Source organism: Pocillopora verrucosa, chromosome 14, assembly GCF_036669915.1.
Source record: "Pocillopora verrucosa isolate sample1 chromosome 14, ASM3666991v2, whole genome shotgun sequence".
NCBI lineage: Eukaryota > Metazoa > Cnidaria > Anthozoa > Scleractinia > Pocilloporidae > Pocillopora > Pocillopora verrucosa.
This window is the reverse complement of record NC_089325.1, coordinates 4,247,400-4,377,182: the sequence shown is the minus strand read 5'-3', so window position 1 is coordinate 4,377,182 and position 129,783 is coordinate 4,247,400. Positions and strand designations below refer to the sequence as shown.

Genomic DNA, 129,783 nt, shown 5'->3' with positions numbered 1-129,783 from the left:
TGTGACTCAGTGGTAGAGCGTCGGGGCGCGGAATCCGAAAATCTGAGGTTCGATTCCTCATGGGGACTCAGAGTTTTTTCTTTGTCCCAAGCTCGTGACAAGACGAAAAACATCTTTCTTTACTTCTTTACCGAGCTCAAAACTTACCATCTCTCTAATTTCTATCTACAAACATTACTCTATCGACATTGCTGATCCTAGCAGTATGCAGGACACGTGTCATATGAACTTCGTAATAGACCTCGCTCACCGTGGATTCTCTGTGGCTCAGTGGTAGAGCATCGGAGCGCGGAATCCGAAAATCTGAGGTTCGATTCCTCATGGAGACTCAAAGTTTTTTCTTTTCCCACGCTCGTGACAAGACGAAAAACATCTTTCTTTAATTTCTTAAGTACTTTCTTACCTTGTGATTGTGTTGCTGATTCCACAGTAGCAACGGCTTGCGCAGTAAAATATTTAATATTGAGAACCTCTCTGGTAATGTCGTTGTCTTCCTTGCTTACACCATGGATTGCTCTACCCTGGTCCATAATCTCGGCGCGAATGAAAGCCTCAGACCTTTTCCCCAATAACTTCGCCACTTGATTTAAAATCTTTGCTCTCTCATTCTATTTCCCGCACAAAAAAGTCAAAAGGACAATTAAAAACACAAAAAATAAGAAAACTCGCATATCTTACGATCAGATGTCAGGAGGGGAGAACTTGGGTTCGATTCCGCGTGATAATTGTACATTTTTTGCTTTATCTTACGCTCCTGACCTGCATATATAATTTTAGAGTCATGAGACAAAGAATAATCACTTACCTTACATACTTTAGACCATGAATAAAATGCAGACCTGGCGGCGTCTATAGCTCTTTCTACATCCTTCACAGTCGAGACTGGGTATTTGCATAACACTTCCCCTGTACTTGGATTCAAAGTGTCGGCGAATCTTCCATCCTCTGGAGGTACGAACTCGCCGTTTATAAAATTTTGGATTTGTTCCGAAATGTCACGCCTGCATTAGAAGATAAGCACAATGTAAATCAATCGCGCGGTGTGATCATTGGAGTCAGCGGCAGTCTGGAAAAAGGATTGGGTCATTTACTCGAAAGTTTTGGAAGTTACCGATTTTGATAACGTCTTTTTCCCTTGTTTTTCTGACAAGACTGGGATATCAAAAGTTTGTTAAAAAAAAAATTAAAATATCAGGAAAAGAGACGAATTGAACTAGCATTTGAGCTAAGACCAGCACTACTCTCCCTTAAGATTCATATTTAAAATTAGTTATGACTTCAGGCCCGCTTAGTTCCCGGGACTTTCGAGAAACGGGCCCCAGTGACTGACGTTTCGAAAATCTGAGCGGAAGTCTTTCTTTATTTTATGACGACTTCCGCTAATGATTTCGAAACGCCAATCATTTCTATAGACAATCTTTCGTTTTAAGACTACCCTTTCTTTGAGGATCATACCACGCACCGACTGTCGCACGCAATCGGCCGTGTTTAAACCGTTGAGGATCTGAAAGGCATTAACTGGCAATACTAGCACTGAAATCTATGACCGGAGGTACTAATAATTTCACAGCATTAAGGTATTAATTTTCTACGGGAGTAGACATTATATCGCGATGTTTATGACTGAGTCATGAATGAAACAGCTGTACAAACAGGTTCTTGGCCTTTAGAGTTATTTAAATATCTCTATCAAATTACTTAAACCCTTGTTTTACATAAAGCCTATGATCGGCAGATGGCTTTTAAACGATGATAATGGCTTTAATCATTTTCCAGTCCTTACCATCCGAAAAAACGAAATGTTTCACATTTCCACTTCGATCGCGTAAAAAATAAATAAAAATCACTAGGGGAAATAATCTATATAAATCATGATTGCATCTTTAGATCTCTTGTCATGAAATCATGTATTCAAAGGTTTCCCGGAGTTATTAACATAAGACACTCCTGAATACAAAATTATAAATTTGCTATTTCCATCTAGATCGAGAGAAGTGGGACAACTGTGTTTTCAGCCGGCCTTCACAGAGAATGTTTCCGTTACTACAAAAGGTTGCAATACCGCCATGGCCAAAAAGAAAGAAATGGAATAATTTTTCTAAATTGGTCAAGCAAAAACCAAAATATACAAAAAATACAATGAAAACACCAGAGGCCGCCTGGAACATTTTCAAAGCGATCAACGTGATTAGGTGATCGCTATAATTAATTTATATGCAGGTTACCCAGGAAACAACACCAATTCGAAAACATCGTCTCTTCGGGCAGTAATCAAATTGCTATTCCAAACAGGAAAGGCTTTGCTATGTGAAGTTGAATAGTTGCTGATAAGGCGGGTTTAAAAGTACTGACTTTGGAAAGCAGCTGTAGCGAAAGGAAACTAAATGAAAAAAAACATATTTTAAAAGACAGTTTCTACGACCTATTCTATAAAGTTTGCGATGAGATAGAGTAGTATAGTTTCCACATCTCTTTAAGGGTCCTATAAGACACTGAAACGCGTTCTAAACAGGTCAGAAAGCCTTAGGGCTAAATCGCAAACGTATGACGAAAAACACGAAGGCGAAACACGGTCCTAAATTCCCGAGAAATAGAGAAAAATACAAAATCCCCTTCCACGGAAACCGATAGATTCATTTGTTCTTTAAATATTAACATAAACGTTGACAAGTGCGAATTTCTTTGCAATAAAGTACGACTTCCTCGAAAACATGCATAAAAACATAGGATAATGTGTTTCGCCAGTGCATGACAAAAAAAGTTAGTTACCTGCATCTTCTGTTTTATTATATATAAACATGAACCAGAGAAGGTTCATGTATATATAGAAAAGAGAGGCTAAAGAATGATCTTATGAGCGAATTTTCAAGACAATAACTGGGTTTAACCGGGTACAATTCCAACAGATATCATCAAGATCGTTTGTTTTTATGAAGCTTAAATCTTGAATTTAAATTTATTCCCATCGCTTTATTTCGCGAAGGCTACAGATGCAACAAGTTCGAGCTAATTTCTCTAGGTGACGACGCCATTTCCTCACCTTTCGAAAAGTAACTGAAGAAACGATCAGTCGAAAGTAAACACATTGCTTGTTGATAACATGTCTTTTAAAGGAAGTTGAAGTAGATTTGCTTAGAAGGTTCGTTGAGATCGAAATAGTCATGGTGCGAGCATCGAAGAAGTGTGACCACAAGTGTCACAGAGGGAAATTTCTTTTTCATTAAGCATTGGCGACACTGAACGTCTCCCTCGGTGATCGATTCTGTTAGCAGTGTTGTCTGTAGAAATTAAAGGCCGGAAAACGCCGGCAACAGGTTTTCCGCTTATAGCTTAGTACCGAATGTAATCGCTGTACAACAAACTGGTATTGCTCGCACATTCGGATTGAGATAATTTAACGGATATTTTCCAATATTCTTACCGAAAGAGGTGGTTTATCTGGGACAGAAAATCCATCTGTGATGAGTAGGCTCCTGATCGAGTGTTCTGTTATGTAAAAATCTCGCAGCTCCTTCCCAGAGACCGAGCTTCAGTCAAATCCAGTACACATATGGTTAGACACGAAGCCTATATGGCTTTTTTTTCGTCGCAAACATCGAGACCGCGCATTAATTAACACCATCCAACGACATTTGAACGTCAGCTATTTCTAGAACCAGAGTTCATTATAAATGCGAGAACGGCCGCGAATTATGCTTATTAATTGTTATGTTGCTGTATCCAACGAACCTGGTCAATTGCATGAATTGTAAACTTCAGTGTAAGTTGAAACGCTCCGGGCTAGGTCGCACGGAAACATCATGACTTCTCATGAAAGAAAGTCAGTTGGCTTCGAGTTATTTTACGTTAAAGCTAAAAATTGAAAATGCAATTATTAAAGGTGGTCAAGAAACGTGCCAGCTGTTATTCCCCGTCGTCTGTTTCTCTCTTCGAATTAATATTGGTAAATAAAAGTGATCAGAGTGTACTCTCACTGTCAAGGAACACGTCAAAATTGACAACATTTTAATTCATCTTTGAGAAAATGAACCTGTCTATCATTTAAGGCCAGCAAAGGGGTGGGGGGGGGGGGGTGGGATGGGGTGGAAGGGGAAGAGAGCCTGGGGGTCGTTTGTCGAAAGTTCCGGTAACTTATCAGGCCCGAAGCCATATTCTAAATTCAAAATCTAAGAACAGAAAAGAAGGCTGTGGCTCCCTAAACAGTCCATTTGATTTCTTTAGCTGATAGTGTTACAGCGTCATTGTAAAGTTTTCAAAACTTTTGAAACCGCCATCTTGAATGAAATCAGAACAGCTTTACGGGCCCGTTAAGTTACCGGGTCCTTCGAGAAGCAGGCCCCTGATCCCGTTTCACGTACAAATTTCACAAAAATTCACATGTAACGTATACTTTAAATAGTAATTAGCGTGTCACGAAAGCCTCGCCTTACTTTGACTTTGTGTAAAATTCACTTGTCACGTATAAACTTTGCGCTAAATCACGCGTCACGCACAAACTCTTTGCTAGTCTCTTATCTGATCAACAGGCCACACTTTTACACGGTGTATTGTTAACCACGTAACAATGTTGGCAATACACGAAAAAATATCGTAGTCACGTCGAGTGGGGCTAATTTCCTAGCCTTCGAATTCTGTTCAGATGTAACAATCAGCCATATTACTGGTAAGATTGAGGAAAAACTCGGCGAATTCGCAGAAACGCAACTACAAACAGGTTTAGAGCACATACCAAGCACGAAAATTTTAACAATTTCTTTAAAAAAACTTCAATTTTTGCGAATTTCTTGAATGGTAACCAACCTTTTGAACACAAACGAATCATGTGTTTTGCTCCGTTGGACTTAAGGGCATCCTCATATTTCGCCCATATTTGCAAGAAACTCTTTGAAGCTAAGTTTCAAGCTATTTTTCTTGACTAATATCACCAAATATTGTGAAGAACGAAAAACAAAGCTTTTAATTGACATTTACATAAAAAATATCACTAAATCAGGGCAGCAACATTTTAGTCACTTTTTGGCTCTCCAGTGAGCGACTTTCCAGTATTTCACGAGTACAATCTGGAGAGGCCTATACAGGAGAACTCGGTGAAAATTCTGAATTCTGTTCAGATATAACAACCAGCCATATTACTGGTAACATTAAGGAAAAACTCGGCGAATTCGCAGAAACGCAACTACAAACAGGTTTAGAGTACATACCAAGCACGAAAAATTTAATAATTTCTACGACGCTTTGCGTTAAAAATACACACTAAATGTCGTAATCATATTTGAATTAATTTTCTGGGACAAACCCAACCAGGTCTGAGTTAACAGTTAGGGTTCTTTATCAAATGAACAAGAGAGAAGAATTTTGCCAGCCAAGCCATACACTACGTCTACGTGTATTGTCTAGAAAGCACACAGCTGGGATCTGCTATGCCCAAAAAAGGAGTAATTTTTGTGATCGGTTGTTAAAATAGAGAAGAGAGAATAATTGCAGCGAGCGAGAAAACAACGCAAAGGCAAAAAGCAAAAGGGACCAGGAGGAACGTCGTTGTTACTCCTTCCCAGACTCCCGCAGATTTTTTTGGTATTTGTGTGGTATATACCAAACAGTGATTCCCCAAAATGTCAGTGAAATTGGATATATACTGTACCTCCACTTTGATGAATAGCTGTTAACTATGGGTGTCAATATTTCTCAACCTCTCAAACAAAATACATCTTATTCTTTTATTAACTTCAAATCAGACCACTTATATTTACAATGCAAAAAATAACTAGAATATTTTGAACTGCTGAGTGTCAGTTGATGTAACAGTAGTTGTTACAGTTTAAAAAACATGTTTTGATGGAAAAGTCAAACTAAGACACTCTGAGTTTGCAGTACCAATTAAAGGTTCCCCCAACATAAAATGTTATTCATCTGTGAAAAAAATGATACAACATTAGATAATGTATGGTTGATCACCATACAAGTCAATAAGTCAATAAACACCACAAAGTACATGTAGAATAGGGCTTGTGAAGGCTTTCCAGTAATGGATACATTTATTTTCTCTATGAGGTTCACTTTGCCTGAATTAGCTGGGAATCTTAGATAACAGCTGATTGCTTCCCAACCACACCAACAACTGGTTTTAACCAAACCATGCATAACTTCACACTCACCTGATTCTTCTTCTGCAATGTCTGCCATGATCGCTAAAAATACAGAGAGAAGAGCAATTGTGAAATAATTCACATTCTTGAATGTATCAATATTAGGATCATGACACATGTTACTGTTGTTGGGCTTGCACCAAAACAATTCATTCATATAAAATGCAAAATACCATTGACAAAATTTTGTTTTGGTGTCCTAATAGCTGTCTCGATGCTATAAATCCTAGAAGTAACACTCACTTATCAAGCAAAATTATGCCTCTCTGCTTCTCTCCTCCATTTTCACAAATGAATAGAAACTCCCAAGGATTTGTTATATAGATTTTGTTTATTACCTCTCATTCAGCCTTGCAAAATTATACAGTACTAGGAAAAATTATCATGGGTGCCATGCACCTGTACCATGGTTGAACCTTTAGGATCAGCTTTGTTAATTATTACACAGCTTATGTTGATATCAACCATACACCACTTTTTATAAAATCATCGTCTTGTAACAGTAGCTATAAGTGTTTGTATGCACAACTAAGATCTTATTTCCCCTTATTACATTAGTGCTGAAGCAAACACTATGGTTGCAAGAATGAAGGACATGATTGCCAGCTGAAGTTCTTGATCGTTTAACAAATTCTTCTTGTCAGCTCTTGATGAAATGCGTGGTAAGTAGCATGGAGAATATACTTATTGATGCTAGAGGGTTGAGGGAAAGTTCTGCAAAGCCTACATACCTTCCTTTAAGACTTGTTCCCTGGCAGCTTTCTCTGCTAAAAGCTGAGCCTTTGGCCACCACGGTACATTTTTGTGTTTCTCTACCATCTCTTCATACACAGCTTCTCCTTTATCCTCCCATTTATGGATCAGATAGCCTGCATACAGCCCAATACTTGTGAAGAATGTATGCATCATGGGTTCTGCAAAAATTTAAAGTTTTCAGAGTTATGCTTTCCAACATACATTCCTCATATCTGATAAAATATATTGAAGCGATTAACAGATTTGGAGTACCCTTGTACAGGTCTCCAACTTATGGAATGTTACATAAGTGCCTTAAAGTAGTCATAATTATTGTCACTTTGTCAGGAATTGTGTCAGATTTTGCGAGCTAAAATAGAGACTTGAGAATGAAAGGCAATTGTCATAATTAAGAAGCTTGGAAATAAAGTTAAGATTGAAAAAAATCCTCAGGAATTAACCATGTGATAATTAATTCATCTTATTACTACAATTTTCAATGGTTTGAATGTTTTTCATATTATTGCCTGTTGAGTACACCTACAGTATTGGATGGGTGAACAAATGTGGAACAAAGATTTCATACAGCTGCACTGTACCTATTTCGAGCACCGTTAGGGTTCTTGACTGCATTGATTTTGTCTAAACTTTGCGGAACGTGTTCTTCACTAACTACGCAAAATATTCCCACCAGCAGAAAACTTTTAGATTTTCAAGTGGGTTCAACATTCTACCCTCAAGACGATCAATATTATGGTTTGTGTGAATAACCATTCGCTGAAGTGAGATGTCCGGATAAATGCATCTCCAAGCTGGGAAACTGTAATTTTAATGAATCTCAATTCGGTTATTTTAGATTGCCGGTACACATGTTTAATTTCAATACGCTTTACTGCTGAAAAGTTATCTGCGGTTACAGATGAGCAAGCGTTTGAGGCATGGCAGCAAGAACATCAAATACTTACTTCTCATCATTGGCAAGCCTCGCACCAAATTGGAGTAACTTGAGGCAAAAAAACCAGCACCACCAAACCATATAATTGTTCTTATCATGTCTAAAGAGCTCTGAAGAAAGACAACAGTCCCTGTACTACACTAAACGCTAAGAAGTTATCAAGAAATTCAATATGGCTTCTTCTTCACCATGAGCTTTGTAACCTGGCTTGCAGATGAAAGCCGCTGACTCCATGTTTACAAACATCGTCAGAAAACGGAGCGCGGAAGGAGGAGTGAAGCACGATGGGGAAAAAATATAAACAAAAAAACAAAAAAAAAAAAAAAAAAAAAAAAACTATAACTTTGCGTGATTATCGGTGTTTTTAGCTTTCTCACAGGGTTGTGTAGCTAACAAAAAGAAGGATGGGCCGGATTTCGTCGGCTGAACTTGGTGAGAGAAATGTGAATGGTCGCACTTCTCGCTAAAGGTAGGGAACGTACTACGGCTACCAGTGTTATGGGCTGGCACTGACTTTATTTTCAAAAATTCCACAATTAGGGGCACTCGTGGAATTTACCTTCAAACATCGTTGACGGTAGATTTGTAACCATTGACGGTAAATTGTGACCTGCTTTATGTAAGTTACAATGTTTAATGCCAAATTTACAATGCCAAATTCCAAGTGTTACAAAGCGCATCAGAGCTTATTAATATGGAGAATGCACTAAATAAACTGGGAATTATTTATCATTATCATTGCCACAGAAGAAGGAACGTGACGTGAAAGACGAGTTTTGTGCGATAGCAACTGCAATTTTTCTGGTGAAAGGTTACTGCTTAGGTTAGAGGGAAACCTGCTTATTTTTTATGAGACTGAAGCTAGAAGTGAACTATTCTTATCTTTGTGTACATGATAATTAATGAAGGGGCTAAGTTTCTAAAGAAACTGTGGTGTTGCGTCAGTAGGAGAGTATAACAGGGTAATTTAGTGTTATCAACTGAGTTGAGAACGTAAATTGGCCACCGTAAATAGTTTAAAACTGACGTTTTGAGTTTTAGCCCTTCGTCAATCGCTCTGACGCTCGAAACGTCAGCCCTACAACTCTTTATGGTGGCCAATTTACGTTTTAAACTCAGTAGATAACATTAAATTACCCTTTATGCTGATTATATAGAGACTCTTTGTATTTTGACAGTATTCGGCTAGGATTGCTACTTAACCACTGAAAAAATTCTATATATTCAATGTCCCTATTCTTTTCAGAAGACATCCGGTTACACTTGTACTTGTATGCCAACAAGGCTGATAGATTTCATGAAAGCACAATGTTACTCGACCAAGAATTAATATGAATCAATTTTTTTTGTTTAGTATAAAGAGATTCATTTATAGATTCATTTAGCGATATTCTTGACAGCAAAACGTGGGTGGAGTGAGGGGGCGGGGCGGGGGGCTGTATGTGCCCTCAGATTTTTGTTTCGGGGGAGCTACGCCTCCCTTCCCTACCCCCCTCGCTCCGCTACCATTGTTCATTCCGAGCCTTTTCTGCAAAATATTAGTTTTCCAAATTCCTTACGCATGGCTCGGTTCATAAAGCCATAGATAACAGGGTTTATCCACGAAGAGATTGAAACCGAAAATGTATACAGCGACTGTACATAGAAAGGAATGGACACTTGGAAACCAAATTCTAGAATCAACGTGACGATAAAGGGAACCCAGCAAATGCAGTAACCAAATACCGCAGCAAAAAGTACTTTAGAGATCTTGATTTCCTGTGCGTTTATCGGGGTTCCTTGTTGCCGGTTTGCTTCACGTCTGAGCGAAGGTACTATGGCGATGTTATGTCGGCTGACATGACGGTAAACACTGAAATATCCCAGTATTACTATAATCATAGTTACTGTAAAGATACTGCAGAAGAAGACATAAAAGATTCCCAGAAAGCGTTCATCGTTAGACGTTGCTCGGCAGTACAAAATGCCAGAAGTCCACTCGTATACAAGAGGCGCTATATGAAAACTTACAGTGACAACAAGGGATGAAGTCCAGACAGCGATTATAGAAAAAAATGTTCTTTTTCTGGTGAAGTACAAGGGATATTTTTGTGGCTTCACAACGCAAAAGTATCGATTAATCGATGTGAGAACCAGAGTGTAGGTGGATACCTGCCCCCAGTAAACTGAGACGAAACCGTGGAATTGACAAAAGGTAAAACCGAATGGCTATCTATCTAATCCAGAGGCGACTGCTCCAAAAGCAGACATTACAGCCATCATTAGATCAGCCAATGCCAGAGATAACACGTAGAAATTGGTGATAGTTCGTAAACTTCTGTTTCGGTAGAAAGCCACGCAGACGAGCGCGTTTCCTGTGAGGGACAGAAGTGATGTACATGCAAGAAGAACCGTGTGCGTCACAACTGCAGACAGGATTCTTTTACCTTGACCGAGATCCATTTCTTGCATACAGAGAGGACGCGCTAAACTCGATTTATTGGGATGATTCGACGTTTCTCTATTCACTGAGGATTGAGCTCGGCGCTCGTATGTATCAACACCTGCTCTTCAGGCTTGATTCTGTCCTATCAACAGTCGACCCCTATTGTGACCGCTTGCGTGCAATACAGTTTCCTGCAACTAAAAAAGGCGATTCTATTGTCCTTAAAAGAAAACACACACACACACACACACACGCGTTAAGGTGATTTCATTATTTGTTTGGAAGAAATCTACTTTTATGGACTTTAATCTGAGCTAAACAGCCTTTTGTTGGTCTGTATCTCTTCGCACCTCTTTGTTTTGTTGTTTATTGTGGAGATCTTCGCTTACACGGGAGATATTGAATGGCCTAATTGTGAAGCAAATTTTACCCACCATTCAAGTGTTTATGATATCTCTAAAGGGTGTAAAGAATGAATGACCTCTGAGAACCTGCAGGTGTACCTTGCTTACTTTTATTTTCATTTCTGATTCCTTTGTCTTCACTGTTAGATTTAATCTGAGTAAAAAATTATTAATATGTGGGATAAGATCTCCATGAGATCTTTTGTAAACAATCAAAACAATTTATGTAAATATTTTTCATTGTAGACTTACAGGTAATGTATTTTTCCAGGGTTTATTTTTTTCACTTCAAAATTTGAATCTATGTTCACTTGCGAGTGCGTATTAAAATGCGGAAGAATCGCTACGCTACCATGTTTTGTTAAACCGCGCTTTGTAAAACAAATGAATTATTAAAATGTTATTATTATCAAATGAGTTAATAAACAAAGCATTACAATAGTTTTGTGATGTAAAGATGCACCACATGTTTCACTCAATTTTAGTTAATGTAAACTTAAACCTTCTACAAACAGTAATTCTTTACTTTCTTCCTTTTAGTCTTACTTAGAGCAATTTCCAATTGAGTGTTGAAACTATTCAGGGATTGCTTAGGTTTTACTGAAATTGTTCTGTTATTAGTCTAGAAAACTTGCCCCATCCTCTCAGCAAATCAGATGCAAAACTAAAACTGTCTCTAGATGTGGTCATTCGCGTTTTCCCGCTCTCAAGCAGTTTGATTGTTTCAATTTGAGTTCTCATTGGCTAATGATGATGTACATCTTTGTCCTGATTGGTCTTTGTGATTACTTTCGGTTTTGCTCTTACGACACTCAATTCAAAACTATTCCAATGCACTCGATGATTTTTTCCCTTAAGTTAACTAAGGAACTTGTTCGATCACCAACGCGCTTTTCTTTTCCTGAACTGAAACGGATGGCATTGAGGTACCGATTCAATTAAGCTCTCCATTTGATATGAATGACTTCGAAACTAAATTTCGTTGTGGTTGTGGATGAGAGAAATATCTTTCTGGCAATTTTCAAATAAGAGCGAAATTTTATTTGGTCTTGAACTCCACACAATACACATTAAAAAATTAATGAACTTCGCCAACAACGACTGTGACCAGCAAAAATTTGCAAGGAGTTGGGAACTTCAATGCATGAAAACCGCTTTCATTGATAGTTGTGCATATAAATTGTCGCTTTGAATGCTTGGTGGAACAGAGGAAGGAAATTCTCATTTGGAACAAATGTATTTTTTTGGCGCAATAACATACCTATTTTTTAGAGACCCTACATATTACAAACGGTTATGGGGAAACTTGCATACGAGCATCCAGATAACCGGGCTTGTTATCCACTTCGCTTATGTCACAATAAAGATAAACAAACAAGCAAACAAACGAAGAAAAGGTAACAACATATTGAGAACCGGCAAAACGCATGGCCCTCGCCTTTGCAGTCAGCTATTTTCTTTCTACTGAATGGAAAACTTACAGAGAAGAAAGATATAGTTAGTGCAGACACCCAACCTAATTTAAAGAGTCAGTTTTCTTTCCGACAGAAAATAATATTTCTATATTCCCTGTGCATGGCCCTATTCATGACGCCATAGATTACAGGATTAATCCACGCCGAGGTAGAAGCGAACAAAAAAGGAATTGACCGCGCGGTCGAAGGTATAGACACAGCGAAGCCATATTCTAGAATGATCAGAACGCCTGCAGGGATCCAAGAAACGCAGAAACTGAACACTGCCGCAAATGAAACTCGAAAAGCTTTCATCTCGTGCACTCTAAACGTTCCCTGAAAGTTCCTTGAACCTTGTAGTGAAGGGAGAACAGCATTATTGTGTCTTCTTACGAGAAGACGGATCTTGCCATAAGCAAAAAACACCATGGACGTCGATCCGAAATTAAGACATGCAAAAGCTATCTGAAACATTTTATGAAATCTCCACCAGCCGTAAGTCCCTCTACAATATAAATCTTCTGGTTGCCATTTGTAGATGATGTATACGACGTCATGAAATACAACGTAAAAAATACATAGGATAATCCCGAACCGAAGAGATTGATATGATAGAATTCTTTCTGGTGAAAAGGGAGGCATATCGTTGTGGTTTCACGACGCAAAAATAACGATTAATCGCTGTTATTGCGAGAATAAGAAGCGAAAACTCAGCCCAGAAAGTTGTGAGTAAACCAGTAGATTTACAGAAGCCGTGACTGAAGGGCCATCTGCGTAGACCAGAAGCGAGTAGAACAGACGGAAACACAAAGGTGGCTACCGTTAGATCAGCCATTGCAAGAGAAAGCAGGTATATATTGATGATGGTTCGCAGTCTTCTGTTTCGATAAAAGGCGAGGCAGAAAAGTGAATTTCCTAATAGTGACAGAACCATTGCTTGACTGATTAAAACAGTGTGAACGACTACCTCTGCGAAGCTTCTTGAATCTTCAATTTGTTCCATTTTGTCCATTGACTAAAGAGCAATTTAATTGAGGCTGGGAAGTTGAGCTTTCTTCTTCATTCTTTTATATTCATTCAGGGATAAACTTATTTTAAGCGTCATTTGTTAAGTTATTTTCTTATTACCTTTCTATATGCTTGCCTGCATAATTATAATTTGCAGGGCGATTGGACTCTTTGTTTGCAAAGCACTGTGGTTTATTACAAGATTTTACCTTTGCTGTCAATTATGATCCGGTACAAAATTAACCGATCTAGCCTTCAACTTTACACAATAGGTGGAATGTGAATAATAAATCGATCGGATGTCAAATAGCAATGTCTTTAAATTTAACAGCTTGTCAGATAATAATCAGAAAGGAAGCTCGAGAGTCTATTTTTTTGGTTCAACAGTTGATCTGCATGTATTCTACAAATTAATGTTTGCCTTTTTCTCGTTTTGCTATTTATTATATATGCAATCTTAAAAAACAGAAGCCATAAACAATCACTTTTTAAGCTACAAAATGAAAAATAGTCCGTAGAAAAGAAAAATGATTCAGTTGTCTTTTATAAAGCGATATTCACGATTTGAAAACATGGATGGCCAAATCATCTCTGCGGAAATGAAATAACTACTAAAGAATAGTCTATCATATTTCCTCAATTAGGGACCCGGCGCGTACTTGCCTGTTTTTTGTTTATGCGGCATGGAAGGGTGTGTATTCGCGTAGAGTTCATTTCAGATCCTGGGCGCTCGTTTACAAAGACAGGCGCACAATCAAGAAAAAAAAATTGAATTGAGATGGTTATCTGTCACTTCTTCAGCTGAAAACATAAGGTCTTCTTTGCGGTTGACTGTTGTCTTTCTTATAAACAAAAAAGTTATGGAGAAGGGGGATATGGTCAGTACTGACTCCAAATCTTATTTTTAAATGAGAAAACCGAATGTTTGGCCATTACAAGAGATAGCAGGTTTATATTGGTGATGGTTCGCAGTCTTCTGTTTTGATAAAAGACGAGGCAGATGAGTGAATTTCCCAATAGCGACAGAACCACTGTTTGACTGATTGAAACAGTGTGAATGACTATTTCAGGTAAGCTTCTTGAATCTTCATTTTGTTCCATTTTTTTTCATTTATTAAGAACGCCTTTTGATTGAGTCAGGGAAGTTAGTTCTTATGTTCTGTGTTATTACCTTGTCACTCTGTGTGAATTTTGTTTTTCCATAAACGTAAACTGCAGAAATTCTCCAATTACTTTTCTGTATCCATGTCTGAATGATTGTTTGTTAAATACTTGATTTGAAAACTTGTTTACAAAAGGCAGCGGTTATGATACCGCTTCGAGGACAATTGTAATCAGAAAATTAACTAAGATGACACCGGCTTGATATGGATTTTACACCGTCAGTAGATCAAAAAAAATAAATGGTGCATAACCGTAGCTAAAACCATCGACATTTGACAGGCTAGAGAAGTCGGTATGGAATCGCGAAGAGCCAATTTTTTTGGTTCATCTGCATGTGTTTTACAGGCCTTAGTTTCTTTTCAGTTTAGAAGGCTCAACATAATGACAAAACTTTCATTTATACTCCAGTCAAGTACAAAGCAAAGATTGAACTCAACCAGCAATGCTGATGAGTGATATTTTGGAATACACCGACTCTAACAAACTAAATGTAAAATAAAGTGTACTTAAGCACATAAGTTTTTCAACTTCTGAACAACCTTTGGTCAAGCCAGTATAGATGCGCATTTAGAACTATTACTCGATAAATAAAAGTGTCTTCTCCAGTGACCCAGAAAATATAATAATTTTATTCACACTTGACTGATGTGTTGTTGACCAACTTGACGTCCTTGAATCGAAAACTCAGATCACTTTTTCACATGTTGTCTCTCCTTTTGTCTGAAGCTGTGTACAAACTGCCGCCATGGCTCGTCGAAACAAAACTGTCATTGATGATCATCCGCGCATAATTGTACCAGCGACATTGCCGGAGTATGATACCGAATGATGATTGATTAACTGTGGTAGAGAAACACAAACAGACCAGTTCGACCTAAGGGAACGAGAAGCATTATACTCATGTGTATAGATCTGCTGTCGACAGCGCCATAGTTGGGTTTATCAGTCGTTCAGCTTGTTGGAGCCATACTATACCCCACAAAACGGCTCAGGAGACAGGAGAATAAGGGTTTTTCTGACAGGCTTAATATAACTGCCCACAGGTCAACAACGGCGAGGGAAAGGTACGGAACAATCGATCGGCCCGATCAAAAATGATTTTTGCGATGCATGACATGAGATCAGCAACAGCTATATTGATGAGGATTTAAATCAAGTCACGCGTTTTTTTCTGAGCTTTTTAGCCGCTGGATAGGTGTTCATTTATCTGTGCTTGCCAATTTATTGCATAGATTTTAGGTCCAAGGGTTTACATCGAATCCCGCTAAGTGTTTTCAGTGACACCGGGTTGTAAAACGTCTTAAGTGCTCCGTAATACTGTGGGAATTAATCCTCAGCGATTTTCCCTTTACTAGTTTAAGCAATGAGTATGGTTAGAATAATGCCGGAACAATCAATAATATACTCTGGAATATCTAACAAAAGCAAGATGTCGATTGAATTGTTGTTCATACCAGACAGTTATGCCTCGCCTTGTAAGATAGACGTATTGTTAAGAGAAATAGTATATATATTACCTTTCTCATAGTATTTTCAGTGCTGGAGCAATCAGAATTCTGCAAACGACGTTTGCACAGGCCTTTAACATAGGGAACCGACGTATTGTTTGAATGTATATGATAATGAACAGGATGATAAGTGAACGGTAGAGGTCTCTGGGGTACGTTTCCTTTCATTTGGTCAAGGGAGCCAAGTTTTTCATGATGAGTGTTCACAGTCGAAAGCCCTTTAATTTAACCGCCAAAGCTACCCCCCTCCCCTTTCCCATAACTGCTGACCAAAAGTTACCATCTTATGTCTAAAATCATTCCTTGAAGCTTTCTCAAATAGGCAAGCGAAGAAGTGTAATTAACATGTGACGCTGAAACGCATCGGTGGTAAAATCATCTTAATTAAGTCAAAGAAAAACAAACACTATTTAGCAACACGAAACGCTCCAACATTTCTTTCGGGTGTTTTCTGGCTTTGGCCAATTCAGACCATGGAGAAAAAACTCCTTGACAACAGCTAAATCAAAACGATTCCTCTTTAACTCAAGGCAAACGGATGACAAACTGAGACAATTCATTAGCCGACTTATGGGCTTCCTTGAATTATTTTTTGAATAGCTGGTCACAGCATTTTGGTCAGGATCCACTTCCTTTCTCGGAAAGATACAAACCACAGACTTCCTTTCAGCGCTTTGTTTTCTCGTTGATCAGCACGCATCATAAGATCATAATTGCATGTCGGAGTTTGCCGTTTCCAAGGAACAGTACCCAACAATGCTTTGGTACGCAGTGAACTGAGACAGTTCACTAGCCCACTTTAGGCTTCCTTGAATTATCTTTTGAATAGCTGGTCACAGCATTTTGGTTGGGATCCACTTCCTTTCTCGGAAAGATATAAACCACAGACTTCCTTTCAGCACTTTGTTTTCTCGCCGATCAACTTGCGTCATAAGATCATAATTGCATGAGTTTGCCGTTTCCATGGAACAGTACCCAGTAATGCTTTGGTACACAGTCCCCCACCAAGGATTCAAATCAGAAATAGTCTCATAACTTGCTTACATACAGGAAAAGGGTTTCTGTTTGAGGAACAGTGAGAATGAATACCATTTACTTCCAGTCCAATTTCACTTTTTGATGGCAGTTACTGTTAGTTTCTCTTATGTTTCCTTGCTGCAAAAACATGAAGGAAAGACAAAGTTAACTGGTCGACTTAAACTTCATGTTGAATTGCAGATTGCAACAATTTGGTCAGGGTCCACTTCCTTTTCTCAGAAAAATATCAACCGCAAACTTCCGTTTCACTACTTTGTTACCTGGCTGATTGAGGATCAGGTTCCACTTCCTTTTCTCAGAAAACATCAACTGCAAACTTCCCTTTCAGCGCTTTGTTACTTTAATGATTGACATGTATGCATAACATTATCATAACAGATTTCGCTGTTTCGAAGCAAAAGTACGAAGCAATGTTTTGTGTCCCACAAATGATTTGCAAAAGAAATAGTCTCATAACTTGCTTACAAACGCAAAAAGAGTTTCAACAAAGGCTTATTGAAGGCAAAGCTATTTCAACGAGAGAGAACAATTGAGAAAAAGAAAATTGATTAAAGAATGTGAAAGAGATTTTAAACATTGACGTCGTTCTGCCGCTAATCGCTTGAGTTTCATTTTTCCTCTTAAAACGCCTTTTAATTTCACTTTTTGATGGCAAAGTTTCTATTACTTTCTCTTTTGTTTCCTAGCTACAAAAACATGAAGGAAAAACAAAATACTCTGGTCGACTTAAGCTTCCTGTTGAATGGCAAGCTGCAAAAATTTGATCAGGGCCCATTTCCTTTTCTCAGAAAAATATCAACCGCAAATTTCCCTTTCAGCACTTTGTTTTTACTAATCGACTTACGTATTGTTATCATAATGAGATAATTTTACATAAATTGGTTTAGTGCTTGGCTTATTTGCTATCACTTGCCTTCCGTGGAGTCAAATCGGGACTTCTGACTTTTGGGAAATCATACTTTGAGGTAAGCTTTGAGGTAAGCTTTGTGACTTTTCGTCAACGTAGTAGATCCTGTTGACTACTGAAGGCAAGGACTTGTTGTAAGAAATATGGGTTTAACTTTAAATTATGTGTAAATTTATTTTCTATAGTTGTGCAATCGTACTTTGAAGAAACTTGAAGTTTTGTTTGCCGACAGGGATCCTATGTATTGCTGAATTCGAAAAATGTTTGGAATATAGGGCTCACCGTGCACGTTCTTGTAATTTAGCTAATATTCGCGTTACAGTTTACACGGCTTCAAGCGAGAGCGGTACCATTTGCGAATTGAATGTGGTCAGTTTTGGGCTAAAGTATGAAGTTGCAACGCGGAAATACCACCGCTACAAAAGCGTTCATTTTGAGTTTTCGGCCACGGTTGTACAACGATGCCGGAATACGAGTCGCCCAGGTTAGAAATTAAAATTCACATTGCCATCTTGTTGCCAAAATATTCGAATGCATCGTTCATAATCTTTTGAAGGTCAGATTGCGCTTTTACGGGCGGTGATGCAGATCCTAACTCGGTAACTATGGATCAAGAACACCTTAAATAAGCCTAGGCCTAGTGAAGTTATTAAAAAGAGCGGATAAGAAAGACTGAGGGTTTTATCATTATTATCCTGGCCTTGCCTTCAGAGGCTCAAATTATCTATACGTATACATATATAATGAAACTTTTCACTCCTTTCCTATTGCGGAAAATGAAAGTGCGTTTTTCAATGACTTGTATACTTTTCCAATTAAAGTTGTTTCTAAAATGCGCCATTTAAATATTGTTCGTTTAGAATGGTTTTGCATGTATCTAAACGAACAAAGTGGGAAGAAAGTAAATCTCTAGTAGGCACCAGAACGGCTTATTAATTTACTCTTAAAGAAAACAATGATAGTACTTACATAATACAAACTGACGGAGTTTTGATGTGCTAATTTTTCGGGTGTATCAAAAAAAATACCTTCGTTCTCAAAAACAATCAAACGCCCGACAGGGCTCTTAAATTAATTCTAGTCAGTGCCAGACAGTTCTGTTAGAAGCCAAAAAAAAGTACGGAGTTTTAACGTGTACGGAATTGTGCTACAAAATAAGATTCTCATGCTTTGGTCAGGAAATTTTGCAGCTTTGCGTTTAAGATTTTGAAAGTTGTTTGAACTTACTCAAAATCTAACTCTAAGTTATGCTTTCAAATTTTTGTTTAGCTAAAGCATATATTAAGCAAAACTTCATGTGCACGTAGTTGTAGGCAATTTCTTTCTCAGTTTTTGAGCCGTAGTATTCGCTTCGTTTATTAGAGAGGAAAATTCGTTGCTCATTTGTCATTTTTAAGCCTAAATTTGTCGGAAAGGTTTTCCTATGTTTATTTACTTTTTACTCTTTCGCTTAGAGCTGCTAAAGGTTTACATCAATCAAAAGAGCACAAAAGAGATGTTTAAATTCTTGGAAGCCGGCTGAGCGGACGAAATAAATATAAAGTCTTCATATGATTGCAAAATGGTTATTTTACTCTCTAATACAGATCAGATTATTATCTTTATTACACCCATTTTGAAATCACTGGTGGTCCCTGTAATCTGATTGGCTCTAATTGATGCGATTTATTCACGAATCACACCATTTTTTGCTTTAAATCACATCTTTTTTTCCAGCCAATGAGGTGGCTACACTAAAAACAAAACAACCAATCAGATTTCAAGGCTTGTTTAAAGTAACCGATCAAATTGCAGGAAAATGAAAGACAAAGAGTATCATGTGGCAAATTTTGCAACTTTTGTTCCTAAAACTCTCACTTTTTCCCCCCAATAAAAAATGGATGAATTTAATTTCAGATTGGCTCAGTACTGCATCAATAAAATATTTGAACTTACCAAGTCCTGTATTTGGGTGATTTCAAAATGGATGTAATAAAGTGGTAATTGAACCTCGTGTCGTGCAATTTTGGTCTGAAATCATACTTGTGATTTCAAATCAAAGTCGCGCTGCGCGCTCGTTTGATGTTGAAATCACGCGTATGATTTCAGCCCAAATTACACTCCACTCAGTTCAATTACCATTATAAAACAGATCAGACAAGAATGATGTCTATTTGTCGGTGAAGTATCGTTGGTTTATCATCAAATGAGGGATTGATTTATGTCCTAAAGCTTATATTTTCCTCTACTAATTGATTCCTACCTTAATATCTTTGTTTATCTTTTTCTATAAGCTCTTCAAACTGGTAGCATGGCTCGTATTATGAATTTGTCATTGCTAATCATCGGAACCCTTCTCGCGATATCGACTCAAGTTGCAAATGTTAATGCACATGATGGAGACGACAATAGAAGATGCAGCGACTGTACTAATTGCTGCAATAACAATAGGAAGGAGAAGAAGAAAGGTTGTGTATCTGGTGATATGCACGTAGAGGAGCAAAGCAGAGGAATCATCCGCGTATCACAGCTATCCGATGGAGACTTCATCCGAGGAATTTCTGGAGCTGATCGTAAGCCTGGTTGGTGCAGAGTTGAAGCCGTATATCCCTCGTCATACGATAAAGTAACCACATATGAAGGTTTCACAGCAAACCACATGGTCGTTGATGATGACTCAGTACACCAATTCGGAGAGAAGGGAAACGCGACCGAAAACATACCATTTAAGCTGGCCACAGAATGCGATGCAGCCTTGAATACCGCTGGTCAAGTGTTTACACCCATTAGCACCGCATTCTGTCCACATGATCTGGCTTGGAGCGAGTATCTGACTTTGATGGGCGCTATTCGACGCGTCACAGATCGCACTGGGTTTTTCTGGTATTTCAGTGATGCCTTCTATGACAACGACACAGCCCATATTCCACAATGGATGGACATGCTGCATGAAATGTGCCTGGAGCTCCTGAGCTGCGCCCGCGATGGAAAATGCCAGCAGTTTGAGAATGTGATGGCCGAGTTCGTCCGGGAACACGTGAATAAGAAATACGTATACATTGTTGACGTGGTGTTTCCCAACATGGGTGGTGATGTGAGCAAAGAGGAAGCAGGAACTATCTCAGAAACTGTTCGACCTAAGGAAACGAGAAGCATTTTGCTGATTTCTGCCGTCGGCAGTGCCATAGTTGGGTTCTTGCTCGTCCTCCTAGTTGCAGCCATACTGTACCGCAAAAGATACAGCCGAGGAAATAAGAAACTGCAGGATCTGCAAGCCAAGCACCCGCAAGTCAACGCTGATGATGAAAAGGCTTAGAACTGTTGACTGGATTTTTGTGTTTCATGACAGGCGTTAGGTGTTAGTGTTAGTGTTAAGTTTAAGTAACGCAGCTGTTGAACTATTTAGCTCATAATATAGCAGCAAATAAATCGAGGTTAGGCATTTTCTTGCATGGTTTTCACTTTTTTTAAGTAAATATTCTGCGTGATAACTGTTTGTGTGACGTTTTATATCATTTATATTTTAGGAACGCTGATTGACGAAAAGGTTTTCAGCTTTTTAACGATATTTGTTGTTGAAGCTTTAAGCGTTTTTGGGTAATTTTGAATCAACATTCCATTTACTTGTTTTTTTTGAGCCAAACTGAATGCGATCTTTTGTTTGATTTTGAAATGTAGATTTTAGGATATTTTTTTTAACTGAGAGGTTTACACAATTATTTTATTGATTTTGTGACGCTGTTTTGAATGCTTCGTTCATAGAAAAGAATAAACTGCTTTGTAACTCAATCACAGGTTCTGAACGTCGTTAGACGAGCAGAGAGCAGAAGGAGGGGACACAGAAGAATGCAGAGACAAAAATTTCTTGTTGGGGAGGGGTGTGCATACTGATTGACCCAGTTCATTTTTTATTGGGTAGAGGGGTGGATACTGATTGGCCCACTTCGTTCATGGTGGATTTCCGAAAAAACACAAATCCACCTACAACCGTGGCCACTCACATTTTATGATCACTTTGCGATTGCTATCAAACCTTTGCGCTTGGATAAAGACTGTATCTATAAGACTCAATAGACCTTTTTAATTATTTGATCACGTGTTTTGAAAAAGGTTAACAAGAATTCAAAATGGCTGCCAAGTATATGCCGCAGACGACATTTTATGGACGAAATTCCTTCTCCTTTTGCTGAGATTTTTATATTCACCGATAAATCTGTACTCAAAAGACTGCGGTAGTAAAGAAATCGGCCTAGATCTAATTGTAGTCTTTAATTGAGATTATAAGCAACGTCAAATTTGAAAAGCAAACCCGTTGCGTTTTGTAGAGAATTTTACACGATTTGAAAGCTAGATGGTCTATTCGTCTCTGCTAAAATAAAACGATTACAAAGGAAAGGTCTATCATCTTTCCTCAAGGGGCACCCAGTGCTTGTAAGATTAAAAGAAATGAGATGGGCACATACCCGGAGCCGTCACTCGTTCTTATTGTTTTGGCTCTGTTTCTTGATAGAGTTTTAGCCAATTGTGCATCATATTTGTGTATACCCTCAACTTCTCGCTTTGATAATGTTTCACTCATTTTACATTTTCTTCTTTTCTTGCACGAAGCCTCGTGGCATTTCTCAATCCTTCTCTTTTCTGCAATTACGTTTCTGTAGGCGTGTCAGAATAATTCACAGTACAATCTGAGGCGATTGGACTCTTTTCTTACAAAGTACAGTGGTTAAGATCTTACCTTTGCCGTCAATTGTGATCCGGCACAAAATTAATCAATATAGCTTGCAACTTTACACCATAGGTAGAACTTTAATAATACTCGATGTGGAATATTGATATCTTTGACAGCTCGATATATATAAGATCAGAATGGAAACTCGAAAATAATTTTTTTTATTTCCTTAGTTGATCTGTAAGTATTGTGATGATTGCATTTCTCTCGTTTTGCTATCTTTTTGCCCTATATAATGTGCAACTAAGTTAATCCACTGTCAACAATAGAAATTTTGAGTTTTAGGGGCACGTGTCGCATGAATCACGAGGGAGCAAATCAACGAGCAGATTCCAGTTGCTACAGGAGCTATTAACTGTCACTATTTAAATTACAAAAAGCAAAATAGTTCGAAACAAACCAGAATAATTCAGATGTATTTTTGGAAAACGATATTTACAATTTGAAAGCGTATAGATGACCTAGTCGTCTCTGCCGAAATGAAATAATTATGTTTAACAAATAGATTCCAAGTTGCCGTGTGTCTGTTCAGTAATAGATCACAGATGACGTCAAAATGTGGTAAGAACAAAAAAGTGGCACACGAGGCGCAGCCAGCAACTGATGTTCTTACCACATTTTGACGTCCTCTGTGACTGAAAAGACGCACGGCAACTTGGAATCTATTTGTTTTATATAATAAATAATTCAAAAAAGTTTTAATGATGACGTCATCTATACGTCTGTCCTCCAATAGATCATAAATGAGAACCAATCAAAACGCGTGCATAACTGAGCTTATTATATAATAAAGAATAGTCTATCGCATTTCCTCAAATAGGTTATGATATCACAAATAGGACAATAGTGTGCTCGGAAAATTAACCAAGTTGACACCTGCTTGATATAACTTGTAACTTAACGCAGTGGGTCAATTAGAATCGCGAAAAGCCTATTATTTTTGGTTCATCTGCATATCTGTTCTGTATTCAGACTGATGTTTGCTTTTCCCACGTTTTACCAACTATTGTTCTTATCTGATTTGATGATGCAGAACGAATTAAGAGGGAACCAATCGATTGGCAGATTCTATTTCTACGAAAGCTGAAAAAACTGGAGAAGCCATGAACCGTTACTCTTTAAGCAAAGGAAAATGGTCCGAAGCAAACAAACATGATCCAGTTGTCTTCTGTAGGACGTTTAACACGATTTGAAAGCGTACGTGTTCTATACGCCTCTGCCCAAATGAAACAATTACAAAAGAATCGTCTATCATATTTCTTCAAATGGGCACCAAGCGCCTTTTCGCGATTAAAACTGACTCACTGAGATGGCTACATATCTGGAGCTGTCACATTTAAATCCGAATTGTTTGACTTCAACTCACTTTCATTGCAGTGCCATTTGCTTAGAATTGGTCAACAACATCAATAACACACAATCAAAGGGGTTTTATATTGAAGTTGGCCTTGCGCGAATTGTTGACCCATTCGCCTTAGAAGCAAGCTGCCCGATATTTCTTCATACACTCCGCGTTCCTCTTGCCACCCTTGCTATCTAAGCACCTGCCACGGTTGCAGACAACTTCAAAATTGGACTTGAGGATCAAGTGACGAGGAAACTGCTTTTTAAAATTACCATAATTTTTCTGTGATACGGTCTAAACGAACGCTGCGATGGAGATAGGGAGAAACTAACTGCGGAGCTGGTACTATTTTCTTAGCAGAAGGCATCTAGGACCCGTGTATGCTTATCAGAACATTAACAAAACACTTTTTACGAGGATTTCACGAATGAATGACAAAGTACTCAATTCTTCCGATCTAAAAATCAATCCTTGATTAAGAAAGCGAAAATAGGAACTTTAGTGTGTGTCCAAGGCAATGGAAGCAAAACAAAATAGTCTTAAAGAGGAAACTCATTGTGACAGCTAAGTCCCAAATAAATTCGCACTTTAAATCTAGATCTGTACACTAATCACTAAATCATAACCACCTAATGAAATAAAATATATTTTTGTGTAGTATTTCGTATTTCTTTTAAAAAAGATTCTGAAATCGTCCCTTTGAGGAACACTATGATGATGTACGAAATGGGCCCAAGGGGTTCTGTCGTAGGGTGTCAATTAAGAGCCAGTGTTACGCCTCCAATCACGCCCCTTTAGAATAAACGGTTCCAGTCATTTCGTTCGTGAGCCGGTCACGATCGCTTTTCGCGCGAGTAGCAGATTGTTGGTCAGAGTTTTCAGAAAATTAATCTTTCACTATGAGTTGCCCCTACGCTAACGACGGGTAAGAAAGTTCGATCGATATCGTAATGTGTTCGGAGTTTTACGAGTCGATTCCGCTGTTGAAGTATTTTGATTTTGTATGGTTTTGATTCAGTAGGGAGAATATACCAGTCCGAAAGAATGGCGACGACAAACGGATGTCTTATGGAGATTATCTACAGGTTTGAGATCGTTTTTGGTCCGTTTTTACGTAGAATTTTTGGTTAAAACGGTAACCTTGCCTTGTACATCTTTCGGTAGGCACATTTATCAAACAGTCGATTGTTTGTTATCGCCATGATTCTCGAAGTGAGCATGTCTGAGTTTTACGCTTCTGTGAGCTCCCGTTATGTAAATCGCATGCGTCCCTTGCGGGAATGCCTTGTTAGCCCTTGGTGATTAAACTTTTCGTATGTAAATGCCATTTGGAAACTCATAACTTTTAGGAGTTTATTGTACGAGTTAAGTCTTAACAAAGCGATGGTTACATCATACAAACATAACTGTGTTTGTATCAAATTTCTCGCGCCTGATTGTTATTTATTTCTTGTAATAAAATAGCGGAGCACATTTGGGAAGTGCAATCAGTATTTCTCATGGTACCGTTCCTTTATGTGAATTATTTATAACTGGAGGCTATGACAAGGATTGTCGAATAAAACACTGATAAGATGTTGCGATTCTCTTTAATATCCACGCGGTGGCTCTCATCTGGAAGGAGATTTTTCGCATCTGAAGTTTCTGAAGAGTAAAGGAGATTGAAATATTTTGAATGAGCTCATTTTGAGTATTAAAAGTGTCTTTAGAAAGGAGCAAAATTCCGACAGTATAAAGAGTTGTACATGTACAATAAGTAAAGAAAATTCGCTAAAACTTAAAACGATGTTCAATAACCTAGTTTTGCCTGTTCAATATCATATATGGTGATATTTCGTACATGGAAATTACTTTTTGTGTAATTTGGAATGAAACGTCGTTAAATTATGTCTCTGAAGAGTGTTCCTGTTTATCGCTATTAATTTTGAATGAGTTTATGAAACAATCACCTAATTCCTGTTCAGATATCACAAGTTGTTTGCATATGTATAACATAAATAGATTTTATGCATGTAGTAAAATGATACATGATGTTTATGTGATGACAGTCATGAACAAGAGTAGAGAAAAAATATGATCATTACTGCGCAAATATTAGATTAGCTTTAAAAAAGCTTTTCCTCTTCATGCATTCTCAGATATGCAGGGTTCACTGAATTAATTTTCTTGCAACTTATGATATTTCTGGTGTAATTTTGTTCAAGTAGGTCATAAAATGATATCTTGTTGTGATCTATGACACACACAAGGGAAGTTTAATGCTACTGAAATTTATGATATCTGTATAACTCTGATTTCATTTGTGGAATTATTTCATGGAGGCTGATGTAGCAAAATCTTATTTTATGTTAGTTAATTTCCATGTGTATGTTGAATATTTAATTTGGTACAATTAGGAAGTTAACCCTCTAACTCCCATGAGTGACCAAGACAGAATTTCTCCTTACAATATCAATACAATATCAACCAGGCAAGTGATGAGAATAAAGAATAATATCAATTTGGGTGTAATTAATTGATCCAATACTAAATTCTCCAAACTAATGTTATAAGAATTGTACGATTGATAGTAAGGAGAACTACAAATTTGATCTGGGAGTTGAAGGGTTGAGTCAGAGTATTTGAGAGTTTATAGCAAAATTTTACAACTGAGTTCAGACTTTTAAATGCATTTGAATCCTAGTCTCCTTCACTGCAGATGTTTGGTCTCATCAAATACAAATACAGGTGTTCTGTCTTGGTACATGATATTTTGATAGAGAATGGGATTATTTTCTGCTGGCTCCGATCATAGGTGTTCTTTATTCAAAATTTTTCCTTCCTGCTTTTATAAATTTTTATACAAATCAGATGCAAGATTTAGATGTCATTTAAAATTTGTTACAATGACCTGTGATGACATGTACATTCTGTAACTTAATTTTGCACAACAACTGTTTAAACACCAAATTTTGTTTACATTACTTATCTCGAGGTTTGGTAGCTAAAGACCAGTACAATTTATGATCTAGAACAGCTGGTGTGGGCGAGAGACTATCTATGCGATTGGTTAGATCCAGATAATCATTACAGTCAATTTCACTGAAAGACTTACTGTCTAACAAAGGCAGTGTAGTCAGCTTGTCTTCCACATCAACTTTGGATTCTACATTGAGAAGTTTCCTGTTATCGCCAAAAATTTCTATCTTCTGATCTTGATAGTTCTTTAAAGATATTTTTCTTGCTTTTGAGTATTTTCTATGTATCTCTGATGACATTGTTGTGAGGCTTTGGTTTCTTATTTTCAAATCACGCTCATTGCGGAGTTCTTTGGCTCGTTTTATTATACAAAATTTACTTTCAGTATCAAGTGTTGGTAGTGAGTAATGGCAAGAATCCTTCCCCTTTTTTGGAAGTGAATTTTCTGGACTTACTTCAGGAATTGGAGGTAACAGTACTTTTTTATCATCTGAGCTTTTTTCTTGATCTATGAAAAGCTTCTCACTCGTCAGTGTGCTTTCTCTTGGGAAGCTCTTATAACCTTTTTCAATTTTTGCAATTTTTGCAAACTTTCTATTGACCTTGGCAACATCCAATTCTTTGTCTGGAGAGGGATGCACTTTTAACTTCTGACTCTTTCTAATTGTTTTGGCTCTGTTTTCTGATAGAGTTTTAGATTGAGGGCCATTTTTGTTTATACCCTCAACTTCTGGCGTTGACAATTTTTCACTCGTTTTACTGTAACTTCTAATCTTGCATACAGTCTCATGGCATTTCTCAATCCTCCTCTTTTCTGCAAATTCATAAGCACTATCAGAATCTTGCATGCTTTCATCCCCAGCTTTCAGTATGCTCATAACATTTCTAAGTGTCTGTTGCACTTCAACATTTTGCATGAGTTCCACCTGGTTGAGTGTCTGAAGCCATTTGCTGCGATAGGTGTATTTGGGGAGCTTGTGCCCCTGTGTGACTGTACCAAGTTTGGATGCCCATGATCTTACTATATAGTTTGGATCTTTACCACCAGTTGTATATTTGTCAAGTTCAGATCTTGGTAAACTGTTCCTCATGGTTTTTTCTTAAGCTCTTTGACAAGTATCAAAGTTTGATTCTTCATTTTCTGTATAATTACATATGTGGCATTAGCACTAGATAGGGATTATTTCCTGACTGAGCTCTGTGGAATTTGTCTTGAGAATTTTGGTAAAGGAAACTTGAACCTGGCAGTGGGTAGGTTTTCTGTTTGCTTCTTTTGTCTGGAACACTCAATACAACAACCATACATGTAGGTCCATTATCTTCTCTCTGTCACTGAACTTTCAATTGTTCATTCCTAAATATCCTTTATAAAGACCAGCTTGGACAGATCTGTCTCTTGCTAAGGTTTCAACTTTTAAGGGAATCTTGGTAGCTTGCTTTCGTTTAGATATTGATGACTTCAGTGTTGCTGTCAGCAGGCTTCTTAAACACACAAAGTAATTGACTCTTAATAATGCACCAGTCAACAAATCCGACAGCCTTAGAAACGTTATGAATAAATTATCAACTTTCGATTCTTAATTTGTTGACATAGCAATATTCTCAGGGGAATAGGCGAGCTAATGACTATTGCACAGTTCTTCAATAAAGGGATTAAGACTTTTGTTTATTATCTTCCTCTCACAGTTCCTCATTAGGCATATGGAGACCAAATCTGTAGCATTTTATTTTTATTTTCATTATACTCTTGGATGGATATCGAAGTAATGAATCAGATATAAATCCGTGATCATAAAAGCTCTTTTTAAATTTCAGTACATTTGCTATTAGCTAAATCAACTCTCTGACTTTAAAAGTTCTGCATCAGTGCCAATTTGCAAGCTATTGTTTCATCACAGGAAATGAAATTTTCCTTTGGAGTGGAGAACAAAAATTCATAGGAAATCCAATAATAGGACAGATGGTATTTTTCACACTTATGAAACTATCAGGAGAAACTTGATTTGTAAAGTGAGAGGTTTCCTTCCGTGGCAAGCAAGATCGTCACGCTGTATCACTCAGAGACAAGCAGTCAAATGAACGCGCAGAAAACGCGTCAGAATTAAAGCGCGCACTTTCTTGTAAATTTCCCAAACGCGCTTAATCGAAATTTATTAGCACGTGTAAGCTGTTGTTCATTTGCATGTTGAATATTGGTAACGTTATATTTCGGATGCTATTTTTCAGTAAAGTACGGCGGCGAATGGTACCGTTGTTTTAAAAGTTTCCTCTCTGTGCATTATTTTGTTTTTTAGCTCAACACTCTCCTTGAATGCCAGAAGCCAGCAAGCACTAAATTTGGTGATGCAACTGTCCATGATGAGCTCCTTTTTATTGTGGTTCATCAAGGTACGTCTACACAAGCTTTTTTACCCAGGGCTCCGTGGTTCTTTCTATGGAAGCTCTTAGGGTGGACAGAATGAGATCTGATCTAACGGATAGCAGAGGTGTTGTCAGGAATTTTTTAATGGAGGCGGGGGGGGGGGGGGGGGGGGGGGCCAGACTTTGGTTTAGAAAACAGAATTTTTTTCAGCTCGGCTATTACCCCCTCGACTAATCCACGCCCGCTAATTCCCCCCTCCCTTTCACTCCTGGTTCTCACAGCTTGTTGAGAAATCATAAGCGATCTTGCTGTTGCATGAATTTTGGTGTCATGCAAGTTTGGACAAAAACCCGCGGGTCTGAATTTAGGAGTGGAGTCCAGACCCCGGCCATCCCTCTGGATCTGCCATTGGATAATGATGTCTCAGTTAAACAGCCTATTGCACAGTAATCGTTGGAAAGTATTTTGAAAATGAACTTAAATTAATTAATTATTGGAACTTATTTTTCCTCTAGCTTATGAACTATGGTTCAAGCAGATTATTCATGAGTTGGACTCCATCAGGGACATTTTTACCTTTGAAGAATTGGTAGGTTTATTTCAGTTTTGTAGTTGTTAAGTTTAGCATTCATTTGTGTTTGTACAGTCGTGTTTACGTATGTAACGAATGGATGGACGGAACAGGGTGCTGCTGAAAAGGGAAAAATGCGGACATCCATTTATCATTGATTTGGAATCTCCTGTAATAAAGAGCAAGAGACGGGAGTGTGAGAGAAAGCAGGGTAGGTACACGGGGTATACTTAACTACTTATTTGATATCCTGCTAGCGTCTTTGTTACTCTAATTACGAGTGTGATTGAAAATTGACTTCATTTACCTGTTTCTACGCAAAGGAGGACAATCCGGTGGAGTACACGAAGTCGGTGCTTTAACTTAAAGTTTGTGAGAAATTACTTTTTTTATAACTCCGATAATGCTTGGTATTTTCCCAGGGCACTGATGAAAGAAAGATGCTTGTTTTAATCTCAAGATTGGGTCGCATTGTACAGATTCAAAAAGTGAGTCCTTAAATTAATTCTTGTCTAGAACTGAAAATGTTTTTACTTGCCTGTTTGTTTTGACCCAAATGAATTTCAATCCACCCTGCATAATTATCGATAAAAGATGGGTTGGTAGTCTTTTCATCGATGAGGGAATTTCTGCGTTATTTTCACTAGAAGACATGTAAAGATTTTCAAAAACCAGCTTATGTTCCCTATAATAATGCATGATGAAGTTAAATTTAGATACTTGTAATCAGCTTGGTTGATTTTCTGTTTATTTGTATTATTTTTAGCTGTTACGTGATCAGATCATGATCTTAGAGACCATGACTCCATTGGATTTTATGGAATTCAGGTCAGTCACTAACCAACATCCCTGTAGATCAACCACAGTTTTTTGGCGAACTTTGATCTTTCAAGCCGTAACGGACTTCTTTCTTTCTCAGGGTTAAATATTTCATATTTCTTTGTTGGGATTGAAGATTTTAGATCCTTTTGGTTTATTTCTGCAGAACTGGAATGGAACATCCCCGAATGTACTTCATTTGTTTTACAAATCTAATTGCAAACCTTAACATTTGAAAGTGTTGAATGGGAAATAACGGGATAATGAAAGGTTTCTCGTTTGAAGATGGATAAATCTTTTCTTTTTTTTTTCTTTTACTTTTCTGGCCTCTAGAGATTACTTAGCACCCGCGTCAGGATTTCAGAGTCTCCAGTTCAGGTTGATTGAGAATAAACTTGGCATCAACAAGGTATGTATCATCAGTATGCATATTCTCCATAGTAATCCCTTGACATTTCCAAGGGTTCTGAAAAGGAGAATTTGTTCAACAATCAAGAGCTTCTTTAGTTGGTGATCATCTCCTTTATTCTCATGACCTTAATGTTTGATTCAGGGGTGATATTGTAAGGAGAAGTTAGATGCTAGTCATTCTTAGGGGTTAAATAGTTAACAAATTTTGAACATACCCCAAGGCAGAACACTTGAGAACAGAAAGACTCTGAGTTTTCTTCAGGGTGAAGTAAGAATTACTCTGGCCTTGTTTATGAAAATTTTGGAAAGGAACCCAATAAATAATCGAGATAAAGAATCTTAAGTGTCCAGACGTACAGTGACAAGGACTTGATCATAGCTGAAAGAGCGCTATTGCCATCTATAACTTTTGCTTCTGTTGTTTTTTTGGTTTTCTTTTCGTAAACAGACCCACAGAATCCGCTACAATTACCAGGATTACAGGTGCGTGGGAATAAAATTTTAATTGTGTCTTAGTTCAATGCACCTTTGTTTGAACTCACGAAGGCTTCCTTCGTAGTCTTTCATGGTTATGGCATTACCCTATCTTAGCGAACTCCAGCTTTCTGAGCTATTCCTATGCTTTTCTTACAACACTCAAGCACCTGAACTTATGATATGAAATCCATCATGACATCGTGCAAACTCTGCGGTTTACTCAAGTAAATTTTGTGCGAAAAATCCCTCTCCTCAGATTTCACATACCATTTGTTCCTGAGGTATAACATTAAATTTGCTAGAAAAAAAATTCTTATGGCAAGGGACGTCAAATGAATGGTATTTGTATAAAAATTTGTGAATACTTTTCTCTTTAGTAACCGCCTAAAAAAACCAAATCAGCCTTTTTAACGGTTGCAAATTTGTCAGTGGAAGTTTTCCTCACCCTTTCTATGCCTTGACCCTTTCACCTCTAAGAGTGATAAACATCTTATTTCTTCTTCCAATATCTCCCCTGATTATATCTTGATTATTCACATGAATGAAGGAAATGATTACCAACGAAAGAAGGCCTTGATTGTTAAACAAATTTTCATTGTCAGCATCTTAAGAAATGAATAATGAACTGTATGGATAATATGCATACTGATAGTAGGGCGTAAAGGGTTAACTCTTGAAATCCTTACCTTCCATTTTCTCTTAAAAATTCAAAATTATACGTATACCCTCTTCCACCGAATAGGAATGAACGAAATCGTTATTACTTTTTCGTTGAAGGCGCCAATTCTTAGTTGGCTACACAAAACATTTATTTCTTATTCGAATGTATTATTTGCTACTCCTTTTGCTACATTTTGTTCTTTGCTGTGGTTTATTCTTCAGTAAAGCATTCGATTCGCAAGATGGGAAGCAGCTTGAAGAATCTGAAAGCACAGCTTCACTGCTAGAACTCGTCCAGGTGGGTTTTGTTAACAAAGCGACCTGTCATTTTGTGATTTGAAAAAGCGGACAATTTTTCACTCCGTAATTTTTTAGTTTTTCCAGTGGCTGAAAGCTTTCAGAAAACTCTCGAATCTTCCCAAAACAGTTCCTGAAGACAAGATGACTTTTTGGTTCTTTGAGACTGTTTGCGATTTTGTTTACAAATCAGAGGCTTGCAACATGGATTGATTTTTTTCTTACCTTCAGTGTTGGTTGGAGAGGACTCCTGGCCTGGAAGAGGATGGCTTTGATTTTTGGAGGAAATACAAGACAAGTGTTCAAACAATGCTTGAAACTCAGAAGGCCGAAGCTGAGGTTTGTTTGTCCTCTAGATGTTTTAATTACCGTCGTAGCTGTTTCGGCAGATTTGCACGAAAACCGACAAGTCTTCTTATGTTCTCCTTCACAAAACTTCGTTTTGAGTACACAGGGAACACGGAAACTTGCAGAAAACGATGCAGAAAGGCTGATAATCTTTTGTCTAAGCTCAATACGATAAACACAGCTGCATCTTGCTTCTTTTGTCGAAATTTTTCAAACAATTTGTGGCATGCATTTCACAGGCTGAAGAAGACGAAGAAGTGCGAGCGATTTTGTTCAAAGAGATCAAAAAGCAAGAGGTAGGCCATGCGATTTTTTATTCTCTCATTTGTAACCTTGAGGTCATTCGTCGTTAGGTTTTCGCAAATACGCCTCTTAATCAACTAAAACATAGTTATGTTTCCTTTGGTTTAAGTTAGTGAAAGGTAATCACATGTTTGTATCAAACGTTTTGTCAACAGGATCATTTTGAAACAATCTTCAGTGAGGAGAGGCATAACCAACTTGTGGCTCGAGGTAAACTGTTATTAAGCTCCACGGTCATGTTATCCTCTCATAAGACCCAGAAAACAGCCTTTCAGTAGAGAGATACTTTAGAAATAATAACTGGGTGGGGGAGTGGAATACCAAAATAGGGAAGACAAATTTTATTAGGAACAAACTGGGTTTAGATGAAGCAGATGAGGGCGAGTTTTTACCACTCGAATCTCAACGTAATCATCCTTTGGTGAGTGGCTTTTACCAGAGGGTAGTTTAGTATTGAGCATATTTGATTCGCTCCGACGAAGGGCCAACGCTTGATAGGTCAGCTTTGTAACTCTATAGGGAGGACAATTTACGTTATCAACTCAATTGATAATAATGAATTACCCTCTGATACTCTTCCACCGACGCAGCACCACAGCTTCTTTAGAAACTTACCCCTTTTTTGGGGGGGCCTTTTTGTTTTCACCAGTTTTGTATCAGTCGACCTTTAAGTTCAGTTGCAAGCGACGGCACCAAACGTCTCGTTGAGTACAAATAAAAAATTCAGGCTGCAGTGTTGTTGAATGAATAACCATTCGCGTAACTTGAACATTTAGAGAATGGTGTGACGGTATGACATCAGTGATATTATAAAATATTCAAGTGTATGAGGACCGATCAATTTTCTTGCTTTGTTGCAGGCGAAAGAAGGTTTTCCCATAAAGCCATGCAGGGGGCATTGATGATTTACTTTTATCGGTGAGAATTTAAATGCTTTATACTGCTTCATTCGTTTAGTTTCATTGGCACGATGGCTAATGAATAAGCCGCACCCGGTTCTTTAGACAGATGGTGTTCCCCAACTTTCAAGAGTATGGAGGGTCGAGGGGGTGGAGGGGGGAGGGGGGTAAGGTGCCAGGTAGATCATGTACCGCACTTAGGCCTATATGGACTATAAAACCAGGTTAAATTTTCGGGGGGGGGGGGGGGGGGGAATTCTCCCGGTCAGGTCTTGCCTTGCCTTTCTCTTTCATCTTACCAGAAATCCTTTTTTTTAAGATCCCATCATTGGAAGCATGGGTAATACTTGGATAATAGCTCAGTTTATTCAGCAAAACTCTAGGGGATTTGGTCAGGATTGCCTTCAATTTTTTTTGTTCTTTTTGCAGCCATCTCGTTTTCAAAGCCTAACTTCTATAAAATTTAACAAGTTGTTCTTATACGTCTGTTTCTCCAGGGACGAACCTCGATTTAACCAACCTTTTCAAATTCTTCAACTGCTGATGGACATCGACTCAAATTTAATCAAATGGCGATGTAAGTCTAGTTCACAATCGTTTAGTCCGGTGGTTAAAATGACGTTGGAGGCATCCACTTCAAATTGGCTGCAGAATATTATTTGAATCTCTGAATAGTCACCGGAGATTGGTTAAGTGATAGAATCACCTTTTGAATCAATAATTGGGTTTATGTTGCCCATTCCGAATGTTAGTCAGAGACGCTAATCACAGTGGAGCGTTGCAAACTTGAGTTAACAGGTTCCGACTGTGTGCACGCTTAGCAGACCTATTCGTTTTGCTTTACAGACAATCACTTGATGATGGTTCAGCGGATGATTGGCAGTAAAATGGGGACTGGCGGAACGTCTGGATATCAGTACCTCAGGTCCACGGTCAGGTTGGTCTTCACAGACGACGATTTCAGTCTTTGGTGCTCATTTATTTATTTATTTTTAATTTTTCTTCGAATAATTCAGTTTTACTTTGAAATAAGTTATTCTTTTCCTTTCCAGTGATCGTTACAAGGTTTTCGTTGACTTGTTTAACTTGTCCAATTTCCTGATACCACGTGATCAAATTCCGCCACTAAGCTCCTCCATGAAGGCGCGCCTGCGCACTGCGCTGGTTGGAGGTCGGCTGCACGACAGTGACAGTGCTCACTTTAGCGACAGCAGTGAAGATGATCAGGTGTCAGCCCTTTCCTCCCTTGTCAAGAACGCGGGCATTACAGGTGCACCAACTGTCGACACTGAAGGAGACGAAGTGGCAAGCAGTAATTAGTCTGAAGTGTTACCCATTCAAAATGATTTTTGGGATTCTTCCAACGAGAGAGTATTTCATATAGTAGTCATTTCGAAAATATGTGTTCCAGGAACTTAATTTTGTATAACTTCTGCGACTCGATTTTTATTGCCAAAACGTTTTTTGCTTTTTCCCTTCCTGGAAAAAAAATGGTTGTTTGACCGAATACGTATAATTTTATTGGGATAAAATTTTGAAACGGCTCATGAAGAGCTGCAGGAGCAGAATTTAGTTGTATGAAATCGGAATCCTACTATTTCGATATATTTGTAAATACAACAGTATATAGTTGGTTAGATTTGAAGTTGTAGTCACGTCATTGTGGAATTAGTTGTATTTAATTTGACCGCAACATTTTTCTGAATTGGCTTCCCATATTCAAAAGTTAATTACATATATACATAAAAATAAATATGCTTTAGCTAAGACAGCCAAGAAATTTTCTATCCCCGTTTTTTAAGTGCTTTTTTGATATTTGCAACGGAAACGATAAAGCAAAGATACCATTTGTAACTCGTTTTAATATTTAATGACAATGCTATTCTCGTGGAAAATGTTGTTGATAAGGCATGTAATATTTCAGGTGTCTTTCGTAATATTTAATAAAATGCGCTTTAATAAAGATACTCTTTTCAGGAAAAATTTTTCACTTTATAGTTGATGTCGTAAATTCGATATGTTGATGTTATTCTCTTGGTTATTGTTCTCAATGTTACTTTTATATTGGAAAGGTGGAGAGAGTGGGGCAGAGTTTATTTGCGATTGACTGGCACTCATTCCCAGGTTGATCAAAGAGTAAATTACAAAACCCACCAGATAAATCTCTATCCATTGTGCGTTTTGTTTGCGCTAAACCATTGGACTTTTTAAAACTGGGCCTAAGCTCTCTGGCCACGGAACATTTAACTCTGCGACGTAGCGGTGGCGAGGGAGGAGGGGAATTGGGGCGGACATTCTCTTTCGCTCCAAGAGTTGTGAAGAGAGACCCTAGAAACCAGGCTGCCTCCGCAGCAGCTTGTACCAAGCTTTTTTTGTTATCGGTGACGCGCGCAAAAGCAAACAAGCGAAGAAGGTCGGTTGTCAGGGAAACAGCAACACACCATTTTACATTTCGTCCTTTCTCTTGACCGCAAAACAAGACACCCGGCTGCGATACATTCTGGTATAACTGGTTATGGCTGATTATCTCATGATCAAAGCAATACGCATTTTCTCGGCAGTCTTCCTTCTTTACTCTACTTAAACACCACAGTGAAGGCTGTCACAAGTTGCAATTTACCGGTAATCACTTCTCGGAGTTAATGGTTAAGGTTTCGAAAACAATTATGCGAAATAATACAAAAGGACCATTTAGCAGAAAATCGTTTTAATTTAAAAATGATAACATAAAATCATTTCTTAAAATATTTTTTACACAGTTTAGAAAACTTTAAAAAGCCTCACAGGAGATTTTCCATATATAGTCAGTTTTGATAAAGATTCCAAATATCTACGCAAAATAGAATAAAAGGAAAACCATAAAGAAATGTTTCAATACAAATAATTTTGCTTAAGACTTTGTACCTACTATGGGAACTTTGAGAGCTCTCTTGTGTGACGACAACTTTTCATTATTTACAATTTATAAATTATCTATTGGGACATGTGGGGCGTGTTCGTCTTTGTTCCAAACACAACCCTTGATTCTAGGCGCTGGAAAAAGTTGCGTTGAAGTCAAGGGTTGTGGTAGTTTCTATTGTCTGTTTTGGATTTAGATTACTACAAAGGACGGCGTGTCAGCTACACCTGAAATACAAAAGGACGTGAAATCAACAAAAAAGTAACACGAGTAATTTTTTTTCTTTAAATGAAGCTATTTATTATTATAATTTTAATACCATTTTGTTCGTTAAAGTCAATTTAGTAACCGAGAAAAATTTCTACTCCTTCAAAGTTGCGGAGCGACGACAGACGAGATTTTCTAGCAAAGATTGGGGAAGGAGGGGTGGGGGGTCGCAGAGAGCACACCAGCTTCTAACTGGATTTTGGAGGACACCAGGATGTCCTATTCTATGATACATCAACTGCATACGGAAAGGAGGGGGAAGGTCCATGCATTCTTCGACCTCCCCCGGCCTTTGGATATAACGTTTCTTAGTGTGACTGCTCTCATGCTGCATTAAGAACGTTGTGCTCAATGTCCTGTGTTCTTTACGACTTTAATGAACACGACTACATCGAATAGTTTAAGCTGTTGTTGCAATAGTACTCGGTTAAGAGCTTAACAGAACTCACCACACAAGTTATCGCCCATTTTGATTTTCAAATATCCTTGCTCGCCATAGTCTTTTCCCCAGGAATTTCTGACGATCCAATACCAAATATGGCCTAAAGTTGGGAAGGAAACGAGTAATCAGTGTTAAGTAGAGGAACAGTTCCAACTTTGCCCGAATCGGAATACTAAAGCTTTGACGCTTTCGCAAGAGTCCTGAACTTAAGAAAATTAAGAGGGATAGCAAGCAACATGTTTCAAAAATTATCTGCTTAACCATAATCCAGACGTTCCCATTTTTGCCAAGGAAAACTAATCTTAACATATTCTCTCTGGCGTTGTCTCTTAACTAAATGTCCCCGCACGGCTTGGGACAAGATTGGTTGACCATAAGCTGAGAGGTTGACCAATATTTTATGAGATATCCGGAAGAAGATCAAACTGTGAAAACACAACATCCTTAAGTCTGAGTTGCGCCAATCGAGATAATGCAGTGTCCACCGTGAAGTAGCGGTCAAGATCTTAGCAACCGGTTACATAAACCTCTCAAAAATACCATGAAATATGGTGGCCTAGTATTAGCTAGACTACGCGCAGTCTCTCATTTTCTGCGAGGTCCGTCGCTCGAGTCAGAAATAATCAGTGAGAAAAAATTGGAGAGAGGCGCTCACAACTCTTACTTTTTGAGCGAGTGCCTCACTCTACGAGCTCACTGATTTTTTTTTGACTCGCGTGCCAGACTTCGTCGAATAGGAGAGACTGCTCGTAGTCCAAATATTAGCGTGCCAACTCCCTCAAGAAATCTCGCTTGGTTCACTATTTTCATCCTTTACCAACTTTATTGTTGTGTTTCACCGGCTCATAACGTCTAACTGACTTAATTTTAATACTTTGTATAAAAAACAGACAGCGCACCGTTAAAATCATATCCTACGATTTGCACCGCGTGATTGATGTCTGTGTCTGTGCAGTGATGCTGTATAATCCCACCTACGAAATTAAACAAACAACGAAACGTTAAGCAACCGACCAACTGTCGGCTGAAAGAAGCCGATAAGTAAAGGCCACCTGCTGGCCCATGTGGCAGTTTGATCAGACTTATTACAGTAACCTTTCCCTTCATCTTTTCTTACTCGCATGCTTGTGACAAACAGATTTAAAAAGTCGTTTTAGAGGCCAAACCGTCAAAAAAAAAAAGATCGTAAAACACAGAGTAAGACGATTCTCCTCCAATTCAAACCTTTCTTAATTGCACGAAAACCTTTTATACACAGCACTAACCAAAATAATCGTGCCACATGGTCGCGTCCACATTCACAGCAAGCGGACCATGTTGACCAACAAGGTCCTTCATTCTAGTGTTCTCTTCTTTTCTGAAAATATAAGAGAAATTCATGTGAACAGGCTAGATTATACTTGAGGGCACTCGATCAGAAATTTTGAGGCGTTTGTGGCGACGGGCAAAATCTGTCTCAAGGTGATTGGAACCATATAATATGAGGGAAGCTAGGATTGTTATTGGCAAAATTGAGGTTAGAATAAAAGCTCTGAAATATGCATAAATGGCAGCAGCTATTCCTAGCTTGCGAGAAAGCCCTCATTATAAGCGCTGCGGTGGCACGAGCGTTTCTTTGTCTGCAGGAAAGTATGAGGCCTCAAGCAACGCGAGAGGTCTGCAAGGGGTCTGGCACTAATAATTATTAGGGCTCGACCCCCGCAAACCCCTCCCCACTCGTCGCAAATCTTCCCGCGTAAATTTTTAAATCAAATACCACTCCTACTACTACTACAACTAATAATGATACTGTTATAAATAGTTATATACTGAGAATCTCGATCTTTAGTATAGATCCAAAATATTGGACCAGCTTCTCTTACCTGATTTTCAAAGTGCAAGATGTTTATTGAAACAAAATTTACGGTTAAAAAAACTCACAAGTATTAAAACTCACATCTGCACCGCACATCCGCATTTTATCCTCACTCCCTTTTCAGTCCTGCATAAAATGAGCATCAAGAGATACTTATTACAAATTCAGTTCTGATGCTTGAACATCTTGACACTTGACACACTATCTAGGCCGAAAATTCTATGACTCCCCTTTTTTTGAGAAAAATTCTGCTTCATTCCATGATTCTACCACTTGAAAAACTTCTCCATCCAAAATAACCAAGCAACTAAAAAACATCAATTAATATGGCACTGCAGGGCGTGAAATTAACTTTTTTTTCTGATAGCCACTTGGCTCCTAAATTCTTCAAGGTGGTAGTTCAAAAAAAGTTGGTCGCCATTTTCAAAGACAAACAAAATCTTTCTTTACGCTTTCAGCGTTCTAGATAGACCCTCCAAAATTAAGTTGGGGAAAAGATCTTTAACGTGCTACAAAATGGACACTAGGATGGATGATATACAACGTTCAGGCTCATCTAAATCCAAGATGGCGTCTAGCTATCGATCGGTCAGCGATTCCATCCACCAAAACCACCTTGGTCGAGAGGGACTGAGATGGAATGATGGAAAAAAATTACGAAGCTACGACAACATGCCGACTTATCCCGATGACCCAAGTGTATTATTTGTTTGGGAAATTGCGTCAAAACTTTTTACTAAAGAAATGGTAAGTATTAATTTATTGTTCGATTGTAGTATTATAAAACATTTTACGCAATTTTATGCAGATATTTCACGTATTTAAAAGGTGCTTAGATGTTACGTAGTTTTGGTGGATGTCATTAGGGAACATCCACCAAAACTTTGACCAAAACCATCAACAATATATTTTTTAAATTTTATCTATAGCCATTGTTAGATGTTCAGGGAGACAAAATATTTATACCACTAATTAGCAGTTAGTGCTCTGGCTAATTATTTTTTATGGTGCACAATTGCTGACCGACCAAACGTTCATAATGATTATCATAACTCTTAACACATAGAATAAAGTGGTTTTGGTGGATGTTTCTCTCCATCCACCAAAACCACCACAGAAATTTCTGCTACTTCCTTACAGAAGACTGATGTGACCTGCTATTTGGAGTACATAACCACAATCTATTTCTTTGTATGTAGAGATATTTTGGAAAGTTCTTGAGTCAGCACCTTTTATTATTGAAACCATAATCATAACATGGTGCATAATATAGAATACAAAAGGTTCTGGTGTGGTAATCATGTAATCTTGAAACAGGAGAGTTTTTAACTGACTTAAAGTGATTTAAACAAACATTTGCAACAAAATTCCAGGTCCAGAAATTTCTTCCACTATTTCTGCCAAAATCATAACCTTTAAGTACACCAAATCAGCACATTAGTAATTGTTATCAGGGGTCTGAAAATCCTATAAATCTTTCACATTTATTTCAAGTAACCTTTAATTTCACATGGATGAATAAGTATACACTCAACATGCAGAATGTCTTACAGTTTACAAATTATTTCCCTTTTTATGGATAGACAGTGAAAGGCCTTTGTCACATTGGTGAATCAAACCATTGTATACCATGCATTTTGTGATAATTGTTTGTTTTTGCTCACAATACCCAGAAAAATGGAGGGGATAAATTTAAATAGCAAATTCTATGGTTAAAATTAAATAACATTGGAAGATCAAATTAACTTTGTACTGTTTAAAATTCAGTTTTGGTTTCTTGCTTATTCCAGCCTCTTGATATTCAAAAGCATTCCTTGTCATTTTTGTGTTCTTCTGTGTACATAACTTGAAAAATAAACACAGAGAAAGGAAACCACAAAGGATTAAACTTGAAGCTAAAGCAAAGTTTAAGTTGAGCCATAGCTGATCCAAATACTGAGCACTTTGTATTGTAACCCATTTAGCAGTAAAGGTTATCTTTATGTCTGCCAGCTTGTCACAAGTCTTACCCCTCTACTTCAAAAGTCTCTATAAATAAATTTTTCTTTGTGGTCCCTAATTGATGATTAGTATATTACAGCTCCTCAATTTTCCTCTCTCAAGTCAAGGTTACTCTAAATTTAACAAAGTAATGGACTTGATAAAACTCAAACTATAACTCAGCTGGCTGCTACTTGCAACCTTAATTTCTAGATATCAGTATACAATAATCAATATGTTATAAATAAGAACCCTAATGCTTAATTTTGCAGTGATCACCTTCCTCCTTTTCATTTGCAGACCAGACTGGAACCTCTATGGGTGTGTTTGCTTGTTTTGAGTGGGGATGGAAGAAAAGGAGTCATGCCGCATATCTGATTTATTAAATCGCATTTGTTCTGTTTATACATGAGTAGAACTACCTTGTTCTCTGAAAAAAATAAAATTTCTCGCATTTTTATCTATGCTTCGCAGTCAAACTTCCTTGTGTCTTGGACAAGAAATCTTATTTTCTTGAAAACAAAATCTTTGTTTCCAGCCTTCTGTAATAGGTAAATATAACAGTGTAAGATGAGTGACAGTGTATTTCTCAAGTTATTTTTTGGAATGTGACAAAACGGAAGTGTCATAGCGTGATAAGGAGCAAACATATGATTGCTTGATAGAATGCAAAAAATGCAGAATTGCATATATTTTCTCCTTTGTCAGCAGCATATGTTAGTGAAAAGTTCTTACAATTGTTAACTTCTAAACCATCTTCAATTTAGCCAAGATTGAACTGTTATCACGTTTGTCATAAAAGTATTCTGAGATCAATGTCATATGACCCATTCATGTATTTGACCTTTCAAATTAGCAAGCCATAGTTGACAGAAACACAAAGGTTGAGGATAAAAAGAAATTATTATATACAGTACTTCTTCTGTATCTTTTCGTTTCCTTTTCTCTCCAGCTGTTCAATCTATGCCGTGCTGGCAATTGAACACTTTCCTTCCCAAAATTAGGAAAGGCACACCAGTAAAAAACGAATTTTTGCTCCTTAAATATCTCATGCATCTTCCCCTAGTATTTTGTGACTTCTGTCCGAGGAAGGAGGTGTAAGCATTAAATTAACCCGAATGATTCCACGATTGTGGTATCATCCAAGCCATGCCAGAGGACTTGAACTAGACAAACTAGTGAGAATGCACAATAGCGATAGCAAAGCTTTGTAATGCTAAAGAGCTATATCAAATATATATAAATATATGTTCCCGAAACCTTTGACAGCTTTAAAGAAAGAAAACTTCGTCGTCAATCCTGTTTCAAATTCCGCAATAAGTTTAAGCGCCTCATCAACAGAATTTACGTATCCTAAATTATCTGCATGTCTACCATCAATGGTTCGCGACTTAAAATTCTCGCTGTATGCTGTTTCTGTTTGTTCCTCAAGAATCATGAGATTTACAGCTTCGGATTTCCGAGAATCTTCGGTTATGTTTTGCAAGTCATTAAATATTCCATCTCAGTCCCTCTCGACCGAGGTGGTTTTGGTGGATGGAATCTAATGCTGACCCTATCGATCGAGATGCATGTGCTACGTTTTAGAAACAAACTTAACGATGAAGTTTGCCGCGCATTTATCTTTGAAAATCTTTTTAATTCACTATATCTCTTGGTAAGGTTATGATGAAACGTTCTAGTCGCCAATTTGGCGACTAACTTTCAGGATTTGGTCGCCAAAGTAAAAAATTTAAGCGCAATTTCACGCCCTGCACTGATACAAGGTGCAAGAGATGAAATATGAGTTGTCAATTTTGTTACAAACTGACACAGGACCTGAGACTAGTGAGTCTTGATTTTCTTCCTTGCTCATAATTGGAGACTTCAGCCAATGTGTACTAAAAAAAACCAAAGTTTTCAGCAGCAAAAGTACTTACAAAAGATCATCTCTACAAGTTGTTTCTTTATCCACATATGGGAATTCACTAGCTGGAGCAAGTGTGTAATTCTGAAAAGAAAGATAGTTACATACATAAACCATGTGGGTGACTAGAGCTTTAACAGCAGGTCATTCAAATCCATATTAACCCTTTAACTCCCAAGATCTCATTAGTAATTCTCCTTACTGTCTGCGATACAGTTCTTGTGATGCTAGTTTGGAGAATTTGGTATTGGATCAACTTATAATCCCCTAATTGACATATTTCTTTATTCTCATCACTTGTCTGCTTGATATTGTATTGATATTGTAAGGAGAAATTCTGTCTTGGTCACTCATGGGAGTTAAAGGGTTAACCATGATAATATCCACATTTCATGCTAATGTACTGTATGCAATATAAGAAAAAGTAAAAAAGCTCAGGCAAACAAGCCCATGCTGCAAGTTAAAGTATTATAAGTACTCTGGTCAGGAGTATTATTATCCATTCTGGATGGTGTGGTAATCTATTCCAGGTTCAGTCATTCCCTCTCCCTATTCTGCTCCTTGATGGAAAGAGGCACTGTCCACGCTCAAGTGTCTTGCCCCAAAACACCTTACCATGACCTGAGCCAGGATTGTCCTGACCTTTTCACCTATGAGTCGTGGGTGCTAACCAGTAATACATGTAGGTCAGCCTACTGCATCCCCCATACCTATTTACTTTGACCCTTTAACCCTTACGAGTGATTGGCATCTTATTTCTCCTCACAGTGTCTCTGTTGAATCAGACATTATGGTCATGAGAATAAAGGAAATGATCACTAACTAAAACGGCTCTTGACCATCAAACAAATTCTTCTTGTAAATACCATAACAAATATATAAAAATATATTTATAGCATAGGCATACTGATGTTAGGGTGTAGGGGGATAATGTCCTCATTGTCACCACTTACCTTTGTTTGTAACCATTTAAGAGCTGCAAGGGTATTACCACCTGAACATCCTTGAGAAGGAGAACATGAAATCAGTTCCTGGACACTGAGGTCTTTTATAGTCTGATGTTCATTATGAATTGCCCATTGGCTCTCTACACATTCAGTTGCGGTGAAAGCCCTGGAAAAACAAGTTAAAAAAAAAACCTTTTAAAATATTAAAAAACATGTGCAAAATTAAAGACTTAACAAATAAAAAAAAAATAATCCAAAGTGATAAAGTAATGTTTGCTTCATTCAGTTCCTCCTTACATGTGGCTCTTAGTCACATTTTTTTGGAAAAAAGTTTTACTCACCAACAACTTCCACACTGTTCCCATTCAGTTAATGTAAAAAACAGGGCATGAAAAAAAGAAAACTGTCATTAGGAACAGATCATCACCAAAATCATTGATTTTAGCCATCTTAGCACTTTTCCTATAAATAATATTATTATTATCAATAACATTATAATGATATAATTGGAAATTTGAACAAATGATCATGACATCTGAATACAAGAATTTGATAATAAAACGTGCAATACAGCTGTCATCACAATTTATCAGTTTCAGACTTTTTAAGCATAGACTGAATGAAACAAAAAGGATTGAATAACGCCAATCACATTCATTGGCGATGAGGTATCATAAATATAAAATTAATCTGAAAATAATGTAACTGTATTCTATTAAGATTTTGCTTTAACCTAATTTCACAAATCTGTCAAAAATACTGAAGATACTGCAGTGCATGCATATTAAACATAAATTATTGCACAAATACTCTTTTGAAGCTATATTCATGTTTTCTCAAGATTCTAAAGAGTAAAATAATTTGTTTTATTTCTGAAACTGTTATGATGATTACAATTATTGTAAAAAGTATATTGAATTTCGATCAAGACTTCATAATTTGATGTGAAAAATTAACAGTATATAGCACCTTTCCTTGATTGTTCACAGCTGATACTTTTCCATCTTTTCTCCTGAAGAAAAAAATAATCATGATGTTGCTTACAGAAACAAACAAAGTTATAAATAACATATTTATAAATAAATGAAGAATAAAAAATATATTTATTGGCATGCAAATGGTAATAAAAAATGCTACACTATCCAACGGACAGAGATCCAGGGGATAGTATTATCCAGTCTTCCAACAAGTGGAGCTTGTTGAGTAGTTTTATTTATTTATCATTTTGTTTATCCACAAAAGTGTACTCATGAATTTCCTCAAGACCAATTTTTGACTTAGCAAATCCAGATTAGGATGTTCACCCCGTTTTTTCCCAGTTCTGACCTACAAGATCTTTTTTCTGCATACTTACCAGTCACGATTAGGTGGTGTGTTTGAAGAATTCAGTTTTGGTGTACAACAGCCAGAAGGTGTCATGGCATTGTTGGTAAATGAGACATGATCTTCTTGTACCCCTCTTTTGAGAAATTCTATAAAAAGGAATAAACAACACCGAAGTTCTCATCTGTTTTTCTTTCCACAACAAAGAATCTATGGACCAACACAGCAACCCAGCTATAGAGGAACAGAAAAAAAGTCACTTAGGATCAACAATATTTTGTTCTTTTCTTTTTTCTTCTTCCTTATTTCAAGGCAAGATATTTAACCCCTTCTAATAGAGATATCGGCTCTAACTAAGATATTTGAAGATAACTGATATAAATTAACCAGGAACAGCAGTCAATATAGTGTGAAGGCTGCCAGTACAGCACAGAGCTACAGTTGTAACATCCCACGAAATAACTCACCAGCAAAGTATGAACAGTTTAATGTATTATTTCATGCAACAGAAAGTTGAATATGGCCCAGGTTATTGAGTTTAATTTGGTGAGGAAGATGATGGACTAATTACAATGCCTCTCTTTACCAAGATGTCATTGGTAATTGCTCAAATTTGTAGGGAGCTGACAAGTTGCTCAGCATGAAGTGGGAATTGTCAATACAATCATTCAAGGAGAAGAGAAATTAAGTTCTGATCATTTTGTACTTCAATCAGAATGTGGTAAAGTGGAACATGCAGTTGCTTAATAATCAGTGTAGTTGGACTCTGGGTTGATAGACCAGGTGCGAGACCTGACCTGGTCACTGTGTTGTGTTCTTTTATTATTCACACAGAACCTCTCTCCAAATATACAAGTACAAGTACAAACGAGTTACAGCAAATTGTCTGGGAAGCCCAATGAAATGCTGGGGGATATTACCTTGTGATAAACTAGCATTCCCCATACTGGGGGAATTAGTAATACTCCTACTCACTTTATGCAATGGAAACCATGCATGATAAGCTCAGCTGCATGGGCCAATTTGCTCGAGTACAAACAGGAGATTGAATCAGCCCTTTTTCAGAAAATAGGAAACAGTCACCCACCTCTAAATTCTTCTGGTGTCCAATCAGAAAACTGATTTATGCCATACACAGCAGTACCATTTAATTCCAACTCTCTCGCGTTCAATTTGGCATGTCTTACCAGGCTTTGCTACAGTGTGAAGATATTTAACATATGTAAGTGTATGATAGGCATTTAAAAGTTTAAAGTGATTAATATCAATTCAAATAAATTTAATGAAGTATTGATTTCAAATCCTATCATACTACTTAATAGCAACTTGATGAACTAGATGCTTTAAAGTCACAATGTTGCAACCTTTCCGATGACTTCTAGATACAGGTGATTGACAAGGAAAATGAAAACCTAAAGGGCTTTCAGTGTAATTGTTCATAGTTAAAATGTCTCTATAAGGAGAAATTAGTTTCTGTTTCAAACATCAAATATCATACAACTATTTGTCGGAAATCGACGTAACGAACAAGCATTCTTTCCGATGAGCATGTACCTCGTGATGGGCATAGAAGAAATTATTAAGGAATGTTGCTATAAAAAATTTCCAAGAAATAACACCTCAAGATATATTCTTCATCTCGTAAGTTATAACACTTCATATCATTATATAACAATTCCATCGATATGAAAATATGACAATTGCCATTCCTGAAGCATTATTGCAAAAGATGCGAACAAAATTTGGAGTACAGAAGTTATTCATGTGATCGAATTCATTCGCAGAGTAATAATACTCTGCGAATGAATGATCACTCATTAATAACTTCTATTATATTTCGACAAAAGATAAGAAGATTGGTATACTTTTGAATCCATTAAAGTAAAGGTAACTAGGCTCACCTTGAAAACAGACTGACGCCAGATGTATTCCTCGGGATTATTCAAGTAGGCCTTGTTGAATTTTCGAACAAAATTCTTAAACATCGAAGTCACAACTGTCCGGTCTGTTTCGTTGAACACGAGGCTTTGTGACCTGTTAAAAACTCTACCTTGAGCGGGAAGTATGTAAAACACCGAAGCGATCGAGATAATGTAAAACAGCGGCATGACCGCCAACTTAAGAACTTTCGATTGTGGCGATGGTGGATGGGGTTATGTTTCCTACGAGAAGAAATTCCCAGGCGCCACTTCCAGTAACGAAATGTAGGCCCGCAACGCGAACAAAGCCTCCATTTAGAAATTAAATCTATCTTCAATGGGTCTCAAGCGCACTTGGGTCGCCGGGTAAAAGCCCGTCGTTCATTCCGCTGACATTCTCACTTTGGAGTAGTTGTAATGAGTAGTTGTAATGAGGGTATACACCTGAGAAGTGCTTTTTGGCAACTTTTAATTTCCTCTAATAGAGTAGCTATCAGAAATTAATCGTTATCGTTGGTATGTTAGTTTGCTTGACGCGAAAATAGGCAAAGAATACAACTGAATCAGTAGAGGTATGATTATGACGTCTTAACGTATACATGTAGGCCATGTTTTGTTATGAAAACTTGGGTTTGTTTGACATTGTATCTTTAATTGCTTCCTTGATAGTTGAGCCTTGAAAGTTTGTGAACTACGTATACTTGTAGCAAAAATTAAAAGAAGGGGACCGATGCAGTTCTTGTTGTTTGTTTGATGTCTGGGATCAGCATGAGAAAAAAAGATGTCAAAAATAACTTAAGCGACAACATTCAAAACAACATGTCATTTTTTTACGCTCAGGCTACAGTTTTGAAACTGGCATGATTGCTTATATATGAAATCTTTTAAAATGAGTGTCAGTGGAAGTCGATCATATGTTCCAAGGGCAGTACTAACGAAATGTTATCACCATTGCCAATGATCTTCTCTGGTCAATCAAACGATTAAGCTTCTACCGTAATTCATATTCTCAAGCTCACGTAAGTCATTAATTTGGTCACCTTGATTCTAAGAACAGGAAGTGTTTGTAATTTGAAAGGGAGCCCAAGCTCACCACCGATAAAATGTATTTTTCATTAATGGACTAAGACTTGTACCTTGAAAGCAACTCAAAGAGTTTTAGAGTCTCGGATACTTTGACGAGGGAATAATTACATCTTCATGCAGGCGGAAAAATTTTCACAAAGAACTCGTGATTTTTAATCTATTGCCTGACGTACAGGATGTCCTCACAATGTTATTCTCTTCGTGTCCTTTTTCGGCGTGGCGTAAACCAGCGGAAAAACCAGCCTTGGAGTGACTGTCCTCAAACCTTATACCCGTGATTGACTTAGTTCTATTATCATAAAAAGTTTTTTGCTCGTGTCTCTTATTATCTAATAGGAAGACCTTTGAGTTGTTTTGTTGATTACTTCCACAATGGACTCCATTTATTCTGTGAGGAAGCTGGAACACCAGTGATGACTATCCCATCGCCAACGACTATACAACCTTTTTTTCATTAAACACTTGAACGCTTGAGATGGACTGTTCGTTGGAAACTCAAACTGTATTTGTTATTCACTGACTTCAAGCTGAAAAGAAGGAGATTATCCCTTCAGTGACTCCTGCAAATATGATTACATACATGACGTCTTAACAGCTCGGCCTAGAGAATAACTAAGGGGAGCCTTTTTAAGGCAACGAGTCCAGAAAATTTGATGAAGTATTTCATTTGATTTTGCTGTTAATTTTATACCTTATTGATAACATGCACAAGGCAAAATATCTATAGCCCAATTATTTCATTTGAATTCCGCATATTCGAAGTGACTTTACATCGTGAGACAAACAATTATACTTCATCTTGAAAGTGCATATATTCAGCACTACGACAAAGTACAGCGACATTGCATATGTATGATGCTCACTAAGAATGCATGATAGCGAGACAACTGATTTCGAGATGAAACGTGCTAGCGTGATCGTTATGGTCTTTGCAGATTTATGGCTCAGATTTACTTTTGCAAGCAAGATCTTAACACGTTCCTTTGTTTCTACCGTGCGAAGCAAGACAGTTGCTGCGAAGTTACTGAGGCAAATAACTAACACGCAACAAACACGTTAAAAGCTAGTTCTTTTGTTTGAGCGTGCAAGCATGCCGTGTGCGTGGGTTCACCTCATTCCCTGAAATCCCTTGGAGGTCACATGTAGTCCATAGTCTCCGTGAAGAGTTGCATATTTAACTCTGCAAATATTATTTTGTTTTGAACCTCTTCAAAAGGGGTTTGTTATTTTCTTCCTTTCTTTTCGGCGTGGCATAAACCGGCAGAAAAACGGAATTAGTTATAGACCCCTTCCAACAAATTGGATGGCTGCCAGACAAATGATTTCGAGATGAAACGTGCTAGCGTGATCGTTATGGTCTTTGCTGATTTATGGCTCAGATTTACTTTTGCAATTAAGATCTTAACTCGTTCCTTTGTTTCTACCGTGCGAAGCAAGACTGTTGCTGCGAAGTTACTGAGGCAAATAACTAACACGCAACAAACGCGTTAAAAGCTAGTTCTTTTGTTTGAGCGTGCAAGCATGCCGTGTGCGTGCGTTCACCTTATTCTCTGAAATCCCGTGGAGGGTCACATGTAGTCCATAGTCTCTGTGAAGAGTTGCATATTTAACTCTACAAATATTATTTTGTTTTGAACCTCTTCATGCAAAGACAGGTTTTTTAAGAAGGAACTACCACTTCAGTGACTCTGCCAATATCATTACATGACGCCTCACAGCTCGGCACAGACCATTACTGATAAGGGCCTTATAAGTATTTTCACAAAGAACTCGTGATTTCTAATGTATAGTTTGACTTACAGGATGTCGTTACAATGCTGACTCAGCGTTGACTTTGGAGGTCAACGGTTAAGGGTTTGTTATTTTCTTCCTTTTTTTTCGGCGTGGCATAAACCGGCAGAAAAACGGAATTAGTTAGAGAGCCGCTCCAACAAATTGGATGGCTGCCTGTGGTAAAGGATCGAAAAACCTGACCAGTGGGATCAACTTTTTACTATATGTAGTCCGTAATCTCCTTGAGTTGTAGCACGTTACACTTTACATATCTTCTTTTGTTCTAAACCCTTAAAAGCCTGGGTTTTAGCTCCCGCTTGTATCATCACTGGATATTGAGTATCGTATCGGTCAGGCGTATCAGTGAACTACAAAGCCTTACAGCTTAGGACGTACTTCCTGTACACATCGAAAGGAACTTTAACTTTAAAAGGCGTGTTATAAAATTGGCACGATCACCGTGCTATATCGTGCAAAGTTGCTGCGAAGTTAATGAGGCAAATAACTAACACGCAATAAACGCGTTAAAAGCTATTTCTTTTGTTTGTGCGTGGGTTCACCTTATTCTCTGAAATCCCGTGGAGGGTCACATGTAGTCCATAGTCTCTGTGAAGAGTTGCATATTTAACTCTACAAATATTATTTTGTTTTGAACCTCTTCAAAGACAGGTTTTTTAAGAAGGAACTACCGCTCCAGTGACTCCTGCCAATATCATTACATGGCGCCTCACAGCTCGGTATTTTCACAAAGAACTCGTGATTTCTAATGAATAGCTTGATGTACAGGATGTCGTTACAATGCTGGGGTCAACGGTTAAGGGGTCTGTTATTTTCTTCCTTAAACGTAAACGGCGTAAACCAGCAGCAAAACGGAATTATCTAAAGAGCTGCTCCAATAAATTGGATGGCTGCCAGTAAAGGATCGAAAAACCTGACCAATGGGATCGACTTTTTACCATATATAGTCCGTAATCTCCTTGAGGAGTAGCATGTTTCACTTTACGTGGCTTCTTTTGTTTGAAACCCTTAAAAGCCAGGGTTTTAGCTCCTGCTTGTATCATCAGACCTTCCGTGAATTATATCACCATGTCAAGCCGGCTAGCATTCGTAAGGTCCCTCAAACTCGTTGAGTCTCTGACACTCGATTCGCCCGCTGCCAAAGTTGTCGCTGGTAGCCTTGCTTCCTTTACCCCTGAGCTGAGTACTCAACAGATGCATGACGTCCAAAACTCCACTTTGTTGGCTCAGCTGGCGGCAACCAAGAAGTTCCCTGACAAAAGGGATGTCGGATACTGGTACCAATTTTACTTCGATGTGCTAAGCAATGTGGGCTGGGATATGCAAAAGTTCGGCTTCGACGAGTACAAGTCTCATCAGGCTTCTTTCAAGTTATCCGAGGTAACTTTGGAGCTTTTGAGCGCACTGGTGGGTAACGACAAGCAACTGTTGACAGTCGTAAAGGAAACCTTGGATAGCTTCGCTAAGTCGCCACAAGGCCTAACTCTGTTCGCAGATAATAGTGCATCAGAGCAACATGGTCTTTTCCAAATCCTTCCATGCACAGTTATGAATGGCCAAGTCAGCCTTGCTTCAATTGCTGCCTATTTTAAGGCCAGTCAGGTGTCGGACGACTACTTATTCTCCAACTACAATTCCCAAGATATAACTTTGCACAAGGCAACTCAAGTCATCACCCTAGACGAGGAGGTGTATGGGAAAGTTCGCCAAGAAATCATCGACAAGTTGGGCCCAAACGCCTATCAATATGTCAAAAATTTGCCAGTATAGACTGATTAAACTGATTCTTAAAATCGGCTGCGAACTGTACATTGCTTTGAACTGATTGTTCGTTCTCGATCAGGTTTAACGATATCGTATTGTTTTTGCTTCTTTTTTGTTCGTTTTTGAGGAGCTCAATTTTTTTAATAGTACGTAGAGGTAACGGATTTCCTTTTAAGAAAAATCAACCATGAAGCTTTTGCTATTTTTCTTCAAATTTGAGTGGCGCTTTATTAGCGATATGATCAGTAATTGTAACTTAGTTCAGTCTGTAATTTATTTACGTAATCGCTGCGAAAACTGCCCATATACCGTGCAATTACTGAGGGAGGCATTTTTAATAAAATGGTGTGTATTTAGACATTCAGAAAGTAGCTTGGTCTAAAAATTGTTTAACTTTCTTGATTACAGTTTGATGAACTTGGTTTCTATTTTCCTTTCATTAAAGGGTTCCTCTCTCATCTCCTTTTTACATGCTATACTTTCAAGACGAGCTGAAGTCATTGACAGATATTGTTAGCATTCGTGGTCCGCCTGTTGCAGACCTCAAGTAATGAACATCGGATCCCTCAGTTCCCTCAGACAAAAGGGGCCGCCCCACACCGGTTTTTCAAGTATCTAAATTTTCTCCAATTAGTTGTCAGTCGCGGTGGCTTACTTTGCTGAGCTCTGCAAGGACAGATATCATTCATGACACTCGCGCCACGCATGATCTCTTTCCTACGGACTGACGGGCTTCTTCGAGAAGAAAAAGAGTGCATGTAAACTCGCAAGAGTACAAAAGACAAGTTTTGAATTAAAATAAGGATAGGATGTCTTCAAGACAGAAGCTTCCGCGAAAGCTTTTGTTATCGGCGTAAAGCCCAAAATAACCTGCGGAAAACCAGCCTTGTAATTGCTGTCCTCAAACCTTATACCCGTGATTGACTTAGTTCTATTAATATCATAAAAAGTTTCTTTGCACGTATTTCTTATTATCAATAAGAAAGAACCTGTTTGCTTTTAATTTTTAATACTTTATCACCACTGATAACATGCACAAAAGAAGATATCTATAGCCCAATTATTCCATTTGAATTTCACACATCTGAAGTGACTTCACTTCGTGAGACAAAACAATTATACTTTATTTTGAAAGTGCATGTTTCCAGCACTATACGACAAAGTACAGCGACATTGCATTAGTACGATGCCCAATAAGAATGCATGATAGTGAAACGATTGATTTCGAGATGAAACGTGCTAGTGTGATCGTTATGGTCTTTGCAGATTTATGCATGGCTTAGGTTAACTTTCATGTTGTAAAGTGATGTAGGCAGAGGCAAAACAGAAAGATGAACTGAGCACCAAGGCAAATTCAACGCTATCGACAGGAAGTTGTAAAAGAGCTGAAAAGGCAAGGGACGAAAAGCTAACTGAGAGAACGGAATTATCTTAGGAACCGCTCCAACAAATTTTATGATTGAACTCAATTCTTTGGCTGTCCGTGGTAACGGATCGAAAAACCTGACAAATGAGATCAACTTTGATTTTTACCGTGGTAAAAAATAGTCCGTAATTTCCGTGAGTAGCGTGAATTGTTTAATTCTACAAATATTCTTTTTTTTTAAACAGGGTTTTTGTTCTCTTGGGTAAAGAGGAAATTACCGCTTCAGTAACACCTGCAAACTGAGTGTAATTGCATGACGTCTTACAGTTCGGCCCTAGGAAGTAACAAGCATAAGCATACGAAAAAGAACCTGTTTCCATTCACGCATGCTTCAGTTGAAACTTACGATTCTTTTTAGCGAGTTAAAAGGTGAAATTTTTGGCAACGGCAAACGACAAGAATAAAGTCTAGTTTAGTTCACTTTTCAATTAATCCATTCGTACAGATGTAGAAAAACTCAAAAGCAAAAACTAGATAAACAAAGCAAACAAACAAAAAGTAACATACAAAAAAGAAATGACAAAATCAACAATTAACATGTTTATATTGTAAGGATGTAAGGACAACAATTTTTAGATCTGTATGGTGTACTGACAAATTACAATTACAATTACAATTACAATACTTTATTCAAGAGAAGGAAAATAAAAATTGTAAAAGTATCTCTCGAAAGGGGATATTCTAGAGGTTAACCCTATATAAAAGATTCCCCGAATAAAAAGATCAAAACATTATATACAGATAGTTTAAAAACTGTTTACCATCATCTCAATCAATATTCATGTAAATCTTTAGTCTGTTACGAAATAAAGTCAATGATCCTGCGTGTACAATATCTTTAGGCAAATTATTCCACATATTAACGATCCGTACAAAAAAAGAAAATTTGTAGCAATTTACGATAGCTATTTTTACGTAGAGCTTATAATCGTGATTGGCTCTAGTTCGATTACATTTAGTAAGTTCAAAAAAGTCCGAAAAATGAAGACTATCTATTTCCAGAACTATCTTGTAGCACTGGATCAGAGATAAAAACTCTCTTCGTTTCTCCAAAGTTTGCCAATTCAGTAGGCGGCAGCGGTCTTCATAGCTCATTTCTCCGCGTTTTTGCTTTAATGCCAACCGAGATGCCCTTCTTTGGACTTTTTCCAAGGATTCGATATCCTTTTTTTGGTAGGGGCTCCAGACGGGGACAGCGTATTCGAGTATAGGTCTTACTAACGACTTAAAGAGGCAGGAAAACGCATAGCGATTATCGTTTCCAAGTGATCGCCTAATTATACCCAACACTTTGTTCGCCTTGTTTACTATGTAGGAAACGTGTTTACCCCAAGATAGATCGTAGTTTATTGTGACCCCTAGGTCCTTGGCACTGTCGACAGATTTTAGTTGCGTACCAAGGGAATAACTAGGCTTGGATCTGTCTCTACTGTGCGTTACACGCATAACTTCACATTTTTCAGGATTAAAGCGCAACTGCCACTTGTTAGCCCAATCGCTTAATTTGTTCAAGTCCAGCTGTAAGGCTGGTATATCCTTATCAGGCTCCATGATCTTGCGATAGATTTTAGTATCATCAGCGTAGATTTTCACGGTTGATGCAATGTTTGCCGAACAAAGGGCTGGAAATAGATGGTAAGAATATCTATTTTTGTTTTCCACGGCCAGCTGTTTAAGTGATACTTATTTTTTTTAATTCTTTGACCTGGTATAAACGTAGATTCGCATGTGGTACTTACAGTCTTTCATTTTGTTACCGTCAATATAGTCAAACGAAAGGTTTTATTCCAAGGTTACACTTGATGCGGTGAAGGAAGGATAAAAAATCGTTCCTTTCCAGGTAGCAGAATTTCGGCATGCGACCGGTTTCGTATTCCAAATTTCTTAATTTTTTCAATTTGCTTTTCATCTTTTCATTTATTTATCATCTCGGCAATATATTATAACCATAGTTATTTGTTCACGCTTAAAACCTCAGACCGAAAACTTTAGTTATGTGCAAAATCCAGGCTGCCTTGAAAACAAGAGGAAGGAGAAGAAAAAAATATCACTGACAAATGTTTTTCTGTCTCAATATCTTACTGCTCGCATTATTTCCTTTCCTGAGATTATCATTAGCTTTATTCAATTTTTCCAATGTCTTGCCTTGGCAGTGGAAGGTGCAACCTTAACATCAGTGACATGTTTGGTGAAAAAATGTTTTGAGAGTAGTCTTGAAAATTTACGATAAAAAAGGGGTTATTTCTTACTTCATCTGAACATCACAGTCACAGCAAAAGAGGAAATAGTAAGTTGAGTGGAAATAAAGCATTGAAAAGATATTGATCTTCACTCAAATAAACGCGTTTCTGATACGGTTCTTTTAGGTTTTTTGCTCAAATTTCGTTGATTATTTTACTTAATAATTTTTTTTTTTAATTCTTCCCTTTCAACATATTTTTTTGTAAATGCATTATTCCTTTTCCGACAGAAACATCCAGGTAAAGAGGCGAACTTTCAGTTTAAAAGCTTTATCCTTAAAAACTAAAAGCAGCTCACATCTTCGCTAAGAGATGCATTAAGCACAAGAAAACTCTAATGGCAAAAGGAAGGGTACTAACTTGAAAATGTATTGTAAAAGCTTAAAAAGCGTATAATGTTAAATGGACATCACTCCATTGTTTACCAACTTGAAAGTGCTAAAAGCGTAAAGCACTACTCTTGTATACACAGGAATAAAAGGTCCATTTGATTTTCAAAAACACTCCATTAAAACACTCTCTCCTGTTAAGCTCTTTCACTCCAGTGCAATCCGTGCGGTCGAAAGGAAAGATTTTTAAGGACAAGCCTCTTTCGAACGCTCTTGATAGCACGGGAATCTTTTAAAACGGCGTGTTATTTAGGTGAACGCTTCAGTGCTCTCTTTCCGGATTCCTGATTAATTGTCGTTTAATTATCAAGGTTTAATCCATTGATATACAAGCCGACTAGAGTGAATGCAGCTTTAAGTATTTGAGTGGTGTTTACTTATTTTTAATTGGCCGAATTTCTTCGTTGAAAGCACAAAGCGAGTTCCGTAAATAGACTTACTCGCTGAACAACGAACAGACCAATTTCTAAGGTGTATGTGATGTTGAGGATCAGGACTAAGAATTGGTCTAGCTCACCTAGCAGCCAACTTCAAGGTTAGTATTTATCCAAGGAAACATGGGTGTTATTTCATACATGTTAAGGCACTTTTATCGCAAAAAAAAAAATTATTTTTCTTAGGGTTTTTTTTTCTGCGACGTTTCGTGGGGCGGTAACAACTGCCGATTCAATAAAAACTAAACATATTTAAGGTGTTTTAATAGAATTTTTCTTTTCGCTAGAAAACGTTAAAAGGGAGCCTCTGAGATTCGCCACGTACAGAGGACCAGATACCACTGAACTAGCTTTAAAAAAGCTTACGCTATATGATGATGTTCCTTTAAAAAAACGAAAAATGTTTCCTTTTTGAATTAAATGCAGGTGGCTTCTTTGATCGTCTCTTTGTGTATGGTTTTCAAAAAACCCGGCCATTTCAGTTTGGAATTTAATGGAATCATAGCCATAAAACATGATCAGTCTTTGAAAATATCGGCAAATTTCCATTTTAATTTTAAATAATAATTCAATAAGTGAACGTGTGTTTTATTCAACACGTTTTAGCCAGTAATGTTCAGTTTACATTTCGTTTTTCTTAGTTAAACAATATGATCCGTATTGACTTGAGTTCATCAGAGATATCTTGTGCGGCTTGAATTTTTTTTTATATCAATATCAACATTTAAAACAGCATACGCCAAAAGACAAATAAAAAGATAAAAACAAAAAACAAAAAAAAACCAAAGTCCCCAAGGCCTGAAGACTTCAAAGTTTCAGTCAGAGTAGAGAGAACGTCACCATTTTCGTCAATTGACTTGGTCTTCAAATTACTTTAAATCTAAAAATTAAAAGATAAAATGCCCATGTCATGTTTTGGAAACTTAATACTTTGACTGTAGAGCATTGAATTAGATATTGACAGTTCCCAACGAATAAATTTATTTCATGCCGCAGGCTAAACTTTCTTACATTTCTTAACATTTATTTATGTCCCAAAAGGTCCATTATTTATCACCTAAGACGGGAAAGATTTGGGGGAGGGGGGGGAACAAATGGTTTTCGGGCGGGGAAGGGGGGGATCAGTCATCACTAACAGAATATAGAGGGGGGACTATAGGAAATTGACGGTCAGTGAGGGGATCATTAGAATATTTCAGCCCTTGAGGGGAGGGGGGGGGGTTGAGGGACGGAAAGTTTTATTGTGATTCCATATCCGGTCTTAACCCAGAAAAAAAAAACATTTCCGCTTTTTGGTAAAGCACGAATACGCATGAAAGGCAAAATGAACATAACTAAAAACTGACTTAGAACAAGAGAGTGCTGACCTAAGAGCCTGCAAATAACCTTTATTCCAAATGTTATCCGTCTCGTGGTCTCAGTTCTGAGGTATATTTAGACTAAGGGTTCTGGCGGGAAATCACGTGGAAGAATGTCATATTTATCTCTGCTTGAACTTTGCGTTATCGAGGGAGAAGACAAATGTGAAAAGAACCAAAAAAACAAAAACGGGATGAGTCAGCTATAGATCCTTAGAGAATTTTCAAAAGTGGCGGTGATCTAAAAATAACCTGCGAAGAGTTTCCTTAGCAACAACACCCATGTGGGGGTTTAAATCTCTTAGACTGATACTGTCTCTGGTGTTACTACTTTCTTTCAATTCTGTATACTAAATGTGCCCAAGTGCCGGCCGGCAAGTGTCATTTTGTCAAGGCTCGATTAAGCGTTTGGAACAACAAGTATTGATTCCTTGTTTAAAAATTATTGATAAGACTTCAGGTATGTTTCGTTATTGCTCATGACTCCTGTTTGGAGCAAGAACACCCAAAATAGCTGAATTTTAGTTTCCAGCTATGTTGAGTGTTCTCATTCCCAGCAGGGCCTTCTCTGCGACACGCACACGAACTGGAATATCATTTTGAATAAGCGGGACGAGGAAGATTTTTGGTTGAGGACGGGGGAAGGGAAAAACCCTCTCCACGTTAGGAGTACAGTAACCGCTGATTTATCTTAGATTTTGGTGGAGCTCGAAGTATGAAAAAGACTGAAACTCGAAACATAGTAATAATAATGCTTTTAAAGAGTAATGATTCATAATCTTTTGACAAATTTAGGCTTAAGTATGGGGACTTGCCTGACATTGAGTTACATTGGATCCCATTGTTGATCTCTGAATTATGTTACTGATAAGGACAAAACCTGATGCAGTTCTTTCAAGTGTTTGTCCCTACCCAAGAAAGGAATGGGTAAAGATAGTTATTATTGATCAGGCTTACGGCCCTGTACGTGTTTTGAAACATTTGAAAAGATTCCCTTATAAGGGCCGTAGGCTGTGTCGCTGCGAGGCCGGGAAGAACCCTACGGCTCGCGCACAGCCCGCGAGATGAGAGAAACAGCAGCGGTCTCATTATACGCAAAACGCTCATTGGTTGAGTGAGGGGGCCAGACAGAGCACTCGGACTGTGCGTCCGATGATGACCGCGGGCCAAATCTTATCCTGAACCGCTCTCCCACTCAGTCGATAAATTCATACTATTAACTGGAAGGTTTGTGCCCTGCAGTGAACCGTTTGTAATGGATGATTAGTAATACTATTATCTTATTCATGATAGGGAAACGGGAGTAAGCTGTGGAACCAAGCGGGCTGCTGAATTCCCACCAGTGGATTTACATCATCGATGGAGTAACCCCCCCGCCCCCCCCGCCCCCCCCCCCAAAAAAAGGGATGACTATATTCTAGACAAAATAATCTTTTAATTGTCTTTGTCTTAGCTCTTAGCAACATTTATCCACTTTAATTTTTTTTTGAAGAAGTCATTAGGAACATTCAACTAAGTAGATTTCAATTAAGTAGGCAATTAAAAGAAACTTGGTGAGTTAATTGTTTTGATATTTTTCATCTAGAATTGATCGACGTTCTTGTATTTTCGGAACAGGTGAGATTTTGTAGATATAACTCCACTAAGTTTCCTTAGAGTGGCAAAGGCCATTCCTCGGACTATTTTAAAGCTGGAATTAGATTTTAAGAAGGGGTAAAATTCATTCAAAATTTTGTTATTAAATAAATTTGATTAGAACTTAATCATTGCCGTAAGAACATTCCAACAGCAGATACGTTGTAAACAGCAAATCCAAATTCAATTTCACGAGGTGAACCTCGGCCGTAGCTTCTATGTAATGTGCACAAATTCATTTACTCAAGTTTTGAAGAATGTCTGCAAAACGTAATAAAAAGTTCTAAAAATTGACTTCTAAGTGCAAAGTGTACAAGATTGATGAGGTATGTTTAAAGAAACATATGAGGTTAAAGCAAATTCAAGTCTGATTTACTCTTAGACGGACTGCGGGAAGGCTGAGCGAAAATTAACATTTTTTTTAAAATAAAATCTACATATCCATATTCCTTCCTCTTTCCATTTTTTCCATTTGCGATGCAAATCTAAAAATAAAAAGGGAAGATCATTATTTTATCCTCGTGAATGAACAAACCACCGCAGAATAAGGTGTCATAATGGTCATTTTCTAATATAGTAGGTTGAGCTTATGGTGCCTTGCTTTTTGTATCAGGGAATGATAATTGTCAAGTGTAGCCATACAACCCTTTTACCTTTACCTTAAATTTAAAGATGAATCTTTTTTTTTTCTGAGTTGAACATTGAGTCATGTTGTTGAAAGAAAATTTTAGCCATTCTTTAGTTTATTAACAACTCTAATTTATATTCCTGACCTTTTATAAATCTTCATAGCTTTTGTGCTCAGAGTGATATCTTCTCTCAGTTCTCTCTTTTTCTTCATTTTTCCGATGAAGTTATTTATCATGTGCTTAATGTTGGTTTTCCAGTGAACAAGGGGATTTCCTTGTCTTGCACCAGCGTCCATCACCTTGTGAATAAATGTGCGGCCATCCGCTGATAGAAAAAATAAATTATTGCATATTTTAGTGTTTGGACTCGCTACTGGTAAATTTTAAAAGGTGTAGTTACTAGGTAACCACGGCATGGATAGATACTGGAATGCAATTATGGTCGCCATTCCACTGAAATATCTGCCACACCTTTATCAGCATTTGTATCATAATGAATACCAAATGAAACGTAGAAGCTGGGCATAACTGAATCTATTACAACAACAGCCATTACAGGGGTGAAAAAGTCACCCACGGTAACAACAATGATAACAGCAACAACCATGTGAACAAAAACTACAGCGCATTCCAAGGAGAAGTTTTATAAACGGGCCTGAGAAACAGCCGCAAGAGAAGAATGTTAACAATAATTAATTCTTTCCCAGATCAAATTTTTTTAGTAAAAGTGAAAATTAGATTTCCTGTCTTTTCTCCCTTTGAACGTACCGGTGTTTTCAAGGCAAGCTCTCTTGTCCACGTGTTCTTTGTCATAAGCTGACAACCTTATAAGGATTGCATAATGCCAATAAAGCCAGTATCTTTGTTCCGGACCACCTAGGAACTCTATAGGGTTTGGTTCGTCCATGTTCTGACAAATAATGTTCAAGTGACAGTCTGGCCGTGCTTGAATAACATACTCCCCGTCCTGTGACCCGATTCCAGATGCGCGGATTTCTGCGCATGACTTGGGAATTCCTGATATGTGGATTGTCAAAAGAAAAAAATTGGCAATGAAAAATAATTTCACATAAGAAGGCCTACTGCTTGAAACATAATCATAGATTTAACTACGTGTTTATATATATTATATTATGGACCATTACTTAGAGGGGGAAGGGTGGAGAGAAACATGTAACGTCAAGGGTTTGTGTTACTTAGAAGGGGAGGGGTAGAGAAACACATGTAGAGTCAAGAGTTTGTATTCGTGGCGAGAAGACCACCTTTGTTACTTTATTAACAAATTATGGGTAGTTAACAGAAGTTCCAAAGGACAGAGAAAGTAAAATTGATCGTGATTTTGGTTTAAGTGGCAACAAGAGTATCAGGAGAAGAAGTGATAGCTGAGTATCTTCAAATCTAGAACGAATAAAGAGCAATTTAATGGAAAATTTACAATACTTTTACAACTTTATCTTCGATTAAACGGGACGTACTCGAGCTTTGAATTTGACTAAAGTTTGAAATAAAACTCATCTGAGATATACACACAAATGAAGAAGCTACCCGTTGTTCGCTTTCGAGCCTACATTGAAAAAATAGATGTTATAGCCTTTCATCATTTTACCTGCCGGTAGTGGTATAAGACCTCCAGTATAACCAGGTGGCGTGGAAAGTTTACCCAAGCCTGAAGTCTGTGTTTGAACGTTGGATGTTTGCCCTAAATTAGAAAGAGGTGCTAAAAGATTAACGAAGCTTCCTTCAACCCTCGGATCAAACTGGAAAATTTCATCCACCACTCTTTGTTCAAGGGACTGAGATGGGCTGTCCTTAAACTATCCTCTCTTCCTGCAGTTTAGTTGGCATAAAGCCTTTTTGATTTCAGCAGGTTCTGCAGGTGGTATGCGACATTCAAAAGAAGTGATATTGCAAAAGGCGCGTAGGAAAACCACATGATCGACAAAAGCGTAACTTTTTAATACACATGCTCCGAGGGTATACATACGTTATGTTCTCCAAAAATCGGATTTGACATTTCATTTATTTTTCATAATTTGATCTAAAATTATTAGATGGAGAAAAATTTGCAAATACCCCTCTGGTTCATACTATTTGTCGTCCCTCTAAAGAGAGGGTAAACTAGGGTTAATAATTGGATATCAAAGAGCTTACCATACTGATCAGATGCCACATTTGAAGCGTTAGACACCGAAGTATTCTGCTCGTAGGTGACTGAATAAAAAGGAAAAAAACAAAAAAAAAACCTTCTTATTATGCTGATACATCACAAAACGATCTATCATTCCCATTTGATGATTTTGCGGGAACATATTCACTTTTTTACTCCAATCGTGTTTGGTTTTTACGAATGATATACTTCATCATTCGCTCGTAAAACTTTCGAAAGGGATTGTGAAAACAAGGGTAGACCTTGATCACTGCCAGGGGGTTAGGGTGAGTTCTGGGTTAAGCTTTTCTTTTTATCATTGTCCCTGATTGTAGGTCGAGACTGCGTTCACTCCAAAATCGCTTGAGTATGATTACGTGCTGATAATTTAATGAGATTCCCTAATAATAGCGCCTAGAGGTATATTTCTCATGGAGTCTCTTGGTTCTCATCTCGTACAAACTTCTTACTTTTGTTATCAGGTAGAAGTAATTTGTTTTCTCCTGGTTTCCGAGGACGATTGGCAACCAAGCTATTCGTACAGCAAGGAAATTCCAGAAAAAATAATGACATCCTGACATACTCGATTTACTCATTGAAAAATTAACCACACAAAACAAACAAAGAAACAACCAAGGCAAAACAAACAACAAAAACACAAATAACTCAACAAAGTAATAAAACTAAACTGGAAAAAAAGCGAAAAAGATGGAAAGATATCATCACAAGAAGGAAAAAACCCTTACCGGAACCAGTCGGCACTTGGACAGGGGCTGCAGTGGCATTGTACAACGACTGCGTCGGAGCATACACAGCTGCTGTAGGAACTGGGGCAGGTTCAATAACCGGTGCTACTGCTGTGGCATTGAATGTTTGAGAGGCATTGGGATAAGCTGCAGGAGCCGACGTCATATTATTAGCTGGCACGGTATAGTTTTGTGACAAGGAGTTGTTCGACCAGGCTGGAGAATATCAAGTTTAAAGAGAGAACGTGTCAAGTTATAGTGCACGTATAGAAATTGGTTTTCAAAATCTGCTCTTGTAGGACCCCGACGGAAAAGTAACGTACATTTGGCGGAACTATTAGGAATCGATGACAATGGAAAGAATGGGAGAGATCTTATCAGGGAAAGTTTAAGTTTTTGCGTTGGCGACTACTTTGATCTCTGTCGGAAATTGCCCATTGATATCACGAAAATACAAGCTCTAAAAGAAGTTCTACTCATTGATAAAGGTTCGTTCATGGAGTCACGATCTTAGACTTCAACCATCTGGTTAACGAGGGATTAAAAACAGATACAGCGATCTTCATGCCAAGAGTTTCGTGTACGTATCTCAAATTTTGAAAACACATACCTGATGAAGGACTTGTTGGAGCGTATGCAATTGGAGAAGGTGTTGTGCCCATGCCTGAAATTGACAGACCAATCGTTAATCATGCACACAAGTATTGCGTCAGTAATTTTCAAGATGAAAGAAAAATCTTTTTTTTTTTTTTAAAAACTGCAGGCTTGCTTAGCGACTCAGGTTGGTAACCAGAAATCACTCCTACTGGAACAATAAAGGACTAACCATTTCAATCCCAAGATCTCATTAAGAATTTTCCCAACTTTTTGCGATACAAGCCTTACCATGCTAGTTTGGAGAATTTGTTATTGGATAATCTTGGCCACTCATGGGAGTTGAAGGGTTAAAACCGTCTTGATTTGTTTAAATTGTCGGTGTACGATTATTTAACTTGTTTTGTTCCCATGCACAACAGACCTCATTGATAAAAGGGCAATGCTCGTAGTTTTAAGTGCCGTTTGACTTTAACTCAGCGTTCATACGACTAACTGACATGGCTAACTGCCTGAAAAAATTGAATCCGAGATTATTACCGTTTAATGTTCACTTAGGACTGTTTTACATAACTTAATCGGTAAATCGATTTCCCTTTTGATAGTTATTTGTTATCACTGCATTTTTGTTTTCTTTATTCTTTTAAGAGCTTACTGAAAGATTTAAAATACAGCCCCCTGCGAATTTTTAAAAAAACTACAAACCTGCTTCCAGGACAGAATCACGAAACACGGGGATACCACCAAGAAGACCCCCCTGCACGATCTGCTGTAAAGGTATCAGAGTCGGGGTCTCTCCGGGGGGGAAGGTTATCGTAAATGAAGCTAGTACTTCATTATCATTTGTCTTGCTGCAAGTGAACAAATTGAGTTAATAAATAAATAAATGAATAAATGATTGTAGAAGGAAGGGAGGGAATGAAATTCTTTCAAGTTTCTTTAGTCCTTTACCTATTAAGAACACGTATATCTTGAGCAGAAATAATCAGATGATTTAATCATTTTCCCTACGAGAAGTTTACCTGGTCCTGTTGAATACGTTAAAATAACTTAACAGCTTTAAGAGTTTCATAAAATAAAATTTAAAAATGTAAATGGAATGCTTACCTTAGTCCTGTAACTTTGGATGTTACTGTATACCTGTACGGTTCGTACGCGTTTCTTATCTGTGTAATGTGTAAAGGTTAAATAAAACGATTACTAGGTGCTGTTTCCTTACTTTTAGAACTAATACGTGCAGTGCAATTATGTGAGCGAGTGAGTGAGTCAGTTAATCTGTCGGTCAGTCAAATATTCAACCAGCTATCCAGTCACGGAGACACTCAATCAGTTATTCACAATGCCGCCCAGTCACTCAGTCAGTGAGTCAGTCATTGAATCAGAAGATAATTTGGCTCTATCAGTTGAGTTAATAATGCAAGTAGGCCACAAGTAGGCCACCGTAAAGAGCTTCTAAAGCCGACATTTCGAACGTTAGCCCTTCGTCAGATCGAGCGTGAGCCGTTTCCAGCATCACAGCTTCTTTAAAAACGTACCCCCCCTTTTTCGTTGCATGAGTCTGTAAGTTAGTGAGTGAGTTTCAGTTGAACAATTTAAAAAGCACCACAGTCCTTCAACCGATCACGCAGTCGATCCTGCATTTGACGACAGATAGACATTTTCCAAAATAACTTTAACAATTGAGGAATATGCTCACCGCTTGCTCAATATCTTCTGCTAATATCTTGAAAGTTGAACTCTGCGTATTTCCCATGTAATCGTACCACGACTCGTTCAACTTTATTGTTCCATTCAAAGCTGGAATCAAAATGCAATAAGATTAATAATTTTTTTAGCCAAATCTTTTCTCCGTTGAACTGTAATGTTTGGTTTGACAAACCATCCAACACTCTATATCTGATTGCTAGTTCTCCCCTATATGGACATTATAGGGAGAAGTTACGTGTTAATCATTACTGGGATTTCAAGGGTTAAACGTTGATGTTTACGGATCAATAAATACGCTGTAGACTGCAACATACACTCCACCGCTATGATGATTGCAATCAAAAGTCGTTCAAATTTTCGAAGAGGAGTGTTAAAAAATTAAGAATTGATTTGAGACCGAACATTGTCTATCGCTGGTTATGGTACATGTCGATAGTTAAATTCTAAAGTAGTTTGGAAGCTGATTATTCATGCATTAGGCTGAAAAGCCATCAAAATATTTCCAATCTTTCATTCGAGTCTTCGGTCAATTGTTGTCCTTTACAAAATGAGAAAATGCAAAAAAAGGGAAGAAAGAAATCTCTCTGATACTTACACTCGCCAGGCTGTGCATACGGAATTTGTGAATTGGTGGGCACAGGCTGGTCTTGAGGTAGTGTAGGTTGGGGAGCAGCTGAAGTTGCTGGAGCAGCGGTGGGTTGGGCCTGGGGTACCACTGAAGCGGGAGGATTTACTTCCACTGTGTTATTCGCCACTGGGATTGCTGGAGAAGGAGCCATTGGTGATGGTACTGCTTGTACCGGAGTGGGGGCAGGAGCTGGTGCAGGAGCAGCCTGAGGCGTTGATGTAGCGTTCAACTGGGGCACTGCGTTATGTTGCGAGACGGGAGGGTTCTGCGTTGGATTCATCTGACCATCTGATGAAAGAAAAAAAGAATGTCTGGATCAGTGATTTAAACGAGACTGCGACTAATGGACTATTATTCAAAGAAAATGAGATTGAAACCAGGTGAAGAAGCGTGTAAGCTTGAATTCAGTTAAGTGTTTTCTAACCCAACATGAGCGAATCGCATAACTTTTATCAGTTTTACTTTTCCTTAAAAAGAACAGATTCACAACCGATTGCTATTGCGGGATAATCAATCAAAACTTGTGGGATGCACTTACTCAGATAGTCATTGAAGATCGGAACTTCTCCGAGGTGACCAGTTGTTACCAATTTCTTTAGTATTTCCTCGGGATCTGTTGTATTAGGTTTAAATCGAAGAGCAATTCTTGCATGGGGATTTCCATCAGGATCTTCACTGTAAAATGAGTGATTCGGAATACTTTAAATTGATATTTGGTGCGATCTTGGATGATTAAATATTGAATGAATAGCAGACTGTCAGTTCTGCCAGTAGGCGGCTTTTATCACTGCCTCGAGCCAGGCCCCTTGAAGTTATGATCTTCTTTTTAGTCGCAACTTTGCAACGAAGAATTGCACACAAATGGAATGCTGGGTCAAATTGGAGAATGACAGAAATCCGTAAAGACTACTAGTATCAGACGAAACCTATTTAACTTTGATCAAAAACAAAGAGAAAGATATATTGAACTTACTTGTATCCGATTACTTTAGCATCAATGAACGATGGATCACCTGCGAATAACTTTTTGAGCTTAAAAAAAGACAAATATATGATTAAAAAAAGAATTGCAAAAATTTATTTTGAAGTGTCTCAAAAGTTTACGAAACAAATTGTTTCCTTTTACATTGTAAATTAAAAGAACACCTTTTGAGGGGTGTGAGACTGTTATTCGTTAGACCAAAAGGAACTGAGCAGTTCTTTTAAAATGCCTCAAGAACTGCTAACTGTTCAGCATAACTCAAGTGCAACCAGGAATACCAACTGCTCAAACAGTAGCCGCTTAGCCTTCCATTCAATTAGAATTTTTCACATTTTCGTTGCGAAAGACGTAGGGTTAAGATGGGAATTTTGATAGTCTAAAATCGGAGAGAAGTTTAAAAGATTGGGTTGACTTCAGAGTACCTGCAGTGTATCGTGTAGTATCAGTAAATTATACTTACAGTGTTCTCAATCGAAGAACTCAAAGTTTTCGTTTTAGGATTGTTTGTATCGCTAAGGAAGGGATGCCAAGATAACTGCAATTTCACATCGAAAGGGAAATCTTGAACTAGAACGAAGACAAAGATGAAATGAATAATCAGTTTTATGAAGTAGTAATTTATCAGTTGAATATTAATAATAGTTACTGGATAAAGGCAGGTCGGGGGGAGTGGGGTGGACATCGATATGTGCGGTACTGCAGTACTGGACTGTTTTTCTTTCGGTATTTCGGCAATTTTTATCTCGAACTGCGGTATGCGGTTTTTAAAGCATTTTCGGCGTTATTACTAGTATTCTCCAAGTCCTTCACCGTTTTCAGAGCTTTTTCCAGTTTCCAATTGTTTCGGGTGCAGTTTCAAATGGGCAACTCTTAGTTGTTATTTCCTTGTTATTTACTGTAGGCGTAACAGAGTAATGGTTTCGGCATGACATCGAGCTTCAACTCGTGATTGAAGTTTTGCGGTATTTGGCGACTTTCTGTTGCGATATTGTGGTATTAGCCGAATTTTTTTGTGGTATTGCGGTATTCAGAACCTCCCCCCCAGTCTCCCCTTTGGTTAGGGACCAATCACGAATCATTATTCATCGTCGAAGGGCAAGGGGGAGGAGGAGGATTTTTGGATGATAACACGGTTTCCAGGGGGAACAGGCGGGAGATCAGTTGTTGCTTACAGAATTTATTGGGGAACTATAAAGGATTTATGAAGGGATCAATAGAATACTACAGAGACTTATGAGGGGGAAGGGGTGAGGGGAAATCTGGTAAATTAGATTTGGTTCACCAATATGACAGCGTGACTTCTTGGCCATATGTACTTACTTAGAGTAGGAGTGGGTGCTACATTGCTGTTCTGTTGATCAGCAGCACTTGGGTTGTTGTTGCCTAAAATATTCGTGATTAATAATTATATGAAAAGGTAACTTTTCATTTCATTTGCAACTCTGAGAACACATAGTATTCCAATATTTAGTCTTTGAGAATACATAAATGAAACAAGCAGGGAGTCTTAAGAAGCTGGAAATTGAACAAAGGAAGAATAAAAATTTGGATTATATTGGAGATACTGCAGAATTTTCCAGCATTATTAGCCACACAAATCAAACTGCTGAGAGTAGCTCATTGGAAAACAACATCAACGGCCATAACAACACAACACTAACCAAATATATATATGTATTACTAGGACAGCACAGCAACACCAACAATTCCTGTATGTATCGCACAAGACATTACCTCCAAGGACAACAAAGTAATCTGGGTAGACCATCATGCCAGAGATGTGTCCATCTGACACAATAGCACGGAGATGTTTGACCGGATCAAGCTCGTCCGATACAAACTGCAGCTCGATGTCTGCTAAAACGTTTGACTTAGGCTCATTGGAGCTTCTACAGAAGAAGAAGAAAAAGCCAAAATAACTCAGCATGGGTAATTTCAAGTTTCCTTGTACGCTTTATTGTGGAATCTTATGCAAAGCCATTCCCCTGTTTTGTGTGTGGACAACGGGACACCAATACTCGACAGTTCAAAGACGCTTGAAGGTTTCCGAAGACGCCCGAAGATTTTCGAAGACGCCCTAAAATTTTGAGGGCGATCTCAAAAACTTTCTATATATTTATGAAGTTGGCTCGAATAAATAGAATTTCTATCCATTGGGGTAGCGAAGAAAACTGAACACCAACGTAACGTGATGACGTGATGTGAATTGGAGGGCATAATTGGCTAGCGGGCAAAAAGTTGCTTGGAATCATTATTATCAAAAAATAATGGCGAAATTTGGCCATGCAATTAATTAATTCTCAAATATGATTGTTCATATTACTCACTTTAACGTCATCACTGCCGAACTGAGGTAGTTTGTGTCCCCAATAAGTTCTGTTGTTATCTATAGAAATTTATTAAAAAATCATAAGGAAAAAATAATAAATCGATAAAATGAGGTAAATGAAAACAAAGGAAAGAAATTAAGTCAAAATGATTGAGGTAAAAGGAATGGTTCGTCTTAGAGAAAAAGGGTGATCTCAATTTCTGGAAAGAATCAAATTATAGCAGTTTGATAATTAGCAATAATCACTGAAAAACTTCTTAAGTACCACTCTCACCTTGAAAATTGAACCAGACGATCAAATTAAGAAATATTTTTCAACCAAACACATTCATCTAAAAGGATTGTGAGAGGAGAGGTACTTACCGCATCAACAATATTCCCATCCAGCAGCTTATACTGAGAACTCTGACTGTCGGACATTTCCTCAAGCCATTTCTTTCTGAATTTTATTTCCACCCTAGTTTTCGTGGCTGTAATAAAATTCAATATTTTTTTAAAGTGAGCAAATTGTAAGGTTAGTGCCTTGATTTGAGTCTCCATTGCGTATAATTTGGTTTGATTTTTATATGTGTGATAAAACACTATTTCATTTCTACGGTAACAACCTACTGGAAATATATTTCAACTTCGACGTAGAATATTCAGTGAAAGAGGAAAATGAAGTCATGATGTTACCCTTAATGCAAATTTTAATGCACTTACTGGAAACGCGAAATAACATTTGAGGATAATTGACTCTTTGTAAATCCTACATTTTCTTTATATATATTTGGAACTAGATGCAAACTGCGCGTGGGCTGGGACCAGGGGGAAGATGGAGAGCCTGCAAACTTGATTCAGAATGGATGCATTGAACTGTCTAGTTTTGGTAACCTTTGATCACAACATTGATAGATAAACAATATCCTCTTTTGGACCATTTTGACGCTTATAACATAGCCCTTAACATGAAATACATTTTTTGGAATGAGGAAGCACGAGATTCGCCGTAAATTAACTTGTCGTCTATTTTCAGTAGAAAGGATTTTTCCTCATTGCACAATCCGTAAATGTCATTTTTGCCGTTTGCAAACGCTGTAACCGTCACTTTTCAACATAAAGAAGAAAAAAGGATTAAAAAACTTAATAGCTTTGAAACTTCTTGTAAGGTGCACGCGTGAATGAGTCTTTTCAGTAAGGAAGGCGTTTGGAGGAATTGTTCCGTGACTTGAGCTTCAATTGTTTCACTTACGTGGACCTGTCATGAGTTCCCTCCTTCGTCTTGTTAGTATATTCCTTCTCACCAACATTTCGTAAAGGCGCTTAGAGGAATCTTTAGTTTTACCATGGTCTTCATGAATTGAACGTCGCACATGAGAGTGAGGTTGAGAACTATGATGGGCTCTTTTATCTAGAAATATAATTTCATTTTTCCTTTTAAAATGCCACACTGGGTGCCGAGAATGGAGAAATGTATCACGTATATCAGTGCTAGGGCTAGAAACAGTGTGTCTAATCTTTCAGAAGAATCGTAAACTCTGAAACTTGATCTTAAAATATCTTTCATGGTTGTTTTTAAAGCACACCATCGTTCAAGTAAAAAATCTTCGCTCGTTATTAGATTAAAAGAAAATATACACTTAATTTAGAGATCAATGAAATTTCCACACTTGTTAACGACCGCACTGGTCAAATTTAGGGGTATCGTAAATTAATTAGTAAGAGTAAATTAGTTATGCATTACAGACATATTTCTGCCGTTTTTCCAAGCTTAGTCTAAATCTTTTTTTCTTTCTAATGATCGTCTTTTTTTAATTTTCAAATAAAGCTTTTTGAAATTCTGAGCGATTAAAAATATCTGTTAAAAATTACACTGGACCCAAATAAACTTTGTTAGGAAGACAATAAGAATGCAACCATCAATGGAATGAGATATATTTTGTAAACAAAATGAAACTTTCTATTATATAGCGGGGAAAAGTTGGATATCGTACTTACTTCCTGACGATTTTGCTACCCAGGTCAGTAAGAGAAATAATCCTAACGCATAAAGTCTCATTTGGTTTCGAGATATGCGTGAGTCACGCTTGGGTCCTAGTAGAGATCAAGAGAAAGATTCGTTTGTGTTACTAGTCATCAGTTATCAAGTAAAATGGCGTTTGTAAGTCTACGAGAAGATACGCCATAGTTTTAGAAATCTATTTCAGAAATCTGCGTCAGCACTTGTGGTCTTGTAAGATCTCTGTTCGAGCGTTGCAAGGTCTGTTACAATATTTTCTATAAGTTTACCAAAAAGGCAGACATCTTGCTTTTCGTATATTAAAGTTTCTTTTCGGTTCTTGATGTCATATGTATCGATAAAGTAGCATTCGATTATGAAGCCAGCTTTAGAGAAAAAATATCTTACGATGTAAACAAGGACATAAAAATCCTTTTGTTAACTTTTACATAAAAAAAAAATGCGAGAACATTTTTCAACCCTCTCTCTCCTGCTGTGTTAGATAGAAAACTTCAACCCTTAGATCACGGAAGTTTATCTATCTAACCAAATTGACTTCTATACCCCACATTTACCTCTAATTCTGATCATTCATCACGTTCAGAAAGACGCTGTTAATCTAACAGAAACAACTCAGACTGTTCAAAGAATTCTACAGAGGCCAATATCTGAATAAAGTTCACCTGTCAAAACCAACTCTATCGTCTGACAAAATAACGCCTTGTTATATATGCGGCTTTCAAGGAAAAGCGCATTTCAAAACACATTTAAACTCTACTTTCAGAAACTTTTGTTATTCTATAATTTTTGTCGAATTTAAGCCTGATTAAAACCTGAGGTACTTACCTAACTATGATAAAATCCTGATTTTTGGCCAAAATACACAAACGAGAGGGACAAGCAACAACTAGAATTTACCGAAGTGGTCGCTCTTGGCTTGGCATTCTAAATTAAAATTCGTGCTTCAATCTTGCAGCGATCAGATCTCCATCGCACCTCTTTCGCCCGAGTTTTTAACTTTTCTTCCTTGGCGTAAGTTCTCAATTAATCTAAATGAATTGTGTAAAGAGCGGGACGGGCCCCAGAAGAACAAAAACACCAAGAAGCTAAATGGCTGAATCTTATCTCTTATTCATGTCCAAAAAAACAGTACCGGTTCGACCTTTGGTCACGTGATTCGAATTCTCGCCACCAGTTGTGAAACGATGTTACACCTGTTGAGCTCAATCAATTAGCGAGCGTGCTCCACCCGTTAAAATAACTGTCAGATTCATTGATCCCAACTATTGAAAAATGTAAAACCAGGCGGAGTTTTTTTTGCTCGAGACCTGCTTTCAGGGCCGTAGGGTTGTAAATCATGGACCGCTCAACTGAATCGACGCTTAAATGCGCTAATTCACTGATGTGATGACATCTCAAGAACTTGATTTAATTGAGACAAGAGGCTACGATAGAATGAATTTTGCAGATTACTACATGACTTAGACCATCGTGGTGAGGTGATAAACTCGATATCAGTCGATGGCAAGGTGGTTGTTAGCATAAGATATTTACTCGAGGGACGTTATTTATATTTTGTTTCTGCAAAGAGAAAAGAAACGAAAAAATCTATCACCCGTTAGAGCATTTGTAGAATGACGGCTATATTTGATTTGATTCAACAATAGCATTATGCGTTTGAATATGCTGAGCATATAAGAATTCGAACTTCGAAAAAAAAGCATTATCTGAAGTTCAATACTGCCGTTAAAAATATTTTCTCTAGACCGGTTTCAGTAACTCCTTCAACCCGGTTTGCTTACATCGTGACACATGTAAATAGGTACTTTTGATTGTTTTCCAACCTATTGAAAAGCCAAAATATGTATTTCTTTAATTTCTTTTGGTTTTTTTGAACGGATAAACTTGATATTTTTGCTCGGTTGCATGAAAATTTTTTATTTTATTCTTTTTCTATGAGCGAATCTTCTGTCTACGATTCATCTGAATGCTTTTGGTAAAGGCTATCACTTTGCATGCATTAACTCTTCTACAATCGGCCAAAGAATAGACTATATTTTTAAATTAAACGGATTATAATATATGAAGTCAAATCTCACGCTTATCTCAGAAATGCAACCATCGTAAAAACTCACCTCTAAAGTTCAATTTTCTTGCATTAAGATTATAACAATTTTAATTCCTAGCTAAGATGTCCTCCGATACGCCTGAGTTGTGAGTAGGTGGAAATAAACGCTTCAATGTTTTACAAAATTTTAAATTAGTATGGTGGAACTCTCTTGATAAAATCGTCGGTGGACCGTGCGAAACTAATTAATGATTTTTCAAAGCTTAAAAATTGTACGGCTCAGTTACTACTTCCTTCACGGGGCCTTGTAAACAAGTCAAACTCTTTATTGAATAAAACGCACTAGAGTTGTGCATTCTTGTCAATTTTTTAAACATATTGGATCTACCTATCCTTCTTAGATTTAAGAACTGTCAATATTGAGAGAGCTTCAAACGAACCACGCTTTCTGAGGCAGCTTTTCAAACACTTTAATTTTTTCCCTTGGTAAGTGGGTTGCGAATGTAGCCACACGCCTTATTCAAGGATCCATCTAAATTACATTTTTGACAAAACCAAACTCAGACTTCAGTTAACCATTTTAAGGAGGGGGCAATCCGCGTAAATTGACCTGGAAATTTTCTACTCTCCGAACTCAATTAAAGAACGGTGACTTTCTCTACAATCAGAATTCCCATTTCTTGGGCTTTGACTTCGTCAGGGCCTTCGGTTACGTCTGTTTGCTTTACAAACTTCATCAGTAGTGTGATAGCAGCTCCAGCTATAAGCACTACTCCTGATAAATAAAAGGCTACCGCGTAGGAACCACTCTCGTCCGCCATAAAACCTGTTTCACAAATGACGTAAACATCGTCATGTTAGTGACATTGAGTGTCATAAAATCAAAACCAAAGCAAACATAACAGCCAATCATAGCAGGGCAAATATCTCCCTGAGCCAATGAGAACCCGAAGTAAAAACAAGCAAACTGCCTGAAGCGCGGGTAAAAAAGCGCGGGAAAACACGAGTGATCAAGTCGCTATTGGTTTTCTGTTTTGATCCTGTTTGGTTGAGAACGAATGAATGGCCTTTCCCTTTTGGTTACCAAATCAAATGTTGTGCTTTCCTTCAAGTTGAAGGAAATTTGGCGAGTCGCTATGCACAAATGTTGATCAATGTATCCTGAGGTACAAATATAATTAATAAGTTTCATTGTTACAATAAAATAAATGCCTGCTTCCCGCTCCCCCCACACCCCTCCAGAAAAAAAGATGATAAAAATTTTTACCGGCCCCAAATGCAAATCTTTCACTGAGTCTCGTATTTGCATACCCATGATAAACTTCGAGAACTCTTCTATCTCCCAATCATACAATTTAGCCCATAATGGCACATGCAACAACCTATATAGTATCACATGATCAATTACGTTAGGACTTATTGTAAAATGATTTTTACCTGCGAGTGGAGGTCCAGTGCCGACTCCAAAACCTACACTAAACATGGCGTAACCCCAGCCTTGATTCACTTTTCTTTGACCGACACAGCCTAAAACAAGGAGGGAAAACTGACCCAGTGCACCGCCGTCCATAAGTCCAAAAACAACAAATATTATCACCAAAGAGTTAAACGTTTTTACAAATGGTAATAATAACACACATATCCCATATATGACCACGGACACTTGATAAAGAAAGAAACGGCTGACGCATCGAAAGTCTCCCAATTTGCAGAACGCGAGGCGGCTGATAACAGACGCTCCAGCGAGGTAAGTGAAGAGTATGAAGGATTTATGTTCAGGAATCTGGAGTTCTTGCTTACAATGTTTGATCTGCAAATATTAATGAGGTTGAGTTATATTAACTCATTTACTCCGCTTAGAAGAACTGGTTAGAAGTTCGTACTGACAATACTCTTCACTATTTGACAGGTCGCCATTCTCGCTTTTCCTCTCTGGACCACCCTAACGATACACGATCATCATTTAAAGGAAATCTTGCAAATCAAGCGTGACGTAACGGTAATTTTTCAAATTGACCTAATAAGCAGAATCCGTTACATCGCCAAGACTTCCGGCTCTTAAAATTCAGCGGGAAAGTTTGTTAGTCTGACTGAATTGAGAGCGTGGAAAACGGTTTAATCCTAGAATCCAACGTGAAACGCTAAAACCACTGTTTGAAAATCCAAGGCTAAACACCAAATAATTTTAGCTACACTTCTACTTATTATTGGGTATGACCATCACGTCACTGAGATTATTTCAAATGTCGCGTCCTAGCCACTTGATTCTTGTCTTCGCGTTTCTTTTTTGGCGAACATTTACCATATGGTAACACTTCACACGACACATACAGGAGGGTCTCAATGGTGTTAACAATTAAAAGTAAAACGGCTTAAAACTTTTGCCGTTAGGCGTAAAAATTGACAAGTTTTAACAGTTAGTCGTAAAAAATGTTAATAGTTGAAAAAAGATTTGTTGACAACAGAAAAAAGTGTTAGCCGTAAAATGACCAAAAGAAGGCATCACTCCGTTGAGCCCCACATACGTACAGCGGTCATTCACAGACTTTTGTCGCTCACAACGATAACCCTTGATATAAGAACAAATTCCAGATTTTCATAGCTTACAGCGATAATCCATTCCAGAGTTTAAAAGCCGTGAACACTCGCACCCCAAATGATCCCAAAAGACTTACCCTCAGAAAGAGGAGAAGAAGATGATTTATGTTCAAGGGATAAAATTACGAAGTGGAAATGGGAAAAGACAACTTACGATGTGTATAACTGGAATGTAGTATCCAAACATAACAATTGTATTTGCAGAGCAAAATACTAAAAATCTGTGGTTCTTCAGTACATGTGGTTCATTCTCCTTCTTGTCTGTTCCAATTCTATCCAGAGTTTGTTCATCACTCTCCTTTGCCCTGTTGACCGGTAGATATAAAGCTGAACACAAACCACACATCAAAAACAGACCTGCTATTCCTCGCATGGCCCATCGCCAGCCAAAGGCACTTAGTAGTGCTTGAACAAATTGTGTCATGGCAAACGCAGAAACCGATGTTGCCGATGCGACGAGTCCGACCGCCACAGAACGCCATTTCACAAAATACTTTAAAACGACCAGCATCGATGTACTATAGATCGTTGTGCTTCCAAACCCCGTCAGGAAGCCATAAGTTGGGTACATCATCCATAGCTGAGCAGAGAATGAAGCCAGGCCTATGCCTATTAAGCTTGACACAGATCCCAGAATGGCGGTAGCTCGGAAGCCGAAACGGTTTGTAACATGGACGCTAAATGGGTTAAGAATGTAGCCACAAGCCGTGTTTAAGGATCCAACCCATGCTAGGAAAAAAAGTAGAAAACATTTTGAAATTACACAAGGACGCAGGCTGCAGAGTGGGGTGGGGATAGGGTGACTGACGCGTCTTCATAAAAACTCAAATCATGTTTAGGGTAAATTAAACTGATATCGAACGAGCTATATCGATTTAGTCTGTACGTGACTTGGCTTGTTTATTTATTATTACTTTTTTTGTGGTTTCGCCATATGATAAGGTGATGAGAAATGTTGAATGATTTAAGTCAAGGTGACTTTTTTAATTTGTCGACCTTAATTCGAAAAATGATACCATAATTGTATAGATAACAATTTTTGAAAAAACTTTAAACCTCTGGAAACAGGCAGATGACTTTTACTGCAGTGTAGTTTACTCCTAAATACATCCAAACCTTGCGAAATGGTCAATATTGAGCAGATAGTTATATATATTCAGTCCCATAAAAAAATAGTTTTAAGCTTGCTACTCATGTTTCGACTTTACTCATCTCATCTTCAAACTTAGTTGCTCGCGTGTTACAATTTGAATTTAATTGAACAAAACGATTTTAATTACGACGTTAGATTACGTGAATTATTTGAAAAAAAATATAGCAGAAGCTCAGAAAGGCAATATTGGTATTTTGAAGTAACCCAGAAAAAGCCAATACAATATATACTAATAAAAAAAAACATAAGTTAAATGTTAATGATAAATATGATAAAAAAATAAATTAAGTTAAAATAGAGAGATAAATCTAATTGTTTCAGCTGTTGGTATTAAGTCGAATTCTTTCATTTAGTATTCATGGCCTCTTTCATCTTTATTCGAAATTTAGATGGCAGAATCCAAAATCGCGAAAGATGATTCTGCAGAGCACAAGTCTTGACAAGGTTTAGATGACTGAATTGGATTGCCAGTGCTTGTGGACGTGTGAAACCTTGTCCGATGAAAGGTTCTCACGCACACCCTGCTGTGGCATGGAATCTTCTACGCGAAACATTTTAGCACCTTGTGTCGGACAAAGCTTTTCATCTTTCAAGCTGTTTTTTCTTGGTTACCTCAAAATCCTTCTGTTGCCTTCCTGTGATGCCGTTAATATATATTTTATTTACATAGCACACGAATTCATACAAGTGTAGTGCAATTCGAGAACGTATTCAAGTTGTAACACGATTATCTTCAACTGAGGATGACTTGAGTAGCGTCGAATTGAAACATGTTTTGCAAACTTAAAAAGGTTTGTGTGTCTTAGAAGTATTATTGTAAGGTAGCTAAAAAACTGATATTACGTAGTCGTTGAGATTCGAAATCTCCTCGTAATGGAAGAAAAAAGTTATTTTGTACGAAAAATTACCCCCACCCCGAATCGTGATACCCAGAACTGCAGGATACCCTGTAGTAAATGTAACAAGCACTTGACGAAAAAAGTCGCATCTGGGAACAAGGAGAAAAGACCGGCAACAAACTTTCTGCCATTCCCATCCGACAATTTGCAAATATATATCCTAAACGTCGACAAGGAAAACAAAATTTCAGCTATGATAAAATTGGAAATCCCACCTTAGTTATTTACCTTAAAGTTTTTCTAACGTTATGATCAATAATTAAGAAGATTCCAATACGAACATATCCTTATGAACTCAATCTCCCTCAGACTTAAACGCGTCTGTCGTTGTAGATATGTATCAACATCCGGTAAAACTAAGTTCCACTTACCTGTTTCTTGTCTGTTTGCGTTGAATTCATCCATTAAAGGAGGAAGAAGCAATCCAAAGGCGTATGGACCGCCAGTTGCGATCAGAATAGATAACACGGATGCTGCACAAACCAGGCATGACCAAAAGCTATCAGGACGCCGCTCCATGATGTTATTGACCATTGCTATGTCAGATACTTTCTCACAATATTGGACAAACAAAGAAAGCGTTATACCTATAATCTCTGACCTCTGCTTACGTCAGTTGAATCTAGAAGTGTCGTCTTCGTGATGATCCCTAAAAAAAGGAAACCTTTCTCCAGAGCTAAAACAGATTCTGTGCTTTACCTTTCGGTTTCCGTACTAAAGAGATCAGATAGTAAATGGGAGAAAGTTGGCCCTACTTCAGGCGCTTTCTAGATAAGGGCCTTTGTTCCTCCCCGACAACTGAGAGATTTCGGTGAAAAAAGAAGTTGAAACTCATTACTCAAGCAGCGGCAGGTTAATAAGCCAAGGAAACAGTTATATACGTATTCCGTCCTAACTGAAATCTTGAAATGTAGTTCATATGACTTTTTAAATTGCTGCTTTTAATTGTTTTTGTTTTGGCCTGTTTACGTCTTGTTTGTTTTATGCAGAAAATTTTGTTTGTATTTTGTTTTTGTTTGGACTCATTCGTAGTGAATTTTTGCATGCATTGACTTGGAATACTTTACTCCTGCTAATGAGTTAAAGAACTGGGACTTTCTCTGCAACTGAAAGTCCAAATTCTTGAGCGATAATTTCCTTTTCAATGTCTTCAATCCAGCAGTGCCGTTGCTGGCAAATTTTGATCTGAGAGGTACAAATAAATGACATGATGGTGAAAAGGGTGAGGTAAGATTCGTGATAAACATGTATCGTCGCGAGTCTCAAGTTACGAGAATTCCTATCCGGTCTGGTCCGGTTCGTTCCGATGCCCGTACAACCACGCTACCGAAGCACTTTTCGCGAGTTGGGATTACGCACAAGTTTCATATATTTAGGCCTGTGCTGTTGGCGGTTTTTTGCGAATTTTTAAGCGTTGAGCGGCGAGTCCACAGGAGACTTGCGTTGTAAAAATTAAAAAGGACTGTATAGGTAACGTTTCTCACGTAGAAACTCTGCTGATTGCTGTTGCAGCTCAGACATGGTTATTTTCAACGAGCACCCAAAACTGCAGGCTACTCGATTGCTTAAGGTTCAAGACATACTTCAAAAAGCGTACTTACTGTATCTGGTCTACAAATTTTGCTGCCATCATTTTACTATCAAGCGAAATAAGTAAAATTTGGGTTGTGAGCTGCTACATTTTAACTCTACACATTGCCAAATTAAACGCAGCAAATTACACTTTGCCAGGAGAACTAAGGAATTTACTTAATGTAGAGAAGTTAATTATAGAGATATTGATACCCTGGTCGGATTTCCGGTTCATAGTTCAAATCCTACCTTAAGAAAATTAACTCTAGGAAAAAAAATGAAAAAAAGCTTTCATCTCTAATTAAAATATCTCAGTTCTTAAGATCGAAGACCGAGTATGTTCTAGTTTGATATCACGAGATAATCACGGTTGAAAGAGTTATCTGAATTAAGATAGGTGTGAAGGTAAAATTACAATAGGTTCGCAAAAATGAGAAATAAAACTCACAATGTGAACAAAGTGGTTATATAAAGAAGGAAAAAAATCGAAAAAAATCGAGAAACTAAAAGTCGATTCGCTTTAAGAGTGGAAACATCAAACACAAACAATAAGAAGCATTGCAGGTGATGGATAACTTTGAATAGATTTGCCCATTTAGCCAGTCAGCAAACCAGAGGACTGACACCTCATCTGCAGTCATAAATGATGACACAAATGGAAACCTGAGCGGAGACTACCTACAGAATATTTCAATGACGCTGGCCTCCTTGCTCAAGGTACTAGTTATTGTTTAGTCTGCTGAGAAGTGGATAACTTTAAGGGGGATCAAATGTTTTACACTGGGAACGGAGGAGGGATAAGTCGTCGCCAGCAGAGTTTGAAGGGGGAACTATAGGGAATTGCCAGTAAATTAATTGCCAGTGAGGGGGGAGGAGTGGGCCAGATTATTGTTATCGCGACACAATCCAAATCCTCCGTTATCTTCAGGCGGTAAATAATTACCGGTCGATAAGTATCTTCAGTTAATGTCTGAAGATGAACGAAATCACTGACTTCTACCAAAGGATCTGCGGATTTGTGCGTTTTAACAATCACAGAGATACATTTGAATGCTTCTTTTCCTGTTAACCAATTGCAAATAAATGGTCTTAAACTCATACAGGTAGTGACAGAACTTTTTTTGTTGTTGTTGTTGTTGTTTTGCTTCTTTTGCACTGTTCTGCCTGACAACGTAGTAATAACCACATCCTTCTGGTGGTTGATTTGCCTCAGAATTCAAACTCCTCCTTGTACTGTGGGCCGCCATTTAAACCGACATATATTAAAGGCCATTTTCTTTCACAATCGAAAAACAAACTAGTTTCTGAGGATACGAAATAAATACAGGAAGATATGAAATTGCAATAATACGGTGATGAGTATTATTTTGTGAAATTTTTGTAAATTGACCTGGAAATTTTCTTCTCTCCGAACTCAATTAAAGAACGGTGACTTTCTCTACAATCAGAATTCCCATTTCTTGGGCTTTTACTTCTTCAGGGCCTTCGGTTACGTCTGTTTGCTTTACAAACTTCATCAGCAGTGTGATGGCAGCTCCAGCTATAAGCACTACTCCTGATAAATAAAAGGCTACTGCGTAGGAACCACTCTCGTCCGCCATAAAACCTGTTTCACAAATGACGTAAATAGCAAAGTAAGGATTCAGCATCAAAGCAAGTTAAGAAAGCGAGATCACATCGTGTGAAATTACATCGTCATGTTAGTGACATTGAGTGTCATAAAACCAAAACCAAAGCAAACACAACAGCCAATCATAGCAGGGCAAATATCTCCCTGAGCCAATGAGAACCCGAAGTAAAAACAAACAAACTGCCTGAAGAGCGGGTAAAAAAGCGCGGGAAAACACGAGTGATCAAGTCGCCATTGGTTTTCTGTTTTGATCCTGATTGTTAAAGAATGAATTTGTTTCGTTCCTCTTCATTTTCACCCGTTCCAGTTGCTTTCGGACTTCTTAGTAGTGGTCGCTATGCACAAATGTTAATCAATGTAACCCGAGGTACCAATATAAGTAATAAGTTTCATTGTTACAATAAAATATATGCTTGCTTCCCGCTCCCCCCCCCTCCCCCAGAAAAAAAGGTGATAAAAATTTTTACCGGCGCCAAATGCAAATCTTTCACTGAGTATCGGATTGCATACCCATGATAACCTTCGAGAACTCTTCTAGCTCCTAATTATTTAATCTAGCCCATAATGGCACATGCAACGACCTATATAGTATCACATGATCAATTACGTTAGGACTTATTGTAAAATGATTTTTACCTGCGAGTGGAGGTCCAGTGCCGACTCCAAAACCTACACTAAACATGGCGTAACCCCAGCCTTGATTCACTTTTCTTTGACCGACACAGCCTAAAACAAGGAGGGAAAACTGACCCAGTGCACCGCCGTCCATAAGTCCAAAAACAACAAATATTATCACCAAAGAGTTAAACGTTTTTACAAATGGTAATAATAACACACATATCCCATATATGACCACGGACACTTGATAAAGAGAGAAACGGCTGACGCATTGAAAGTCTCCCAATTTGCAGAACGCGAGGCGGCTGATAACAGACGCTCCAGCGAGGTAAGTGAAGAGTATGAAGGATTTATGTTCAGGAATCTGCAGTTCTTGCTCACAATGTTTGATCTGCAAATATTAATGAGGTTGAGTTATATTAAGTCATTTACTCCGCTTAGAAGAACTGGTTGGAAGTTCTTACTGACAATACTCTTCAATATTTGACAGGTCGCCATTCTCGCTTTTCCTCTCTGGACCAATCTAACGATACACGATCATCATTTAAAGGAAATCTTGCAAATCAAGCGTGACGTAACGGTAATTTTTCAAATTGACCTAATAAGCAGAATCCGTTACATCGCCAAGACTTCCGGCTCTTAAAATTCAGCGGGAAAGTTTGTTAGTCTGACTGAATTGAGAGCGTGGAAAACGGTTTAATCCTAGAATCCAACGTGAAACGCTACAACCACTGTTTGAAAATCCAAGGCAAACACCAAATAATTTTAGCTACACTTCTACTTATTATTGAGTATGACCATCACGTCACTGAGATTATTTGAAATGTCGCGTCCTAGCCACTTGATTCTTGTCTTCGCGTTTCTTTTTTGGCGAACATTTACCATATGGTAACACTTCACACGACACATACAGGAGGGTCTCAATGGTGTTAACCATTAAACGTAAAACGGCTTAAAACTTTTGCTGTTAGGCGTAAAAATTGACGAGTTTTAACCGTTAGTCGTAAAAAAATTTAACAGTTAAAAAAAGGTTTGTTGACAACAGAAAAAAGTGTTAGCCGTAAAATGACCAAAATTTTAACCGTTAGCCTAGAAGGCATCACCCCGTTGAGCCCCACATACGTACAGCGGTCATTCACAGACTTTTGTCGCTCACGTCACAGTGATAACCCTTGATATAAGAACAAATTCCAGATTAAATTTTTAATGGAAAAAATTACGATGTGGAAATGAGAAAAGACAACTTACGATGTGTACAACTGGAATGTAGTATCCAAACATGACAATTGTATTTGCAGAGCAAAATACCAAAAATCGGCGGTTCTTCAGTACATGTGGTTCATTCTCCTTCTTCTTGTCTGTTCCAATTCTATCCGAAGTTTGTTCATCACTCTCCTTCGCCTTGTTGACCGGTAGATATAAAGCTGAACACAAACCGCACATCAAAAACAGACTCGCTATTCCTCGCATGGCCCATCGCCAGCCAAAGGCACTTAGTAGTGCTTGAACAAATTGTGTCATGGCAAACACAGCAACCGATGTTGCCGATGCGACGAGTCCGACCGCCACAGAACGCCATTTCACAAAATACTTTAAAACGACCAGCATCGATGTACTATAGATCGTTGTGTTTCCAAACCCCATCAGGAAGCCATAAGTTGGATACATCATCCATAGCTGAGCAGAGAATGAAGCCAGGCCTACGCCTATTAAGCTCGACACAGATCCCAGAATGGCGGTAGCCCGGAAGCCGAAACGATCCGTAACATGGACGCTGAATGGGTTAAGAATGTAGCCACAAGCCGTGTTCAAGGATCCGACCCATGCTAGAAAAAAAGTACAAAACACTTTTAAATTACACAGGACATTGGCTGCAGAGTGGGGTGGGGATAGGGGGACTGACGCGTCTTCATAAAAACTCGGATTATGTTTAGGGTAAATGAAACTGATATCGAACGAGGTAATATCAATTCAGTCTGTACGTGACTAAGCTTGTTTACTTATTATCATTTTTTTGTGGTTTCGCCATATGATAAGGTGATGAAAAATGTTGAATGATTTAAGCCAAGGTGACTTCGAATTTTAACAAAACTTTTTTTGTCGCCCTGAATTCGAAAAATGATACCATAATTGTATAAATAACAATTTTCGAAAAAAACTTTAAACCTCTGGAAACAGGCAGATGACTTTTACTACAGTGTAGTTTACTCTTAAATACATCCAAACCTTTGAAAAATGGTCAATGTTGAGCAGATAGTTATATATATTTAGTCCCATAAAAAAATAGTTTTAAGTTTGTTACTCATGTTTCGACTTTACTCATCTCATTTTCAGATGCAGTCGCTCGTGTTCCAATTTGAATTTAACTGAACAAAACGTTTTTTAATTACGATGTTAGATTACGTGAATTATTTGAAAAAAAATATAGCAGAAGCTCAGAAAGGCAATATTGGTATTTTGAAGTAACCCAGAAAAAGCTTATACAATATATACTAATAAAAAAAACATAAGTTAAATGTTAATGATAAATATGATAAAAAAATAAATTAAGTTAAAATAGAGAGACGAATCTAATTGTTTCTGGTGTTGGTATTAAGTCGAATTCTTCCATTTAATATTCATGGCCTCATTCATCTTTATTCGAAAATTTAGATGGCAGAATCCAAAATCGCGAAAGATGATTCTGCAGAGCACAAGTCTTGACAAGGTTTAGATGACTGAATTGGATTGCCAGTGCTTGTGGACGTGTGAAACCTTGTCCGATGCAAGGTTCTCAAGTACACCCTGCTGTGGAATGGGATTTTCCACGCGAAACATTTTAGCACCATGTGTCGGACAAAGCTTTGCATGTTTCAAGCTCTTTTTTCTTGATTACCTCAAAATCCTTCTGTTACCTTCCTGTGATGCCTAATATATATATTTTATTCACATAGTTCACGAATTCATACAAGTATAGTGCAATTCGAGAACGTATTCAAATTGTAATACGATTATCTTCAACTGAGGATGACTTGAGTAGCGTCGAATAGACCTTTTCACAGTTCCCAGCGCCATATTGGACATGCAACCGCGCACACGTGAGAACGAGGCTGGGGTTGACTTGTGTTAAATCTCTGTGAGCGCTTTAGGTGAAATTCGTTAGTGGGAAGTAAAATGATTCGATTTTTAAGGGAAATGGATGATCCTAGCCGAAATCTCGATAAAGCTAATTTTCCTCCCGAAAAGAAAGGAAAGCAGTGTGCCACTTTTGGTTATTCAAATACATTTTATGGCCCTAATGGTTTGCCTACGAGCTTTCACTTCTTCAAGTTTATGCACGGAGGCATGTATTTTTGCTAAGTATTTATCGTTCTATACTTATCTTATTCTCTGTGAATTATGGATGAGGGTAACGATTGTTGCAAAATTAGTACAAATTTTCTATTAGGTACCTGAATTGTTTTAAGTTCAATAGAGTTTTTTTTTTTCTAACAGAGAAAATCTCGGAAAGTAATTGCTTTTAACAGAATAACCAAGACACTGGCAGACCCAGGAAACTGACACAAATTTGGTAGTAATTGTGACAAAAGTAGTTTTCAGTAATTGTTGTTTTTGTTTTTTATGATAGCATAGTAATCCAACACGGATACCACATGGAACTCCCTGCAATGCGTTCCTCTAAACACGATGTGGCGATATTTTCATGAAACAACAGGGTAATCGTAAAGCTGAATGAAATTTGTCTCGGGTAAATTACGGAGATCGCTCGACCATCCAAGGGCTGAAATCCTTACCATAGTTGCTTCGTATCTGAAGTCGCTCTGGCTTTGTTCTAGGTCCTGGACATCTGTAAGAAGTTCTCGGTTTTCTCCACTACTGGATGGAAGGACGCGTTACATCAGCAAAGCATAAACTTTCGACACTAAGTCGGCTCTAATTCCGCCCGTCGATTTTGAATTAGATTTTAAAATCTCCCTGAGATCTTTTGCTTCGAGTTTCTGGATGTCATCTAATGACGAAATTTCCATATTGTTGTATTAAAGAACTATTTTGAAGGGAGAAATCGCATTGAAAAGTGCATTAGAACGTGAAATGTCAGCAGATGAGCTGTTTGAAAGAACCGCCGGGTCAACCCCAGCCTCTTTATCGAATGTGCGCGGTTACTAATCCAATGTGGCGCCGGGAACTGTAAAAAGTCTATTGAAGCATGTTTTGCAAACTTAAAAAAGTTATGTGTCTTAGAAGTATTATTGTAAGGTAGCTGAAAAACTGATATTACGTAGTCGTTGAAATTCAAAATCTCCTCGTAATGGAAGAAAAAAGTCATTTTGTACGAAAAATTACTCCCACCCCGAGTCGTGATACCCAGAACTACAGGATACCCTGTAGTAGATGTAACAAGCACTTGACGAAAAGAGTCGCAGATGGGAACAAGGAGAAAAGACCGGCAACAAACTTTCTGCCATTCACATCCGACAATTTGCAAATTTGCAAATATATATCCTAAACGTCGACAAGGAAAACAAAATTTCAGCGATGATTATGCTGAAATTATACTTGCCCATACCATTTCGCTATGGTATGGGCAAGTACTGGAGCATTATCCAGGGCACAAAGGACCACCTACCAGCGTCAAAAGTCGTGACATGATCAACCCTGCCATGGCTAAGGAGGTGTTTCAGTTGTTTGATATATCTGTGTCGATATATACCTTAGTGATGGCGAGCACAAACACGCGTACGTAATGTTTTCACTTCTTCATGAGACAAACGGTCGAGGCAAGCCCTTTGCGGGATGATCTCATATTCTTTCAGGTTTGCACGCGACAAAAAACAATTTTCTGATGTGTAGTTACATCATCTCGACATTCATACAGAAACATTGTCTCCGTGCAACCACGTGAGGATCCGCAGTCCAGGAGACCCTCTTTTGACTAAGTACAGGCATCCGCCATGATACCTGGTTGTTTCTATTTTTACGTCCGCTGACCCCTGTAAGCGCTGACCCGCAACGTCCGTTGGAATGTAACGAGATACATGCAGCCCACCAAAGTACTAAATGGACACTATCTGAGGTTAATTTTCACCTGAATTCATCATCATTCATGGCAATAATATAAAACTGTTTCACTTCAGGATTTCTGGCGGCGGAAGAGTTGTTTTTTTACTTATATTCTACGCAGTTGCTTGGATTCCGCCGTAGTTTGGAGAAATGAGTGCTGTCACGCGATAACATTTCCAAGATTCAACTCAACTCAGCAGATGGTAAATGTAAATTATTTTCTTTTCCTACCCATTTTTCATCTTCCTTTCTCTTTTAATACCATATCCTTCTATTTAGGATGGTATTTGAGCGCCTAGCAAGGTTTAAAGTGACATTTACCAAGTACGTACGTAACAAGTTCACTGCGCTATATTTTTAGTTTAAAGCGAAACTGAAGCAAAAGAAATTCATTTTAAATAGTAATAGGTAACCTCTACTTAGAAGATAAAAATCTGCCGATTTTAATTTTTAGCCAGAAATCATCGGTCGTTTCTTTGACGCAGGGCCTCTTAAACACGTCTGTCGTTGTAGATATGTATCGACATCCGGAAAAACTAACACAGTTCCACTTACCTGTTTCTTGTCTGGTTGCGCTGAATTCATTCATTAAAGGAGGAAGAAGCAATCCAAAGGCGTATGGACCGCCAGTTGCGATCAGAATAGACAATACAGATGCTGCACAAACCAGGCATGACCAAAAGCTATCAGGACGCCGCTCCATGATGTTATTAACCATTGCTATGTCAGATACTTTCTCACAATATTGGACAAATAAAGAATGCGTTATACCTATAATCTCTGACCTCTGCTTACGTCAGTTGAATCTAGAAGTGTTGTCTTTCGTGATGATCCCTAACAAACGGAAACCTTTCTCCAGATCTCCTTTCGGTTTCCGTACTAAAGAGATCAGATAGTAAATGGGAGAAAGTTGGCCCTACTTCAGGCGCTTTTTAGATAACGGCCTTTGTTCCTCCCCGACAACGGAGGGATTTCGATGAAAAAAGAAGTTTACACAGCATGAAATTATAAATTTACAAATCCGTAAAGATGCCGTAAAGTAAACGTTAAGATCCTCCTTACGCGTCTTTACGAACTTCTTTACACTCTCGTAAAGAATGTCGTTACGCATTGAAAGCGATAGTACGTAAAAGATCACAGAGAGAGATAAAAACGTTATCTTTACGTGCCTTGTAAAAAGTGGTATAGAGAATATTTACGATACAGTAAATAATTTGAACCCGGGGTTAACATGTAATAGTGTAGTTTGATCGTCCGGGTGAGTGTAGTCCTGAGAAGGACTGTTGTCGGTAACAGCAGTCTTTCTTAGGACTACACTCACGCGGACGATCAAACTACACTATTAAATAGTTACGGCGACTGTAAAGCGATCTTTACGCTTTATTAAACTATCGTAAATGGGCAATATTTACATGCCCATTTGTCATTTTGCAGTTGTCTGAATTTTTTGGCAACTTTCTCTTTGCTAATCAGACCATAACAAATGTGAGCTCGTGACAACGTAATGCGCTATCTTAGTGCGTATTGCCAAAAGTCGTATCGAGAACGTTTGCGATATTTTACGCTTCTGTAAAACGATGCCGTACATGCCTTTCAAGGACTGACCAATATATAACAACACGTGTTTTATATATTGAAATTTATTTTACTGTCATAACTCTTTAACTTGATTTTGTAATTTTCACAGTAACGTAGCCAGAGGTTTCGGGAAAGATTCAAAATACACGGGAAAGAACGGAAAAATACAAATATCATAAATATAAATATTTTTACATAGGTATACAAAATGTCTCATTGGTTTCGCACAGCTTGTAGGCACATGGACCCTTGAGTTACCTTTCTTTGATTTCGTTTCCTTGCTGCCCGAGTTGTTCTCGGCGACAAGTTTACTAGAAGAGTCCACTTTGTTTGAAAGCTCTTCGAACTTTAAGGCATTTTGTTCATCGCGCTGCCTCATTTGCTCTCTTAATGATTGGTTTTCTTTCAAAGAATCGTCCAGTAGCACAGTGAAACTGTCGCTCACGCTGATGTGGTCGGAAATTCTTGACATTTTGGAAGAAAAAGAGTCCACTGATCACTTCACACGCTAAAAGTAAAGCCAGGAGTAATCGCAAATGACGCCAAAAGGACGCTAATATTCGCGCCATGAATACAAATATATGATGTCTTACCTCCTGATAGGCTCATTGCAGTCTCGTGAACACGACCCTTTATCAAACAATAAAGGGGTAAGTTTCTAAAGAAACTGTGGTGCTGCGTTGGTGGGAGAGTATAGCAGGTAATTTTTCTAAAACACTAGAACAAAAATTTATCTTCCAAATCGGCACCCTTAATTCCCACGGAATCAACGAGCGCTTTTCATTCAACTAATTTATTCCTGTTTTCTCGTCACCATATTCCCACCAATTGCGTAGCTCCACTTTCTGCATATAAACCCACACACAACCCACAATTCCTCCAATCGCTCTGACGAAGGGCTAACGCTCGAAACGTCAGCTTTTTAACTCTTTACGGTAGCCAATTTACGTTTTAAACTCATTTGTTAACACTAAATTACCTGAAATTAGAAGATCCTCGCAGCAAAGAACACTACTGAAACTAGTAGTTGTAAGTAGGACCTGAAAAAAATTTCAGGCCCGTACGGGATTTGAACCCATGACCTCTGCGATACCGGTGCAGCGCTCTACCAATTGAGCTAACAAGCCAACTGGGAGCTGGTCAATGAATTGGGTACAAATAAACATCCGAGTGAATGAAGATTTAGATATATGAAAATTCACATATTTGCACTGCGGTGGAAAGATGAAATTAGAAGATCCTCGCAGCAAAGAACACTACTGAAACTAGTAGTTGTAAGTAGGACCTGAAAAAAATTTCAGGCCCGTACGGGATTTGAACCCATGACCTCTGCGATACCGGTGCAGCGCTCTACCAATTGAGCTAACAAGCCAACTGGGAGCTGGTCAATGAATTGGGTACAAATAAACATCCGAGTGAATGAAGATTTAGATATATGAAAATTCACATATTTGCACTGCGGTGGAAAGATGAAATTAGAAGATCCTCGCAGCAAAGAACACTACTGAAACTAGTAGTTGTAAGTAGGACCTGAAAAAAATTTCAGGCCCGTACGGGATTTGAACCCATGACCTCTGCGATACCGGTGCAGCGCTCTACCAATTGAGCTAACAAGCCAACTGGGAGCTGGTCAATGAATTGGGTACAAATAAACATCCGAGTGAATGAAGATTTAGATATATGAAAATTCACATATTTGCACTGCGGTGGAAAGATGAAATTAGAAGATCCTCGCAGCAAAGAACACTACTGAAACTAGTAGTTGTAAGTAGGACCTGAAAAAAATTTCAGGCCCGTACGGGATTTGAACCCATGACCTCTGCGATACCGGTGCAGCGCTCTACCAATTGAGCTAACAAGCCAACTGGGAGCTGGTCAATGAATTGGGTACAAATAAACATCCGAGTGAATGAAGATTTAGATATATGAAAATTCACATATTTGCACTGCGGTGGAAAGATGAAATTAGAAGATCCTCGCAGCAAAGAACACTACTGAAACTAGTAGTTGTAAGTAGGACCTGAAAAAAATTTTCAGGCCCGTACGGGATTTGAACCCATGACCTCTGCGATACCGGTGCAGCGCTCTACCAATTGAGCTAACAAGCCAACTGGGAGCTGGTAAATGAATTGGGTACAAATAAACATCCGAGTGAATGAAGATTTAGATATATGAAAATTCACATATTTGCACTGCGGTGGAAAGATGAAATTAGAAGATCCTCGCAGCAAAGAACACTACTGAAACTAGTAGTTGTAAGTAGGACCTGAAAAAAATTTCAGGCCCGTACGGGATTTGAACCCATGACCTCTGCGATACCGGTGCAGCGCTCTACCAATTGAGCTAACAAGCCAACTGGGAGCTGGTAAATGAATTGGGTACAAATAAACATCCGAGTGAATGAAGATTTAGATATATGAAAATTCACATATTTGCACTGCGGTGGAAAGATGAAATTAGAAGATCCTCGCAGCAAAGAACACTACTGAAACTAGTAGTTGTAAGTAGGACCTGAAAAAAATTTCAGGCCCGTACGGGATTTGAACCCATGACCTCTGCGATACCGGTGCAGCGCTCTACCAATTGAGCTAACAAGCCAACTGGGAGCTGGTCAATGAATTGGGTACAAATAAACATCCGAGTGAATGAAGATTTAGATATATGAAAATTCACATATTTGCACTGCGGTGGAAAGATGAAATTAGAAGATCCTCGCAGCAAAGAACACTACTGAAACTAGTAGTTGTAAGTAGGACCTGAAAAAAATTTCAGGCCCGTACGGGATTTGAACCCATGACCTCTGCGATACCGGTGCAGCGCTCTACCAATTGAGCTAACAAGCCAACTGGGAGCTGGTCAATGAATTGGGTACAAATAAACATCCGAGTGAATGAAGATTTAGATATATGAAAATTCACATATTTGCACTGCGGTGGAAAGATGAAATTAGAAGATCCTCGCAGCAAAGAACACTACTGAAACTAGTAGTTGTAAGTAGGACCTGAAAAAAAATTTCAGGCCCGTACGGGATTTGAACCCATGACCTCTGCGATACCGGTGCAGCGCTCTACCAATTGAGCTAACAAGCCAACTGGGAGCTGGTCAATGAATTGGGTACAAATAAACATCCGAGTGAATGAAGATTTAGATATATGAAAATTCACATATTTGCACTGCGGTGGAAAGATGAAATTAGAAGATCCTCGCAGCAAAGAACACTACTGAAACTAGTAGTTGTAAGTAGGACCTGAAAAAAAATTTCAGGCCCGTACGGGATTTGAACCCATGACCTCTGCGATACCGGTGCAGCGCAGTTGGCTTGTTAGCTCAATTGGTAGAGCGCTGCACCGGTATCGCAGAGGTCATGGGTTCAAATCCCGTACGGGCCTGAAATTTTTTTCAGGTCCTACTTACAACTACTAGTTTCAGTAGTGTTCTTTGCTGCGAGGATCTTCTAATTTCATCTTTCCACCGCAGTGCAAATATGTGAATTTTCATATATCTAAATCTTCATTCACTCGGATGTTTATTTGTACCCAATTCATTGACCAGCTCCCAGTTGGCTTGTTAGCTCAATTGGTAGAGCGCTGCACCGGTATCGCAGAGGTCATGGGTTCAAATCCCGTACGGGCCTGAAATTTTTTTCAGGTCCTACTTACAACTACTAGTTTCAGTAGTGTTCTTTGCTGCGAGGATCTTCTAATTTCATCTTTCCACCGCAGTGCAAATATGTGAATTTTCATATATCTAAATCTTCACTAAATTACCTGTTATACTCTCCCTCCGATCTGCGGCAGCCTCGTTTCTATGTATTTTCGTCCCCAGGGACTCTTCATCAAACGTCCCGAGGACTAAAACAATGCTAGAACGTCGACAGTCGGATCTTAAAGTTCGACAAGCTTACTATTACAAACGCTAGAGCATCACGCTTCCACACGTCATTGCAGGGTCCATTATATGGAAAAAAACATGATTGTCTCATCACGACAACTCCCTGATCATGAGTTTCAAAGCGCGTTAAAAAAAAGGTAGTTTAAACATATTCATGCGAACAGAAAGTTTAGAACCGTTGTAAAAGACAGAATACAGATGCGGAAAGAGAATTAAAAGCACGTTAAGACTGGTTGTGTAAAGAAAACGTTAAAGGTCGTTGAGGAACACTAAAGATTCGTAAAGAGAATTAACGGCGCGTAAAGATTGATTTTGCGTAAAGAATGTTAAAGAATCTTAAAGTTTCGTAAAGAACAGTGAGTAAAGATGCGTAAAGAATATTAAAGACGCGTAAAGTGTCAAAAGCGAAACTGGTCAAAATACCTTGATAATTCTACTGAAGATGTATGAGCCATAATTATTTCACTTCTTTGAGTATTTCTCCAAATATAAATTGGTTAATTATATCCATCTTGATCCTTATCCTTTATGAACAATTAATATCCTCTACGCAGTCTTTACGCTTTCTCTGCAATTACGCATCTTTAGGGAACGTGGAACTTGTCCCTAAAGAAGAGGCTTTATATTTACGTTTCTTTACGCAAGAGTTAAAGATGCGTAAATTTGCGATTTCATGCTGTGTTAAACTCATTACTCAAGCAGCGGCAGGTTAATAAGCCAAAGAAACAGTTATGTACGTATTCCGTCTTACCTGAAATCTTGAACTGTAATTCATAATGACTTTTTAAATTGCTGTTTTTAATTATTTTTATTTTCGCTTGTTTACGTCTTATTTGTTTTGTGCGGAAGATTTTGTTTGTATCACAACAAAATTTAGCTGATCCCCCTCTTGGACTATGTTGTATCATAATGCTCCCTCTCATTAGTAGTAAATTTTTGCATGCACTGACTTGGAATACTTTACTTCTGCTAACGAGTTAAAGAACAGAGACTTTCTCCACAACTGAAAGTCCAAATTCTTGAGGGATAATTTCCTTTTGAATGACTTCAATCCAGCAGTGCCGTTGCTGGCAAATTTTGATCTGAGAGGTAAAAATAAATGACATGATGGTGGAAAGGGTGAGGTAAGATTCGTGATAAACATGTATCGTCGCGAGTCTCAAGTTACGAGAATTTCAAACCGGTCTGGTCCGGTCCGTTCCGGAGACTACCCACAGAAATATTTCAATGGCGCTGGCTTCCTTGCTCAAGGTACTAGTTATTGTTTATTAATCTGCTGAGAAGTGGATAACTTGGGGGGGGGGGGGATCACATGTTTTACACTGGGAACGGAGGAGGGATAAGTCTTCGCCAGCAGAGTTTGAAGAGGGGACTATAGGGAATCGCCAGTAAATTAATTGCCAATGAGGGGGGAGGGGTGGGCTAGATTAATGTTATCGCGACACAATCCAAATCCTCCGTTATCCTCAGGCGGAAATAATTACCGGTCGATAAGTATCTCTAGTTAATGTCTGAAGATGAACGAAATCACTGACTTCTACAAAGGATCTGCAGAGTTGTGCGTTTTAACAATCACAGAGATACATTTGAACGCTTCTTTTCTTGTTAACCAATTGCAAATAAATTGTCTTAAACTCATACACGTAGTGACAAAACTTTTTTTGTCGTTGTTGTTGTTTTGCTTCTTTTACACTGTTCTGCCTGACAACGTAGTAATAACCATATCCTTCTGGTGATTGATTTGCCTCAGAATTCAAACTCCTCCTTGTACTGTGGGCCACCATTTAAACCGACATATATTAAAAGCCATTTTCTTTCACACTCGAAAAACAAACTAGTTTCTGAGGATACGAGATAAATACAGGAAGATATGAAATTGCAATAATACGGTGATAAGTATTGTTTTGGGAAACTAAAAGAAAAATGAACAGCTTTAAAAAGTCTAAGATCTAAAGCGTTTAAAACTCACGAAGTAAGGTAGTTCATAACATGGCTTCGGGTCGAAGTCTATCTTTTGCGTCTAAACATCTTTTTATTAGGTTGCTAAAATCAAAACACGTCTCAAGTCCTTGGCCTTGAATTGTAGTCGATGATAACATTGTATTAAACTGATCCTCTCTCACTCTTGTCTATAGTACTTACTATATCATGGCCCATGAGATGCACTTAGGACGTATTTGTAGGGATTGACCCTCCTCTCAGTTCTGGAGCTATAGACATCTGCTAACTGCACTTAAAATAATGTGGATCCCTCATTTCTACTCAGATGTTGCTCAAGTTTTGTTATCTTTATAATTGTTCGCCACCACGCGCTATTGTTTTGGTGTGGAAGCTAAATCTTCATCTAGTCCAAACACACTTGACGCACTGAGATGGAGATCACTTGGAAAATCGAGTGAAAGTTAGCTAACAGCAGGGGCATTTTGTGATTGACTGTTATAAATAAAACAAAGTAACCACAAGGAGCCCATGAGATCTCAAAGTAAATATATGTTTTAGCGATCTTATACTCACTTGAGGGTGAAAACAGGTTGCAGTTAGCTTTATTGCTTTGTATCTGAATGGCTGGGGGAATGGTGCGAAGTTTATGGACCAATCACATAGTGAAGTGAGGCAACACTAACGCAGATTGTAGAGATAACGCACGTGGTGGCGGGCAATTATGAAAATAACGCAGATTACTCTAGCTGCTCAAATGAATACCACTCTATATTCAACACATTGAGGTTTGAGTTATCTCTAGGACGATGAGCAAAATATTCACCGAAGATTCAAACGATCAGGCTGCGGGAACCTTCAAAGGATGCGAATCCAAATGTCAGCCGGACAGCTGCTTGTCTTGGGTGGTGTGTGCTGCATCAACGATGTCGATAGCCATCACTGCTGCTATATCGTACAGCTTTGGGTTATTGCTCCCCCCTTTGACGGAGAGCTTTGAGGAAACGCGACAAGCCATAGGTAAAATGACTTACAAAACCTCGCTCTTTTTTTATTCAAAGACGTAGAATTCGTTGTTGAATTAAAGCTCGTCTTCCTTGCAGCCCTGAGAGCAGTTCTGGACGAAGTTTTCTTTCTATCTAAGGAGCATTGTTATTTTCTTAGATCTGGTGTGTTCTATTCAGTACGTACCGAGTAATTTACATTCCGAGTTTCACACCGTCTCACCATAAACCGTGAGGGTGATTTGGCGTAATTCATCAGTATTCCATTAGTAGGCGTTGGATATGAGATGGTAAATGGCCAACGAGGTGCGTAGCGCCGAACTGAGTACAACTAATCTCGTATCAACAAGCGCGAATGGAATGATTGTTTTATTATCAAATTTTTATTAAATCCTGAACGCTTGGATATTTGGGGCTCTTTTTCAGCATCGCAACAGTTGGCGTAGTGCATTTCCATAGAGGGTGACTTGGAATATGAGCTGATAACTAGAATCGAGTGAACCAATCAGAAAACTAGAACTATAATATTCGGAGTCGAAAATTATTTCGGTTTGGGAAGAAGAAAAAACTTACCCTATCGAAGTATTTGTCTCACCTCTATATATATACAAGCCTGTGCTCCGTAGCCCTCTAATAAAATTTGCCCCCATGCTGGCATGTCTGCCTTTCGACATTATCGCCGAAACAAGCGTCAAATTCCTTGCGAACGGATTTCTTAAAATTGAACTTAAGGTTCACTCTCATGGCTATGCTGGCTTCTTTATTTCATTATTTGTTTATTTGTTTCATTTTCGTTACTCTGGTGGTCTTTGTCTTTATTTAGTCCCCAAGAACAATAATAATTTGGTTTATGAGCGAGTCACCTCGCCGAAACATCTCCCTATTGGATCGTATAGTCTAGTCATAGTATATGTGAATCACCTTCAACGCCAAAGACAATTAAAAAATGAAACACATTCCAAAAGATACTTGATAATAACTCTTAAAATGTATTAAAAGCACTATATGGCGAGTTGGCAAATTTTTAATTCGAAGTTTTAGAATGCTATCCACAATTTAATTTTCTCTCCAGCTTGGATCGGTTCTTTGTACATGGCGAGCGGTTGCATCTTCAGCCCCGCAGGTTGCTTCATCAGCGATCGTTTTGGTCACAGGTTCACCGCCGTCATGGGTTCGTTTCTCGGGGTAGTCGGGTTCTTTCTTGCCTCGTTTTCCTCAAAACTTTGGATGATGTACCTAACGTTTGGTGTTTTATCAGGCATTGGGCATGTGATGGTTTACAACTCCTGTTACTTGATGGTTCTTCTCCATTTTGTCAAATGGCGCTCGGTGGCTGTCGGTATTGTTTCGTCGGCACCGGCCATTGGAATGTTCGTGACCACCCTGGTCACGCAGTTTGTATTAGACAAGTGGGGATGGCAATGGACAATAAAAGTGTTCGGTTTGCTAAATTTGATTTGTGGCTTGTGTGCAACTGTCTTTGCACCCCTCGATAATGGCCTCGACGAAATCTCTGACAGCGAATTTACGACTCGCAAGTCGAGGAAGAAAGAAGCAGCAAGTCAACGAAGCTCGCTTCTCGAGAACTATCCATTTGTAATCATATCAACGTCACTATCTGTGGTTCATTTCAGCTATTTCGTACCAATCATGCACATAGTAAGTACGCGTCTCCTTTTTAAGTTGAAAAAATTTTTTATGTCACTCTTCGGCTGACCGTTGTTAAAAACCTAAACCAAACTAATCCCAGTTACAAATTAATACTCAGTACGAGGTAACAGAAAGGAAATTACCTGAGCGCGGGAAAACGCAGGCAAGGTGACAAGTGACCGACTGCTACGAGTTTTGCATCTGATTGGTTGAGAGGTTGGCGGGAGTTTACTGAACCAACAATATATTGTAGCATAGCATAAACAATGTGCTTATTATCAAATATCAGTTGAAAATTGCTATAGTAGTCGAAAAATCATGAATTGAAAGCTTGTCACATTGGTCCTTTCGCTCGTATGAGAGACCGAGAAGGTTATTCTACTTGCAACATCTCGACATCTTAAAGCAAAAAGGTAAAGAGAGGAAAGAGGAAATAAATTAAGGCAGTCAAATATGGGAATATTCGTTCGTTAAAAACCAAATGTCTAGAGATCAAATGGTCAGTTTTTAACCCACGGGGCGGCGCAACCTGAAACTTGAACTGAGTACTCGAGCTCATTGTAGTTTCCTTTGCAATTTTTTAAGTCCGTAATCGATTTTTTTTAAAAAAAAGTCTTCAGTCCAACTCATTATTCCCGCACGAAGCGCGATCCCGATAATGCGACTGGTGAATATCTCGTGAATCTGTGTTCCCAACGTCTTTTGCATCTTTTCCTTCTCCTTTGTTATGACTTCAGGTAAAGCATTGCAAACAAGAGCTTCGTATACCTGGAAACAAAGCCTCCATGCTGTATACCTACATGGGAATAACGTCCTTCATAAGCCGCCATCTATTTTGCAAGTTGGGAGACTTAAAGTATCTGAACAGATTCCATCTGTATCAAGGGGGTATGACTATAAGTGGGCTGTGTGTACTTTGCTTACCATTGGCAAGATCGTTTGGATCGATTGCAGCGATATTTACAGTTTTTGGACTGATGGATGGAGCAATGAATGGCCAATATGCCTTGCTGCTTTTGGAATGCACAGGACGACGCCAAGTCAACCGAGCTTGGGGATATATGATGCTCTTTTCCGGTTTAAGCGTTGGCCTCGGTTCTCCCTTAGCTGGTGAGCTCCATTGTTCTGGCTTTAATATTTGTTTGCCTGACTGATAGAAAGTCAAACTTACTTCAGGAGTCCTAGCTTGTTTTACCTTCGAGATAGGGGCATTCCGAACTGAAAATTCCGAAATGAATCTGATAAGTCTTTTGACCAAGATGAAACACCACGTCAGAACAGCCATGAAAATTTTTTCGCAAGAATTTGACAATGATTATTGCTGCAATGTTTTTTAATTTCATCACGGTTGAGAACAAGATCATGCATGCATAAACCAAGCTTGCGCATGAACTGCATTCTCAGAACTTTTAAATTTGTTTTATCTCAATGTATCTGCTCATTTCTAACAGGTCTGATGGCAGACGAGCTCGGCTCGTACATCACCCCATTTTACACGGCAGGAGCAATACAAATCGCAGGGGCGTCGGTCACTTCATTGATGACTTGCGTTAAAAGAGGATTACCAGAAGAGGCCGAAACACAAGCATCCATTGACGAAGAACTTTTGGTTACAGAAAAGCTTACAGTCGTTTAGAAATGGTCTAGGTATAGGTTCGAGCAATGAATCCATCGTGAGACCATGGAAAGAACAACCTAGAACTTTTTCAAATCATTTTTGTTGCCAAGAGCAAACTTAGAACATGCGTTTGAAGATTGCGCTAATTTCTCGACGAAATATACTATTAGAAATCAACTGATAGTAACTGCAAGTGAAACAAAAAGAAAGTAAATGCCAGCCTGTTCCAGGCGTTCAGTCAGGCGCGTCGATCGACCCATTGGGGGCCCGTTTCTCAAAGGACCTGGTAACTTAACGGGCCCGCAAAACTGTTCTGTTTTCATTCAAGATGGGGTTTAGAATGTTTTGAAAATTATGCAATAAAACTATCAGCTGAACAAACAAAATGGACTGGTTAGGGTGCCATAACCATATGCCTTTCTATTTTTGAATTTTGATTTTAAAATGTAGCTTTGGGCCCGACCGATAAGTTAACGGAACTTTCGAGAAACGGGGCCCACTGGTGGGGGCCCGTTTCTCGAAAGTCCCGGTTACTTAACGGGCCCGTAAAGCTTAGCTTAAAGAGAGTACAAAGCTTAGAGCTGAGCTAAAGCTGTCACGCCATCTGCCAAATTGTATCATGTCCGACTTTTTCATACACCTTGAGTAGTTTGATTTCCGATTGCCATGTTAAAAAAAAATGCGTGTTTTGTTACCACAATTCAAGAAGTGGGGAGAAGTACTCGATACGTCTCATGTTTCTTCCTACACTTCTTTCGTGCTCTAGCTTCTTCTTGCGTGCTTAGAGCATATTCAAGGCTTCGCTATTTGTTAAACAAAATCTTTGCTTTCATTTTTGAATTAGCTCAACCAAAAAATACAGCAACGTGGCTGAAATATGATGATCCATCGACTTTTCTAGAGGAGCCATTTACAAACGGAAATCCATTAGCGAAGTTAATGCATTTTCCCTGAAAACATGCCATAAATAAACGTAAAAAAGAACAAGCAGATAAAAGATAAGACAATCACACAATAAATACTGACACAATCTTAGAAATAAATTCTGTAAATGGAAACTAGTCAAAATCTAACAATAAAACGAAGCCCTTAACAAAGCTTAAAAATTGGGACAGATTTCGCTGATGGGGGCCACTTGACAAATTTTATATTTTGTATTTTGTCTTACCTATGACAAAACACAATTCAAAAGAAATTTGCTCTGATAGGAAAGGATTAATTCATAGACACGCTATGGTTGTGGACATGTTCCACCAAAAAGTGTGTCGTCTCGTAACGCATTGCGCTTCTTACTTTTTTCTTTGTTTTTTCACGGATTTGCATTTTAAATTATGGCTTTTCTTCGCTACATTGTATTGAAAACGACTATCGCTGCAGATGGCCTAAAGTACTTCCGACCAGCATCTGACCTTGGACTGTGACAAAAACGAAAGCCAACACCAAAACAATAGGCAAATAGGCAAGGAAAAAAGCAAATTATTAAATGCTAGCTACGAAAATCCACTGTTTGCTGAGAACTTCATTTTCTTTTTCTCGTTTTAATTTCTGTTGGTTTCAGTCTATCAGTTTACAATTCCGTGCGTCACCAATGCGATTTCTGCCTGTGTTGACATTGTAGGTTGTCAAGGAGAGTTGTCTCTACTTTGCAATATGAACTCGAACGGAAGATATAACCAGACCCAGGACACTGAAGAAGCGTCTGGAAAACACATTGATGACAGTGTTGTTGTTCGCTTCAAAGGCTAGATCATCCTGTGAACTTCAACGATCATCAATCTCTGCAGCGAGATTAATTTTCATTTCCGAGTCGATGTAAATTATTAATAGTTCATTCTGAGGGTGGAAAGCGATAGAAACTGAGGTATGTCATATAACTTGTTTGTTACACCAGAGATTCGTATTACGTAAGCGATCATCAAGACCTTTGAATTTTCCTCTCCTTGTCGATGACCTTAGGAAACAACATTTCAATTTCTCCTTTTGTAGCGATAATGTTCGAATGACATAGTTTCCTTTCAAGGGAGTTCTGATCGTAGTACTTAACTCACAAGAAATATTCAACTCCTGGTTTCATTCAGAAAGAAAAGTACTAATATTGGAATTCCGAAATGGCCTATTGCGATGTAGAAACTTCATGCACGTGCTGTGACACGTGCATGGATACTCTGTGATAAGGGACAATCTGACGAACACTATTGGGAGGAGAATTTTGAGGAACAACTCTAATGTGCTCACCATTCCTTTTTTTTTCGTTGTTGTTTGTTTGGTTGTTGCAGTTTTTTTTAAATTTTATTTTTGATACGTGGAGCTATGTTTGGCAAATATTGGCAGACGCAACCTCTTTCCACACAGGCGCGTGACCAGCACGCGATAGCACAACCGCAATCAAAGCTCTTTGTTTCTTAAAGCTCTCGCGGCGCACGTACAAAAATTTTTTCGCTGCCTTTTTCACAGGCAGCCCAAGCTCACTTCTCGAGAAATTAATTCATGAAAGCGTCACGCGTTGTGTGACTCAGTGTTAATTTGAAAACGTTATAAGGAATAGTATTGGGGGCGAAATACGGTCGATTTACAACTATAAATAATTCGTAATAAAAATAAACTTACTCACATCCTATGTGTCCGCCGTGGTATCTGGCAATTTCTGCCGTTTTAAGCTTGTTTTGCCATCACTGTTACTCCTGTTGTAAGACTTCGAGACGCTTTCATGAGTTAATCGTTTGCTTTTTCTCGAGAAGGGAGCTTGAGCCGCTTTTGCTTTTTTCGAACTCGCGCAATGGACTTCGCCGAAAAGAAGGGACTGCTCGTAGTCTACGTTTATCGAGTTTTAGATGCACTTAGGAGGTTTGGAAAGCACACAAGAAGCTAGAGTTGCTGTCGGTAGTTGGGACTTAGTCAAAGGTGACCACGACCGCTAAATGCAGGTTTGACTATAGTTGGATGAACCTATGTGGCAAAAACGAACTCAAGGGGCTATAAGAACATCTCCAGGCTGAGCGCATGTAACTTGCAAGTGCCAAATTCAGTGGCATTCACTGGAAAAAGTTACTCCTTATTCAATGTACATGCATGTGCGACAGCTTAAATAGTTCTTTGAGTGAAATTAAGTAATTACAACAACAAGACACCCCGATTCCTGTCTAAAGACTTTAATTGAAGTTTTCCTTTCATGCAATGAGATGTTTTTTTCGATTTACTTTAAGCAGTGAGATTGAATCGATCGAAGACCAACAAATAGCTGAAAGCAACTTTAAATTTTCAGATTTCTTAGATTACCGAGAAGCCTAAAGATATAGGCCTGGACAAAAATTGTTTTTTACCGAAAATTTTCTCGTCTTGACTCGACAAGTGGTAAAACGACCTAGAATACCAGAGAAGAAAATCTTCAGCTGAAATCACCAAAATAAGCTTAATTGCCTAGACAAGTTAAGCTCTTTCTTCTTACCAGTGAACGAGAATGTTTCTGTGTTTATATCAAATATATCAACTAAACGAATGATTTCTTTGAAGCACATTGAAAACACAATCATGGTGAACTCACCTGCTCAAGATTCCAGCCAAGAAAGTCAGATGGTAGTAGAAAAAAAACCTACATGCCGTCCGGACAGTTGTTGGTCGTGGGTAGTGTGCGTGGCCTCAGTCATTTTAGTCATAATTGTATCGGGGATCGGCTATAGCTTTGGCTTGCTCCTTCCTCCTCTGATGGAAAGCTTTGGAGCATCCAGGCAATCTACAGGTAATGGAAACATAAAAAATATTCAACAATTTTAATTTCAATATTAGGTGACTCGGCATATGAGCTGATAACCGAAGATGCATGACCCCTAGAAATGCATATAAGGGGTGAATATATATATTCATGAACCCTACCTCTGCGGCAGTTTTACATATTTCAAAGTCACAATGTGATCATAAAAGCACCTACATAAAATTCATTTTCAGCCTGGATTGGATCGTTAAACCTCGCTTTTGGTTATGTCTTAAGTCCTCTGGGTTCTCTGATCAGCGATCGCTTTAGCCACAGGGTCACTGCCATGGTGGGAGCCCTCACAGGGGTCATTGGATTTTCTCTGGCGTCTTTGTCTCCTAAACTGTGGATGATGTACCCGACGTATGGACTCATGTCAGGCTTTGGCCATAGGATGATTTACAACTCTTGTATGGTAGCCATCGTGGACTACTTCGTTAGACGGCTCTCTTTGGCCGTTGGTATAATGACGTCCGCGACAGCCATAGGCATGCTTGTTATGACTCAAGTCACCCAAGGCTTGCTGGATACAATTGGATGGCAAGGCACGCTACAAGGGTTTGCAGGTTTCTATTTGCTATGCGGTTTGTGTTCGCTTGTTTTTGTACCAGTGGACCGCTCAGAGAATAACAAGGGTGGCATGGCTGCGGATGAAAAAGCAGAGGAGAAAGAAAATTCATCTCTCTTTGGAAATCGTCCTTTTCTCGTCCTGTTGTCTTCATTCATGGTTGTTAATATAAGCTTCTTTGTTCCAGCCGTACACATCGTAAGTATTATTATACACCACTAATTGTTTTTAATACTCGAGCTGTAATGAATGGACAGAAGAAAATTTTGGCCACTTTTCAACCATTCCCACTTTTAAAAGTGGAAAAGCGACGCGCCCAACTTATTCAATGGTTTTAACTCTCCTGCTGCCAAACACTTATTGCGTTTCTAGCCAGTCCTTGAAATTTGGCCGTTCATCATCAAAACAACAGCCTTTTTGATGAAACTACCGTTGATTCTCAAAGCTAGTGGACATGACAATTTCTAGGAATAAGAGAAAAAGAGAAAGAAATATCAGTTGGTCACCAGACTGGTGATTGTGTAATCATCTGAGTGAAAAAAATCTTTAAAAGAACCAGTTTCAATTAAAGAGGTTGAAGTTCGGGTGTGTACAAGTGAAGTCCTATCAAAGTTAAGCGTGGAGCTGTTTACTAGTAGTCCCATGCGCAATCCAAGTCGTGCCATCATATCATTACCTTGTCGTAGGTAGTTGCGCAAATAAAGTCGAAAATGCGTTGAAAAGTTAATGACAATTATTTAATTAAATTAAATTTCTATTGCACAAATATCAATATAAAATTTTCATGAAACGCAAGCCACCAAAAAGTGCACGTTGGAAAAGTGGGAAAGCGACGCGCCCGATTTATTGTGTGGCTGTAACTCTCCTGCTGCTAAACACTTATTGCGTTTAAACTAAAACCGACCCATCGGACTTGGAATGAGTGAACCACTGCATATTTCTCCGTAGATTAAGCACTGCGAACAAGAACTGAACATTTCTGGAGACAGAGCTTCTATGTTATTCATATATTTGGCGACAACGTCCTTCTTCAGTCGTCATTTATTTTGCAAACTTGGAGAGTTTCGTCACTTCAACAGGTTCCATATGTACCAGGGAGGTATGACAATCAGCGGATTGTGTGTCATATGTCTTCCATTAGCAACGTCATATGGATCTTTGGTAGCGATTTTTACAGTCCTCGGCCTCATGGAAGGATCTTCAATGGGTCAATTCTCTCTCTTACTTTTAAAATGCGTCAAACAACGCCAATTCAATCAAGCTTGGGGCTACTTGAACTTCTTCATGGGCATTACTATATCCATTGGACCACCATTGGCTGGTGAGCTTCTCTGATTCTAAGAAATTTGTTTTGCTTATCGTGGGTATGACGATAAATCACAAGTGAATTAATGTTTAAACGTTGATTGGTTGATGTATAATTTTTCTTTTCCTCTCTTTTCCTTTAAGTGGATTATTGTTTTCACTTTGCGTTCTAATAGACTCTTTCTGACAGTTTTTCCCCTCTAATTACCTGTTTCATATAGTTCAATTTTTCTTTTACACGGCGGTAAATATCTGAAAATCATATATGTGAATGCGGTTTAAGAAATGAATTTGGAAGCGATCTTCCCAGTAATGAACACTACTTAAGCAGTACTGAAAATGAGGCCTAAAAAAATCTAGGGCTGTAGAGGATTTGAACCCATGACCTTTGCGATATCGGTGCAGTGCCCTATTAACTGAGCTAACAAGCCAACTGGGAGCTGGTCATTACGTTAGTTCGTAATAAACCCGTGAATTGATGAATAAATGCCTTAAAATTATTTATTTTCACTACTACATAAGAAGTGTTCATTACTGCGAATATCGTTTCTAAATTCACATTCATTCAGTAGAATGTGCTCTATCGTTTGTAAACTGCCAAAATATCGGGAGCACAAGGCTTAATTTTGCATTACTTTTTGTGTTTAGGTCTAATGGCAGACAAGCTTGGCTCCTACACTATCCCATTTTACACTTCGGGTGTGGTGCTGATAACAGGCGCGTCAATCATCTCACTGATGCCGTTTGTAAAGCAACATGCTGACTTTGAAGAAGAAAAAGAGGTGCAATTTTACAAGGAAGAACTTTTAGTAACTGAAAGAATAACCACACTTTAGGTTAAATGGCGGAGAAAACAGGCAAAGGAAAGAATAAACCTTTGATGAGGATTATGATGATGACGGTATTGAAAGAAACTTTTTCTTGTGAAACATGATTACATTGCCACCCTTTGTTGGCAAAGACAAACAATAGAGAGAATGTACCTGAAATAATGGTAAAAGTAAAAAAAAAATTGCCGTAATTTCTTATCATTTTAAGAAAAAGAATAGAAACTTTTCGTTTTAGGGTTAACTTTTAAACGACGGGTCATAATCCACGACGACGCATGTGTAAAAAATATGCAAACCACATGTATTCAAGTGTTCACGCTGTTTTCATGGATTTGTATTTAACAGCTTTAATTCGCTTCATTAGATGCAGATTGTAGAACATTATTGTTCATTTCGCTGGAGCAGGCATCGGGTTGCAAAGTAAACTTGATATTAAATTCGTTCCCACCTTAAGATTGAAGAGGATATTTAGAGGGAATCGTAGATGGGTTAAGTTTTGATCACTGGGTTATACCACGGAACACGTCCAGAGCAAAAATAAGCCGTAATCTCCATAAATTAAAAGTCTTCCCAATTGACTTGCCATATTGGCAATCGGCCCGTCATTTTTGATAAGATGCATGCTCCTCAAACTCCTAAAGCCCTGCCAACGTCACGAAATTTGAACACATATTGAACCCCTCTCATTACTCCTTCTTACGCTTCGCATATCTTAAAGTAAAATGAGCTCAATTATCTATCCCCTCCCCCCTCAACGCTATTTTGTTTACAAACGCTGGATCATTTAAAAGTTTATTGTTAGGTTCAACACAAATCGGTAAACTGATGGTGAATCAAAATAACGCCCGGAAGCAATGCGACTACTCAAGTCATGAAAGGGGGTTGAGGAAAATGAGAACGGCAAATCCAAAAACTCCGAGAATGATGCCAAGAAAAATGGCTGAATCAAGGTTACTTACGCGCAATTCATCGAGGTTGACATGGATACAGAAAAATATGCCGGTGATAACATGAATGACTGTCCAAGGGATCCCGTGTTCTGGATGATCTTCTCTGATGGGCATTTCGATGGATCAAAGCAGAACGAATTGATGGGGAGAGGAGAGAAAAACAAGGGGCACCATTTCTTAGGCGTTTCAAGAATCAAGACGGGAGCTGCAGCGACCCCAGTTCTCGTGGTCCTTGAGATATGATTCGATGAAGTCATGAAAAGTATACCGGGTACATGTTGGTTTGACAGAAATTTTTATTAGTGGTCCCTAAATCATTACTAGCGCCTGGGCACAAGCAAATGAGCATCTACTTGTCTTTGATGGTGATTTCGTTGATAAGAGTTGATGGTTTTCACGAAAATATTTTTTCAAGGTAATTTATTTTACGCGATAATTTATAAGATTTACCTCCTAACGATAAAAAATGGCTGGTCCCTGATACAAAGTAACCAGTATTATTTTAGGGCACATAAAAAGTAGCCGATCTAATTTAATTTTAAGAAAAAAAAGTCACTTTCGCTAAACGACCTGACTGAATAACTCATAAGTGAAATCAGATATTTTCGTGGTCACTGTTGCTTCAGAAGTGTTCATCAGTTCTTACAATACAGTAACTTTTTCCATGATTAAAAGCTCTTCAACGGCTGACTTAACAATGCGACCGTCACTTTCTCCTGATTTTTGTTTTACACAGGTCATCAGCTGAGTGATTGAGGCCCCTGCTATCAGCACCGCACCCGCAGTGAAAAATGGGATAGTGTACGAGCCAAGCTCGTCAGCCATGAGACCTATCACAAATTGGAAAATATCAAAAAGTTATTACATATCAAAAATAATAAAAAAGTTATTACATAAGCATGTACGAGTGGGTGGGTGGTCAATGATACAGGTTTCATTGAAACAATCTCGTATCCGTGAAAACTGATTGCAACCTTTGGCTCGAACTTACCGATTAACGGAGGTCCAATAGTGGCGCTGATCCCTGCAAAAAGCATAATATAACCCCACGCGCGGTTTACTTTTTGATGTCCCACGCATTCCAACACAAGCAGAGACTGTTGCCCCGCCATTGCTCCATCCATGAGTCTAAACCCAATTAATGGCATCAGTATGGAAACAAACGACCTTGCTACTGGAATGCATAAGATACATAGTCCACTGATAGTCATTCCAACTTGATAAAGATAGAATCTATTAACGTACGGAAAGTCTCCCAATTTGCAGAAAATATGTCGACTGATAAAGGATGCCACAGCCATATATGTATATAACATGGAAACATGCTTTTCGGACATATGGAGTTCCTGCACACAGTATTTTGCCTGAAGAATAATTAAAATGATAAAAAGGCTGGTCAGAAGTGGAAACTACGTCTTCTCCATTAACGGCTCATGAGTAGGGATCGGAAAAGCACAAAAGAAGTGTTGCCTGTTTCGAGATGAATCAAAGCTTACATTTCGGTCTGTGTCCCTGAATGATTTTTTGTTTGCACGTCTGTGCACCTACCTGCCCGCTATCAGGTTATCATGAAGTGCAAGTCAACTAAACAAAAATATCAAACTGATACTTACTATGTGTATAGAGGGAACAAAAAAACTCATGTTAACAACAGCGAAAGAAGTAAGCAAAATCAGAAAATTGCTGTTTCTGAATAGAGATGAAGTGGCTGATTCTTCGTGTTCGATTCCGAGTTTCTGAGACTTAAATTCGCTGTTGTCTTCTTCAAACTGTTCCCGAGGTATGAACACAGTTGCACACAATCCGCAAAAAAAAAACAAGATGGCGTATCCCCTCATTGTCCCCGGCCATCCAAACGTACTAAGGAACACGTCAGTGATTTGGGAAACGACAAACATGCCAATGGCTGGCCCGGAAGCAACAATACCAACAACTACTGACCGCCATTTTACGAAGTGCTGCAGAATCACCAAATTACAAGTACTGAAAATCAACCCATGCCCAATCCCAGACATTAAACCAAATGTTAGATACATCATCCACAGATGGGAACTCCATGAAGCAAAGATGAAACCAATAATTCCTGAGAGGGATCCCAGAATGGCGGTAAACCTGTAGCTGAAACGATCATTGATGTAAGAAGACAACGGAGCAACAAGAAAGGCGAATCCTACATACAATGTACCAATCCACGCTGCAATGCAAAAGGCTGAAAGTTAGTGTATTGTTGGAAAAATTTCTAACACTCCTTGCACAGTTCATACTTTCTTTATTTCTTTTCTTAAAAACTCAAAACAACTTGCTAGCTCGGGGTATAACGCAACAACTACAGGAACATGTCGGTTTTCAGCTCATAAAGGCGACAATTGGCAAGCTGTTAATATTTGACGAACGTCTTACTTCACCAGTGAGTCACATTGAATTACGTGAAACAGTTCCCGCATACTAAGTAATGCACCATCGGTTTGTTGACTCATTCGAAAACAAATTTCCACCTAAAATTTCATACTTTTGCGGTAAGATCAGCCAAAACAAAAACAAGATTGGTAATGTAGAAATTATAAAGAAACCGTTGCTTAGATTAGAATTACACTTAAAAGATAACTAAATAGAAAGTAGCCCTTGAAGTCTGTTACATAACAACAAAATAAACAGAGAATTATTCGAGCCGTTCATATAAGTCAACTGATTATAAATTCAGTGCGGAATGAAAAATTTACACCTTAAATCGCCTTACAGAAAGAGGTGTTGAACGTGCTAAATTAAAAAAATTAAGAATTACTTTCTTGATCGAGAGTTCGATATGAAATTAACATAAAAACAAACCTGTAAAGAATCGAAAGTATAAGAAGTAAGAATTTCCAGGAATTCATGCGCGAGATTAATTTTTTTAGCAGATCAAACGACTCTCCTACTCATCAAGCGCCGATTGAAATATATCTTACCGCAAGATAATTGAAATGCTTCACGGCAAGTTTTAATCATGGTAGAAACTGATGTCAAACTCGCGATGGGATAATATGCCATAAGCACTAACAAACTTTTGTGGAGTTAAATGGACCATTTTCTCCCAGAAAAAAAAATATAACAATCACTCTACTTACAAAGTAAGACCGCCATCTAAATAGGAAATCATCAACTTCTTACAATATTTTTTTTTAACTGAATGGCTTATGCTAATATGTTATTTCCATTCATATTTCCAACACCGTGGTAATGAAGCTCTTACAATGCTTTAAGGTAAGATCTGTTTTGATTTTGTCGTTTAACAGTATAGAAGATTAAAAAGTATGATCGGTCGGTCAATGTTGTCGTTGTTGTTATTTGGTCAGTGTTGGGTGATGGGTGCTGGACACATGTTCTATTCAAGACGGATAAAGCTGATGTTTTATACCTTTGCCACTTACCTGTTTCTTGTCGGGAAGCCTCAAACGCATCCATCAAAGACGGTAACAGTAAACCATAACTAAATGCAATCCCGGAAACGACAATAACTGACATCAGTGATGCTGCACAAACAAACCACGATCGACAGCAGTCCTGGTACCATCTTGAATTGTTTTCCAATGCTTCCCCTACGTCCGATCGGACTACACTTTGTCTTGTTAAGCATTTCGACATCTTTGTAAAGTGTATGTAGTAGCTCTAGGAGACTATTAAATGAAATTCAGGAAAGAATCATGTCGCAAGCTTTACACTTATCGTATTGTTTAACCAAAATCAGTAATCAATGAACACCGTCGAATCATCACGAGGCCGATAAGTTTGTTCAACCAACTTCCCACGTGGGTTATTACGCCGGTAAACCCATAGTGAGAGTGGTCTCTTGCTTAAATAATAGACGGTAAAAATACGGACGGAGAGCAGAGCAAGGAAATGGTTGCTATGAAAGACCCAAACTCTGATTTTCTTCTTTCTTTGAGAATGAATTTTAGCAACGAGCATTAAGAGCATCGGATCTTTTTGTTCGTTTTGAAGAACGTTTAATTTGTTTAATTTTTGCTGTTCTGTTCTTTTGCACACACTTTGTAACAAGAGGAGTTTCACTTGTTAATTTTACTGGACTTACGCTATTGAAAAACATAAATTCAACATGGAACTTTTGCTAAGCTCAGCAAAGCGTAAATACTACCTGTTGTTGTTGCTATATCTGTAATTATAGTTAAACTTTAACCGTTACCTGTCCTAGACTTTTCTTTAGTTGTTATCTACCTGTGCTGTTTTGAAAGTGATAAATCTTGTAAGAGGCGAAATTCCTTTCTAGCCAATTGTAGCTATAAAAATGTCTCAGATAATTCAAGCTTAACCTTGTATTCCTTTACTGAGATAATTAATACCATTACCTAATCCGTTGTAATTTAGGCTTAAATAGAACTGCGTTGTAAAGTATCTTGGGTAAGTACTTTGGTGTATCTGGACATACCAAGACCGAGGATTAAAACGTGATTGAAGCGAAGTTTACTGCGAGACTATTTTGTCTTAAGGGTAGTCAACAGCCGCAACAGATTCCAACCTTCGCGCTGCCTGCGAGTATTCCCCAGGAAGAGCCCTTTCAGTAAGAGTTTATTTGAGTTTTCCACGTCCATCCTGTTATTTGCAAGGGCAAAAAACCTGTTTTCACAGCCTTACGCCATCGATACGATGCTCAGAATTGAAAAGTATTTCGAAGGCTAGAAGCCAAAATAAACACTAGAAATAAAAACTTTACTGATGGTTTCCATATATTACGAGCGGAAGTTTTGCTTATTAATCGTTATTTACCTCGCCCCCCTACGAAGATCGATAAATATTACGTAACTAGCAAAATATCCACGCGAATGATATGTTATATCATCGAGTTTAAGTTATCAATTTCTAGTTATATAACTATGGCTTAAAAGAGATATCGATATCTTTTGGAACGAGATCGCTGACTGTACAATTGACGGTGTCTTTAAATACATATATATATATATATATATATATATATATATATGTATATTTTTGAGATAGGAAAAAAACAAAGAGAATATGCTTTCGTTCTTACAAGCCTGTTTCGTGATTACTCTCTCATCAGGGGATTCTATATTTACATATATATATATATATAAACAAAGCTATAGCCGAAAGAATTAAAAAAAAAAAAGTCCATTGACGATCTGTTGCCTTTTTTCTTCAATTCCCCTCAAGACGGATGCGACAACCCTGTTTCGCATATATTGCCATTTGGGTAAAATACTGCAAGCCACGAGTAACCGGAAGTCGACCCAGAATATATAATCGTGGAACTGTCACACAACAAGCGAGCCTCACTAAGCAATAGTCGAGAATTTCGAGGCTATTTACGATCTTATAGTACTTCTTAATAGATGTACAATAGTTTGGGGATTCATTCCTTGCATTCGTCAAAAAAAAAAAACAACCAAAAAAAAAAGTAGAATAAGATCGAAATCACTCTGCCGGTATTTTGCTCTTGTGGAAATTCTGACCGGCAGCTTGTCACAAAAACACGATCTTAAAAAAAAAATGTTTTTAGTCCAGTTTATATTTAAATTATTCCCCGATTGAAATTTTCCTTGGAGTGAAAATGTTATATCGTCACTTACTTGACATAAGTTGAGTAACCAAGTTGAATCCAGATAGAATTGGACAGCGTGTTATAAATACCCGCACCGACTTAATGAGAAACAGGCCTGATGAGGAACGGTGATATTTTCGGTTTCAAAGTGACGCAACAAAAACCAAAAGGAGAATGGCTATAAAGGCAAAGTGGTCAAACCACGGTTAGGGACCAATCGTTATTCATCCCCTGGCGAGCGAGGGGGCGGAGAATTTTAGAATGGATCAAATCAACGGTCCCTCAATAACTTTTTAACTGACACCCTAACATCAGTAGGCATATTCTCTATACTGTTCTCTATATATTTCCTAAGGTGATGACAAGGAGAATGTGTATAGCAATCATGAGCTTCTATGATAGGTGATAATTTTTTATTTTCCTGACTTTGACACGTGAATTAGAGATTACTTTCGATGCTTGTCACTCTTAGAGGTCAATGGGTTACATAACAGCCTAATTAAAGTGTTTTTCTCGTTATTGTGCTGTTTAAAACCTTTTTTCAATAAATCAGAGTTAAGCAGATTGTTACTCGCCTAAACGTTTATCAGGATAGCGTTTTCCTCATCGACGACTGAGTGTGAACCGGTGATATTTCTAGTACCCTTTAAACGCAACCGCAAACAAAAAATCCGTAGAATCTCCAAATTCGCGGTCTTCAGCTACAGCAAAGTCAATACACAATTCATGTAACATTGCGCTTATCTGGATGAAAATGGAGATTCCTCGTCATGATTTAATACAATGATGACAACCTTTTAAGACTCCCTTTCAAAATACACAAACGGTCACATTGTTCGTGTGGGTCCCTGTGTATTGGTATTTGTCATGGCGTCAATTAACCTCCTAGAACACGATGGAATCACAACAAACGCCGGAACAAGTTACGACTTTCTCTGCACGTGCATTCCCCAGCTAGGGGCGCACGTGAACCCCACACGTGCATTCTGCACGGACCATCTTGTAATACAGCTGAGCGGTCACCCAGGGAATCACTGCGGGCTCTACAGAATAGGATCGTTATGAAAAATGCCATTTCATTCCTTAATTGACCTCTTGGCGTGCAAAATTCACTAAAAATGTTTGCAAGTATAAATTTCGGGAGATAAAAATGAATCTAATTTTACTTGAAAGGTTGTTCTTAGGTGAACTTGAGTGGTTTTACTCGAAGTGACTGTTTAATACAGGGATAAACAGAAAGAGACCATTGGGACCACGACCGCTTACCAGAGGTGAAAAATGCAGTAACTAAAAATAAAGGGAATAAATTCGGATCTTCGACAACCGACCGCATAATACACGGTGCCCGCTAAATACGGTACCGCTTGATACATGTTCGACTGTGGTAAAATCATGTAGCTATGGGCGCACGTGCACTTCTCACGTGCATCCCGCACGCATCATCTTCTTGAAACAAACTATTTTTGGTATGAATCCACGTGCACTCAGCACGTGCATTCCATTCATTTTCGTATATTTTGCTACTGTAGTCACACCATTTTAACGATCACAGGAAGCCCAAGCTGACTATATGAAGGGTCATTACTAGTAATTTCTGATATGCTGCATATATGTATTGCCGGAAGAACTCTCAAAAACTGAAGTGACAGTTCGGTATGAAAAATTCAAGTACAAGGTGTTCTAAACAAAAGTGAAGTTGCTCCAAGCCGATGTAGAATAAAACGAGCTTAGTGACCGCCATGTAACCGCTTCTGTTAAAGCTGAATGTTATCGCTTCGGATGGAAGCTTCCAAATATTCCTGCATTGATCCACGCCTCCGTGATAAATGCTTTTAGATCGTGAGGACAAAGGAAGGCTACATACCCACAATTTATTGAGATTGACTAGAATACAGAGCAATTCGCTGTTGATATCATGAACGACTGAACAACAGTCGTGTGTTCTAAATGACCTGATTCACCATCAGCTCTAACCTTTTTTCTACGATATCCATTATCTTTCATTCTCAGGATATAAATTGCCATAAATTGCATTTTTAGGAGACAACGAGGACAGAACAGTTAAACAAAGCAACTAGTATCATTTCAAGGCTTAATTAAAGCAACCGATCAAAACGTAGGAAAACTAAAGACAAAAAAAAATGTCATTTCTACAATACAGTTATTTTTTCTGCAACCGAAAGTTCTTCCACTTCTGACTGAACGATGTGGGCGTCAATTTCTTCGGATTGTTGATTTACACAAGTCATCAGTGATGTGATGGAGGCCCCTACTATCAGCACCACGCCCGCAGTATAAAATGGGATAGTGTAAGAGCCAAGCATGTCAGCCATAAGACCTATCAGAAAAACGTCATTCCATAAGTGCACTAGATAAAAATGAGTGGATTGTTTGTGGTGGGAGTTAAATAGAGACAATTTCCAATCCATGGCCTGTAACTGCAACATTAAATTCAACTTACCGACCGAAGGAGGTCCAACACTAGCGCTAATTCCTGCAAAAAGCATTATATAACCCCACGCATGGTTCACATTGTGATGTCCCACACATTCCAATACAAGTAGAGACTGTTGCCCCGCCAGTGATCCATCCATGAGAGCAAATCCCATTAATGGTATCAGTATGGTCACAAACGACCTTGCTACAGGAATACTTATGATACATAGCCCACTGATGGTCATGCCCCCCTGATAAAGATAGAATCTATTGAAGTATGGAAAGTCTCCCAATTTGCAGAAAAGATGGCGACTGATAAAGGAAGCTACGGCCATGTAAGTGTATAACAAGGAAACACTTTCTCCGGACATCGCGAGTTCTTCTACGCAGTATTTTGCCTGGAGAACGAAAAAAATAAAGGGCCCATCAAAAGTTACTTCAGTCTTTATTCATGTTTCATATTTTGGATCGGATCGGAGCATCATGAAACTGGCATGGCGCTAATTTCATGATAAATCAGTTCATCTGCGAAACATCCCCGTATATTCCTGAAAGTTTGTATTTCGATCAGTCTGTCATCCCAAATGATTTTTTAATCTACGTGTCTATGCCTAACCGCCCACCGGTTTACTTACTTATTTGCTGACTTTCTCTGTCTGCCTGCCTGCCGGACTGTCTCTGTCTGCTTGCCTGCCTGCCTGACTGTCTCTGTCAGCCCACACACCCGACTGTCTGCCTACATGTCCCACTGTCTCTGTCTTCCTGCCTGTCTATTTACCTTTCTTCCTGCCTGTCTGCCTGCCTACCGCCCAACTACCTGTCAACATGCCTACCTACGTGTTTTCCAACTGTCTGTCTCTCTGCAAGTGTGTTCGTCTGTCTGTCTTACTGTCTTCCAGCAAACGTGATTACCTTAGTACCTCTTGCCTCCCTACCCGTCATACCGTCTGCATGACCCGTTGTCTTTCCTTCAGGCAGAATGTCCAAATAACCGTTTGTCACTCTGTCTATCTGCCTGTCTGGTTTAAATTTCGCAGTAGAGAGTAACTTGACAACAACAAGTTTCTTTGCCCTCCTCTTGTCTTTTTACCACGACGTTTATCTGCGCAACGGATCACCCTTCTTGTTTAGCTGTCTGTCGTCCCTTCACAGTCTTACTGTCTATTTCGTTTAAGTTTATCCGACAAACATTTCTGACTACACAAACTTCCACATCTCCATAAGTTTCTTTAGTTCTCACTCTACGCAAGGCGACTGTCTCGGCTAGGACGAAGTATCATAACGTGATAAGATTGCAATTCAGTATAGCCAGTCTGTTTATCAACCAAAACATCAAATTGATACTTACTATGTGTATAGTGGGAACATAATAACTAAAGTGAATGATAACAAATGAAGAAAACATAATCAGAAAATGACGATTTCTGAGGGGAGATGATGTTTTTGACTCTTCACGTTTTATTCCATGAGAATTGATGTCGCTGTTGTCTTCCTTAAATGTCTTTAGTGTCACGAACATAGTGGCACACAATCCGCATACAAAGTACAAGATGGCGTATCCTATCATTGCCCCCGGCCATCCAAACGTGTTTAATAACAATCGACTGATTTGGGAGAAGACAAACATGCCAATAGCTGGCCCTGAAGCCACAATACCGACAGCTACTGAACGCCATTTCACGAAATGCTGCAGGATCACCAAAACGGAAGTATTGAAAATCAATCCATGCCCAATACCAGACATTAAGCCAAATGTTAAAAACATCATCCACAGATCGGAACTCCATGAAGCAAAGATAAAACCAATAATTCCTAAGAGGGATCCCAGAATAGCGGCAAACCTGTAGCTATAACGATCATTGATGTGAGCAGATAATGGAGCTACGAGATAAGAGAGCCCCACGTACAATGTGCCAATCCATGCTGCAACGCAACGAAAAGGACGAACATCAGTTTATAGTAGAGTAAATGGAAAGAAACGCTAAACATTAAGAATTATTGTCGGCAATAGTGTTACCCTCACCAATACGCGAGGCGGCGAGGCGTACGAGGCATGCAAGACATGGTGCAAGGTGTGAAGTCAAATTATAGAAACAACTAAATTCACTGAAAAACCAACTGTAATGAACGTACGACAATGCAACAATAGTCCTTATGCTTTTTATGTTACCATAAAAAACCTAAGGATTTCTAGGTAACTAAAAGACCATTGCTATTTTTTCAACATAATATAAACTGTATTTTATCGTATTTTACGTACTCATGGTGAATTACAGCAATTCCTGTCATGTTCTACAAATTTCTCTTAATGTCAATATAATAATAGCTGGCAATGAACTTAATTATCAAAAGAGGTTTTAATTATACATGATCGTATATGCATCATCAATGCTGCAAAATGCTCCAAAGTCGACAGCGGAAAAAGCCTTAAGAGGAACAAGCGACAAGGATGCTCGATTCCCACAACAAAGATCGAAAAAGAATAAAAGGCTTGATTCTGCAAAAAAAAAAAAAAAAAAAAACACCAGGTAAGAACACAGCTAAGGAGAGAAAAATCCATCCAAGAAGGGGAGAGTAATTCGTTTGACCCAGGCTCTTCCAATAAATATCAGCGACCGTGATACAACGTCGCATGACGACTGTTACTCTGTATGCATTTTCTTGCTGCGGAACAATAACGAAATATAACATTTTTCATATATTTCCACGAGGAAAAAGGTTTTCATAAAATACATTTTGCGATGGCTCGCATGGCTAGCATACCTTGCATGCCTCGTCGGTTCGCCCTTTAAAACGACCCTGGGCGAGAGAGGATGGGTAAATGGTCTCTTGGCACTGGTTCAGTGTTGACTGATGGATCTTGAATGTAAGTGCCCCTCACTTATTTTTTTTTATTATTATTATTATTATTATTATTATTATTATTATTATCATCATTATTTCAGACGCGAAATCGATATTTTGTGTTCTTGCTAAGTACCTGTTTCTTCTCGAGTCAAAAGCACACTTATGGACGCTAGGCGTAAACCATAACTGAATGCAAGCCCCAAAACGAGAGGAGAGCAAAGCTTCGAATTTCTCTGCACGTGCATTCCGCACGCATCATCTTGTTGAAAAATAAAACCACGTGGCTATGGGTACATGTGCATTCTACCGCATCATCTTGATGAATGTTAGTGCCGTGTACATATTTGTTCCTTTTTCGTTATTATTTTAAACGCGAAATTGATGTTAATCTTGTAACTTACCTGTTTCTTGTCGAGTACCTTCAAAAGCATCCATCAAGGATGGCAGGAGTAAACCATAACTGAAAGCAATCCCCGAAACCACAACAACGGATAACAGAGATGCCGCACAAACAAGCCACGATCGATAGCTATCTGGATGCCATCCGGAATTGTTCTCCAGCGTTTTCCATGGGCCCATATGGATCTGTGAATTATGTCTTGTTTTACAATTCGACATCTTTGTATAGTTTACAGCGGTAGCTATAGAACACCAATTAAATCAATGTAAACAATAATGCCATACTTATTACACTTTTCGTCTCAAAACCAACTAATCCCAACAGGGAGAGCTGACCTCGTGTACTTTTCAGTTCCTCAATGCGCCAAGGTGTCAAGGTCTTAGTTATCAAGGTCATAGGTCCATAGGTTTTCGAGACACCCGATATTTTCCATTATTAAACCATTTTACCATATTAGGATAATGGAACGCAAAAACTGTGCCATGTTGTAAAACAAGGCAAAAATCAGACGTCGTGAAACATGTCGTCACGGTCCAATTTTTAGAAACTTAGGCTAAACATGATTGGCATACATGACAATACTCTAATTGGTGCAAGCATACCTAATGCTGTGATCTGACAGGTGCGAGATACCCTTATATGCTGCGATCTGATTGGTACGAGTAACATACCGCTCGATACGCTAAAAAAGAATTACTTTTAACCAAAAAAATCAATAAATAAAAAAGAAAACTAAAAACACTAGAAAATTAAATACATTCATCTTGGGTTGAAGAATCCTAAATGAGCAAATAAACGATATTTTGCGCAGAATCAATATATTATTTTTTCTGATGATTATTTGACGGCCATTTTGAAAATGTTCCAATCCAGGACACGTGATGTGATAAGTCATACGTGTGTATAGTGAAAGGGTCACGATAATACCTGAAACAACATCGCCCTCGCTTTCCAGCTGCTTCCGCAATTTACGAGCGGAAAAAAGGATTTGTTCCGTTCTGTTATCAGCCCACATTAAGAGAATATGAAATTCGAAATGGGATATAATTTCTCCCAAAAGGTGAAATAATCGAAACGCGACAGATCGACAGATTGTCAGAGCTACGGGTAAACTACACGCCATGCAGAACAGCTAATAAAAAAATTTTTCCTCTCAGCCAATATCGAACCCAATATTTAAAGAAGTATTTTTTAGTTCAAGCCGAAAAGGATTTAACGAAAGATTTTATACGGTGTATATCACTTTGATCTCAGGCCCATCGATTCCGGAGTGAGCGTGACTTAGGTGCAAAGCGTTGTCGCGTTTTTTTTGAAGTCTTCATCTGATTTCTTGAACGAAACTCTTCCTCCAGATTGTGGCAATTTATAAGATTTATCTTTTTTAATGTTTTTTTTTTCTAACGGAGGCTAGTGAGAAGTACAAAGGCAGATTTCTCGTTGTTGTAACTTTTCCGACGCGTTTCGTCTCTAGCTGAGACTTCTTCTGGGAATGATGACAGCTAATATTGAAAAGCATACATACGCATTTATGTGCCAAGGTTTAACTTGCTACGGAAGTGAACATTAACTGAAACATGCTGTAAACGGACGTCACAACAAACGCCTTGCGTGAGCGCCACACTCGAGCGTTGTTCGCCCAACATTAATATAACTGTACAATAGTTATTGCAGCTTTGAACCGTAATTTATATTTTCGTTCGAAATTCATAGCGACGATTCAATATTCGCGAGGCACAAAATGGATTGTATGATGACTTACATTCGAAAGTGCTGAAAATCAATTGTCAAGAGTAAAGACGAATCCCAGGAAATAATTCTTGATTCGCAGCGTCTCGCGAAGAAGTCTCCTCAAGATCCTTACGAAGCCCGTATGATCCACATTCATTGTCGTTACGTAAAATAGCGGTTTGTATGATTCTCAGGAAGCAGTGATATTTCCGGTTTACTTACTGGGCACACGTGCACTCCGCACGTGCATTCATCATGAATCATCTAGTTGAAATGGGTGCATGCGCACTCCGAACATATCACCTTCCTGAAATTCTACTCTCCCGGAAATCGCGCGATTGATGACAGTTTCTCCGGTTTCGCCGCATTGTTTACTCTTCTGTCAAGCAGTTCACAATTAATCGCCCAACGGGTTGGAAAATAACCATTCCAGCCGTAAAAGCGCAAATTAGGAGCAGAAAACTATCATAACACTGAACATCGTGTTTGAGGAAAAAATGTAAATTTTGATTTCCCGTTACGAAGCCATAACATCTCCACATCACGAAAGAAATGTTAATGTTTTGATGTACTTTGGCTGACCTATGTTATTGATATTACGTATTAAAATTCCTGATAGGTATCTACCAACCTTCCGAATCTAATAGATTATAGTTTTCTAAGAGAGGTAAATGTTGGTGAGTACAACGCTCAAGCGCCATAAAGAGTATTGAGAGTTCAAACAAACAAAACCAAAAACTGATTGAATTTACATGTAAGATAAAGATCTGAAGCGTCTCGCGAAGAAGTCACGAAAGCCTTATAATTCACAGTCATTGTTGTTACGTAATATAGCGAATCGTATTTTCCAAGGGAAATACACCTACCTTGCGAGACCAAGATGTCACGTCAGTTATATGCTTATAGATATATTTACGATAGTTTGATTGGGAACGTTCCGTGTGCTCTTTGAATAAAAAAAGAAAGAAATCCATCGCACTACTGGTAATTTAGCCAATTGAAAAAAAATTGACCGGCTGCTACTGAGACTCAAAAAGACAACCTCAAAGAGATTTTCGACCGCTTTATGAGCTAAATATTTTCTCGTTAAAATTTCCCATGACATAATAAAATTAATGGGTTGTTACACATCTAAACGTTTCTGTTATAGAGACACTAGTAGAAACGGAAGGAACGCAACGATACCCAATTGACTGTGAGCAAATCCCTGCACGTTCATTCCGCACGATAAAATCATGTAGCCATAGGCACACGTGCACTCCACACGTGCATTCTGTTTTGTAAAACCATATAGCAACGGGTGCACTTGCACCCCGCCCTTGGATTACACTTCAGTAAGGTAGTTACTACACTTTTTACGACCACAGGCAGCCCAAGTGGACTTCGTTAAGGGTCATTATTAATAATTTCTAATATGCTGAATATATGTATTGACCGAAAAACATTTAAAAAACTGAGTAGCAGTTTACTCAATATAAAAGTTTCGAGTAACGAGCGTTCTCAACTAAGTTGAAGTTGCACAAAACCAACGAAGAATAAAATAAACTTTATCATCTACGCTCCCCTGTTTTTTACTGATGGCTGATAACGAAAATCTGTCTCAATGGCCAGTATAAAGCGATAAAATGACGAATCAGTATAATGCAAGAAAGCAACAACATACGCTCAAGTCTTTAAAGGATGCGCAAGGATTGAAAAACGCTGCACGCCCGCAATTCTTTGTGATTCACAAGGATACAAAACAATTTGCCGTTTACATCATGGAAGACTGGACAAGAGATCCTGTGTTATAGATAAACTTACTCACCCTCAGCTCTACGTTCTATTCACGATTTCCACTACATTTTACCCAATGAATCTTATTTTTAGAAGACAATGAGGACGGAAGCAACTGATATTATTTCAAAGCTTATTTATTTAAAGCAACCGATCAAAACGTAGGAAAACTAAAGACAAAAAAATAGCATTTCTACAATACAGTTATTTTTTCAGCGACCGTAAGTTCTTCCACTTCTGATGGAACGATGCAGGTGTCAATTTCTTCGGATTGTTGATTTACACAAGCCATAAGTGATGTGATGGAGGCCCCTACTATCAGCACCACGCCCGTAGTATAAAATGGGATAGTGTAAGAGCCAAGCATGTCAGCCATAAGACCTATCAGAAAAACGTCATTCCATAAGTGCACTAGATAAAAATGAGGGGATTGTTTGTGGTGGGAGTTAAATAGAGACAATCTCCAATCCATGACCTGTAATTGCAACATTAAATTCAACTTACCGACTAAAGGAGGTCCAACACTAGCGCTAATCCCTACAAAAAGCATTATACAACCCCACGCACGGTTCACATTGTGATGTCCCACACATTCCAATACAAGCAGAGACTGTTGCCCCGACATCGCTCCATCCATGAGTGCAAATCCCATTAATGGTATGAGTATAGAAATAAATGACCTTGCTGCAGGAATGCAAAGGACACATAATCCACTGATGGTCATGCCCCCCTGATAAAGATAGAATCTATTGAAGTATGGCAAGTCTCCTAATTTGCAGAAAAGATGGCGACTGATAAAGGAAGCTACAGCCATGTAAGTGTATAATAAGGAGACATCTTTTTCGGACATATGGAGTTCTTCTACGCTGTGTTTTGCCTGGAAATATAAGATGTAAAGGTCTCATCAAAATTAACTGTCGCGGTTTATGATTTGCTTACCGCCCACCAGCTTGCCAATCTGCACGTCAGTTCCCCTATCTCGCTGCTTACCTACCCCGCCTTTCTCTCTTTATAAGAGTCGTTTGTTCGTCTGTCCGTCTGTCTGACCGTCTGACCGTCTGACCGTCTGTCCGTCTTTCTGTCCATCTGCCTTTTTCCTTGTCTTACAAAACCTCTAGAAACTCGGAAGCAAATCTTCTCCGGCCTTCTCTTTCTCGTTCGTTCTACCACTAAATCTCTCTTTCCACGGGGTTACTCTTCTGCATGTCTATCTCTCTGTCTTCTCTTTGTTTATGTTCTGTTTATGCGACAAGCTTTTCTGACTTCACAAACTTCCACATCTCTACAACTTTCTCAATTCTCTGTCTACCATTGCGAGACGACGTCTCTTGGTTACCTTGGATTATAATTATGCGATAAAGTGGCAATTAGAAGTATAGTTCTCTGTTTACCAAACAAAAAAATAAGATTGATATATACTTACTATGTGTATAGTGGGAACAAAATAACTAAAGTGAATGATAACAAATGAAGAAAAAATAATCAGAAAATGACGATTTCTGAGCAGAGATGATGTTTTTGGTTCTTCACGTTTTATTCCATGAGAATTGATGTCACTGTTGTCCTCCTTAAATGTCTTAAGTGTCACGAACACAGTAGCACACAATCCGCACATAAAGAACAAGATGGCGTAACCTATCATTGCCCCCGGCCATCCAAACGTGCTTAATAACAGTCGAGTGATTTGGGAGAAGACAAACATGCCAATAGCTGGCCCTGAAGCCACAATACCGACAGCTACTGAACGCCATTTCACGAAATGCTGCAGGATCACCAAAACAGAACTATTGAAAATCAATCCATGCCCAATACCAGACATTAAACCAAATGTTAAATACATCATCCACAGATCGGAACTCCATGAAGCAAAGATGAAACCAATAATTCCTAAGAGGGATCCCAGAATGGCAGCAAGCCTGTAGCTAAAACGATCGTTAATGTAAGAAGACAGAGGAGCAACGAGAAAAGAGAATCCCACGTACAATGTACCAATCCATGCTGCAACGTAAAGTGACGTAAGTTAGTTTATAGGAGAGCAAATAAAAGGAGACGCCAAACATTAAAAAGTGTTGTAGGTACATGGGGCACTGGGCGACGGAGAATGAGTTGATCGTCTGTGCGCAGATGGATCTTGATTGTAAATGCCCAGCACATCCCTTTTTTCTAGACGCGAAATCGTTGTTTTAATTCATTGTTACTTACCTGTTTGTTGTCGAGTAGCTTCAAAGGCAAACATCAAGGACGGCAGGAGTAAACCATAACTGAATGCAATCCCCGCGACAACGACAACAGATAACAAAGACGCCGCACAAACAAGCCACGATCGACAGCTATCCGGATGCCATCTTGGTTTGTTTTCCAGCGCTTTCCATACGTCTATGCGGATCTGTTGACTGTGTCTTGTCATACCCTTAGACATCTTTGCATAGTGCACAGTGATAGCTCTAAAACACCATCAAGTGTAATTCAGTAAGGAATGACATCGAAAACATTACACCTTTCGTCTTAAATCTAATCCCGACAAAGAGAAACGACCTCAGGTATCTTCTAGTTTATCAATGCGCCAGGTACCGTTTTCAAGGTCTTAATTCTCGAGGTCTTCGGTCTTAAGTCTAGTCTTCGAAACACCTGATATTTTCTAGTGCGCCATCTTATCAAAATTTCATCAGGGTATGGTATGGTAATCGGATTTTTTTAGTTTACCTTCTAAAACAACAAACCCTCAAGCGCTTCAGATCTTTTAGCAATAAAAAACAATTACAAATAGTTTTGCTTGTGTTGTCTTCGTCTTCCGCGCTTGTCCTATGCTCAGATGAAGTCGTAGGCTAAAATACTTGAAAGAGAAGTAATTTTGGGGTAATAAATCTCTTAATCGTTGGTTTAATATATGATATGAGCGGACACTCGCATTTTCCTCGCCCTTGCGTGGCTATGGAAAAATACAACATTTCCGCCCGCAAGATACGTTAAACCATTGAAGAAGGTGTATTTCTGTTTGTAAAGGAGCGCATGAACATTCTCTATCTTAAATTGAATGCTGTCTCGTGAACTAAATTTTGCTCTATTGTTCGTTTAACATTAGTATAACAATAGAAGACGTAAGTTCTATTAACATTCTAGATTCACAGCCACGATTCAACATTTACGAATTGTAATGGAAATTTACAAAATGGATTCTATGTTGACTTACATTCGACAGTGTTGAAAATTAGTACAGAAGAGTGAAGACAAGTCCTGAGGAATCAGTGTTTCTTGATTGGTCCGAAGTCTAGTCACCTCAAATCTCTCGGTTGTGAATGGAAATTGCGATGAATATCTGCTCTCTCGAAAGTCGAGCGATCGATGGCAGTTTAGTTTCGCTTCATTGTTCGCTCTGTCAAGCAGTTCATAGTCAGTCGCCCAAACGGGTTGGAAATTAACCGAAAAGCGCGGATCAAAGGCCTATCATCACACTGGCCATCGTGTTCAAAGTAAAATAAGTTTAAAGAAGTATGACATCTTCGCAAAAGTGTTGTCGGTATATTGATATCCTGTGGAGTGTTATTGCCGGCTTATAATATTATACCTAAATTACTAACAGAAGTATATACCTGCCTTCCGATCGAAATTGGGAGAATTGCTTAAATTATCATTTTATAAGAAAGGTAAATGTTGGTGAGTACAGCGCTCAAGCGCCATAAAGAGTATTGACAGTTCAAACAAACAAAACCAAAAACTGAGTGAATTCAAATGTAAGTTAAGGACCCGCAGCGTCTCGCGAAGTAGTCCCCTCAAGATCCACGCGAAAGCCTTAAAATAATTCACATTAATTGTTGTTATTTAATATAGCAAGTCGTATGACTCCAGAGAAACGCCACACACCTAGCTTACGAGACCAAGAACGTCCATATAAGAAATCTTACTGTAGTTCGAATGGACATATTTATACTAACTTCTGATAGTTTGAATTGAGCGCGCTCTGTGTAATGACTAAATCAAAAAAGTAAAAAAAAAAAAACAATCGCACTGCTGGTAATTTGATCAATTGAAAATTGACCGGTAACTACTGAGGCACGAAAATACAACCTCAAAAAGATTTTCGTCCGCTTTATGAATTATTTACACCCGTAAAATGGAGAGAATAATGGATTATTACTTACCTAAACTTTTCTTGTCTACATATACGTGGTTAAATTAAATAGGAGTGGATCAAACGTAACGATACACTCTTGACTGCGAGCGAATCGATATCGATATTTTCAGCGCGTGTAACGCAACAATAACATAGCCGCATCGATTTCTGGTCAAACCTGTAGAAACCGAAAAATTTAACTAGTTGCCACTGAGGCACGAAAATAAAACCTCAGAAAGATTTTCGTCCGCTTTATGAATTAAATAAACCCATGAAATGAAGAGAATAATGGATTGTTACCTACCTAAACTTTTCCTGTATACATATACTTGGCTAAATTAAATAGAAATGGAAGGAAACGTAAAGATATATTCTTGACTGCGAGCGAATCGATACCGATATTTTCAGCGCGTGTAACGCAACAATAACAAAGCCGCATCGTTTTCTTGGCCAAACCTGTTACTGAGAAACTGCTATTGAAAGGTGTGACCAACTGATGTGCGACGTTTTCGTCTTTTATATGCTGTTTATGCTTTTTTTAAAAGATTCAGAACACCGTGCAAAACTTTTAAGGGATTGTTACTTACCTAAACGATTACAACTTAAGTTATAAGAGCCTAAAATGTATTAAATGGATAAAATGGATGAACCGTAAAAAATGTTGATTGAATGCCAGGCGGTGAATTTCCGGTGCACGTGTAATACAGGAACAATAAAAGTCATTCGAAACAAAGAAAAAAAACTTCAAATCGCAAATTCGCCGTGTCAGCAACAGTAACGACAACAAAAGTTCCAAATACGATTTCCTTTATTTTCATTTTTATGGAGAATACTCATCGAAATTTAGCACGATTACTAGAGGTTTTTTGATTTTCCATTCAAAGGTCACTTTGTTTGCGTTGGAGTCCTTAGGTGGCGACATCTGTCAATACGTCATCCAATTAGTTAACACGCAATGGGATTGTTTAAAACACCTGATCACCTAAAATTTAAAGGTTTTTTTTAAAAATATTTTTCATATGTATTTTCCCGACAAGGAAAGAGTATGTCCACATGTTTAACATCAAAGAGGGCAAAGAAAAGGAAACCAAAAATCAAGAAAGCCACCAACGACTGTTTTTACGTATCTTGAGAGAAAACATTTCCGATATCGCGCTCGGAAATAAACCAGATCAAAAACAAAGCAATTTGTAGATACATCTATAAACAGGTAATCTTCCTCAGTACCTGTGCTGTTAAACACGTTCATTGTTTCTACAGCACAGTAACTTTTTGTTCGACCGAAAGTTCTTTGACTTCGGATTAGAACACGATCAGTTTCTTTGGGTCGTTGCTTTTTACCCACGTCCGTTACCTACGTAATCGAAGCACCTGTTATTTGCACCCCAGCCGCAGTGAATTATGGGATACGGTATTGGCCTCCAAACCTGTGACAAAATAAGGTAATTTGGTATTATCAACTGAATTGATAACGTAAATTGGCCACCATTGAGAGTTTCAAAGCTGATATTTCGAGCGTTAGTCCTTCGTCAGAACGAATTCGTTTTGTATCTGTGGAGAGTCCCCCCGGCCTAGAATGTGGAAAAGATGACGACCGACGAAAGCTCCTACGGCCATATATGTGTATAACGTGGAAACCTGTTTTTCGGATATTTGAAGTTCTTGTAAACAGTGTTTTGCCTGAAGAACAATAACATGAATTTATGTATTTATTTATTTATTTATTTATTTGCGACATCTTGACAGGTCGTCTCAGGTCAGCAAGCGCTTTAAAGCTGGGAACTACGTTCCCTTCTCGATCGAGGTGTATGGGTTTTTTAACTTCCACTGCCAACTAGTACAGAGAAGAGACAGGAGACGGCGCCTACGGCTCATCGTCCTTATCCGAGAAAACTAGAAGGTCTAACCAGTTTGCGGATGTCATAACAAAGGTACTGGCACATTCTCCTCAGTTATATTAAGACCCCGAGCGTTAGTTCGGTCTGGAGGCTTGAACCCTCGACTTCCCGCACGGCAGCCGGCGCTCTATAGCTACAACATGGGCAAGAAAGCGTAATTACAACGTTGCAAGCACAACGTAAGCAAGCGAAGTTAGACGGGGAAATGCTTTAAAAAGTAATCAAATTGTTACCCGTTTCCATTCACGATTTGTATTTTTGGGTAAGGCATACCACAAAAACAACCAAGTAAGCCACCACGTAAATTTTTTATCTCCTGGTAAATCCAGTGGATGGTGGGGCTTCCTTCTGCTACTTTATCTGTTTTTCTGTCTACCTTTTCTTGCTATTCTGATTAAATGCAGTGTGTTAATCAGTCTTATTTCCGTTAAGTTTTCATCCCTATAACGAGTAGATTCCATGTTACCGTACGCGTGCTTCTGTTCAGTAATACATCAGAGATGAAGTAAAAATGTGGTAAGGACCAAAACGTCAGTGGCACATGAGGCGCAGCTAAGTGCATGTTTCATTGGTAATCTTACAATATTCCATGTTGGTGCGGGTCTTTTCAGTCTGAGATCTATTACTGAACAGACCCACGCCAACATGGAATCTATTTGTTTTACATCAGAATAAATAAAGAAAAAATTGTCAGTCTATGCGTCTCTCCTCCAATAGATCATGAGTGAGAATCAATCAATGTTATTCTATCTGCTGCGTGTTTGTAAAACATGTACTTAGTCGGGACTATTGCTGTTCCACCTACATGCAGCTTTGTCTTGCTCTATTTCCCCTCTACGAAGTACGAGTCTTTACTATAGCTAACATGGGACAGTTTGTGGTCAAGGGGAACGAACCAGCGTTGACAGTCGGCTCAAAACTGAATCCATTCTAATGCGACAGAGTAGGTACAAATGAGTTGCTTAATGAACGGATGCAAAACTAAATATATGTCCTTAGCTTCTGCCGGACTTTCCATGATCTTGCTTTTCTCCTCCAAGGAGTTCGAGGAGACAAGTGGCATCTAAAAAACCTTAAGATTTTTCTCAAACAGACTATTACTTGACCAGATAACTCGAAATATTTTTCGTTTCCCTCGAGAGATCGAGTTCGCGGGGTCCTACAGTACATGTCACGTGCTCTAGTTCCTTCACAGTTGGCAGTGTACAATGGCTTAAAAAAATCTCATAATTCAGAAACTGAAAGCTAACTGGGCAAATGGATTTTGTCGTAAACTACCGGCATGTTTTCGATACTTTTGAGTCTGTAGAGTACGATGATAAGGAAGAACAATAAGGTTTACTGGTTTCGAGTCAACACTTTTCCGTGTCAAAATTGGCAACCTTTGCTTGACATTCTGCCGACTTATGTTTAAGAAATGAACTTACATGAAAGGAGCCTCAGTGAATTCAACTCGGTCTCAAAGATGCTGTTTTCCCTTGCCTCATTTCACGGTACTTGAACCACTGAATAAATTTTTTAATAGATAACAAAAGTAGCGTGCCAGGTGCTTAAAAATTACTATCAAACTGGTTTGTTTTTTAATTTGCGGTAATCAGCCGGATCGATGCCGATTTGGAAATCTTCTCCTTCAGAACGGTCACATTATTATGTTGAAGGGTAATTTGAACTATGTTCCATAAAACTTGTTGTGATGTTTAAATGAGTTAAAAATTGCACATAAGTGTTGCTATTGAAAAAACGACCTGAACACCTTCTTTCAACTTTAGCTGTCTAGGCAAAATTTGCATTTTGCCTAGACAGCTGTTCTTTCTGTGTGGTCAGTATTTATATCATCAGCTGTTAATTGTAGCGGAAGGTCTGTTTGGTTTTCCTCTTAGAAAGAACGTTATATTTCTTCAGTTCATTTTTTCTTGTGGCTTGCAAAATTTGTCTCACAACGGCGCTTATTGCATAACAATTCGAGAAGCCTGACCTAACGGATGAGTTCTTATTTTCCTTGTCCGCAATGGTGTCGATATGCTCTACTGATTATTGCAGTAGCTATTATGAAAGCAAGTCCATAGATTTCACGGAGTAACAATTCTCATGCTCCACGAGTAAGAGACTCTACAATCAGTAAGAAAAAACTGATCATGTTCACGCTGGCCCATGCCAGCCATTTTGAAACGAATCAATGTCAAGAAGGAAAGTTTCTAAAGAAACTGTGGTGCTGCGTTGGTGGGAGAGTATATTATAGCAGGTAATTTAGTGTTAACAACTGAGTTGAAACCGTCAGAGCGCTGGACGAGGGGCTAACGCTCAAAACGTCAGCCTTTTAACTCGTTAAGATGGCCAATTTACGTTTTCAACTCAGTTGTTAACACTAAATTTCATGCTAATATCAAGAATCCTTCTTTTACGACCACTGCACACCACATTTGCATCGTTGCAGATAAGACATCAAAAAAGATATGAAAGCGATATTCGCAGTAATAAATCAGGAAGGTGTCATAATCTCGGACCTGGGCGAATCCCCTGGGGAAATTTTCGCGGCAACAGCTCATTTTGGGGCTCGTTTTTCATGTTATTTCCATATTTTGTTTACATCGCGCACTTTACAAAATTCACAGGTGGAAGCTCTTTGCTTAAGGAAAGATTATTGCTCATAGAAAAATCAAAAGTGGAAGAAAGTCCTCTGTAAAAAAAAAACAAACAAAAACAGGCCCATAAAAGAAAGAAAGAGTACCATTTTGTCAAGAAAAGAAAAAAAAGTCCTTTGTGAAAGCTACTAGTACTGGCGGAGCCTCATGCTGGCGTCCAGATTTCGAACAAAGAAGTCACCATCAACCAAAATTTGCCATACATATGATAAAAACGAGGTTTCCTTTTCTTTATATAAGTACCAGCCTTAATACAAAAAACATTACCGATCGCCTCGAATGGTAATTTTGAAAGATGTCTGTCTATTTGTTGTCTTGCTCCTCAACACATTTTGCGGTTTTTCCATTTTTTCCGCGGGTTTTGCCTTTGCCTTTGGCAACTTTGCTCATTATTGTGTCGGCCTCCATAACGTTCCTATGAGCAATCG

General features: G+C 38.4%; 15 protein-coding genes and 1 long non-coding RNA gene across 23 annotated transcripts in view; 6 read left to right on the top strand and 10 right to left on the bottom strand.

Annotated features, from left to right (window-relative positions):
* LOC131795096 (2-aminomuconic semialdehyde dehydrogenase-like) overlaps positions 1–3,904 on the bottom strand; it is a 12,439-nt gene extending 8,535 nt beyond the window's left edge. Inside the window, exons 1-3 of one of the 2 annotated variants that reach the window (XM_066161547.1) lie at positions 3,730–3,904; positions 806–1,001; positions 404–608 (exon numbers count right to left, since the gene is read on the bottom strand). In XM_066161547.1, the coding sequence (XP_066017644.1) occupies positions 404–608; positions 806–1,001; positions 3,730–3,743 (415 nt within the window). In that variant the 5' untranslated portion in view covers positions 3,744–3,904. Of the gene's footprint in view, positions 1–403; positions 609–805; positions 1,002–3,421; positions 3,651–3,729 lie in introns of those variants that run through there. The other variant, XM_066161546.1, reaches the window with a different exon arrangement.
* A 1,794-nt stretch (positions 3,905–5,698) lies between these two features.
* On the bottom strand, positions 5,699–8,031 carry LOC131795073 (uncharacterized). Its single transcript, XM_059112637.2, has 4 exons — positions 7,847–8,031; positions 6,878–7,060; positions 6,156–6,188; positions 5,699–5,910 (listed from the first exon to the last, which is right to left on the bottom strand). The coding sequence occupies exons 1-4, from the start codon at positions 7,932–7,934 to the stop codon at positions 5,903–5,905; spliced, it is 312 nt and encodes a 103-aa protein (XP_058968620.1). The 5' UTR covers positions 7,935–8,031; the 3' UTR covers positions 5,699–5,902.
* A 9,613-nt stretch (positions 8,032–17,644) lies between these two features.
* Positions 17,645–21,512, top strand: LOC131795072 (uncharacterized). 2 transcript variants are annotated; one of them, XM_059112636.2, is made up of 2 exons: positions 17,645–17,802; positions 20,018–21,512. In XM_059112636.2, exon 2 carries the CDS (start codon positions 20,035–20,037, stop codon positions 21,037–21,039), a length of 1,005 nt encoding a protein of 334 aa, XP_058968619.2. In that variant the 5' UTR covers positions 17,645–17,802; positions 20,018–20,034; the 3' UTR covers positions 21,040–21,512. The 2 variants fall into 2 exon arrangements, with proteins under 2 accessions (XP_058968619.2, XP_066017729.1); XM_066161632.1 differs by having other exon boundaries at positions 17,705–17,814.
* Positions 21,513–24,598: 3,086 nt separating this feature from the next.
* Positions 24,599–35,885, top strand: LOC131795083 (tryptophan 2,3-dioxygenase). 2 transcript variants are annotated; one of them, XM_059112652.2, is made up of 16 exons: positions 24,599–24,722; positions 24,816–24,882; positions 29,050–29,143; positions 29,633–29,706; positions 30,111–30,176; positions 30,455–30,516; positions 30,841–30,916; positions 31,367–31,401; positions 32,278–32,353; positions 32,584–32,691; positions 32,940–32,996; positions 33,159–33,213; positions 33,864–33,921; positions 34,400–34,479; positions 34,749–34,839; positions 34,955–35,885. In XM_059112652.2, exons 1-16 carry the CDS (start codon positions 24,697–24,699, stop codon positions 35,220–35,222), a joined length of 1,293 nt encoding a protein of 430 aa, XP_058968635.2. In that variant the 5' UTR covers positions 24,599–24,696; the 3' UTR covers positions 35,223–35,885. The 2 variants fall into 2 exon arrangements, with proteins under 2 accessions (XP_058968635.2, XP_058968636.2); XM_059112653.2 differs by having other exon boundaries at positions 24,628–24,722; positions 24,819–24,882.
* LOC136278026 (uncharacterized) lies at positions 26,758–27,846 on the bottom strand. The gene has a single exon (XM_066161195.1). It carries the CDS (start codon positions 27,844–27,846, stop codon positions 26,758–26,760), a length of 1,089 nt encoding a protein of 362 aa, XP_066017292.1.
* A 707-nt stretch (positions 35,886–36,592) lies between the features above and the next one.
* On the bottom strand, positions 36,593–47,733 carry LOC131795122 (cathepsin O-like). The gene is made up of 12 exons (XM_059112692.2): positions 47,423–47,733; positions 46,609–46,717; positions 45,553–45,670; positions 45,168–45,210; positions 44,540–44,553; positions 44,205–44,364; positions 43,265–43,335; positions 39,447–39,491; positions 38,776–38,867; positions 38,410–38,484; positions 37,518–37,610; positions 36,593–37,028 (listed from the first exon to the last, which is right to left on the bottom strand). The coding sequence occupies exons 1-12, from the start codon at positions 47,627–47,629 to the stop codon at positions 36,994–36,996; spliced, it is 1,062 nt and encodes a 353-aa protein (XP_058968675.2). The 5' UTR covers positions 47,630–47,733; the 3' UTR covers positions 36,593–36,993.
* LOC136278135 (uncharacterized) lies at positions 39,954–41,805 on the top strand. The gene is made up of 2 exons (XR_010716215.1): positions 39,954–40,112; positions 41,646–41,805. It is a non-coding gene; the product is annotated as an uncharacterized lncRNA (long non-coding RNA).
* A 3,650-nt stretch (positions 47,734–51,383) lies between the features above and the next one.
* Positions 51,384–52,373, top strand: LOC131795070 (uncharacterized). Its single transcript, XM_059112634.2, has one exon. It carries the CDS (start codon positions 51,386–51,388, stop codon positions 52,085–52,087), a length of 702 nt encoding a protein of 233 aa, XP_058968617.1. The 5' UTR covers positions 51,384–51,385; the 3' UTR covers positions 52,088–52,373.
* A 6,998-nt stretch (positions 52,374–59,371) lies between these two features.
* On the bottom strand, positions 59,372–72,405 carry LOC131795121 (uncharacterized). The gene is made up of 21 exons (XM_059112691.2): positions 72,149–72,405; positions 71,302–71,397; positions 70,556–70,714; positions 69,688–69,794; positions 69,323–69,381; positions 68,730–68,884; positions 68,316–68,378; positions 67,456–67,562; positions 66,987–67,045; positions 66,552–66,688; positions 65,981–66,301; positions 65,375–65,475; positions 64,786–64,844; positions 64,384–64,529; positions 63,695–63,748; positions 63,085–63,300; positions 62,344–62,403; positions 61,799–61,891; positions 60,961–61,209; positions 60,337–60,517; positions 59,372–60,048 (listed from the first exon to the last, which is right to left on the bottom strand). The coding sequence occupies exons 2-21, from the start codon at positions 71,360–71,362 to the stop codon at positions 59,997–59,999; spliced, it is 2,439 nt and encodes an 812-aa protein (XP_058968674.2). The 5' UTR covers positions 71,363–71,397; positions 72,149–72,405; the 3' UTR covers positions 59,372–59,996.
* Positions 72,406–73,340: 935 nt separating this feature from the next.
* On the bottom strand, positions 73,341–78,815 carry LOC131795139 (monocarboxylate transporter 10). Its single transcript, XM_059112710.2, has 4 exons — positions 78,392–78,815; positions 76,123–76,697; positions 74,808–75,180; positions 73,341–74,196 (listed from the first exon to the last, which is right to left on the bottom strand). The coding sequence occupies exons 1-4, from the start codon at positions 78,552–78,554 to the stop codon at positions 74,009–74,011; spliced, it is 1,299 nt and encodes a 432-aa protein (XP_058968693.2). The 5' UTR covers positions 78,555–78,815; the 3' UTR covers positions 73,341–74,008.
* Positions 78,816–80,112: 1,297 nt separating this feature from the next.
* LOC131795138 (monocarboxylate transporter 10-like) lies at positions 80,113–87,618 on the bottom strand. Its single transcript, XM_059112708.2, has 4 exons — positions 87,436–87,618; positions 83,089–83,666; positions 81,859–82,231; positions 80,113–81,198 (listed from the first exon to the last, which is right to left on the bottom strand). Exons 1-4 carry the CDS (start codon positions 87,596–87,598, stop codon positions 81,011–81,013), a joined length of 1,302 nt encoding a protein of 433 aa, XP_058968691.2. The 5' UTR covers positions 87,599–87,618; the 3' UTR covers positions 80,113–81,010.
* A 7,478-nt stretch (positions 87,619–95,096) lies between these two features.
* On the top strand, positions 95,097–98,577 carry LOC131795153 (monocarboxylate transporter 13-like). The gene is made up of 4 exons (XM_059112725.2): positions 95,097–95,307; positions 96,364–96,950; positions 97,679–98,051; positions 98,393–98,577. Exons 1-4 carry the CDS (start codon positions 95,097–95,099, stop codon positions 98,575–98,577), a joined length of 1,356 nt encoding a protein of 451 aa, XP_058968708.2.
* Positions 98,578–100,126: 1,549 nt separating this feature from the next.
* On the top strand, positions 100,127–105,572 carry LOC131795129 (monocarboxylate transporter 10). Its single transcript, XM_059112701.2, has 5 exons — positions 100,127–100,420; positions 102,070–102,295; positions 102,502–103,073; positions 103,824–104,196; positions 104,829–105,572. The coding sequence occupies exons 2-5, from the start codon at positions 102,088–102,090 to the stop codon at positions 105,014–105,016; spliced, it is 1,341 nt and encodes a 446-aa protein (XP_058968684.2). The 5' UTR covers positions 100,127–100,420; positions 102,070–102,087; the 3' UTR covers positions 105,017–105,572.
* A 678-nt stretch (positions 105,573–106,250) lies between these two features.
* On the bottom strand, positions 106,251–111,728 carry LOC131795100 (monocarboxylate transporter 10). Of its 3 annotated transcripts, none has more exons than XM_066161329.1 (6): positions 111,546–111,728; positions 110,304–110,547; positions 109,368–109,613; positions 107,574–108,154; positions 106,952–107,324; positions 106,251–106,790 (listed from the first exon to the last, which is right to left on the bottom strand). In XM_066161329.1, exons 3-6 carry the CDS (start codon positions 109,579–109,581, stop codon positions 106,603–106,605), a joined length of 1,356 nt encoding a protein of 451 aa, XP_066017426.1. In that variant the 5' UTR covers positions 109,582–109,613; positions 110,304–110,547; positions 111,546–111,728; the 3' UTR covers positions 106,251–106,602. The 3 variants fall into 3 exon arrangements, with proteins under 3 accessions (XP_066017426.1, XP_066017427.1, XP_058968657.2); XM_066161330.1 differs by having other exon boundaries at positions 110,384–110,547; XM_059112674.2 differs by lacking the exon at positions 110,304–110,547.
* Positions 111,729–113,373: 1,645 nt separating this feature from the next.
* Positions 113,374–119,109, bottom strand: LOC131795101 (monocarboxylate transporter 13). 3 transcript variants are annotated; one of them, XM_066161638.1, is made up of 5 exons: positions 118,960–119,109; positions 117,202–117,441; positions 115,302–115,876; positions 113,979–114,351; positions 113,374–113,855 (listed from the first exon to the last, which is right to left on the bottom strand). In XM_066161638.1, the coding sequence occupies exons 2-5, from the start codon at positions 117,416–117,418 to the stop codon at positions 113,668–113,670; spliced, it is 1,353 nt and encodes a 450-aa protein (XP_066017735.1). In that variant the 5' UTR covers positions 117,419–117,441; positions 118,960–119,109; the 3' UTR covers positions 113,374–113,667. The 3 variants fall into 3 exon arrangements, with proteins under 3 accessions (XP_066017735.1, XP_066017733.1, XP_066017734.1); XM_066161636.1 differs by having other exon boundaries at positions 113,374–114,351; XM_066161637.1 differs by having other exon boundaries at positions 113,374–114,351; positions 117,202–117,385; positions 118,960–119,106.
* Positions 119,110–120,897: 1,788 nt separating this feature from the next.
* On the bottom strand, positions 120,898–123,158 carry LOC131795103 (monocarboxylate transporter 10-like). Its single transcript, XM_059112676.2, has 4 exons — positions 122,907–123,158; positions 122,128–122,702; positions 121,209–121,581; positions 120,898–121,085 (listed from the first exon to the last, which is right to left on the bottom strand). The coding sequence occupies exons 1-4, from the start codon at positions 123,121–123,123 to the stop codon at positions 120,898–120,900; spliced, it is 1,353 nt and encodes a 450-aa protein (XP_058968659.2). The 5' UTR covers positions 123,124–123,158.
* Positions 123,159–129,783: the final 6,625 nt, after the last annotated feature.

Excerpts from the sequence above, each read along its gene's own strand:
- LOC131795121 (XM_059112691.2), bottom strand. The coding sequence starts at position 71,362 with ATGAGACTTTATGCGTTAGGATTATTTCTCTTACTGACCTGGGTAGCA. Across the intron at positions 66,302-66,551 it reads GATCTTCAATGACTATCTGA|ATGGTCAGATGAATCCAACG; the intron begins GTAAGTGCATCC and ends TTCTTTCATCAG. Across the intron at positions 62,404-63,084 it reads CCAAGTGCCGACTGGTTCCG|TCACCTACGAGCAGAATACT; the intron begins GTAAGGGTTTTT and ends CTTTTTATTCAG.
- LOC136278026 (XM_066161195.1), bottom strand. The coding sequence starts at position 27,846 with ATGAGGAACAGTTTACCAAGATCTGAACTTGACAAATATACAACTGGT.
- LOC131795100 (XM_066161329.1), bottom strand. The coding sequence starts at position 109,581 with ATGTCGAAATGCTTAACAAGACAAAGTGTAGTCCGATCGGACGTAGGG. Across the intron at positions 108,155-109,367 it reads GGCTTCCCGACAAGAAACAG|CGTGGATTGGTACATTGTAT; the intron begins GTAAGTGGCAAA and ends TTTGCATTGCAG. Across the intron at positions 106,791-106,951 it reads TATTGGACCTCCGTTAATCG|GTCTCATGGCTGACGAGCTT; the intron begins GTAAGTTCGAGC and ends AATTTGTGATAG.
- LOC131795073 (XM_059112637.2), bottom strand. The coding sequence starts at position 7,934 with ATGATAAGAACAATTATATGGTTTGGTGGTGCTGGTTTTTTTGCCTCA. Across the intron at positions 7,061-7,846 it reads AGGCTTGCCAATGATGAGAA|AACCCATGATGCATACATTC; the intron begins GTAAGTATTTGA and ends AAATTTTTGCAG. Across the intron at positions 6,189-6,877 it reads GGAACAAGTCTTAAAGGAAG|CGATCATGGCAGACATTGCA; the intron begins GTATGTAGGCTT and ends CTGTATTTTTAG.
- LOC131795101 (XM_066161636.1), bottom strand. The coding sequence starts at position 117,418 with ATGTCGAATTGTAAAACAAGACATAATTCACAGATCCATATGGGCCCA. Across the intron at positions 115,877-117,201 it reads AGGTACTCGACAAGAAACAG|CATGGATTGGCACATTGTAC; the intron begins GTAAGTTACAAG and ends GTTGCGTTGCAG. Across the intron at positions 114,352-115,301 it reads ATGTTCCCACTATACACATA|GCAAAATACTGCGTAGAAGA; the intron begins GTAAGTATCAAT and ends TTCGTTCTCCAG.
- LOC131795083 (XM_059112652.2), top strand. The coding sequence starts at position 24,697 with ATGAGTTGCCCCTACGCTAACGACGG. Across the intron at positions 24,883-29,049 it reads CTTATGGAGATTATCTACAG|CTCAACACTCTCCTTGAATG; the intron begins GTTTGAGATCGT and ends TTTGTTTTTTAG. Across the intron at positions 33,214-33,863 it reads TAACCAACTTGTGGCTCGAG|GCGAAAGAAGGTTTTCCCAT; the intron begins GTAAACTGTTAT and ends GCTTTGTTGCAG.
- LOC131795139 (XM_059112710.2), bottom strand. The coding sequence starts at position 78,554 with ATGGTCAATAACATCATGGAGCGGCGTCCTGATAGCTTTTGGTCATGC. Across the intron at positions 75,181-76,122 it reads ACATTCCAGTTATACACATC|ATCAAACATTGTAAGCAAGA; the intron begins GTAAGTTGTCTT and ends TAATATTTGCAG. Across the intron at positions 74,197-74,807 it reads CACTGGACCTCCACTCGCAG|GTTTTATGGCGGACGAGAGT; the intron begins GTAAAAATCATT and ends TTTGTGAAACAG.
- LOC131795153 (XM_059112725.2), top strand. The coding sequence starts at position 95,097 with ATGAGCAAAATATTCACCGAAGATTCAAACGATCAGGCTGCGGGAACC. Across the intron at positions 95,308-96,363 it reads GGAAACGCGACAAGCCATAG|CTTGGATCGGTTCTTTGTAC; the intron begins GTAAAATGACTT and ends TTTTCTCTCCAG. Across the intron at positions 96,951-97,678 it reads TCGTACCAATCATGCACATA|GTAAAGCATTGCAAACAAGA; the intron begins GTAAGTACGCGT and ends TTATGACTTCAG.
- LOC131795070 (XM_059112634.2), top strand. The coding sequence starts at position 51,386 with ATGTCAAGCCGGCTAGCATTCGTAAGGTCCCTCAAACTCGTTGAGTCT.
- LOC131795103 (XM_059112676.2), bottom strand. The coding sequence starts at position 123,123 with ATGTCTAAGGGTATGACAAGACACAGTCAACAGATCCGCATAGACGTA. Across the intron at positions 121,582-122,127 it reads TTGTTCCCACTATACACATA|GCAAAACACAGCGTAGAAGA; the intron begins GTAAGTATATAT and ends TTATATTTCCAG. Across the intron at positions 121,086-121,208 it reads TGTTGGACCTCCTTTAGTCG|GTCTTATGGCTGACATGCTT; the intron begins GTAAGTTGAATT and ends TTTTTCTGATAG.
- LOC131795072 (XM_059112636.2), top strand. The coding sequence starts at position 20,035 with ATGGCTCGTATTATGAATTTGTCATTGCTAATCATCGGAACCCTTCTC.
- LOC131795138 (XM_059112708.2), bottom strand. The coding sequence starts at position 87,598 with ATGGTTAATAACATCATGGAGCGGCGTCCTGATAGCTTTTGGTCATGC. Across the intron at positions 83,667-87,435 it reads CGCAACCAGACAAGAAACAG|CATGGGTCGGATCCTTGAAC; the intron begins GTAAGTGGAACT and ends CTTTTTTTCTAG. Across the intron at positions 81,199-81,858 it reads CACTGGACCTCCACTCGCAG|GTTTTATGGCGGACGAGAGT; the intron begins GTAAAAATCATT and ends TTTGTGAAACAG.
- LOC131795122 (XM_059112692.2), bottom strand. The coding sequence starts at position 47,629 with ATGCCGCTGTTTTACATTATCTCGATCGCTTCGGTGTTTTACATACTT. Across the intron at positions 38,868-39,446 it reads TGCGGATGTGCGGTGCAGAT|AAAAGAAGAGAACACTAGAA; the intron begins GTGAGTTTTAAT and ends TTATATTTTCAG. Across the intron at positions 38,485-38,775 it reads CATGTGGCACGATTATTTTG|GTGGGATTATACAGCATCAC; the intron begins GTTAGTGCTGTG and ends TTAATTTCGTAG.
- LOC131795129 (XM_059112701.2), top strand. The coding sequence starts at position 102,088 with ATGGTGAACTCACCTGCTCAAGATTCCAGCCAAGAAAGTCAGATGGTA. Across the intron at positions 103,074-103,823 it reads TTGTTCCAGCCGTACACATC|ATTAAGCACTGCGAACAAGA; the intron begins GTAAGTATTATT and ends ATTTCTCCGTAG. Across the intron at positions 104,197-104,828 it reads CATTGGACCACCATTGGCTG|GTCTAATGGCAGACAAGCTT; the intron begins GTGAGCTTCTCT and ends TTTTGTGTTTAG.